The sequence below is a fragment of the Rhopalosiphum padi genome, chromosome 3 (assembly GCF_020882245.1).
Source record: "Rhopalosiphum padi isolate XX-2018 chromosome 3, ASM2088224v1, whole genome shotgun sequence".
NCBI lineage: Eukaryota > Metazoa > Arthropoda > Insecta > Hemiptera > Aphididae > Rhopalosiphum > Rhopalosiphum padi.
Window position 1 is genome coordinate 24,242,506 of NC_083599.1, and position 113,859 is coordinate 24,356,364.

Genomic DNA, 113,859 nt, shown 5'->3' on the forward strand with positions numbered 1-113,859 from the left:
GTTTTTTAATCTATAAACTTTGTGGTAGGTGATATTCGAATGCAATTGTTGAAAACGTTGTTCAAAGATGAAAGAAGTAAAATATTCATAAAATTATCAACCCTTGAAAAACTGAGATTGGTTCGTCTTATTAAACCATCCGAAATTGATCACATAGATACATTGTTGTTGCCACATCAGAAGATTAAAACAAGTTTTGGTAATTTTTTAGAATAGCATAGGTAGGTACATTAAAAACATTGTTATAATTATACATATTTAGTAACGTTTTGTAGGTATAAGTCATATTGACTGAAACTATAGCAAAAAATAATATTCAAGCGATCAAAAAAATTTATAAAAATATAAGAATTGAGTCACTTGGTCATATATTGAAAATGGAACCACAAATAGCCAAGTCAATAGTAGGAACAATGATATCTGAAAAAACGCATAGAAGCTTTTATTGATCATACATACGGTTTAATAAGATTTAAAAGTAAGTTACATCTTTATAATATTTGATGTTTTATAGTTTGTTAAAATGTTTTTTTTTCGTATAGGTATAGCACCCCAATGCCAAACGAATTGGAATCTTCTTATATGCAATTTGAACCTGTAAACATTCATTTAAATCGTATGAGTGAACTTATTCCGGTAAACGAATCAGAACAAGAATACTAAGAATGGTCATACAGATAAATAATTGCAGAGCTTGAAATTAAATATTATTTTTCCTTTTTCGACTTTAGTTAGTTTTAATTTTTACTTTTTAAAAAACTTTGACTTTTTATGATTTCAATATTGTTATAGATATTATTTTCAATTTTTTAAAATTTGGTATGATATAATGATATAAATATATATAATGACATATTTCTTAAGACATTTAAACAATTTTAATTTTGATTTAAAATTATTTTACATATAACATATTATTATGGGAAAGTATAATTTTTTTAATATTATTTACTAATTGTAAGAACATTTTTAAACATATTAATTATTATACAGAATATCCGGTGTATCATATTTGTTATACATAATTCTAATATTTCTAAAGTAAAAATGTCAGAACTTAGTGATACACTCTATTCGTATAACTGTTTACTCGCTTTTCAATTTTGCAGTATGATACAAAATTTCTATGTACGGAATACAATGACGAGAACAATAATGGAAAAAATATTTTTCCAAGCATTTTAATTGTGTGTAAAAATAAAATTTCTGGGCTCAAAACGATTTTGAAACGAGCGGATTATTATTTTTCGCTCCAATAATCAGTATAGCAATTCTAAAAAAAACTAATACGCACTACGAAGTACCTATTTCTTTAGTTATTAATAGGTATAAGCTTATTAATTTTTTTTACCAATGATTATTATTATTATATTTATATTTAATATATCTGTTTGCCGTTGATTATTGTTGAATATAAAAATTTTTAAAATTTTTAATTGATCTGTTTATAATACGGTTATTATTTTGAAATAAATTATATTGAATTAAAACTTTTCCAATATCGTTATAATTTTTGAATCTTATAAATAAACATTTTTAATTTCAATATTAATTTTGAATAATATTAAACATTTTTGATTTTGTTTAACTTTATTTTTTAAAAAATATTTTTAAATCGATTTTGAAATTAATTTTAAGCCTTATGTTATTTGCCATTGCAGTTAGTGTTCAATTAAGTACATTTGTCATTTATTTATATATTATATCTACACACATAATTAGTTAAATATTTATATCAGTAGCGTGGGGTGGTATTTAAAGCTCATATATTATTATATTGCATAATATTATCTAAATAAAAAAAATATTTATTTTTTTTAGTTTATTAATATTCTAAATACTACAGATAATGAAGTAAACTATATCTTAAAAAATACTTATATTACAACACAATATATTTTCATTTGATATTATTAATTAAATAATTAAATATATTTCTTCCCCCCCTTTAAAGTGGTGTTTACTTTACTTGTCCTTATCGTACGTCATTGATGTTTGTTTATAATATATATTTTTTTATTATCTACTATTATATTTTGAGTTTATATCTATCTATTTGCATGTTATTTAATATTGTAAAACTAAATATATTAAGTTTTAACAAAATCCGTTTTACAATATTAAAAATATAAATATTTTCAGTTATTTTTATTATAGTCTTGTTTTAACTATTGTTGCTTACTTTGGCTCGTCTCTGACCTTTATTTATTCACATATAATCAATACTTTGTATTTTATACTTTGTCAATGTTCCTGTGACTTTAGCAACCAATTTTCAACATATAATTTTTAATTTTTAATTATATTTGGTACTATTAACACGTTTTTACAGCCGAATGTTACATTTTATGTGTGACATTGGTAACTCATTACTCATTAGATTAACTCATCACATGCATAATTGCAATAGTGGATTAGTTGATTTTAATACTTTATATATATTAGATATAGTTATTATCAGAATTTTTACAAGTCTATTTTTACAGACTATCATAAAAAAAATAAAAATGCTACCTTTGAAGTGAGTGTTAATTTTTATTTAATTGAACTATTTTAAAGGTTTCAAAGTACTTTGAAAGTATAGAAAGTTGTTTATAATCAATTGCTTGACAAGTTAATAATGGTGCATTGAAAAAAAAAATATATGTAGGTACTTAATAAAAATAAAATAATATTCATTATGCTAAATTAATATCTTATTATGTGAATGTCGTAGGCTATTTTATTCATGTGTGTATTATTGACTTTTTCTTCTTGTTATTTATAGGCACTTCTATACATCAAGTAATACACACTGTAAATAATATAATATATAAATAATAATTCAATAATTGGAAACTTATCATTCGTATTAACCATCGGAACAATAATTTAAAAAAAAAATAAGGCGTGTTCAATATTATGCTCTAGCGTTTCGGTAAAATGTTAGGTTTATCAATTTTTCGAACAAAATACGGTCGGATTTATTATTATAATATATTTTCAACTAAAATAATATTTCCTAGGTATCAATTTATTTTCGTATATTATAATATATTTTGTCCATTATGTAATGTTTATACATGTCAATATGGACAAGGCTTATGACAATAGTAAATTTCAATTTAAATAAAAATAATACACAAAACAGTGTCATATTATATGTCTATTAATAATATAAGATCAAAAGAAAAAACTTGAAAATAGAAGAAATGAAAATACTTAATAATATTATTTTTTTTTTATAATTACTTTTTAAGATTCCATTTTGTGATAATATTTTTAAATTTTGGTTGTTACGACTACGGTTATTACATATTTACATATGAGTATATGACCTATTTTTCATACTCCCCTGATGTCATTATAAACGATTAATATTGTACAACTGTCCACAGTGGTCGAAATCGCTCAAAATAAGTGGAAAAAAAGTTGTAAAAAAAGTTGTAAAATAGTTGTAAATAGTTGTATGCCTTACAATTCAGATTTCCATTTCATCATAACATTCTTCACATTTATTTTTTAAAATATAAATTTAGCAATTAATCGATTCACACATTGATATACGATATACTAGTACACGTCTATTTATCAATATTATCAACAAAAGACATTGGCAGAAATATTTTAGCATAAATCTACGTCCCTACTATTATTATCATTAATTTCGTTAATTGTTCTATGATATTTTATTTTATTTTTATTTGTATAAAAACGTAAATTTTTACATTTTAAACACTAATCCGGATTTAGTTTGAATATATTTATTAATAATTATATTATTATTGGCTCTAAACAAGGCTATAGATAATATGATAGCAAAATAACCTATACTAAACAACACAATAAACCGAGCCTAAATAATATGTTATAAAACAATGAAAACCATAAAAATTTTAAAATTTTCTCTTTGATAAAAATATAATCTCATTACAATACTATAATATACATTTTAAATGAAATAATTTTTAAAAATAAAAAAAATGTTAATACATATAATGTATTATTCTTCATTAAAAAAATAAATCTATGGAGAGAATGCGTTATTCTAGATAAAATAAGCAGAGCGATGTCATCTCTCCTATCCCCCCCCCACTTCAAGCACTAACTGTAGAGGTACGAGTACGTCGCTATTAAAATATTTTTCAGATAATTTTTGAAAATATATTTTCGGACATTAAATCCCCCCCACCCGTTCTCATTATTTCTATTTCTCACACTATAAATAATCATTCGCCTCCCCGTGCCACGCGCAGAAGCACTGAGAATTGTCTATATTGAACTCCTTAAAAAACGTACGGTAAATCAATAATATAAACTCTCTACAGGTCCACCGCGCAGAAGCACTTTGAGAATTGTCTATATTCAACTACTTAAAAAACGTACAGTAAATCAATAATATAAATTCTACAGGTCCGCAGCGCCGAGTTCGATTTCGTGTTGAACATAATATTCGAACGAGACGTTATCATTCGTTCCAAATAGCGTTATAGTTATCGGGTTGAAGGCGAGTTATCTATAGTAAAAACCGATTTGCTCGTCAAAAATTGTCGTATTATTATGGGTATTACAAAAGTAATATTCACGTTCGTCAGCCGGCGGCGGCGGCGGCGGCGGAGGCAGTGGGATGACCTCGGATGCCAGCAATACGTATAAGCACGCGCTGTTCGCGCTATCTAAATAATGGCGGCGACTGCCGGGGACCCACCTCCTCCGTTTCCGCGGTTTTCAACGATATAGTTAAAAAAACACTATGCCACAGGCAACACTGTAAACGTCATAGAACCTAAAAAGTTTGCACGCTCCGAACGCCGTGCGCTCCATCTACGTATAATATACTATAATATTCATGTCGACTGTCGCGAGATTCGACGACTACGCTCAATACTTATTTATCAGATGTAATATAATTTTATATTACTCAAAATATTAACATAAATAATTTGTCACGTTTTACGTAAAATATTTATTAAAACTAGACGACAAATAATGCATTATGGAACCATTATACATTTTGAACGAAGCTCGTCGTTCCCAATGTGATTGATTTCATAATGTTATGACGTCGATATGACGACGCGTGTTATTTTTCTGTTTGTCATCATATTATAGGGACATTGATTTTCAACTTTGGGGGTAGTCTCTGGGGAAAACTGATCCTGAATTGGATCTAGGTTTGTATTAAGAGCCTAACGACCAAAAGTAAAAATTCCCACTATTTTTCTTAATAATTAAGAGGAAAATAGATTTTTTTTGTTTTGATTTTATATAATTCTAAAATTTGTTTATAAAAGGTGAAAATTAATTTATTGCCAGGTCAAAATCCCACATAAATTGTTTTTATATTTGAATAAAAATTATAAAAGTACATAAGCCAATTCTTTTTAATAAAAAGTTTTTATATATTTAAATTTAAAATGTTTATGAAATTCATCAAAATAACGAAAAATTTACCAACTAAAAGTATTTTTTAGTTAAATATTTATAAAATATTTAATTTTTAGAGCTTAAGTTTGAAAATTAATACAATTGTTATTTTTGAATATTTTACATTGAAACTAAGAATTACACAACACAATTATTTTTTTATAGGTACCTATTTGTAGTATTTATTTGGACGAAATTAATTAATATGTGTCTTAACGATGAATAATAATATTAATTATTTTTGGTATAACGTATAAACATTATTCACATAAGGTCATAAGCTTAAAATTTGTATGTATATTATGAATTTAATTTACGCAATGAAATTTTCTAAATACGCAGATTATTTTTAATAGGTACTATTTATTTATATAGTACACAAAACTATTCATAATATCTTATGGTATTTACACTTTTACAGTAAGGTGCTATTAAATTGAAAATTAATAACAATAATATAATATGGTATAATTAAATAAAAGTGTGAGTGTTTTTGAAAAAATAGCTCGTATATACAATTTTTAAATTGAGTAATTTACGAAAATTAAAAATAAATTAAAAAAATAAAATAAAATAAAAATTGTACCTGCATAATAATATAATATCATTTAACTATAAATAAATGTATCTAAATAAAGGTATTATTTTTGATAACAATATGTTTTTAAATAATAGAATAATTACTAATATTACTTTATGTTTAACATTAGTGAAAATATGAGTTGTAAGCAATCTAATTCAATTTTATTACGCAATAGCTACGTATTAATTATTGAATTATATTCGTTAAGTTTTTAGGTACCTATAACGGTAAATAATAGGTTTTAAAAAAGTTGACGGGTTGGTGCCGGTCGTTGCTTGGTCCAAAACGCCTGCGATGTGTTCGTAATTCGCTGAACGTTAAAAGGACAGATGATGTAAATGAATGGGTGTACGGAATATGTTGCGCAGTTAACCCGGCTATAACACCTACAAATTCCGATTTGGATAGGCCAGTATTTACGCGGGGCGCGCAATTGAGATTAAATTTCGGAGTTATTGAAATTTTCGAAAAATGCCATCCCATATTCTTCTTATAGGGAATCAGGATAGGTCGAGTATTTCGATAATAGAAGCATACCATTTACCCGCCGTTCCTTTGAATTGCGGCCGACCACCCTTTATCAACCCGTTGAGTGTACACGAGCTCGCGCCAAGATGGATTCGGTATTTTCTATATAAGTTTATATAGTATATCCGTTTGACGGTGACGGGGTCTTCAGCCCTAGTTCCGGAGAACTCAGGTAGCGAGAACATTGCTCTACGCTAGTCGTACGGTATTAGTACCGACTACCGGTCTTTCCTGTATGTTATACACCCCGCCGCGACAAGTGAAAACTTCATAGCCCCAACACTAAGGTTTTTTATATCCCTACCGTCCATAATAATATTAAATACACGGATTTAAACGTTATCGAGTGATTCATAGATACATTTTCGTGAACCCTAACTCAAGAGCCGCATTTTTAAATTTAATATTAAATTATTATAATTAATTAGTATTAGATTTCATAATATCAATAAATAAACTCATTATTTAGTATTTTTACCGATGGCGGGGAAATAAACAAACCAGTACCGTTTTAACATTTTCCAAATTGATCCCCGCTGCGGTCATACACTATGTAAGACCGTAGTTCGCCACCTAATAATTGTGTGTATGGTGCATGGTCAGTTGGGAGCCCCGCTAGTTTTCGCAGTAAGTGAGTTGATTCCCGAGACCTACTTTTATGTATTAGTTGATTCTCGGGTCATTATTAAGTATGCACGAGTTGATTACCTATTGTTGTATATCAATAGATTGAGCTGTTAGAAGTGCAGTCAAAACATATATAAATATAGATACATATATACATGCAAGAGCAATGAGACTAGAAAATTCATGAAAATCCGAGAAAAATAAAGTTTTATTGAGAGAAGTGATGTCGCGGTATACTGGTTAGTGGTTATTTCATTACCGAACACCAGTTTTTAAAAAACAATGTGATTTACATTTTTACCTAACTAATCATTTTTTTAATAAATAATAAACTATAATATAATACAATAAGTAGTTTATAAATAAAAATTAAATGATTTTCAAAATATGAAAGAAACTAAATAAAGAACAACATTTTCGAGAAACTTGTCAGCCAACCTCCTCGTGGTGTCTCTTGGATTCCGCTAATAGGTTGAATATTTGACTAAATATTGAAAAAAATATATTATGACCCGAGAATCAACTCATACGCAGCCCTAGCTTTCGCTACCTAACAGCGTGGACGTCGTAAACGACTGCTCACCCGTAGGTAACCTTCTGTTAATCCTCAGATCAACGGTTGCAAGGAATCGGAAGTGTATACGTTCTCACCGTAAACGCGAGTTTTGCGTGGTGTTCACGGAACGAACTTGTTTACATTTACGTCTCCGACGTGTTCCAAATATATTGTAATTAAGGTCAACGCTCTCGCGCGGCAGCTGACGACGGCGGCGGTGATACCGGTTTGAAAATAAATGCCTTAAGTTCAAATTTCGAATTTTATTATTATTTTTAGAGGCTTAGGTTTTTTTAAAAAAATCAAAATTTTGGCGGAAGAGAGCTGGAGAAATGCCTTAAATTCGAATTTCGAATTTTTTTTTTATCAATCGTTTGTAGCCAGTTTTTATTGGTTTGTAATCTTATTTTTTTTCGCTTATAAAAGATTAGTTTAATTTTTTAAATCATGCTCGGTAAATCTGCGGTGAGCCGATCAAAATAATAGCCGATCAAAATAAAGAACACCGAAATTTTCCTATTATTACAACGTGTTTTTATTGACGGTAAATATAAAATAATTACACAATAGCTAGTTGTCAAATGTCAGGTGTTGACAACATAAAAATAAAAACACAATTTTATTATGATTTACGTGGTCTTGCGTTGATAATATGTCGTCGCCGTTGTCAGTAAAACGGTTCGCGCAAGAGTCCTCGTCGGGACTAATTATTGTCTTCCCGTCCCGCCCTGTGCCTTTGCGGTGCGAGTGGAGAGTCGACGGTGTCGCGTCGTCGTTGCCCATATAGTGGCGGTTGGTAAAGCACAGACCGGTTGCTGCGGTGCCTGTACTTTGTACCAGCGACCGCATTATGTTTTTTATAATGTTTTAATCTCAAGTGAATTGTGAATGTTGTCTATTATCTGTTTTAAGTAGGGAACAGATTTTATTTTAAATACATATTTTTATTGGAATGAGATATTTTAAACCTGATAAAAAATGTGTAGTACGATTTAGATCATTCAAATTGAAATAAACCCAAATTTATTTTACATATTTGGTAAATAAGTATATATTTTGTACATATTTTAGTGATTTCTGATTTTTTCATTGATTTTTGATGACGTTTAACATCATCTTCTTCGTTTAAAACAAGATAAATAATTTTTGACGACCATCAAATTTAATATTTTACGTTATCTAAATGGCGTTTACTTATTTCCAGTATATATAGTACCTATTTCCGGCATACCTCTAAATGACTAATTCAGTTATCGCACTAGTATGTATAAACTATTGTCGATATTGGTATTGCCGGACGATAAAAATATAAAATAAGAAAGTGGTACTCGAAAATCGTTTTTGGTAGTATTCGGCACTAATCACTAGTCACATTTACAATACTTAATCACATCATGTATACGTTTAATTTATATTTTTTAAATGCCCAAAGTTTCGAAATCAAAATTGAAGGTGAGTTATTATTTAAAAAAGTTTCTTACATAATTTGTATTAATTTTATTTAATATTTAATTTATAAAATATTTTTTTTTTTAATTTTTAATACTAATATTTTTTTCAATATTTATATAATTTGGAATTTTTATTCCATATTTTAAGAAAAAATTGGTACATATTATACAATTTTTTATTACAATAAAATTCGTTCTCTAGTTAATCAAACTATAAATAAAATAACTATAAATATATTCTCTAAAATGTTTTTACTTAGTTAATTTTACCGTAAGACTACTCAAAGACCTAAAATAAATTATTTTGCGTTATTACGTTTTTTCTATACTCTTATGTGCGTGTGGACTAGAGAGAGAGAGTGTGTGTGTGTGTGTGTGTGTCTGTGAGAGAGAGAAATAGAAAGAGAGAGAACGAGCGAGAAAGAAAAGAAAACATATAGTGCGTTGAAATCCTCTCGAAGCAGCAGAGCAGTCCAGTTGTGGCATAGAGTGGGGACAAGAGATACTTAGGACGTCCCATTTAGCCGCTGGAACCACCAGGGTATCATGGTCAAATGTCAACGTTCCAGGTGAGCCGCCTAATACACGACGGTAGATATACCGGTAGGCGGTAATGATATAATGGTCCGCACACTGTCGCAGTAGCAATAATTTTTTTGAATATTTCAATGTTATCTTATGCGTAGTCGCGTAGCCAAGCCCAAACTTTAGTGACCGAGGGAGCACATCAAATTCTTAAATCAACCATCAGGTGACCTTTATATAATATAAAAAATTAGTAACAATGTAACAAGTGATCAATTTTATCCTAAAATGCCAAAATTATATATGATATACCAAACATAATTTACATAAGATAGATACTGGCAGATACATTTTTTTTGCAGTGGTTTTATTTTTTGTGGGTGTATGTATTATTTACATGATAAGTAGTCGATAAAGTGCTTCAGTTTTAAATAATAGAAAATAAAAATTTAAAAATTCCCCGTATTTTTCAAAATAATCGGGAAAAACAAACAAAAAATAAAGGAAAAATAAGAGTTTTTAAAGGATTTTATTTTTTTGTTGTAATTCAATTTGGTATAATTTTCAAAATATTTTGTTTCTTTTTGAGCTATTTACAGGCATGAGAATATTTTTTTTATAAAAGAATAAAAATACGTGAAAATTAAAAACATGGTTCCTAATGCGTTTTTCATTTCTCAATTAACAAATATCGAAAAATGTATAAAATTTAATAGAAGTTTTATTATAAGTTTTGTAATCTATATGAAAAAAATATGATCAAAACAACAAATTAATTTTTATGAGTGTTTGAATATTTTATTTTTATTAATTTTTTTATTTGATTAAACTTTTATAACATTTCTTAACACAATAGGTATACACATTTTTTTTTAAATTACACGCGTTGATACACACTATATCCATAACCGAAACAAAAGTTTGGGATCTATTACAATTTAATATTACATTTAAATCGCATGTTTTCGTATTATATATTTATATGTATAATACTAATAAGTAATAATCATGCAGATAATAATAAATAATAATAATAAAAGCCAAAAAAAGCATTATGATATTAGCCAGTGATATACGTATTAATATGCAACTTTATAATTATAAGTTTGTTTTTAGATGAATAAATTCATTATTATTAGTAGTAGGTATACTTTTATTTTTTATAATTATTTATTTAAAAATAGTTATCATAGCAACACAAAAATTTATAGATTTAAATTAAATAAATTGGGCTACAAATAATAATATATATTTATTTTTAAATCGTGTATACCGAAAATGAGGATACAGGCTACAGCTACATAATTATTGCTAATACAAATAAATGGTAATTGTAATAAGTAATAACAATAATATATTTTGTATTGTTATTTACTAAATAGTTTAAACTATTATTAGTAAATGTATAATAAAGTCACATAATAAATTGTAATTATTAATCGAAAACAAATTATAAGTCTTGTAACGTTGATATTTTCTCCTTTGTCATTAATATTTCTAAATTATTATTATTTCAAACTTAAGTCTGTGTTTTTTTTTATAACTTTCATTAGTTTCATTATATAACTTATATTTTTTATATTATAATGTCAATTTGGAATAATATTATGTTATCTATAAAAAATTATTTTTTGTAACGCGTATGAAAATATTCGTTGGTATATGAATTTGTACTTTGAATTAAAGTTTCCGATTCCATCGTCATAAAACATATGAATATCTAAAATATTAGAATTTGGTATATGTTACAAAAGCGTTTGTCTATAAAAAAAGATGGAGAAATTGTAGCTTTTTAATTATAATTTTTTTGTAATACAATAATATTCTTAAAATTGTCTATAATATATAATTCATGCATATTCAATATACATATATTATACACCGCCACACTATACTACTCGTAATTAAAAGGTAAATGATTACGTTTGAATACACGTTTATATTAAATGTATTTTATTTTATTGTCTTAATATATGTGGTTTAAATTGCCTTTTCAATATCAATAAACTCTGAAAATAAAATAAAATCGTTTGTAATAATATTTTACCTAAATTAAAACATGCAACATAATATCATACCTACCTAACCAGAAATTAAAACCAATGCTGCTGAATTGTTGTAGACAATATTGTGTATTTGTGTGCTTCACTCGTTACAACAAGGAGTTATCGGTTAATCTACGTAAATCTGATTCGTTCGCCTTAAAACGCTGTTGTATCCCACCTACCTAATATTCACGTTCGACCAGCGGTGGCGAATGACCTCGATTTGTTAGCAATAAATTTACATAAGTAGTTTGCGTTTATATGGTGGTGGAAGCTATCGGGTCCACCTCTATCTTTACGGTTTTGAACGTTAATATTATAATAATTATGTTAAATTGCAACCGTAGTAAACCGTCACAGAACCTAAAAAATTTGCACGCATATAACACCGCGTGGTGCGGTATAGTCGGTTTTTAAAGGGAAATTTCGAAGTATTCAAGTTTAAAAAATTCTCAGTAGTATTCAAAACACCAAAGAAAAATAAAAAAAATATTGAATTAAATAAAAACAAAATTTTTACCCCAAAACCAGTATTTGACAAAATTAATTTTGTTGTTTTTCGGTGTAACTGAATTATAAACATTCATATAGATACACATACACGCACATCATTGATAAGTTACATCAATACAATTATCGTTTCACTCGTATTAGGATATAAAACAGATAATGCTTTTTATTTTATTTAAATGTTACGAAAAGTTAATTCACTGTAATATTTAAACTGACAGAACATTATTATAGTTTATATTATGCTATTTAATAAATATTTTGTTCTAGTTATACTATTATATTTAATCAAAGATTAAACACTATGCATACGACTGTGGAATAAAAAATGTGAGTCCCTATTTTGCCACTGTTTCGACGTAGGAGCAGTTGCATAAGGTACCATTATGTTAGGTTACCATTTCAAAAAATTCTTTTTTATTTAAAAAATATATTATTTAATAAAATAAAACAATTTTGAATTATTATAAAATTGCATACATAATTAGGTACTTATTCAAACATTTTAAATAAGAAAATTCATACTTCATAGTATAAATACAAAACAATTAAATTATGATATTGTAATTTGTAATAAACCATAGAACAGATTTAATATTTCATATAATAATTCAAAATTACAGTACGTAGCCTTCAAATAACCTGTATGGCTGTATTGTATGACTGTATGAGTAACTATTATAAAAATTGATTTTGTTTGTACATTATATAAAAAAATATTTCAACTATGAAAATAATAATAATATAAGTATCATCATTAAAAACAATTGCATTATTTGCATTTATTTTAGAGTGTAGGTAATATGTAGATACACCACGATATTATATTACATATATACGTTGTACACAAATAAATATTCCATAACTGAAAAATAATAAAAATGATCATATAAAATAATAGAAAAATAAAAGATAAAAAGTATTTATGAAATAAACACCACACAATAAAATAAGACAACAGAAAAAAGAGAATAAATTGAAGGTAAAACGGGATGTGGATGTGGCATTGGAAAAAATAATTTTATACCGGTGTTCAAAAAGTTTGGAAACTCTAAATACTGTATATACTATAATATGCATATAAACATTATGATAATATTATAATTTATAATATTATAATATTAGATACATTTTAATACCTACTTAGAACAATTATACTAAATAATAATGTACATTTATTATGTAAAATATTTAATAACCTTATTAATTACAGCATTATCCGATTATCGATCCCAATTATAGGGGATAGTAGGGATAGTCGAATTGCCTCGGATTGAAAAAAGGTAATGGACGAACTGCACTCACATAACATTCAGGTAGTAGTTGAACTGTATTCGTTCAAAAAAATAGTTTAAAAGGAAAAATGTGGAAAATTGTTACGAGTAGAACGTGTATAGTGAAAACCCGTTAAAAATATTATGAATCTTATGTTTACGAACACTAAGGGCTACCTATTTAATAGCATTATATTATATTAGTTCGTTAATGTCATTTAGATAACGCAGATAATTATATTGTCGCTACAATCGACAAAAGAATCTAACCTAACGATAATACATAGTTATGAATAAAAATATAAAATTAATACTTAAATTTTATACAGTGTACTATTTAGACCTATGTGGCTATGTAAACTACAATTATTACACACGTTTACGTCGCTAAGTAAATATGAACAATTTAAAAATTCTTCAAAGTGAGGCTGTGGCTTAATTGTGTAACAAAGTTATACATTTTACAAAGAAAACCATGTAAATGATGGTGTTAAATGGCCCAATTAAATGTACCCATCGTGGTTGTTTTTTAAAACTATATCTAGATGAATGTTCTATAGTTATTTTTCAGTGTGAGTTAATCAGTGGCGGCTCGTGAGGTTCACATAAAACGCTTTTTTGTTTGCACAAAAAATGTAAAAGATTTTAGATGGTAAAAAAATTAATTTTGCTATAGATACATCGTACATACCAAAATAATGTACCTACTTATCATTAAAATATAAATAAATTATAAAAAATAACTAACTAGTTATTATTAACTTATTATGTATGAATATTGAATATAAACAGTTTATGGATAATGTACAATGATGCATTATCGTTTCGACAAATGACGCGATATTGCGATTCGCGATAGCATGACACGATAAAATAAGTTCGGTGCACACATTAAAAATGTGCTCCAAATTGCCATATTATAGTACTAACCGATGTGACGAACTGTCGAGGCATGTAACTAATTTTTACACGGCCGAAATTATTATTATTATTTTTTTTTATTATTATTATTTAATCGTTTATAGACATATTTCTTAACATAAAAGCTGCAAAAACTTTTTTTCTATATTTTTTATACTACAGACCATTTGCATAATAATCAATTATATGTTACTATAGAAATCTAATAATTTTTTTATATAATTTTTTTGGGTGGTTCACCTGCTCTTGTGCACCATACCACAAGCCGCCACTGGTCAGTTAATACATAATCATGAGAACCACTTAATTTACCTCGGAAAATGATTTACCTTTTCAAATGCATGACCGCATAAGAACTTTATTGAAATACTGTTTTTGAGCCCAAGTGCAGTTCGATTATTACCTGATTTTTACCCGAGCACAGTTCGATCACTACCTTTTTTAAACCCAAGTGCAATTCGACTAAAATAAGTGTAATTCGACCATACCCATTAGTGCAGTGGTTTTTAATTGGTGTTCCGCGGAACACTGGTGCTCCGTGAATTTGGTTAAAGTGTTCCGCCAAAATTTCAAAATTGGCGAAAAAAAAATTATAAAATAATTGTTAATTAAAATTACTGGAATAATTTAATTTTCGGTTTCATCGTTTTCTTCGTGAAAGGCTAACTAATATAGAAGAGGAAATGAGAGTAGCACTTTCACATATTATAAGATCAAATATTGAAAATATATACAACGGTCATCAGGTCCAAATATCACATTAAATAATCTAAAAATTTCTTTAAAAATTGTATTTATTTTATATCATTTGCTAATTTTATTAAATTATTTCATTGACTAAATATGTGTATCATTAAATATGTAATTTTATTTAAAAAAAATGTAAGAATTGTTTTATTTTATGACCTAGTGCTCCGCAAAAATCTTATACAGTTATAAGTGTTCCGTGGTTCTAAAAAGGTTAAGAACCACTGCAATAGTGTAATAACCGTTTACAAACCTTTTGAATATTGTTATGAAAATATATGTATAATTGTCCTTGTATCATCCTATATGAACACAAAGTTACAATACGGCACAAAAAAAGATGACAGTGTTGGATTCATGAATAATAAACATATTATTATAATAATACTATAATAGTACTACATAGACATTGATATTATTCGTCTCTGAATTTTGGATAACGAACTGTTGATCGTATTTCCAAGATCGAATTTCTAACATAAAATAATAAATATACAGCGCGGATAGTTCGTGGTAGTCTTGCCGTTTATGTGCAGTGCACAAAATATAGCGCCTACTATTATAATATAACTATACCATCATATAAAAGCGTAATTTAAATTTTTAACATAACTCGTAGAAACTCAAAATATTCTTTGATGTCTTAATACTATAAATTTTCAATCAATTACAACATTTATAAAATATTTAAACTAGTTTTTAGTTATTTACACAATTACACTTACTACGAACTTATTTACAAAATTCTATTTTACGATTTATATATAAGCTAATAAATTAATAACAATAATATTAGATTATGGTATAACCATTTAGGTACTTAACAAAAATATTATAATAATTAATAATATTATTTTATAATCGATTGTGATACGATACGGCAACCTTCAAGTGAAATGCGGGAACCGAAACGGACAAACAGGAGCCTATACAGGTACTTCGTCGTTCTTGTGTACATATTTGTGCGGGTGTGTGTGTATTATTGTGTATGTTTATTAAAAACGTTTTATAAACAGTTTGCTACTAATTTCATGAATTTTAAAATTATTAATCACCATATTATTTTATGTATATTAAAAATGTTTAATAAATTAATTATTAAAGGAAAAATGGGGGTAAACATGATTGTTGAATAACTCTGTATACATTCTATTGTGTATTGCACATAATACAGGCGACAGGCGTTAAAAGTAAATTTATTTAATGTCATGTAAAGGCTGGTTTGTTTTATTTTCGTGAAAATGTATGTATTATATCTATATATAAATATAATTAGTTAAGAATCTGGACTTTTCTATATAAATTGAAAGGTGCTTTTTTAACAATTTGTCGTTAAGATTCAATACTAATTAGGTACGTATGATATAAGATATGAGTATTATAAAGTATAAAGTAGATACACCCAGGTATCATACTCGTATATATTATATTGACAAATGTCATATTGTATCCGCAACTTGTTAGAGACGGTCCCGTAGTCCCCAAAAAATGTTTATTATATACCCAATGGACAATGATCCGAAAGCAAAGTTCACGCTGCGGTATATGTCATGAACGGTGGTAATCTCTATTCACACATTCACAATATTGTATGTCAAATATCCACTGAGCACTAAGCAGAACCAATGATAGAGGAGCGCCGGAGTTGTAACTCTAGGCCCAGACCAGGCCAAAGTAACCAGATCCTATATTTTACTTAAAGACAAACAAGTCCATACCAGTCACTACGTTTTATAAAAAAATATTCTTTTTATTGACCATTTAGTTAGTAGAAGTACAATAAAATTTCTAACGATACTTAATTATATTAGATATATTTTATTTCATTATTAGCGATTTAGTGTTAATATATATGTATATATATTTAATATATATGTAGGTATGTACAGATATTACTCCGCGGTGGCCAGTCAGGTATTTTGTTCACTTTTATGGTTAATTACGTAGGTATAAAATTAAAGATTTGGTTTACTCGCGTGCGTGGTTTTTTGGACGATCGGAACATGGAAGTGTACCTACCTGACCTACTCGTGAGCCTATAACATGTCGTGCTCCTATCTTAACAATGGTCTCATACATTCAGAATGAATATTTAAACGGTCGACAAAATGACAGTTATAATAGTTTATTGTTTTAGTATTAAATATTTAGAACAATAATTATTAATTGGAATGTTTTCATTTCTAGCTAAGTTTATATTCATAATATTATACAACGGTAGATAGCACCAACGTTGTCCTCTTATTAAAATTTCAAATATTTATTTTTCTATAATATTATCTACTTTCTAACAGCTATATTTTCTAATATAGTTAAGGTGACCAGACGTACTCTTTTTCGTAGGACAGTACTCTTTTTGACGTGTGACCTAGTGTCCTTAACAATAGTGTGAAGTACATGATATTGTAGGTACTCTTTTTTTAAAATTATTATGGGCTGATACGTGTTTATGTGTTTTTACTGTTTTTATAATTTGATTATTAATTTATATTTTATGCTTCGACCTAAAGCAATATTCTTATTGGTTGGTAGCACGATTTAAGATATACTAAATCGTATATATTTAAATGTTACACTTGGTATTTTTACCTTTAAAAAATAATTTATACTTACGTTTAAGTTTACTTTAAATTCTTCAATATCAAAGTATTTTCATCATAAAGACATACACTAAATGAGTTGATATTATAATTTAAAATAATTGATAATAATATAATTAAATAAATAGAGTAATCAGATGAAAAAAAAACCTTTTTTATTGAAAAAGATTACTTATGGAAATATGGGTAAAACGGGTAGAATAGTTACGCATTGGGCAATTACGACAGAGAAGGAGCTAAGTTTTAAAATGTACTTTTTTTTAAATTTTTATATTTGGTCACCATAAATAATATAATTTAATATTTGATATTATAAGACGTTTAAGGAATAAGTATTATTAATTATTATTATGATCGAGTATGTAAATTATAATTTTTTGGTCAGTCGGTACATATACCTGCTGAAGAGCCTATCACGTTCCTATAGAATATTGTCACGTACAAACCAGTAACTAGCAGTACTAACAAATGACAATACATCGTCTCGGACAAATATTTTAATGATCTTAATGTTATATTATATCGTCGTACTTCAATTAGGTTCGAATTCGGTGGCGTTTTATTAGAATGTGCAAATTGTGTGTAAATGCTTAAATGCTTTAACTTTTAACGCCGCTGACGCGTATACGCATCAACAGTGAACAAAGTTTATTCTATTGGGCCAGTTACGCGTTTACGCGTCAGTAACATGTACGTTTGTATCTGCCATAATTTAATCGATTTTATTTTAATAAACTCTGATATGTACACCGGCTGTAGACAATAAACTCTAAATTTAAATCTATAATTGGGTGGGTTTTCGTTATTTTCAGATTCACGTTATCGAATTATCGCGTCCGGTATGAACAACGCGGCGTCGCGGTATAACTCACGAAATCATGAGCGGCATTGAAAGTTCTAAATACAAGTTGTATAGGTATGCTCATAATGACAAATTACATTTTAAATTATGTTATTATAGTATTAAAATATGTTATTATTGTTCTATGATAATATTTCAAAATGTGTTATAAATAAAAATAGTAATTGAAATTTCAAGTCGCTAAAATATTTTCCACAGCTTATAGCTGTGTTAAATTAGGTATATAATATTTCGATAAGATATAAGAAATAGGTACCTATGCGTCGCGTGGAATTGGTGGTGTAATACATAGTCCTGCATATGCATTGCACTGCAAGGCGTTATTTTTGTAAAAAATATCGTTCGGTATTCGATTTTGATAAAACAACTTCATTTTTCTGCCTCCTCTCTATTGACTATAAAATATAGTTAAGATTTGAAAATGTATTACAATATTCCTTATAAATAGTTTATATTGGAATTAAACAATCTAAGAAATATATATAAGCACAAAACACAATAACTCAATAATATTTTTTGTAATTTACGAAATGAAACTGAATAAAAATAATTAAAACATTTTTATATGTATATTATACTCTAAGCAACCTATGTTTAAACGTTCTTATCGAGAAGAAACCGTATGTTTTTTAGAAAAATGTCCACGCTACAATTTCGAACATCAAGTCGATTGTTTCGATTTCCCCTCATTTCTAGTATGTGCGTGTTCAAATCTACACCATATCTAAATATACCGCGTTATGTAACTTGCCACAATCACACAGGTGGTGCACTGGTGCTAAATATTAATCTCGGGTTAATGACCTTAGGCACGGCAGCGAGAAACCTGTAATTATATGCCACTGCACGTCGAAATCGTGCGCGAACACCGATACCGATCGTATATCGGCACGGACTCTATTAAAGTGCCCGTCCCCGCGGCCCGCATATCATTTCGCGATATAAAGTAAATTTATTAGTCACAACTCACAAGGACACCACCCTCGTCCAATTTGTTCTAGAACACATTTCTAAGAAAACCAATACCCCGAATAAGTGAATATTATAATACGTGCAGTTTGTGACTAAAGTTGTCATAAAATCCCTTTCACTGGGTTACGTGACTAATATCACCCCATTCATTCACCATTTGATTAGTTTCATGAATTCATCGAATTCAAATTGTACAATAATTATCGTGTTTACTCGTTTTATGGTAATCCAATGTCACGTGTAAAATAACACAGTTGTAGTTATGTATAAATTGCATAATAACAGGAGTTGGTAAATTGCAACGAAATAAAGATATTTAGATATGTAATTTACAACAATTTGTACCTAAATTAATATACATTTTCATTAATCTATATATTCGATTATTTCGTAGGTACCCTAGCTGCTCATAATCCTAACCCCGCTCATAGGTGCAATCTCAAATTTTGACTTGGGGGGGGGGGCTGAATGTATTAAAGTTAAGCAGACCCACAGGTGGTTCAGATACACAGGCTAGTAGCGTTCAAATTTACTAACTATTCAAGCTGACTCGAGATATAACGTAAATATTAACGTATAGGTACAACATACACAAGTTCTAAAAAATTCATGATAGTTTTACCAAGTAACAACACCATGCTGCTTTCCAACTATATAGTAGCCCATAATTTATGGATACGATTAAAACAAATTAATGTACATAAAATTAGTATTATTTAAAACAATTAAAACCGCGAACTTTCGTCAAAATGTACTTAACTCTATAGTCATTTGTTGAGTTTTTGAAAATATGTCGATCACATTTGAACTGCTGGGGTTCTGACAAGGATGAAATACCTTAACAAATATAGTATAGGTAATATTTTGTAATGTGTTTTAAATAAATGTCTATTACGCACGTAGCAACGAATGTAATAATAATAAAGTGTTTTATATTTTATTTGTGTTTATAAATGTATCAGTTTTCGTTCAAATACCCCAGGATTAAGATCCAATATTCACATCAGAAACTGTAATTGTGTCTGTTAAAAATGTTTCAGACAAAATTCCAAGCCCCATTATTCACTGCGTACTATAGTGTCGGAAGTCGTCCACTGGATAATTGGGCAGTTCAGGTGCGTGCATAAATCTGCCCGAAAAAACTACATACGTTTAATAATACGCGAATTGTCCACTAACTAAAATGCAATAGCTAAAGTTGGTCTAAACCAAATATATTTAATGTATCTCAGGTGTATATTATTATATGAAAAAAATGGATTGCAAAAAAAATTAATTTGTTAAGTATCCTATATTAATTTTAGTGAAATGTCAACTAAACGGTGTAATTTATAAAATTTAACAATATTTATAATAATAATTTATATCGTTCTTAAATGTATACAATTACTTTTAATTTATAATGGAAAGTACCACGCAATATGTTTCCTTAAATAATAATAATAAAAAAAAAATTATAGATAAATAAAATAAGTAAAATGCGTATTAAAACTATATCAACGCACGTTTGTTTTATTTTTTTGACCCACGTGCAATAATGACAAAAAGCATTCACGTAAAAGAATTTTTGTATATTTTTGAGCTATCTTAGAATAAAATAATCCCTAACAAAAATTATAGAGAATAATATTTTTGAAGGTATGACATATTGATTTATCTAAATACAGTTTTAAAATATTTTTATGTCCATTTAAATTTAGATTTATTTTTAATTTTTAAAATCAAATATAAAGTCAAATAAAAATACAATTTAAAACCGATATGCTAAACTCTCAAAAATATTATCCTGTGTATAATTTTTGTGATAGGTAATTTTACTCTAAGATTACTAAAAAAAACCACAAAATAAAAAACTATTTCATTATCCATGTTGGCATGTTGCATATGGGTCTGCGAGAGAAAACCAATATTGTGCTACATTTTCTATGACCTAACCTGTTACCGTTTCGTATATTGTACACACTTGTTGCATCTGGGTATTTCAGTGTAAAGAAGGAGAAATGCAACAGGTCCTAGATGAAGAGATCAAGTCCAATGTGCTCCAAATACAGTCGCCAAACGTGAATGCCTGTTATATAACCAGTCCGTTGAATTCCAAAAGTTCGCTGGGTATTCGGTTGCCGATAATGACGTTGTTGGTGAAAAACCTCGGTCAATTTTTTACGTTTGAAATCACGGTACTTACATGAATATTATTAAGGTATTAGCTTTTCATAAAGATTAATTTATATTTTAAAATATAATCCTATAATAAAAAAATAAAATAAATTTAATAATTATTAAATCTAACTGCACATACTCAAGGTTTACATCAAACAATTTTATAAAAGGCGATCAATACACAATAATATTTAAAAACGTATAATTAATTTTAAATTTATATTTAAAATCCAGTGATGTAATTGTGGGGGGGGGGCAAGGTGGCTGCTAACGAGTTGTGTCCCTAATACTGAATTGTGTCCCGCAGTTTTTTTCGGGTTACACGTATTGTGTCCAGCAATTTTTATAAATTTAAACCGTGAATTTGTCTATTAAAAAATCAAAAGTATGTTGTATATTATAATATTTTACACAAAAAATGCAACAGTTCGTATTAAAAAGTCATATACATGTCGTAGCTCCACGTATATATTATCTTCACGTCCATGTGAACAGAATCGAAAAATTGTATTCAGTAAATATCTTATGAAATATATGTTGGTATTTATACAACATTAAAATGGACAAATTTCTCGATTTAAATTTATAAAAACTTTATTATTTTAATTAATGAAACAACATATTTTATTCTTATTAAAAATATAGATTTAAATTTATCAGCACACAACTTGTGTAAAACTTTATAAAACAGTTGGGACTCAATTCGTGTACCCCACATTTATCATTGGGACACAACTCGTTAACTGCGGGCAAGGTATAGCCATTTGCCCCGGTTTGATTTTAAAAACAGCCTGATGGGCCGTGTCCGGTTGCAATGTTGTCGTTTTAATCATTATTACCTATATTTTATTAGCATAAAAACATGGCTAATTGTTATAATATTTTCAGAAATTATTGTCACAGTGATAAATTATTAATTAATAATTGATAGATATATTGATTGATTAGAATATATTTATATTTAGACACATGTGGGGACATGGCGACGTATATGTATGTATATGTATGTGTGTGTGTTTTTTGAAGGAAAAGAAACATAATATATTAACATATCGTTGCATGTACAACAACCATAATTTTCGTATGATTTTATTTCTAATTAATACAAATTCTAAAAACATTAACCTTTAGGTAGGTTGTAGGTACTCTTATTTTTCATTGATTTCAGATATAAGTTAATTATTAAGTTGTGACAGTTGTGCATTCATGTATGATAAACTATTCAACTATTCTGTAATGTGTTAATTAAGTTGAGTACTTACATTAAAATTTCGTGACGCTTATTTACATTACCTAGTTTTTTAAATACGAACAAACATGTCTTAAGACCAAAGAAATGGGTGTTGCGACTTGCGGCTAAAAACCTACGTGCTAGAAATAAAATTAATAAAAATCACTAAAAAAAATCGAAAAAATCTGATGTTTAATTAACAGGCAAAACTTTAACCAGTAAGTAAGCAATAAAAAATAACAGTTTATAATACCTAAACATATATAATTATATATATATATATATATATGCTACCTTATATTTGCAAATTATGTTGTGACGTATAATTAATACAGAGTTGTAAAAATTAGAGTAAAAAAATAATTAAATTATAAAATAAGTGTGGTTGAAAAAATAGTTTGATAAAAATGTAAATAGATAGGTGTGTGGTTGCAAGTGATTTACTTTTACCCATTGGGGCCGGTTAAACTTTCGCCCCTCTCCCCTCTATTGAAAACTTAAATGACGTCACTGATGTCAACTTAATTCCGTGAAACACACTCATTGAAATGGAAAAATATTTAAAAATTTAAAATTTAATAATATAATACATATATATTTGTCCATTTATGACGGACATTGCATTTGTTTTCTATATCGTTTAACGTTCCTGCCGCCACCATTGTTATGCTTAAACAGATTTTGGACAGCGAAAACATTCGCCGGCGTTTGCGCGTGAGCAACTACCATACGAGCAAAAAGCTGAGCACGTTCATGGTTACGATGCCGATTTGTTTGAACGAGGATTGGAACCATCTGAACGTGAAAATGGCAGAAATCACGAGCAAATCGTTCAATACGACCTATGTAGAGACGGTCCGCGTACAGGTGCACGCAAACTGTCGTCTGAGGAGGATATATTTTAGTGACCAGGTGTACAGAGACGATGAGCTGCCGAACGATTACAGGATGCTCGGGACGAAGGACGCGCGGGTAAAATCGAAGAGCACGTTGAAGAAAAAGGCGGTGACCGTTGACAAAAAATCGACGGGCGACAGGCTATAGGTTAAGAACAATAAACAACATTAAGAATATAGAACAGAATATAATTCAGTCGATTACGAGTACGAGTTATAATAATAAATGAATATCATCGTACGAATAAACGGTTGACTGTGTCGAAAATGTCTTGTCCGTATTTCCGTATCTGTATACACACGGCGGATGTTTGCGTCAATATTATTTAGTATAGCGTTTTAAACGAACACTCATTATAATTTCACCATAATAATATAAATAAATGAATAAATGACAATGTAATGTGTCTGCAGTCTGCTATAATATGGGTATTTTACTAGTTCCATATAATGGTATTGCATAATGCATGATCGCCTTGTGTGTGTGTGTGTATGTGTATATTATATTAATATTATATTTATTTACATCGTGTGCGCATTATTTTTCGTTGTTTTTCGATTTTTTCTTCCAAGACCGGGTGATAGCGGGACCACCAAAATAATAGGAGCAGGGCGCATTACGCAATCGTCGCGACCCGCCGCCGATCGCCCGGGTCTGATCATTGCCGATTCGTCGACTGACGTCAGTGACTTGACGCTTGCTCAGTGAGCGCTTGTCAGTCTCTTTTCGGATTCGGCGTTCTTCGTTCCCATATGTCTATATACATAGTATTATTATGTATAAATATATAGCCTTACTGCTTTGCAATCACGAATAGCATTATCGATCTGTCTGTTTCTACGCAGTTTCGTTTCGGTGCTGGGGCATCTCACTTGGATGACAAGTCGCTCAGTGTTTAGGCGTGCGCCGGTCTCGTATGTGATTTCGCTACGTTTAATATATTTTAGATTCGACTCTAAAGTGACTATCATAATGTGTATTGCACAATCGAAGAACGATCAGTTATGTCTGTCGGTTGTTGAACTTTTGGGCAGGTTTTCGACAAGTGTTTCTTAGACGCGTTGTAAACACAACTCTGTACGACCAACGCAAAAAAAAAAAAAATAGTTTAATTGGCGCACATATAAGCCGCACGATAGACTGCACTACAAGACTGAATATCATCGCTTATAAGACTGATGAAAAAACCATTTGTACAAGTATGTATATTTGCTATATATAAGTTTTGTTTTAGTTAGTATGACCATAATTATAACATTAGTGAATGCTGAATGGTGACAGCATTCACACTGTAATAACTTGTAATAAATTGTAATGTAAATTATTTATATTATATGTAAAATTTCACGCTTTTTTTAGTGACTTGTTTACTTATGTCCTTTAATAAAAATGAAATAACAAATAAGTGTATACACTTTAACTACCTTACAATAATATTAATGCATACCACAATTGATGATATAGAACAATGTTTAATATAGTACATAATTAGTGTGATTTGAGTTTTATTTTGCTTATTTTTTTGTTTTATAATAGTATTGTTACTTAAATACTCACCTAAATATACCAACAATTATTCTATTATTGATTAATAACACTAACAATAACAATTTTGGCTTATAGAATTAAGGTTTTAGACAAAATATGAACATATCCGATTTTATACATAATTTATCAATACTTATTAGCGGTTTTTTTCTAGGTACTAGTTTAAAAAAAAATAAGTTAAAAATAATTTGGAACTAATATCATTGCATTAATTTGCTTTACTAATAATCTTCGTAACAGAAAACAGTTCACAAAGATTATGGAGTCGTCATCAAAGATACTTCTTTAGGCCCTATACTATTTTTAATGTATATCTTAACTCAATACTGGTATTGAGGAATTATAGTCAGGGACACAAAAATGAGCGCTGACAGTCATATACCAAGCGATAGTTTTTTGATAGTGGTTGTCAAAATCATAAAATAAATAGCTCACGGTCAATTGAATTCGATGGTTTATTCATTAATTGGTTGCTGAGAACCAATTGTTACTAGACTGCGGGGGCTAGTGCTCATTTTTCCTGTCTCCAACTATGGTTATATATTTTTTGGAATTATAATCTAAAATATAATACATTACATAATCATTCTGGTATACAGTATAGGAGACTAGTATACCACATTATTAATTATACTGTAATAGATGTGTTTAGTTTTGACTTACTAAATGTATTAAAAAGAAATTTTGAGAAGATGATCAAATTTTTGGTAACCTAGGTTATCAAAAATGATTTTAAAAAAAATTAGAATTTTCAATTTCAAAATTACCAACTAGTTCCAATTTGATAACAGAAAACTTTATCAAAATTGATGATTACAGCATTTTTGTTACTAGAAAATGTTTTTGCAGACACAAAAATAGATGCACATCTTTCCATCTCGCTCCACTCAGAATTTAAAATGAGTATTTTAAATTGTAGTTAACTTTGAAAAAAATATTATAATTTATGGATTACACTTGTATGGGGTTGTATGTAACCTACCTTAGATAATATATTGTTTCTTTTTTTTTTTTTTTACTTGCTTTTAATATTTATCAATATTTTTAGTTGAAGTAGGTTTCAATGTAAATAGTACACTATTTCTTTAAAATATTTAAATATCAATAAATCTTCAAAATATGCATTTATTGGAAAAAATTCAAAAATATGTAAAATCATTAAGCATTGATCCCTGATTATTATTACATAAAATAAAAGTTAAAATAAACTTAGAAAGTCATGATTATCATTTTAATTTTACTTTCTGTTGACTTAAATTATTATTCTACTTATATTGCAGAACAACATTTTAAGAGTTTAAAGTGAATTTAGTCTAAGTTGGTAAACATGATTAATAATGACAGTGATATTATGTTGTAAAATTTAAAATATTTTGTTTATATAAAAATTTAAAGTATTTCAATGATAGTTAATATCTTATAGTTATATAAAAATATATACCCTGATAATAACATCCCAAATCTTTATGACGGAGTACTTTCCTACCCTTACTACTAACAGCTTGATTAGTATTACTTTGTTTTCCCAATATAGATCATGTTTATGTACCCATTACCCTAACTTCTACTTTAGTAGTTGATCATATCAGTCTTAAAATATTGTGTGTATGTGTGACTGTGTTCACTATTGCTGTGTTTTTCTTAAGCTTACTAAAAAGATTATTATGTTGATTTTGTTGTATAAACTTATGTAATTATTTCTACATACAATATTGAGTATAATGTATCTAGGAAAAAAAGATTAATGAAAAAATTAAACTGACCAATAATTTTATAACCTTATTCAAATTTCCTTGTATTTTATATAATTATAAAATAATTTACTCTTAATTATTTTTTCAGATTAAAAATTATATTATAAAATAATATAATTTTAGTGGAATTATCAGTGTTTTTCATCAAAAACTAGAAAACAATTCAATATTTACAATGGTTTGTATCATTCTATTATTTATATGTAATTTATTATTAATTAACATGAAATTGTCAAAAAATAAATTTTGGAAGTACAAGCCAAATCTTTAAATTAGATTAATAGTAAATATTTTAATTTTTCTGAAGTTATTTTTGTAATTTGTGTAAAATTTGTTTTATACAATTTTGTTTTTTATTACTCTTATTAATTTAATATTGTTTTTGTATAATACAACAATAAATGGATTTAAAAGATATTTTTAAATATTAATAATTTTAAAACAATTAACTCTATTGTTTAGGTATCTTATAACTATCAAATTATCATACTATCATTATTGTTAGTTGTTTCTTATTTGGCTTAAATTTCCAATTAGAATTATATTAGAATTATAAGAGCTAGAGTTGCCACTAACTTAAGAGATAACTAAGCAGGATCTTGATGATGTATAAATATTACTTAAAGTTTTTTTTTTTAGAAATTATGTTGATTTTATAAACTGCCATATATTAAATAATAATTATTAATTAAGAGGACGTCTCACCCGCATGTTGTCTCCGTCTTACACACGTACGACATAATAAATTTTTGTTCACCAGTTTCAATAGTGTACTTTTAGTTTTAATGTTTGAGTGAATTGACCTATTATCAAACTTTTAGGTAAGAACATTATCTGTGTTCTCTCGTTGGCTTTTTACGATATTTTAATTTTTAAGTGAATTATGATCATTTTCAAATATTTAATAATTTCATACTCATAACTCACCTAAAAATTAAAATATCGTAAAAAGCCAACGAAAGAACAAAGATAATGTTCTTACCTAAAAACCTAAAAGTTTGATAATAGGTCAATTTACTCTAATATTAAAACTAAAAGTACACTATTGAAGCTGGTGAACAAAAAGTTACTTTGTTGTACGTGTGTAAGACAGAGACAACACATGCGGGTGAAATGTCCTCTTAACTATATAAAAAGTATGTTTTCTTAATACTTAAATTATATAGATTACTGGCATTCATTTTTATATTTTACAGACTTAAATTAATATTATAATGAATGATAGCAATTAAACTAGAAATATAATTTTGTTAATTAAGAGGTGACATTCCAAAATGTTCTATTGCCACTTTATATTGTTCAGAAAACACAATATTTTATTGTGAATTGTTACTAAATAATAGAAAAAAAGTAAAATATGTTTATAATTTAAAATGTTGATTGAGCCATATGTGTACTATTTTCATCCAATTGTATATTTTGATATAATACATAACCATAGAAGTTTAATATTGAACTAAATTTTTCCAAAATTTAGCGATTCTACATTTCCTCTTGATATTGAATACTATAAATTAAAGTAAATTTTATGGTCAAAATAAAGTTGCTTTGAATCAATGATAAATTTAGGATGGTCAATAATGACTTTAGTTTATTTTTTAATATAATATAATACAGATTTAATAAACATGATAAGGATAACAATACTTTTATTAAAACAAACATTTTTTTTTATAATATTACAAGCTTAGCCTAATTATTAATAGTAAAAAGAATATTAATACAATATTATAAAATAAAATATAATTTTGAACAAGTAGGTTCAAATCAGGGACTGAGACCTTAATAGTTTTATCGGTTTAGGTAAAGGTTCAGGTCTTTAAATTTTTTTTTTTAGGGGTATAGGTTAAATTTCGGGATTTTATGAGTTTTAAAATTTAGGTTTCGGTTCCAACCGGTTTCTAACCTTTATTTTGATACATTTATTTTTCTAACTAAAAATGTTAATAATACATTAATGTATTAGTATATTATTATTTATTACTATTATTTAGTATATACAGTATTTTATACTCATTTAGGTACAAAGCACCAAGAAAGTTTATATTGAAACCCCATGAGAACTTGTTTCATTGTTAAAAATAAATAGACAGTTTACACTTTTACAGTTTATAATAATTTATGGTTGCATTTTAACAAAATTAATCTATTAGTATAATTAACAAATAGTGATAAAATACTAGTTCATTAATTAAAGATCAAATGTTGTTGGGATTTATAAACATATACTTAATTGTAATATATAATTCAATTGAGTTAACATTAGTCTAGTAAGGTTACTACTATTATAGTATAGAATATATTAATTATAAAGAATCTCTTTTGCGTTTTAACCCTGACATTGAATCAAGTTTATTATTGTCATCTTCTATATCATCTTGACATGAGTTTATTTGAATGTTTGTAGATTCATGTTTCTCATTCTCAGTACTAAAACATAAATAAAAATAAAAATAAAAATATAATATTAAATTCATATTATACTACAGATATTTTTACCTTTTTTTAATATTATATTCATTTTCAACTTTATCGAACAATCTGTTTGTACTAATAATTGGTCTTCTAGGTTTTGTGAATTTATATTACTTCTATATGGTGACAAAATAAATTTAAGGCCTGAGAATAGACGTTCAACACTAACCTGAGTTGATGGAACTGATAGTACAATTTTAGCAAGGATATAGATTTCTGGATATACTGTTTCCATCGATTTCCAAAACTTTAGGATATTTATTTTATGGTTTAATCTGTTTTGTTTTATGTGGTATGACTTCAGAATTGTTTCAATTCTATGAGATACTGATGTTTGTGACAGTTTAGATTCAATGCAATTGTCAATATTGACCTTTTCTTTAAGAAAGTCTTCAAGTCCATCAGAACCTGTAGTTGAATCATATTCTGAATCTTTGTTTAATATTATGTCATCATTGTTCATAAGTCAACACTTTTTTGTTCCAACTTTTTCAATTGAAGCCAAACTCCAATTAAATGACTAATGGCAGTAGTGTATTGTTGGTCATCAAGAGTGATTTTGTATCGTGGGTCCAAGAAAATTGCTGCTAACAAAACTTTGTTCTTCATTAAATGTTTTTCCCTATTAGTTAAACATTCAACCAATTTTTCAGAAAATGAAGTATTACGTTTTTTTACACAAAATCCAGCCGCCATAAAAATCGGATAATGTAAACTGCTCATTTTGGAACTTTTTGGTACATATTTTTAATGGTAACAAAGCTTTTGAAATAACTTCAATTTGATTCCAATCTGAATTATTTAAACATACTTTTGTAAATGATGAATCATTTGCTGCCATATTCTCTATAAAGGGTTTAAGATATTTGACTCTTTCCAACATATCTAACGTTGAATGCCAACGAGTTAGACAGTCAAGTATGGGATACTTTAATTTTTCTTTTTTTGTATATATATATATATGTTTGGTTTCGAAGTTTTTTAATCAATGACCGAACTTTATTTAATAATTTTTCAATTCCATTATCTTTCAAACTGTCTAACACAGCCAACTGTAACGTATGAGCCACACATCGTACACCTAAAAATCAAAATTAACATATTTTTATTTTTGTCAACAATTTTTTAATTTTCTAAACATAAATTTCATGTTTTTGTAAAAGAATATTTTGTGACAATCTACCTGTAAATATTAAAATGTTGCCTCCAATGTTTTGAAATGATTGAATTTCATTTAATATATTTTCAGTTTGTTCATAATCATTATCTAGGCAATAGGTATTTTCCTCTGTACTTTCAATAAGCAACTCAATGATTCGATCTTCATCAAGATCAAAATTATTTTCTATACATGTTTCTCTGTTCACGTTTTAAATTGTAACACAAATTATAAACTTATATATTATATTTAAACACATGTATGTGTATATCATTGAGTAGGAATATTAATCTTCATTTAATTGTAAACAATTAGATTTAAGGATTAATTTATAACACAAATACATATTTACCTGCAAACAGAGCTGCTATCATCAATATCCAACAAAGTTGGTTCACTATTATTTTCTGATATACCAGCTAATTCATTATCTAACTCTTGTAATTCTGAAATGTCTTTTTCAATCAAGCTCACAGCTTTTAACATATTAGCCCCATTGTCTGATGTTAAGGTGTAAATTTGATCAGGTTCAATGTTGTATTTTTTTAAGACATTTAAAATAGCTTCTTTTAAATATAAACCTAAAGTATAATATATATAAATTTATGTATTTATTTGTACAGTTAAAAATGATTTTAATTTAACTTAAATACTAGTGAAACATAATAATTATTAATATAAATATTTAATTTATACCTGTATGTGATTGAGTAAGCTCAACTAAGGCAATAGTTCTGAGTTTGATATAATCATCTACAATGTATTGTATATTAATTCCCAAAAATGATCAATTTAGTCGTGTCACAGCATCAAGTTTCAATGATATTAATTTTGCTTTGGTATAAGCTTCAGTACGAATTTCCTTTTGTATGGCTAATGATTTTTCATGTACATACTTCCTATGAATTAAGAATAATATCTAATAAATAAAAATTTTTCAGAAATTGATATAAAACTTTTTCTTACTTTATAGTATTTGAATTTCTAGCCATTTTTTTTATCTAAACCATCTAAAATTGGATTTATAATATATGTATCCTATTATTATAGGTTAGGTACCTATATCTATTAAAAATATTAATTATTTTTTTTTAACAATGTATAATAAAAACAAAATAAATAAAATATAAACAATAATAATAAAAAAAAAATTAGCTTCATTAATAAAATATTGGCTAATGATTTTTTAATAAATAAATAAATCAATCTTCATCTTCGTTGTACTCATTAACCTGATCTTGAATGCCTATTTGTTTCAAAACTTTCTTTGAATATATCTGAGTAAAAGGTTTTAGCTTCATCTGATATTGTAAACATTTTTAAAAGGTTTTTTGCATCTTTATTTTAATACCTTAACACAGTAGTTCTCAACCTTTTTATGCTCACCCCACATTTTTTATAACAATACATTTTGACGGAGCACTAAGAAAATTAAGTATTGGAAAATTTCTATTTTTAACACCTAATAATACTATACACGTGTACCATGGCTGCGACTCGCGGCACACCTACAGCTAGTTCGCGGCACACTTATGTGCCGCGGAACACCGGTTGAGAAACACTGCCTTAACATGATTAATCTTTGATAATTCTTTGAGATTTTTATTCATTGTGGAGAAATCTTAGTTTCTTTTTAAACCTTCTATTTTTAAAGGAAATTCAGCGTAGGATATTGCAACGCCAGCTATCTTTTCACCTTTAATATAGGAAAATCTTTTCTATTATGTAGATTTAACATCAGTTTTAGATTTTACTTCTATTATTCTTCTTTAGAGATATTTCTATTGCCTGATTTTTTAAATACCATGGGTAATAGTACACTTTGGAGTCTTTGGACAAACTGTTAGATAGAACATTTTGACAAATTTTTATCGATGGTAATAGTACATATTGACGCAATTGCGATATTTTCAATCGATATATTTATTTAAACTTAGGCATAATCTGATAGCTTTAAATAATTTCTCACTATATTTTAAGGTAATATGACATAATTAATTATACATTTTATTGATATTTTATATTATTAAATTGGGTAAGAAAATAGATTTGCCAATTGTTAGTATTTTAATATTTTAAAATATTCTATAAATCAAGAGATTTTAAGATAATATGATTTAGTTTGGCGACTTTAGTTTAATGTTTAAAATATTTACTTATTATAACAACTATTTAGTTGTTAGATGTTCAACTTTGATCAAATTTACTGTATAAAAATGTAAATACCTGAATTTAGTAGTTTTTAATTATGGGTTGATTTCAGAAAGAAAAATATGACATATGAACAAGTATAGAGTAGACATGTATCTACTTTTATTCCATAACTTTTAAATGGAATTCAATATGTAGTATGGTCGTATGTTTCCTAAAATATATATTACTTAGGTATATATCTACCAGCACTATATAGGCATATATAGGTATCTCAGGATTGTACGTTCTGGTTGATTTCAAATTAAAACACATTTTTTAAAAATTATTATAATTATTAAACGATTAATTTAATAATATTTAGTCATTATTAGTTATACAATAATATTCAAATTGCTAGAATTAATAATTCTGAGAAATATTAAGTGATATATGTACTTAAATTAAACATTTATTGTTGATAATTTGCACCTTTTCTTAAAAAATTATACATTTTTTTTCATAAGGATTTAAAGATTTATTTTATAGTATATAAGTTTAGTAGTAAAAGTTCAATAACATGTATTATTGATTATAAATAATAATATTTATAATATGTGCTGCTAATACATGTTTGACTTAGTAGTTTAATTTTAGTTTCAAGTAATTTACATTTTAAGCTTTAGTTAATTGAAAGGATTAAAAAAATATTTTTTTTGTTTTTATTTTTTATTGAACTTAAAATGATAAATAAAATCCCACTACTAATTCAAAGTTAATATTTAATAAATAAATCAATCTATCATGTTTAAGGTTTAATAAAATCTTGATTTTTTTGTATATTTTTATTATTTATTAAACTTCATAGAAAATATTAAATATTATTATTATTATTATTTTTGAATAATATTTAATATTAAATGAGTTTTATTATAAATATAATATTGTTAGAACAATATTTTATAATTGGAGTAGACTTAAATTAACTATATAGTTGTAAGTGACAACTAAATTAATATTATATATTTCAAGGAATTTATGGGTTCCTTTCAGTCTTATGAGTTTATAATTGTTCTATGCATGCAGTTAATTATAAACATTTATAATTAGGTACCTATTTAGAATGCTTGTATTAATTCGTTTCAAAACTACATTTGTATTGTTAAATAGGAAATAATTGTTGTATATGTAAAATATAGGTAGATTCGGATGAACCACTTATTCTTGCTGTTGGCACAGAAGTTTGTATCAAGTCCAAAGGGGCATTTTGTGAAGCAAAAATTGAAAAAATATCAGAAAATTACAAATGCAAAGTTTGTCAATTTATTATAAACAGTTAATTTTAAGTCATTTATACTATATTATATTATATTTCTGTTAAGGTTCAACAATATGCTGATAAAATATCCAAATCTTACACAGGTCTTCCAGTTAAAGGACAATTAAAGGTAATAAATTATTATCTATACAATCTAGCCCTTTTATAGTTTATACCTGAATTGTCTATGTATATTAATGTATTTCTTATTATATCAAGTTGGGAGCAAATATTGCCTTAAGATGTCAAGATACAAATGATATAGTTCAAGGTAAAATTTTAAAAGTACAAGATTATAGTGAATACACAGTTGGTATGCATTTTTTAATAATAGTATAGTATTTATTTATTTATTTACTTATATTATTTTGCAGCATTTTATAATGGTGATAAAGCTTGCTTAAATAGAAAATCAATAAGTTTGAAAAGTAAAGGATACTTTGCTAATAGCACTAATCTTGATCAACTTCCGCTTAACAATCCAGAACACAGTGGTATAACTCATGATGTACAAGATCGCAGAAGTCAAGAACATAAAAAAGATTTTGGGTAATTTTTATTTATTATATATAGGCAGGGTGTTCCAAATTGAATGTGACATAATATTTTCAGTATGATATTCCGATTCATATAATTTAAGTAAATTACGTGATTTATAATATTTAGATAAGCTAGCGGGCTATTGCCGGTTATTGATAAGACCATATAAATATGAGTAGAGCAACTAGTGTAAGTCAGATGGTAGTCAAGGATCTATACTGACTGCTTACCCCAACGTTATGATTATTGCTCATTGTTGGCATTGTCACAGCCACATCGCCGCGAGTACTTAATCACTTCCATTAGTAGTATTTTTATATTAGCAGTAATCTAAAGTAATTGGTTTATTGCAATAAAGTATAACTTACTTTTTAATCTACAAGTGTTCATTATTTCAACTAGTTACCTTCTCATCACCACCTCAAGCTCTACTAGGACGTGCAACGTCGTTAAATGATTAATGTGGAATAAATCGCAGTGTTCTTCACAGCAATCACTACACTATATTTCTGAACGGCGCTTTCCATTACCGCACAAACATGACCCAACACCGCACAAAGTGTATAACCCAACACCGCACACAAAAATAGTACGATACCGCACAGATTTATAAAAAGGTATAGCCTAATTCCGCATACAACAAATGGTACGATACCACATAAATTTATTAAATATAAAAATTTTACATAGAATTAAATAGTTAAAAATAATTTTTAGTCATAATTTGTAGTAGTATTAGTAATAATAGTAACACAAATGTAATAATTTAAACATAAATGTTATTGTAGATACCTATATTGGTTTAAAATGTAAACCAATTTGTACACTGTGAATACAATCTTTTACAGATAAAGTTTAATAATGTCGTTATAGATAATTGTCGATAAGTGACGATAATCGTCCAAAATATAAATGTGCGGCAATGGGATATCCAGTATTTTAAAATCTGTGTGCGGTTTTGTCCCATGCATATTTTGCGCGTTTGTGCGTTAACGGGCGACGCCCATTTCTGAAATATGATTTGTGTACAGTTTAATTTTTAATGAATTTTGATGGGTTGTTTATATTAATGTGAATAGTTTAAGGAGCTATTTACACTTGAATATTAGTGCTAATTTATAAAATGTCAACAGTAAGTAATACTAAGTGTTTCCGTTGTATGACCTTAATAATCTGGGTATCGAATTATCAATTTATTACAGTATACAGTAGTCATTATAAAACGTATATCCATATTATGGTTTAATATTATATCTAACTACAGATTATTTTTATTTATGATGCTCTAATTGCATTTCTTAATTTGAGAATTGATGAGTTTAGGATTTTAGATAATAATATATATAATATGTGTCTGTGGTGATACAGACGATAGAGGGTACTTGCACGCCACAAGACTGTAATAATAGTGTTTTGTACCATCAAATTATTTTATCAGTGATATAAAATTATAATTATAATTATTATAATTTATAACTCTAAATTTATTTAATGTTTATCAAAATACTAAATGTCTAATTAGCAATAGCTGTCAGCGAATTAATTTGATGAGTGACAACAACTGACAAACATGTACTGTGTTCTTGTACAGTTGTATTGTGTTACTGAAAATAAATTGTCCAGTAGTTTTTCAGTATTTTCAAACTATCCTCTTATTGTGAAAAAATAATTCTGTAAGTTTGACTTCTGGCAGGAAATCCTTCTTTAGTTTAATATAGTTACTATTTAAATAGACAATAGCTATAGTTATACTTATTAATTACTCTATGAGTTACTTATAAATTAAATGTTATTATTATTATAAATTTGAATATTTGAATACATTATTACATATAACATGTATTATTTTATCAATACGATCATAATAGTGATAAATGGTTAGGTGATATGTGGTTATTTGTTGATAACCTGATTGATAATGCTTCACTTTTTACTTCATAATTTTTATGTGACAGTTAAAACTTAAAAGTTAAACTAAATTTAAATACATGTTTAATTATTTCATTATTTCAATCAAGTTGATATTTTAAACCATCGTAATTAATGCGTTTGAATTGTTAATTGTTTATTATCGTCTGGAAGAATCTGCATTTATTTTAAACTAACACTAACAACTAACAGAAATTAAAACTGTTATTGGATATGATACATTTTCTTCAATCAGTTTTAGACAAAAGTTTATTAAAATGTATGGTATTTAATTAGAATTAAGTAAATATTTAATTATTCTAAAGTCATTGTACCTAAGACTATAAAATGTGACATCATTTTTTTCATTAAATTTTATTCTCCATATTGATATTGTAACATTTGATGATACATTTTTATTTTAATGAAAGATGGTACAATTCAGCAAATTTCAGTAGATATTTAGATTTGCTAATGTATTTAACATTATTTTACTTTAATTCATGACTCATAAATAGGGTTGCCAGATTTTAAAATCACCAAACCGGGACATCATATTATTAAATAATTAAATAATTATTTTTTTTTTTTTTAGTATAGTTAGGTATAGTTAGTATAATTATATGGAAATAATAAATATCCGTTATTTTATTTAAAATTAATAAACTTTCATCCAACCAATCACAATCTTTTATGATAATTTAATTGGGCTAGATACCTGGTTATTTTACCTAAAATATTAGTAAATACTTTGGTTTATGCATTCCTCATTACTCAAAAATACTTTTATAAGGCTCCTTTGGTGGGAGATTTCTTCATTTAGCATATCATCTTGAATATATTAGTACCTATTAGTTATTACATAATACATAAATACAAAAAATATTTAAAATTTAAAAATATATTTAGGTACCTATATTAGTTAAAAAAAATACAGGTAGGTGCCTATTTGTATACATTTTAAATAATTGTATGCTGTATAGTGTATAATATAATTTATACAACAATTCGGTATAGTTAAGTATTGTATTGCCTATTTATCTACTGTATGAAATTTGTTTATAATTTTATGTTATAAATAATAAACATTATGAAAAACTATTGAGAAGATAAAAACCGTTCTAATAATATCATTGATTATAAATAGTAAAATATACAATATGCATACATAATACTACAGGTCTAATGTGTTGTTTTTTTTTATTATCAATACAATCGTGTGATTTTACCTATGTAATATTAATATGAAATGAAATCAAGATACCAAATATACGTATTACTATGATAAATTAATAGTGAGATAGCGTACAGATTATTAAGGTTGCACAACAATTCGTTGGCGTACAGATGTATAAACGTATATTATTATTATTACGTATTCATTGATAGCATTTTATAAATTAAATACTAAATTCAAATAGTAATAGTTTCTTCAATTATTGATATAATTATGAATAATATGTCAAAATTCATTAAAAAATAAATAATTTTATAATATTTCAAAAATATAGGTTCCCATTTGAATTTTAGAAGTTCCCCTTTTAATTAATAAAAAAATAATTAATATAAAATTAAAATTTAGATTACATGATTCAAAGTGGTTTTCTTGTAGGTAATTTTTTCCTAATTTATTTAAATTTATCATGCTGAAATCTGCTATCACATGACATTAATACCCTTTATATATATATATATTGTCAACTCAATAATTATAGTAATTACTTGTATTTTTTCTATTTTAATTTAACTTAATGTTTTGCGCAATAAAGGGAAATTAGGAAAGAAGAAGCTTCAGCAACTGAGGAAAAAGATATTGGAAAAGTTGTTTGTGTTGTAACTGGTACAAAAAAGAAATTAAAAGATAATTGGTTTCCTGGTTTAATAGTTGCACCCACTTCACAATCCTCGGTCAGGACTAATTTTGTAGAAAACCGCCTAGTTCGTTCATTTAAAGACGAAAAATAGTAAGCATTACCTCTAGTTAAGTATAATGAACTGTTTTTACTATTATATTTTATAATTAAAGCTATGCAGTATCAAAAAACGAAATAACTGAATTTACAAAAGAAATTGGTGCTAGAGTGGAAAATTCTACGCTTAAAACTGGTAAATATTAAAATTTTTCATATAATTTTCTAAAGAATTGTAGTTATTATTATTTTTTTAGCTGTAAAAAAAGCCAATTGTTATCTTGACAATGATGAACTTCCACCACACTGGGATCGAGTTTTTTTATTTGGTGTTGATACAATTTGTACTACTACTTATGATGGCAATGTAAGCTTATTATTATTATTAAATGTAAGGTTAATTTTATTCTTTTACTTGCTCCAAAAATTAAATTATTTTTAAGTATAAAATTAAGAGTAATTAATTAAATAGGGTTTATGTTATGAAAGGTTATTATATTATATTATACAAACATGATTTGTCGATTAATTTTAATCATAAGCTAATATTAAATTAATCATACAAATTGCTTGGTTTCATTAATAGAATTACTTAACATTTTAATAATTTATATCATGTGATAACTGTATTGTTCTCTTATATGTTTTCTCTTAGAATTTAGCTCATTAATTTGGTCACAAAATGTATCAACTTATATCAATGATTTTCAAGTTGTTCAATACAAATTTTTAAAAAGCGTAACATTTATTACTAATATTCCTATACCTGAGAAGCTTATGATATTATCCAGTAATTAATTTGTCTAGATTCTTTGTATCTTGGTAGATTATTGATAGAAATAATATTTATATGTGATTTATTAAATAGTTGATTAATTGGCACAGTTATGTGTTCACATTCCTTCATATTTTTCTAAAAGTAAAAACTATGATGCTAATTCATTTTTCTTTTATGTTTTAAACATAGCTAATAAAATGTCTTCGTCAGATTTTTTTTGTGAAGTCGTGGCAGTTTTAAATTCAATGTTTTGTTAATTTTAATAGAATAATGATGTTTAATTAAATCATTATTTTTTATAGTCAAAAATATTATGATTTTACACAACACTTAATTAACATACATACAAATAAATGACATAAAGAATTACACTTTGGTATTAGGTGTACTATTAGCTAATAACAATGTCTTGATTCAAATATAGTACAACGACTGATGGCCATCCGTAGTGTGTTGGACAATGATGTTCCGCGTTACACCAAAATCCTTTTGTCAGCAGATTTCAATATCTCGCTATCATACAACACACTATTCCTGATGCTCATAAAAATATTATCTGTTATTATTTAAATTCATTAATTGGATGTTAAATTATATTATAAAAGACCTTCGTATATTATAAAATGTACATGTTTTTATTAACTAACTATGCTTATATTTTATATAATAAATTGTTTTATAGAATTCTGATGAAGAACCAATTGAAGAAAAAGATCATTTTGTCGCACAGTTAATTAAGTTCATGGATGACCGAGGAACTCCTCTTAATCAAGCTCCAATGATTGATGAAAAGGATGTTGATTTATATAAACTATTTAAGGTATAAAATATAATTCATTTAACTAATTTAGTGCAATAATATACTTAATATGCTTTTTGTAATATACAATTGCTAGAACAAATAGCCATGTGTTACTTTGACACATTAATAGGAGGAAAAATTTACATATTCTAAATTATATTTTCTTTGTCAGGTTACTTGCATCACTGCTATTAATTCCATGAATAAATTACTTATTGCTTAAATAAATAAATAATACTTAACATACTCTTTATATTCTCATTTACAAATTATTGATAAAACTATAAATTTTATATAAAAAAACAGCATTTTCTATATTACACAACTGAAAAAATAAAATAAAATTGAGATAAAATTCTTAGATTTTTAAATTAAGTTAAAAAATAATATTTAAAGCCATTATTTAACTATTAATAACTTATATTGTTTAATTATTTTTAGGTTGTCAATAACTGTGGAGGATATAACAAAGTTGATAAAGATAATCAATGGCTATTTGTATCAATTAAAGCTGGTCATGAACGACAATCATCTTTATCTGTTAAAAATTTCTATCAAAAGTTAGTATATAATTTTATGATACAATCTATTAATTTTTAGACTGAACTGACTAAACTTAAAAAATAAAATTATATTTTTAAATCTAAAATTTTGTAAAATTCATAATAAAGATAATATATTTAATAACCTTTTCATTAACATTCAAATAAACAGTAAATTTAGTTAATTAAATAAGGTTATTCCAAAAATTATCAATTTTATTTATATTAAATATCACTGAAATTTTAAGTTTTTTCATCAAAATGTTTTCATAAGTAATATCATAATACTTAAGTAAATTTTGTCTTAAAAATATATTTTTATTTTTTTTTTATAATAGGAACACAATTTTAGTATACTTGTATGTTTGTTTTGTATAATTTTACTATACATGTTTTAATAAAGCACCACACGAGTATAAACCACAACTGACGAGTACGATATATACGATAAAATATAATATTACCTATTTATGTGACATTGTTATGTAATATTAACTGGACATTTCCAGTTATATATTACGATTAGTGATCTTTTATTAATAAGTTAAATTATCCATAATAACTTTTATAAATGAAATAAATAATTAGTGATTCTCGATTCACTGAGTCTTAAAAATCATAAATATGGTTTTAAAATGTACAAAATTCTAAAATATGTCCTGAAAATGAAAAAATATGCAAAATAAAATTTCATATACAGCATTGTTAGGTTCTGAAACAAATTTCGGAATAAACTAGCTATTTTTTTTAACCAATTAATAAGAACATTTAAATGCTAATGCCTTACTTATAACAGAAGAAAAAAGATTGCTAAAAAATTAGGGAAATATTTAAAAAAAACTATTTGGGAAGCCAGTAGACATTAATGAAAAGAACATAATATATACTACCTGTAAAACCAGAATATAAGATACAGAGTTAGGAAAAAGTAGAAGTGGCCATTAAAATGTTTTAAAGTAATAAGGCCAAAGAAAAAGACTTGATAATAATGGCTGAACTAAGAACAATGGATAAAAACTGATGCAGGAAATATGAGACCTAATAATAAAAGTATGGACAATTGAAAAGATTCTTTCAGAATGGAATTAATCAATAATATGTCTTATATATAAGAAAGAGGACTTCTTAAATGCCAAAAATTTAAGGGGAATATCATTACTTAATACCGCTTATAATATACTATTGAATATTCTACTAAATTGATGAAGGCCATACGCAAACAATTAATTAGAAGAATATCAGCGGTTTCATGTCAAACAGATCAAAAGTAGTGTATATTTGTATGGTAATTTGTTAAACTATTTTGTGATAATGTACACATATGAACGTGGCTCACAACTCTGCAAGATGAAAAAAATGTACTGTCATGGAGAGAAAATCTATTAGAAAGATTTATAGATGAAAAATAAAAATGAAAAAACAAACATACAACATTTGATTTAACATTGAATTGCAAGAATTATTATGCTAAAATACAACACTAAAGACTAACTTAGCTCGGTCAAAAAAAAAAATCAATGACTAACTGTATACTAAATTGGACCCCTTAGGGTAAAAATTTCATTGAAAACCAAAGCAAGAAGAAACTAAGACAACTAGGGATAGACAATGCTAGTGAAATAGTTTTAGACAGAGATGTTAAGAAATTTGTTTACAACCATGGGCTCAAAAGCTGATAGAGAAAGAGAGATAGTGGTATACATAATATATAAATTATATTTGGGTAGAAAACTTAATAAATTTTCAATTTTTACCATATGTACTGCATTTAATAAAAGCGAGCGTAAGGTTTTTATTTTTTCCTCCCTAAAAGTAATAATATTTTTAAGCTGTCATTATTGAACATTGATAATATAGAGCAATTAGTTTTTGGTTGTTTTTTGTATGTTATAAGATAGGGTTGACTTGATGTTTCATGTTTTAAAACGCCAACTAATTAATTTTATATATAGCGACTACTTATATTAGTTGTTGTGTCCAACAACAATCAAAATATATGAGCTGCCAATAACTTCTCTGATTATAATAATAACATAATCGTAATGTGGACTAAGATCATTTCTTGAATTCTGGAATTTGAAGATTATTTCAAGGTATATTAATATTTATCAACAATGAACATAGTTCTTCATTAAAAATATTACCAGTTTTGGGTTTTTTATACAATACAAATAATTATTTTTATTTTTCATTTGTTCTACATTTAAAAAAACTATTATTTAAAGTAGTATTAACATGTTGTTATTGAAAGTTTCACACAATTGACAAAATATTACAGAACCATCTGGTTAAAATGGAATGGTTTGTTTAATTATAAAATACTATCCACTTTTTTAATAAATTTAGAACATTTCTACGATTTTACGGCATTTTAAAATTTACAATTATATAAATCATACAATATAAAATATGTACAAAATACAGATCACAAAATGATATTTAATCCCGTGAGCAATAATTGACGATTATGTTTTACTGCATTGTTTTTCCCCTTAAGAATTGAAAAAATTTGATAAAATCAAAAAAAAATTTTTTTTAAGATTACTTTATAGGACTCAAATATGAGATAAAATTTAAAAAATATAAACCATAAAACTTACAGCATCATTGGATATATAGGAATATATATTTTACACTTTAAATTTGAAGTTTTATTTTTAAATTTTACTTTCTTAATCTTTTTACTTTATTTGTTTTTATTTTTGAACTTTAATATTTATTCTAAAATAAAAACTATATACTTATCAATTTTTAAAATATATATATATATAAGAACAGAACGATTTTATATACAACAAATAAATGTCTCAAATTGTCTATATCTTTAGACTTAAGAGTATTACAATATAACATAAAACAAAATAACAAGCTTTTATATTACATTGAATAATAGGAAAACAAGTATAAAAATCTATACTTTTATAACATTGATTAAAAAATGGTCATATATCTGCGGGCTGCCAGTTGCCCATCCCTGGTCTAAACCATCATTAGGTACATTTTCATAAAGATCTTCTGTAAAATTATCATTATTCTAATTAGTCTCACAATCAAGTGTTGAACCAGAATCATTGAGTGAATTATTACCAAAAATTCCTTTATTAAAATCCTATATTAATTGGATAATTTGTAAATAACAATGATAATGGAAATAAATAATACATTTACTAAATTATTTAATTCAAGCATGTTTTGGCACATTAAGTTGTCTGTGTCTAAAACTCTAAAAGCATTTAAGAATAAATTTCCTCTTCTTGTTTTTTGACTAGGAATTCAAATTCGTCTACGTCTGACAAATATTCACACAGCATGTTTGTAATTTATTCACCATTGAGAGCCTTAATTTATAGGTACTAAATAACAATAATAAATATAATAGTAAGTTGTTGAATAAAAAGAATTGTTCAATAATAGATATAAACAAAATATACACATTGTGTAATAAATATTTTAATAAAATATATTCTGTTTATTTCCAATGATGCCGCACGGAATCATAAAATAATTGACATTGTTACTTCTAAACTAAATAAAATGTAACAAAATTATTAAATAATTATTTACATAAACCAATATATTTTGTTTCATAAATAATTTACTAAATATCATAATTTATCCACTCGACACGAATCAGGCAAGTAGTAAAGTTATAATATACCTATCAATGATAAATTAATAAACAATTAATTCAGCGGGAAAACTTATAAATGTGATAAGAATAACCATATGCTTTCTAATAAAATGTAATATTAACTGTTAAAAATCAATACTAATTACGAATAAAAGTATGGTATCACGGGGTCCAAAAGGGTTTTAAAAAGAAAATTTAATTAAAACAAATCGGCATTTTTTCCAATGACCGTGGTGTGATAAACTAGTAATAATGTTAACACAATCTATCCAAAAATATAAGATAGGGAAAATACAACTTATTTCTCAACAATATTTAAATAAATCATAATCAAGTTTTTTCTATAAAATAGAAATATAATAATTAGTTTAATGACCTTTTATACATAATAATCTCTCAACACTTGAGTAACGGCGTTAGAATTATTCACTTACATAAATATAAACATTTTGATTTTTATTAAATAATAGTTTATAGCAACAATAGTTTTATAAGATAACATTTTACAACATTACATTTTATATAAACGGGTAACATAATATGACAATGATCATTATAATTATTTTTATTATTTTAGTTTTAATTAATAAAAACATTTTATTTTACCTATATTAGTTTATTAATTACCTATATATTATTATACATTTATTTGTTCCTAAATTATTACTTTTGTGATAAAATATTCCCAGTTAGTAAATCACTCTCTATGCCCTAGCAGCGGTGTTCAGCTTATATACTCGAGTCACGACAGGTTAAATAAGCATTATTTAGTATTTTATAATATTAGTATAATAGTTTACTTAAATTAATTTTTATAGATCATTTTGATTAATATATTTTGCTAGTTTTACTTAATTTTTTTCAATGAATAATTCATGAATTGTTTAATTATATTTTTTACTTTGTTATTTGATGAAAATTAATAAGTTTAATGTAATTGCATTTCAGATTTTTACATGGTTTTGAGAATTTTTATCGAAAATTAGGTTGTACAATGTTAAGTCATCCAAGACAAGTAAGATCACGCAGCAGTTTTAGTCGCAGTATCATAAGAGATATTAACAAAACATTACCTAAAAAGTCAACAAAAACTGAATCAAACAATAAAAAAGTTAAGGATTTCACAGGAGCTAAAAAAGTAGCCAAAGCTATCAAAGTTATAAAAAAAACAACATCATTCAATAATAAAGAACTAGTGAAATGTGATTCAAACAAAGTAGAATTGAAAAATTCTATTAAAAATGTCAAAACTAAAAATGAATTCAAAAATATCTTAAGAGAAGAGATTGATACTGACGCACTAGAAGATCATATAATTGAAGATACGAAAGTAAAATCTGAATTACTAGATAATAGAAAAAGGAAAGCTGATGAAGAAATTAAAACTTTTTTAAGCATAATGCCTGCATTCAAAAAGTCAAAAAGAGGAGTATCTTATTACCAGCAAGACATTTCAAATACAGGAAAATCCGACGATGTACCTAAAGTAAAATTTATTTAATATATTGTATAATATGCTTTTTATTACTTAATTTAATTAGGAGTAATGTATATTGGCTAATTTTTATTTGGGCACTAAGAAATATTGTGTATAATTCTTAATTTAAATTTGGTTATTTAGTATGAAGACTAAAAGTCTTAATAAGGATTTAAGTTATTCTTTAATTATATAAAATGAAAAATCATATTTGACTTAATGCATAACTAGACTTTTCTATATTTTTAAATTAAAAAAAAATTAATTTAAATTTATATTGGTAGACTAAAGTATATTATATCACTCTATAATTCAATGTATTTAATTTGTTAGTTCTTACATTTTTATTTAAGTATACAATTTGTCTTGTGTTTTATAATTAGATTTTGTATGCATTAATTAAATAATCTTAAACAATGAAATTTTAATAAAACATTTATTAGAAATTCTATATAAATTCTGTCATAGAGCACTGAAAAAAAGAAGAATGTTAGGAAGAAAAAAAGTGATAAAGTGAAGACTTCAAACAATACTCCAACAGTTTTGTATGTTTAAAAACGATTTATTAATCTATATATATCCTATTGTAGTAATACTGGTTATATTTTACAGTAATATCAAAGTAGAAACATTTAATAAAAATACATTAGTGGTTGTTGGAGATCATTTATTAGTATATTATAATCAAAATCAATTGTATGAAGCAAAAGTAAGTTATTCAAATACATAATACAAAATATATATTTTATTTTATAAATTTGAATTGAGTTAGGTAGACTAGTAAGTTGTAGAAGTTGCATTTTATTCTTTGTGTTTTAGATTTTTAGCAGACCAAGCTAAAACTTCAAACCATAGGATGGTGGGTTTAAAAATTAAAAATGCATATTTTAGGGGAAATAAGCATATATTTTTTATTCATTTTTTAACATATGTATTTTAAATAATATTATTTAACATAGTTGTTTATTGTCATTGTTGTAGTTAAATGTTAAATTAACAATAACAGTATCGCAGTGTGTTACAAATTTAATCTTTAATATCATGCTATTATGCCAATATTCTATTATGTTATTGTTAAGTTATCGACTTAATGTATATATATCTAATGATTATCTATTTGTAAGATTGTTTTACATGATTGATATTTGACAGACTAGCAGAATTTTGGTTTAATTCATAAGATCCATATAATGTTTAACACAAAAATGTTAGTCCTATGACATTTCATTTTAGTCCATTATATATTGTTCTATAAAGTATAAAGTATAAAGTATGCCAGAATATGATTTAGTCTATTATATTTTTTTCCTGAGCCATGCAGTTCAAAATATTTACTTTTAAAAATGTATCATTTGGCCAAATTTTAATTACCATTCAACAATAGGTTTTATTGATAGGGCTTTTTCATTTTAAAATGTATATTGAACATAACAACAATTGGAGTTTATATATAAAACCAATATTCTTGTAACTTATTTGACAGTATTTTTTGAAACACATTTTTCATTTTAAGACTAAGTAATGATGACATTTGTTGTTTCCATCTTAAGCGTGTAACATAGCAAATTTATGCTCAATAGATCACTTGTATATTTGTTAGTTTAAAAATTAGACTGAATCTCGACCTATTATAAAACTTGGTGATAAGAATATTAGCTGTGTTTCTGTGTTTGTATGTGGGTTTTTTTTACGACAGAACAGTTATTAAGTGAATTATGATCATTTTTAATTTACGCTGTATTATATATGCATAACTTAAATACTGTAAAAAACTGACATAGAAACATAAATAATGTTCTTAACACCAAGTTTCATAATATGTCAATTTACTCTAATTTTTAAACTAACATAGCTACAAGTGATCTGCTGAGTGCAAATTTGCTGTTACGTGCTTGTAAGACAGATATAAAAAATACCAGTGGTATGTACTCTTAATTTGATTTCAAAATCTGCCATATTTTAAATATTACTTTCAACATTTTTTTTTCTTATTTCATCTTTGTTCTCGTGTAAATTATTAACAACATTAGATATATTTTTTGGGACTGAATAATTTTTTGTGTGATAAATATTACAATTTTCTTTGTTCATATTTTGCCTTTTTTAGCTCCTATAACTTCCAAGCTCTTATGATAAGTATTTTAAAACATTGTATTGTATACAAAATTACAATTAAACTAAAACAATTACATTATAAATCTCTATAATCTTTATAGGCTAACAAATTATTTACTTATTGACCTTTTATTAATATTTAACATAAAAATTATTAATATATTAAACATTAGTGCTTTTTTATAATATTTACTACATTTACTATGGCTTTTATAGAACTGTTTAATCGATGTTATTTAAAAAAAATAAATACATTTTCTTAATTATCTTCAAAATGATCTAATTTTGTCTTATGTGTCATTTGTCTTACACTTAGCATTTGATCTTAAATTAATTTTTTGTAAATATTTTAGTTTCAATTCTCATCCTATAACCTAAATGTTTTGATATGCAATACCAAATGAAATGTTAAAATTTTTATTAGTATCATCAAATTATCAATCATTTTAGATTAAATTACATGTGCTGTGGAAGTAATGCGAAGGCAGTTCCCACGGCGCCGTCGGTTCAAACAAGAAAAAAAAAAAAAGATTAAATTACATAAATACTTTACATTTTTAGGTTCTTAAAATGCATAATATTGATGGAGTGATGAAATATTACATACATTATACGGGATGGAATTTACGATATGATGAGTGGATTGACATATTAAGAATTGGATTCAAAATCATAGGTCTTGTACAAGAACCAGATAGTCATAATAACATAGATTCATCTAAAATTAGTTCTACAGAAGTATGTAAAATAGTTGTAAAAAAATTGAATAGAAAAAGATTTTAAAATTGTTGTTTTTAATTTAAGTTTTTAAATATTATTTTTTTATAAAAAAATTATTAAATTTTAGATTCTGAGCGATGAATATATTGATTTTACAAAGACGTGTTGTGTTTTTTTTTGTGTGTAGTATGTACACTATTCACGACAAAAATGTTTTTGATTTTCCACTTTGAATATGGTTTTGAATAACAAATTTTATCTAGTTTGTAACAAAAATAAGTCAAGATTAAAATTTTTAATTTTGACTTATTTTTTCTTTATCAGGAGAAACTAACAAAACATTAAGGAAATATTGAAATTTTAACTAAATCCAAAATTATTATTAAAATAATTGTTTTGTTACCATGATTAATAAAGTATAAACAGTCTTCGCTCAGAATATTTTTTCATCCTGCAAATTCTATAGCGGTAAACGTTTGATAACAGAGGCATTCGGACTGTCTGGTAAACAATGGTCCAAGGTAGTAGTAAATAAACGTTTGCTAACATTACAAATGTCATGATCTAGTGTTTGGTCTGTTTAATTCAAATAACCAATATCATGGTTTAGTTTGGTTATTTCTATCATGATTACTATTCAGACTTATCACGAAGTATAGTCATTTGTGACTTGTATCAAGGTTAATTTACACACCGCACCAAACTCTTACAAATTTAAACATTTTAAATGTTTGCATTCGTATTGTAAAACGTTTTCCACTATAGAATTTGCTTATTGCATGGAATGGGTTATTATTGAATTTAAATTAAACATAATCCATTATAGTGATTTATTCAATATTGAGTTCTACTCGACACATAATGTACAGCAAAACAGTAGCCTACCTTGTATATTTTAATTTTTTTTTTAATTACAATTTAGTAACTCAATATAATGTTTGAATTAATACATGATATATTAAAATATTGCTTATATTAGATATTTATTTAGAATTAAATATTCTAAATGTTATTGATTAAAGATATCAGTACTATCAGTAATCTCATAGTTAATTTGAACAATAATAAAAATTTTGAGACTTGTAAATAATTATTTAACAGAAAATAATTAAATAAAAAAAAATTTTCCCATAAGTATACAGTTGTTCTAGTGCTTTTGAAATAGTGCATATCCCATTTGAATAATCTTAATCAATGATATTAATATGTAATGCTTATTAAAATTGTACATGTATTCTATCATAGGACACTGAAAAAATAAAAACTCCTAGGAAGAAGAAATACGGCGAAGAGAAGATTTCAAACAACAATATTCCAATACTTAAGTATGTTCAAAAAGTATTTATAAATCTAAGTACATAATTTTATTTAGTTTCCGCAATATTTTACAGAAATATAAAAGATGAACCATATGATAATGAAGACGACATGTTAACAATTGTTGAAGATGATTTGACAGTTTACAATAGAGATTATCAAGCCATAACTAATAATGCAAAAGTAGGTTATTCAAATACATAATATAAAAAAAAAAATATTTAAGTATACAATTTTTCTTGTTTATTTAGAATAGTGTGTACCCTATTGAATAATCTTTGAATCTTTTATAATATTAATGATTATTATTTTATCTATACTTATATTTTTTTTTTAAACCTTGAATTCCATGAACATTTACCTGTAAGGCTATAACAATATGTTTCATTATACTAAAATATTTTTGCCTCGCACTTTTGCGAAATAGAACACTCCTATCTGTTGAAAATACACTCACTAAATTTAAATATGTATTGTTATTGCAAACAGTATGTAACTGATCGTTTTTCTTTTGCCTTTGTACAAAAAACAAACAAAATAATTATTGTTTTGTCAGGTGGAGTAATTTTAAATGGTTTTTACTAGTTGTTTACTTACTCATAAATTGATTTTATCATTGTATATCATACTAGTGGATGTAATATATATATTTTCAATGCAATTTTAGCCATTTTTAAATCCTAAACCTAAAAAAAATTTACATTTACCATTAGCCCTTGATTTCGGAGAAATATAAATGAACAGATTTAAGCTTTAAGGTTATCATAAAATTGTATGTGGTAAATGAAAATGAATATCTTTTAAAATAAAATATAATTTTTGTTGTAAATTATAACAGAAAAGATGTTATCTCTAAAATTCTGCAATCTATATGTTTTATGAAAGAACATATTAAATAACCATATTATCAAGTTCAATGGTTATAATTTATTCCTTTGATTTAAATACCAACCTCATTTACAATTACCCCATCTGACCTTGACTTAAATCACACTTCAATACTTGACACTTATAATATAACATTATTCACAATCAACCAGCATACATGTATTAGACCTTACAAGAACTAAACAATAACAAAATAAACATATTGCAGATACGAACATTTTGTTAAATATATAAGCGTTAAAATATAAGATATTTAACAAGTATGCGTATACCGGTTTACAACATAATTGTATTTTTGTTTGTATTTGAGTCGCCAGTACATGGGATACATTTATATACCTATCTTGAAAATATAAAAATATAATAAACAAAATTACCATGGCATAATTTATTGATTTTCATTTTTATAAAATAGCATAACATTATAAATATAAAATATTTAAATTTTTAAAGTATGCTTTCTAAATGAAGTATAGTAACTATAAAGGGCACAATAAATCCAAAAAACGTTAGGATATATCAATTGACTTGTATTGACATTTAGATAATAAAGGGTTTGGATAATCTAGGTTCTACTTAGAGTTGGGTAAAATATTATCTAGATAATTATTCAAATGATTTTTTTTATAATTATTTGACTAAAAATGTAATTGAATAATTTTCAAACATAATGCTTATAAAAATACAAATATATTCGGTTTCTTTACTGTCTAGTTTCTCTTTAGATGATAGTTCTATATTTGTTTCATTTATAGTATTCTTCTATTTATTTCAAATAAAAGAAGATTTACAATCGTGAACTTAAAATAAAATGCTAATTATTGTTTTTTAATATGTAAATGTTTTAATTACCAAAATACCAACCATACGTTAACTAAGATAAAATTATTGAAAATTAGTCGAATAATACCCAACTCTAGTTCTACTGTACATTTAACAAATATTTTTTTGTTGATACATGATTTACATTACAAGATTATCTATATTCTTGTTAGCTATATTTTCCACAAAATAATTTACTAATGCAATAATAATTTATTTTATTTCTATAAGTTAATAAGTATATTAAATAATATATTATAATTTTGAGACAAATAAAGTATTCAAAACATATATCTAGACTTAAACAATTTTTTTCATTATGATTAGAGTTAATATATTGTATCATTTTACATATTTTTTTGGTAAATCTAAAATGTAGTTGAATGAAATAGAAATCCGTTTTATATATTGAAGATTAGGTACTCGTGTAGTATGCTACCTACCATACTTTTTTATTTCATATCATTTCATTTTATTGTGGGAAAGTAAATTTGATTCATTAGGATGAATAACATATAACAGTTGTAATAGTTGTATAACATATTATAAATAATAGCCATTAAGTTACAGTGTTTCCCAACCTTTTTACCACCACGGACCACTTCCACAATATTTTATAGGTCGCTGACCACCTCAATTTTACACAAACTAGGAAGACCTTTTTTTTTTTTTTTTTGCTCATTAACAAGAATACACAAAATTTATTATTATTATTATTAGTATAATTTATTACTCTGATACCTACACACTTATAAAAGTGGAAAATACTTATCGGTCGTCGGCAGAAACAACGATAAGATAACCGTATATTACGGTAAAATAAAATATTTTTCGCTGTTCAAAAAAAAAATAATAATTTTTAATAGAAAACTAAGAAAGGTACCGCGGACCACCTATGACTGGCCCACGGACCACCGGTTGGGAAACACTGTGATAACTGATAAATATTAAATATTCACCAAGACCCACGATAATTAATTACTTTTAAATATTTTTTATAATAGTCTATGTCATGGGTTTGCAACCTGCGGCTCTTTCAAATTTAAGTTGTGGCTCTAGGTCCATATGCAAAAATCATTATTTTATCATATAAAAAATACATATTATTTTACATTATAATTTTGTGGTTTTTAACTTTAAGAATATAAAATACCTGCACAGATGATCACAATTAACTAAAATTAAAAGTGTGTACCAAACTTTCCAATTACATGCAAATTCGATGCTCCTATTTATGTAACCATATAACTATCTATTATTCAATAGCTGTATTATTTATTATTATAGCTAAAATACTTGAATATATTTTGTGCTAAAAATATTTGTATGTTTTTACATGAATAAATATTATTTCATGTATAAATTTGTTTATTTTAAATCAAAAATCAATTATATATAAGTAAATACTAAAATATTGAAACAAACATTTTTTGTGGCTTTTTAAAAACTGGGAAATTATGTAAATTGTAACTTTTGGCTCTGCTGTCTCAAAAGGTTGCCAACCTCTGGTCTATGTTATATCTGTGTGTTTTTTATTGCGAGTTTTACTTTGTATTTGTTTATTAATTTAATGAGTAAATCAATGCGCTATTTACATGGGCATTTTGATATCTATAATGAGGAAACATGTATTAATTATCTAAAAAGATAAAATGTCTGCCCTTGGTAGTTATTAGTGGAAGTATGTTGAAAGAATATTAATAAATAAATTGTAATTAATAAAATACGGTAATGTTTACTCATCAAGTTTTTTGGTAGGTAGTATATTATAACAACAAAGTAGAATACTGCACGATTACCAAAGATTAAAATTTTACTATTTTTATTTTGCATATTTTTGAAACTTTTGAAGATTGCTGCATATTTTAATAAAAATTTGAGTCTTTTAAAGCATATAAATCCTAATACTAATAACAATCAACTATTATCCGTATTTCATATAATCATTTTAAATTAACTTATTTAAAAAAATGAATCCAAGTAATATGATGGCAGTTTTCTTTGGTTGTATAATTAAATATATTATTTGTTAAAAATAATTGAATGATATATTAGCATTAAAGTTTTAATGTTATGAAAACATTTTTGGGAAAAAATTTGTTTAAATATAATTACTAATACTTATTAGAATGGTTACTTGGGTGTATACAGCACTTAATTGTTATTATATTATTTGTAAGAAATATATAAATCTTGTAAACAACTAACATTTTCACAATTTTTAGCAAACAAATTGGGACCAAGAAAAAATTCTATCAACAACTAGTAGAATTAGACGATCAGTAGTTACTCCGATCAAATCATATTCACAAAGAACAAAAACACCTTATAGTAGTACTCGGCCTAGAAGAACATGTACTTTGACTAAATCTTATTTTGGTAAGTATTCTATTGTAGATAATTTATATTAAGAGGACGCCATACCCGCATGTGTTGTCTCTTTCTCGCTAACGTACATCATAACAAATTTTCATTCAGCAGAACAAATTTTGTGATATTACAGCTATGCAAAATATTATAACTTTAAAATGTCCATAACTCACTTTAAAATGATAATAACAATAAAATCATATGTCATTGTCTAAATAATATTCTTAAATTTAAATTTGATAATAAGTAAATGTACTCTAATATTAAAGCTAACAACCACAAAATGTATTCTGCTAAACGAAAATTTGTTATGATGTACTTCAGTAAGACAGAGACAAAAAGTGCGGATATGGCGTCTTCTTAATAAAACAAATTTACGAGTATAAGCAGTCAACAAGTATTAAGTACAAGGTTATTGATTTTACCAACCATTTTAAATGTAGATCATATGAGTATTAATATACCATTCTAGATAATTAAAAAGTTGACTTTATGTAACTTAAAGTTCATTTGGGTAGGTTGGTGGGGGAATTACTAAAAACCAATTAAATTTTTTGACTTCTTATATTCAATATATCAAAGTACAAGTTACCCAAAGTTGACTATATATGAATAATATCAAGACTTTATGGCAATTTAATTTATATTTACTGTTAAACCTTAAAGTACAATAAAATTTAATATAGTATAATATTACTAAGTTAAAAAGTTAACTAAAAATATTAAAAATAAATAATAATAAAAAAATATTTAATGATTATAGTTATCTTTTTAAAAATATAATTGTGATGATGAGTTACATTAAATAATGATTTAATAATCAACCTAATACAAGTATACTCCATTTAACTAATTAATCGTTTCTAGCTTAATATTGACTGGCAATAAATCTTAAATGTAGGTATTTGGGCATTTATCCGTGTACCTATGTCTAACCTTCGCTAATGACATTCTTAAATTTTTAATAATGAAATTTAACAATGTAAAATCTATACAGATACTATCGCTCCACTCAGAATCTAAAAAAAAGTGATGAAAAAATGAAATAAATTTAGTATACCGTTATGTGTAACATTTATATTTACTTAATTATATTGTAGATAATTCCGATTCAGAAACCGAATATACAGTAAAACCTGAAGAATCATTCAAGCAATATAGTAAGAAAAAAACAATCAAAACTACTGAACTAGATTTCATAAAAACAGAGCCTTTAGATACTTATAATCAAAAAAAAAATAAGTGTTTAAAAACATACCCATATAAAAAAGCAAAATCATCTGTGTTTAAAACTCATGATAATACATCTGAAGAAATTGAGATTTGTAAACAAGTTATTATAAAACCGTCATTTGATTTGAATTTTATGATTCCATCACAAAGTTATGATATAAAATCTAATGCAGTTAATGAAGGTGTAGACGTAGAGAATGAAAGTAAAAATGATAATAATGTTATAATTGAACCAAAATTTTTTTCAAATCGTTATTTGTCACCTAAAAAAAAAACTAAAAATAATTTTAAAAAACTGTCCGAGTTTTCAAAAAATCGGAATGAAGAAATCGAAATTAATGCTGAACAATTGACAATGACAAAAAAATCAGAAATTTTTAATACCAATAATTACTCATTGTCCTCTGGAATTAAAAAACAAAATGAATTAGAAAAAATAACTGAAGTCATCTCTTGTCCTTTAGATGATAAATCTGAAAATTCTGGCCCTGGTTTTCATCTAGACAAAATAAAATCAGATATGAAAGAACCTATGCCAATTTCAACAAATAGTAATAATGATATCATTCAAGAAACTAACATATTGGATCAACAATTAGAAATTGAAGTTTTAAAAAATGATGAACTAATCACAGATGATGTTTATGAATTTAAAGAATTTAAACCATGCAGTTTTGATATTATTTCTTCTGACATTGATTCCTCAAAATTATCGAAAATAGAAAAACTTGATGAGCTACCCAGAGTTATTGATTCTTCAGCACAATTAGAAGTAGTTGAAAACAATAGCTCTATAATACCATTTGTTCCTACTATCTATAGCACGAATTCATTTGAGATAAAAGTTAATGATAAATTGAACAATCTAAATGAAATGGATGATTCAATTACTCATAACAAATCTGATGTATCTGATATAAAAAATCAAATTTTAGATTTATCTATAAAACCATTTGAGCCATCACCCAATAACATTTGTATTTTTCCAAGTGAATTAAATGATTATGCCATTAAAGAAGAGGATGTTGATGATGATGATGATGATGATGAATCAAGATTGGTAATAGTAGAGGAACCTGATTATCAAAGTGATGAAGATATTGATCAATCCTTACCACCAGTACCATCAAGTATACCTCTTCATAACACTTCACTAATAGATACAGATGATGAAAGTAATATATACTATGACGAAAGTATACAAAATGTTCTTATTTCTAGTTTTAAAATGTCTCCACACTCTAAAAGTTATGATAATGAAGTTGAAAATGTCGATAAATCTATAGTGCTACCACTGCAATTTAGAGAAAAAATAGTAGATCCAGATTATCTCAATAACGCTTTAGTTATAGAGAACAATCATTATGTTTCAGAATATGATATTTATAAGCCTAGTACCAGTAAAGATTTATTTGATTCAATAGGTCAACCAGGTATAAGAAAAGATACTCTCTATGAAACTAATACTAGAAATGATGCAAAAAATAGTTTCGTTGTAGCTGAAGAAACTGTTAATAATATTAATTTTGATACAAACGTTCCTTACAAAAGTAATTTATTTAATCACAATATTCCAAGTACTAGCAAGTATAGTTTTTATGATAACTCTATGCCTAGTACTAGTAAACAATGTTATAATCCAGAATCTAATGTAAACAACATACTATATGAAGAAACCATACTAGATAGTTCAACTAGTTTGCCAACAGTGCAATTTTGTCAAGAAGAAACTATCAAGATATTTGGAAAATTCAATAATAATGAAATAGAAGCTATTTTAGGCATGTGTGCTATGTCTCAATCTTGTCAAATGCCAATGGTTGTTGTGGCAAATGCTACTGAAAAAAAAACAAAAGAAGACACTAATACTCATCAAAAGTAATTTTTTGTATTAATATAATTTAATTTAGATCTAAGGATGTCACACACTAATACCTATATTGTGTTGTCTGTGTATTACAAATGGACAACATTTGTGTTCAGGGGTTTCAATTTTGTATTGTTAATTTTAATATAACAGTGAATTGATAAATTAATAAACTTAAAAGCAAGAATATTATATCTTGTTAGATTTTTAGTTTTCAATCAAGTTATGAGTATGTAAAATATTAATATTTAATACTACTCAAAAAATTTGCCTAAAAATTAAAATTTTGTATAAACAACGAGAGAACATAGAAAATATTGTTATTTTAAATTTGTGATTTATCAATTAACTTTAATATTTAATTACTGGACATAAATTTCAGTATTATATGAATCAATAAAACAAAAACAATGTATAGTACAACCCTTCAATTTATTTTTAAGTAAATTTATATAGCCTCAAAAACGTACAATTTTTTATGTATATAATTGATTAGTTATACGCCTTAAAATAATTAAAAAATCTTAGCAAATATTAATTAATAATACATTATTATTTCAAAGTGAAATTTAATATTAATATTTCTTTATTAAAATTATTTTCATTTTATATTAATTGTAATGTATTATAATTTAATTATTAATATTTTCTTTTTATTAAAGTTTACAGTGAGTATCAAAGACTCAAAGATTTAAAAAAAAAATTATGATATAAATATAAATGAACCTCTAGTCACAGAAATAATAAAACTGCCATAAAAATCACTATCCAAACGCAGTACAAGTAGCAATCCTAAACAATCAACAAAATGTTGAAAATTATCTACTAATACTGTTCCTAATGTTCCTAATGTTCCTATCCCTTCAGGTAATCAGTTTTAAAAATAATCCTTGAACTGTTACTAGAAATATTTTTAGTTTTAAATAATAAGAATAATAATAATAAAAATAATAAATGTTTTTAAAGTTAATCATGATGTAATGCCGGTGCCTATGTTTTTTTATGTACATATTTTATGATAATGTGGTTCAATATAAATGATTTGTATTAGCATTGATTAATCATACTAAATTAAATAAAATATCATAGAAAAGTATATTGGATCAATGATAAGATTTGATATTTCTGATATATTATAATTCATTAATATATATCATACAATAATTATAATCTTTCATTACATCAACATGGAAATTAAAAATTTAAGCTCCAGAAATTAATTCTGCTCAATGGCAAGCTGTGATAATGGCCAAAACAAATGAGCTACGTGTTTTTTTTATCAAAATAATAAACTTAATTTAAATGTATCTGTTGAATTAAATTAAGTTATTAGGGGGAAAAATTAAAAGAAAAAAAAAGAGGCAAAAGCCTCTACTATGAAACAAAATAGCTAATTATAATTAAAAACTTATTTACATAATCATTCCATTAGAATTTTAAAATTGATTTACATTTTAATTATTTAATACAATATTATTGACTATATGTCAAATAATATTTCATTCTAAATATTTAATATTTTTTTTTTTCTTAATATCTCATAATATCTCATTGTTTTAAATCTCCAACATCTACAGGAGGATAACTTATTTTTTATTTGTTAGAATAGATGTTTTTATTGAATATAAAAACTATGTTATGTTAAGACTAATTACAATGTTATGTAGTAATAAAGTGTTTTGTGTGTTATCAAACAATTTTTTGTTTGCAATATGTTGTTAACAATTTAAATGCAATTTGATTTATTTTCAGTTAAATATGTTTTTTCCTCGTCCTAGTAAATTGTGCCATATTTTATTATTAAATTAAGTACTAAATTAAGTTTTACTTTAGTTAAACATTATTATTATTATAATGTTTTATAAACTTATGAATATAAATAATTATAAAATCTATAAGCTTAAATGTATTCTATTAATATCAATAGTTTTTAAGAATGTTATTGTAAAATCATTAATTATAAGATTAATATTTTAAAACTGTTTATGATATGATAATATTATAATAAATAATATGTATGATTTGACTAATATTATAGTCAATGCCACTGTTTTTAAAGAAAATATAATTTGTTAATTTAATTACCTATTTTAACCATGATTTTTTTGTGTGTTAATTTTACATTTAATGAATACAAAAATATACTCTTTGATTTTAAAAGAAATGATCTATTGTTTTCTATATTTAATGATTGAACAATCTATTGATTTGCTTATATATGAGCTATTCTTATTACAATAAAATTATAAATTACATAATATAACAATACTATATATTATATAATATAATATTAATAGATTATAGATAAACAAAAATAGAAAAAACATGAGAACAAATTAATAAAATTGATTATTTAAATAAATTTGTCATGTATCTTTTTGATAACTATGCATTGTAAAAACTCTAAAAGAGTTTTCTTATTTTATGGCGAAATTATATTAAAAGTTCAGCAGTTTCAATTTTGTGCGTTTAGCTTTAAAATTATAGTAAATTTACCTATTATGAAACTTAAAGGTAAGAACGCTATATGTATCTGTGTTCTCTCGTTGAACTTTTATGAGTGTTCTAGCTTTTGATCGAGTTATGAGTATGCAATATATTAAAAATTAAAATATCATGAAAAATCTAACAAGAGATATAGTACAGATAATATTCTTACCTTTAAGTTTCATGATAGGTAAATTTCACTAAAATAATAAATAAAACTGATAAACACAAAAATGTCGGTATGCTGAACATTTGTAAAACGAAGACAATACATGCAGATACAAGGCCCTCTTAACAAAATTTTAAAATAGTTGATGATTAATGCATTTTTTTAGTTCAATATATTATAATATACACAATCATGCATTAGGTATTTACACTTATAATAGTAGACAATAAAGTCGCGATAATTCAAAAAACTTAACAACTCACAATTTTTTTTATCCCCTTAGAAATTCTCTTAACACTCAATATTTTATTATAAGTCTTGATTCAGGTCCGGCTCAAGGGGTAGGCAACTCAAGTTTATCTAGGTGTGTTTAAACACTTGAGCCTTAGGCATTTGAAGCCATATGCAAATTATAAGAATTTGTCAATACACAGCTTAAAAACCAAATACTAATAATTAATTATTTTTCTGCTGTATTTAGTAAATAATACATATTATAATACCACTGTATATTGTTTAGTTTTTTATAACATTAATACACATGTATTTATCGTAAAATTTTAAAGTTATATTTCATTACACAACTCGATGTTTTACTTAGGTAATTTTGATAAATTCAAGTTAGGTATCTCGAACCGAAGTTTGTCTCCCTTCAACTTTGAGTTATCACGACTCTACTGTATTATTATAACTTGTTTAATATAACTATAAAAAAATCTGATGTAACTAATGTTGTGTTTTCAGCCCTAGCTTTACCTAGTATGAGATAGCAAATTGGCCTGATATGAAACTTAAGATGCGTTTATTGTCTACAATGTAGATTCTACATTATGCACCTCATAGCTATTGGCTTTAATTGCTATTTTATAATTTTAAATACTCATATAATTTTAAAATGATATTGTTTTAGCTTTATAACTTTATATACCTAAGTGTTATAACTTAAGACCATATTGTCGCACAATTGCAATGTTTTATTGCGTGTTTCAAAACTGAAAGTTATAAATGCAAATAAACTAAATTAATGGATTATTCAAACGTATTTTACACAACGTTTCAAGGTTTTTGCATTAAAATGCATGAATTTGTATTTTTGTATACAATATACATATTGATATTACATTATAATATAACTCAATAAAAGCTCAGATCTTTTTATAATTGTAATTATTAAAAAAAATGAATGAGTGTATATGGAATCTAGAAATTGTATTTTTAAGGAAAATAATGTATTCCAAAAAAAAAAAATATTTATCTTGAACATAAAGGTATTTAACATTTGTTTGATTCTCTAAAACTAAATAATTTACACTACACATTTTAGAAATTAATTTATAGTTATATCAGAGTTCCGGCCACATATTTCTGGCTTCTGTCCATATCTGTCACTTAACTGCCATACTGGCATATTATAAAGATTATATTTATTTGAAGTAAAAAATTAAAATAAAAAAAAAAACTATGGTGAAATTATGTAGGTGGCAATCAGCCTAAAAAAGAAACAAGGAAGATAAGTATTTAAAGAACTTATGAGTTCACCACACACCAAGTCTTCTATGTAGGTTTTCTAGAATCAGTACAAAAACACCACTTTCACGACAATGAGTTTTTTTAATATACTTATAAGAACATTTATTTTAAATAATTCAATCGAATAAATGTTTTTGTAAAAATACAATTATATTAAATGTAAATATAGACTTAAATAATGACAAAACTATGATTGATTGTAATTGGAAATAATGTAATGCACCAATACCATGCTTGGCATTCATTATTAATATTAAAATATGTGTTTGTTAATTAAATAATAATTTAAATAAATTTCAGAAAAACCACATCGTACAAACTGAGGACATATATAGAAAATAAATGTCTTGATTTATCATACCTAAAAAAAGTAACAAAAACAGGTAAAGAAAAATCATAACCTGCTCTCTTTATTCTATAGAGTATAGACCCTCATCAAGTAATCAAACGTGTCAAAGAAACTATTGTTAGCGAATGTAAAATTAGAAAAACCATCTGGTAACTCGACGGTACCTTCTTCGTCAATAAAAAAAGAGTTTCAAAAACAAAATAAAACAGTTACTAAGAAATCAAAAAGGATAAAGGAAAAAGTAGTTAATAATATTAAATTAGAAAACGAATAATTTGTTAACACTGTGATATGTAAAGATAATTTACAATTAGAAAAAGTACCTATTTTCTGCTAAACCTGAATTTAATGGTGACTCTAAAAACACACCATCTTGTATATTAAATAATCATATTTTTGACAATCAAATGTTATTCTATAATCCAACTGCTCATTTATAAGAAACTAATCATATTCAAAATTAATTTAAAAATATATTATACTTAAATTTTATTTTGGCATTGAAGAAAATATAAATGGACAATTTGGAGCCCAAAATTGTAAATTGTACTGGGCTTATGAATTGGTAAATCAGGTGCTGATTATATAATTTGTAATTTGTATTTCTTTAACGTTATCATTGGACTAGAATATCTATATAAATAATATAATACAAATTGGAGGTAGATAATATGTTCTTCTAAACTATTCGCAGTATTATAAGAGATATTGACAAAACATTATCTAAAAAGTCTGCAAAGACTGAATCAAACAATAAAAAAGTTAAGGATTTCACAGCAGCTAAAAAAGTAGCAAAATTTATTAAGGTTATAAAAAATAAACATCATGCAATAATAATCAATTAGTAAAATGTGATTCAAACATAGTGGAAATGAAAAATTCTATTTAAATTTCAAGACTATAATGAAATGAAAAATATCTTAAGAAAAGATATTGATACTGACACACTAGATCAGTGTATTCCCAACTCCTTTTACTCGCGGAACCTTTGCAGAAGCTTGAAATTTTTGTAGAACCTCCATATAATTTTTTTAGCTTTTCTATGTTCAAATCATAATTCAAATCAAAATTATAATTAATTAATATATATTTTCTCAAATTTCTCACCAAACCTTTGGCATCGGCTGATGGAACCCTTAGGTTCCACGGAACACCAGTTAAACAATGCACTAGATGATCAAATAATTGAAGATACAAAAGTAAAATCTGTGGTTAGTGAATTACTAGGTATGAGAAAAGTGAATGCTGATAAAGTATAAATAAAAACTTTCTAAGCATAATACCTGCTTTCAAAAAGTCAAAACGTGGAGTGTCTTATTACCAGCAAGACATTTCATATACAATAAAGTCCTACGAGATACATAAAGTAAAATATATTTAATATATTGTATAATATGCTTTTTATTATTTAATTTAATCAGGAGTAATATGTATTGGCTAATTTTTATTTGGGCACTAAGAAATATTGTGTATAATTTAAAATTGGTTATTTAGTATGAAGACTAAAAGTCTTAATAAGGATTTAAGTTATTTTTTAATTATATAAAATTATATTTGACTTAAGCATGACTAGACTTTTCTATATTTTCAAATTAAAAAAAAATTAATTTAAATTTATATTGTTAGTTTAAGTATATTATTTCACGCTATAATTCAATGCATTTAATTTGTTAGTTCTTCCATTTTTTATTTAAGTATACAATTTGTCTTGTTCTTTATAATTAGATTTTGTATGCATTAATTAAGAAATTTTAAACAATGAAATTTAATTACGACATTTATTAGAAATTCTATATAAATTCTGTCATAGAGCACTGAAAAAAAGAAGAATGTTAGGAAGAAAAAAAGTGATAAAGTGAAGACTTCAAACAATATTCCAACAGTTTTGTATGTTTAAAAACGATTTATTAATCTATATATATCCTATTGTAGTAATACTGGTTATATTTTACAGTAATATCAAAGTAGAAACATTTAATAAAAATACATTAGTGTTTGTCAGAGATCATTTATTAGTATATGATAATCAAATTCAATTGTATGAAGCAAAAGTAAGTTATTCAAATGCATAATACAAAATATATATTTTATTTTATAAATTTGAATTGAGTTAGGTAGACTAGTAAGTTGTAGAAGTTGCATTTTATTCTTTATGTTTTAGATTTTTAGCATACCAAGCTAAAACTTCAAACCATAGGATGGTGGGTTTAAAAATTAAAAATGCATATTTTAGGGGAAATAAGCATATATTTTTTATTTATTTTTTAACATATGTATTTTAAATAATATTATTTAACATAGTTGTTTATTGTCATTGTTGTAGTTAAATGTTAAATTAACAACAACAGTATCACAGTGTGTTGCAAATTTAATATCTAATATCATGCTATTATGCCAATATTCTAAATATTCACTAGATGATCTAATAACTGAAGATACAAAAGTAAAATCTGCGGTTAGTGAATTACTAGGTATGAGAAAAGTGAATACTGATAAAGTACAAATAAAAACTTTCTACGCATAATGCCTGCTTTCAAAAAGTCAAAAAGAGGACCTTACTCAGCTGTTTTAGTCGCAGTATTATAGGAGATATTGACAAAACATTATCTAAAAAGTCTGCAAAGACTGAATCAAATAATAAAAAAGTTAAGGATTTCACAGGAGCTAAAAAAGTAGCAAAATTTATTAAGGTTTTAAAAAATAAAACATCATGCAATAATAATCAATTAGTAAAATGTGATTCAAACATAGTGGAAAGGAAATTTCTAGTATATTTTTTAATATACTTATAAGAAAATTTATTTTAAATAATTTAATCGAATAAATGTTTTTGTAAAAATACAATTATATTAAATGTAAATATAGACTTAAATAATGACAAAAATATGATTGATTGTAATTGGAAATAATGTAATGCACCAACACCATGCTTGGCATTTATTACAAACTAAGGACATATACAGAAAATAAATGTCTTGATTTATCATACCTAAAAAAAATAACAAAAACAGGTAAAGAAAAATCATAACCTGCTCTCTTTATTCTATAGACCCTCATCAAGTAATCAAAACGTGTCAAAGAAACTATTGTTAGCGAATGTAAAATTAGAAAAACCATCTGGTAACTCGACGGTACCTTCTTCGTCAATAAAAAAAGAGTTTCAAAAACAAAATAAAACAGTTACTAAGAAATCAAAAAGGATAAAGGAAAAAGTAGTTAATAATATTAAATTAGAAAACGAATAATTTGTTAACACTGTGATATGTAAAGATAATTTACAATTAGAAAAAGTACCTATTTTCTGCTAAACCTGAATTTAATGGTGACTCTAAAAACACACCATCTTGTATATTAAATAATCATATTTTTGACAATCAAATGTTATTCTATAATCCAACTGCTCATTTATAAGAAACTAATCATATTCAAAATTAATTTAAAAATATATTATACTTAAATTTTATTTTGGCATTGAAGAAAATATAAATGGACAATTTGGAGCCCAAAATTGTAAATTGTACTGGGCTTATGAATTGGTAAATCAGGCGCTGATTATATAATTTGTAATTTGTATTTCTTTATCGTTATTATTGGACTAGAATATCTATATAAATAATATAATACAAATTGGAGGTAGATAATATGTTCTTCTAAACTATTCGCAGTATTATAAGAGATATTGACAAAACATTATCTAAAAAGTCTGCAAAGACTGAATGAAATTTAATTACGACATTTATTAGAAATTCTATATAAATTCTGTCATAGAACACTGAAAAAAAGAAGAATGTTGGGAAGAAAAAAAACGATTAACTGAAGTCTTCAAAAAATAATACAACAGTTTTGTCTGTTTAAAAACGATTTATTAATCTATATATTATATCCTATTGTAGTAATACTGGTTATATTTTACAGTAATATCAAAGTAGAAACATTTAATAAAAATACATTAGTGGTTGTTGGAGATCATTTATTAGTATATTATAATCAAAATCAATTGTATGAAGCAAAAGTAAGTTATTCAAATACATAATACAAAATATATATTTTATTTTATAAATTTGAATTGAGTTAGGTAGACTAGTAAGTTGCAGAAATTGCATTTTATTCTTTATGTTTTAGATTTTTAGCATACCAAGCTAAAACTTCAAACCATAGGATGGTGGGTTTAAAAATTAAAAATGCATATTTTAGGGGAAATAAGCATATATTTTTTATTTATTTTTTAACATATGTATTTAAAAAAATATTATTTAACATAGTTGTTTATTGTCATTGTTGTAGTTAAATGTTAAATTAACAACAACAGTATCACAGTGTGTTGCAAATTTAATATCTAATATCATGCTATTATGCCAATATTCTAAATATTCACTAGATGATCTAATAACTGAAGATACAAAAGTAAAATCTGCGGTTAGTGAATTACTAGGTATGAGAAAAGTGAATACTGATAAAGTACAAATAAAAACTTTCTACGCATAATGCCTGCTTTCAAAAAGTCAAAAAGAGGACCTAACTCAGCTGTTTTAGTCGCAGTGTTATAAGAGATATTGACAAAACATTATCTAAAAAGTCTGCAAAGACTGAATCAAATAATAAAAAAGTTAAGGATTTCACAGGAGCTAAAAAAGTAGCAAAATTTATTAAGGTTATAAAAAATAAAACATCATGCAATAATAATCAATTAGTAAAATGTGATTCAAACATAGTGGAAATGAAAAATTCTATTTAAATTTCAAGACTATAATGAAATGAAAAATATCTTAAGAAAAGATATTGATACTGACACACTATATCAGTGTTTTCCCAACTTCTTTTACTCGCGGAACCTTTGCAGAAGCTTGAAATTTTTGTAGAACCTCCATATCATTTTTTTAGCTTTTCTATGTTCAAATTATAATTCAAATCAAAATTATAATTAATTAATATATATTTTCTCAAATTTCTCACCAAACCTATGGCATCGGCTGATGGAACCCTTAGGTTCCACGGAACACCAGTTGAAATAATGCACTAGATGATCAAATAATTGAAGATACAAAAGTAAAATCTGCGGTTAGTGAATTACTAGGTATGAGAAAAATGAATGCAGATAAAGTATAAATAAATACTTTCTAGGCATAATGCCTGCTTTCAAAAAGTCAAAAAGAGGACCTAATGCAGCTGTTTTAGTTGCAGTATTATAAGAGATATTGACAAAACATTATCTAAAAAGTCTGCAAAGACTGAATCAAACAATAAAAAAATTAAGGATTTCACAGGAGCTAAAAAAGTAGCAAAATTTATTAAGGTTATAAAAAATAAAATATCATGCAATAATAAACAATTAGTAAAATGTGATTCAAACATAGTGGAAAGGAAATTTTTAGTATATTTTTTAATATACTTATAAGAAAATTTATTTTAAATAATTTAATCGAATAAATGTTTATGTAAAAATACAATTATATTAAATGTAAATATAGACTTAAATAATGACAAAAATATGATTGATTGTAATTGGAAATAATGTAATGCACCAACACCATGCTTGGCATTTATTACAAACTGAGGACATATATAGAAAATAAATGTCTTGATTTATCATACCTAAAAAAAGTAACAAAAACAGGTAAAGAAAAATCATAACCTGCTCTCTTTATTCTATAGACCCTCATCAAGTAATCAAAACGTGTCAAAGAAACTATTGTTAGCGAATGTAAAATTAGAAAAACCATCTGGTAACTCGACGGTACCTTCTTCGTCAATAAAAAAAGAGTTTCAAAAACAAAATAAAACAGTGACTAAGAAATCAAAAAGGATAAAGGAAAAAGTAGTTAATAATATTAAATTAGAAAACGAATAATTTGTTAACACTGTGATATGTAAAGATAATTTACAATTAGAAAAAGTACCTATTTTCTGCTAAACCTGAATTTAATGGTGACTCTAAAAACACACCATCTTGTATATTAAATAATCATATTTTTGACAATCAAATGTTATTCTATAATCCAACTGCTCATTTATAAGAAACTAATCATATTCAAAATTAATTTAAAAATATATTATACTTAAATTTTATTTTGGCATTGAAGAAAATATAAATGGACAATTTGGAGCCCAAAATTGTAAATTGTACTGGGCTTATGAATTGGTAAATCAGGCGCTGATTATATAATTTGTAATTTGTATTTCTTTATCGTTATCATTGGACTAGAATATCTATATAAATAATATAATACAAATTGGAGGTAGATAATATGTTCTTCTAAACTATTTATTGTATGTACGTCCGAATCCACACCACAAAATATATTACATTAATAATATAAAAGTTATTACAATATTATGTTAAATGTGAGACGACTGATGCGATATGTAGGACATGCTATTGCCAATCAACAATGTAGCCTGGCTATGTCTATACTTTGTCCAAAATAAGGACATGTCTCCATTTATTTTTTTGTAAAACCATTTTAATAAATTAAATACATTAGTTTTCAAAATGATAGGTCCTGTTCTTTACTTAAATTCGTAATAACTCTAGAGCTCTCATTTTTATTTACAAACTTTTTATCAGTTTATTACTTTATTATTATTATTATTATTATTAAATATTGAAATATCAATCTAATAAATTATAAATTATGTGCATTTGCTTATATACCTAGGTAAAATATAACTTAAAATTGAATATGTACTATAGTTTCCTTGCTAAATATTTAAATCATTTGAACAAGTAACAAATATCCATCAGAGTGTAGATATGTTTGTAAGTATGAACAATGCAATTACGGCCCATTTGGCCGAATAATAAATAAAAATGTATAAATTAACAAAATAATAATAGTATACCTATAAATTATTATTATTTTTAAATATAACTAAAAGAAACTCGAAGAGCATTATTCACCGCTTATTTGAACTCAGTCCAAACATGTCAATAATTTATTATATACTGTTATAATATTTTATTTATATACACCAATATATCATATAACGGGTTGCTCGAACACATATCCATAACGATATACCACAGACAATGTTCAATATAATACACGATTAATGAAATTAAAAAATATCATTAATGAGTCTAAAATAAATGTATTATTAATACACGCGTGACGCGTGGTAAAGTTCTTTCGTTATTGTACTAACGTCAGTAGGTACTAAAGTACAACAGTTACCGTATAATAGGTATTTATAGTATTTACCATTTTTTCCATAATATCATGGACATAAATAATAAATTAACAAAGAAGCAATTTCTATGTTTTATTATTTGTTTGAAAATTAAATTACTAAAAAATATTTTCTCATGTGGTGCATTTCCTGCACACGCGCACACAGTTTATAATAATATCATATGACTTGCCTCGACACATACAACCCGAATATTGAGCTGTTGCGCCAGTAATTGCAAATAAAATGTAGATAACTTGTGCAGTATAATTTTAAAAAAACTTCAGCACACGTAGCACGTTAACTAATTAAAATTAAATTTCCGATGATTAATGTAAGTACACATCAACTGCGATATTATAATAAAATAAAAGTGGGCGAATTCGCACACACGATATAAATTAATTACACGCGACTTTCGGCAATAATAAGATCCATAGAATTAAATTGAAAACTCCAAAACTCACAAATCGCGCTTGTATGCCTAACGAACGCCCATCGCTGTGAACGCGCTAGCAATTTATCGACGACTAACTTTACTTTATTTTACTGTAATGCAATAAGTACTATAATAACCACGAACTAAGATAAAATGTGTATCTTAGTTTTTGATAATAACCAATGGCAATAACTAACAAATAATGATAGTACCCTTTGCCGTGGATTGTATACAATATAGATAATATTATTATATATACTATAATAATGTGCTATATTTAATCTATATGCCTATATATACGCAATTCGTGTGCGACTGAATGACCTTCGCGATCACCAAGTCTATGTATCATTGCGATTGGCTAAGAACAATGTTATAGTACAATATTAGGGCGGCGCGGGACTTAAAAGCTCTAAATATTCAATCATTTATGCCAGCGGTTCTCAACCTTTTTATATTCGCGTACCACTATCTACACTGCAGTTTGAAAATTTTTACGTACCACCTGACCATTTTTTTTAATTAATAATTTATACGTTTATGTTACATGTATAGAATTTTATTTTATTAGGAATTACAAAATGATAGGAATTAAGTATTTAATGTACAAAAAGAAATTAAATTAAATTAATTATGTACAATTATTATTATTATTATTATTAATCAAATTAACCAAATAATATTTAATGTTAATAATGATTCATTCCGTTTTTTTTATAAAGGGATATTTTCTTCGCGTACCACCTATGAGCTTTCCGCGTACCATAGGTTGAGAAGCGCTGATTTATGCCCTTAAAAAATATTATAAATGTATAATAGAAAATCATAAGATTTAAAATTATGCAATTATTTTTTTTACACAGTGAATTTACCTATTGTCAAATTTTAAAGCGAGTTATTATCGTTTTCAATTGTATAAAATTCTTTGTTTATTTTAAAATGTTCATAACTCGCTTTACAATTAAAATACAAAAATAAAACATATGAGATTTACTGAATAATATTCTTGATTTAAAATTGTACGATATGTATATTGTATATTCACTGTAATATCACGCATAAACAAGTTAAACGTATATCTACATTAATTGCTGCAGTGTTATGCGTTTTTAAGACGGTAACAACTCTGCGGGTGTATAGCGTCCTCATAAAAATTATCTTCGAGTGGATCATAAAATATAAAAATACGAATAATCACAACAATATTACTTATATCGAAAAATTGTAATTGATTTGTTTTTCTTTCTTATCTTTTATTGATTAAGATTTTCAAGTATTAAGATTACAGTATAATATACGGATTGAGTATATTTTATACTTTTATATACGTTATTTGAAATATATAAGTTATAGTTAATTAGTTTTATCAGTAGGTATGCCTTTAACACTCTTAATAATAATAGTGCAAATGCACACCAATAACTAATAAGTTTATATTAAATTATAAAGTTTCCATATTTAATTTTAGAAATTTCTAACAGGCCACATAAAATACCTTCACACATTGGGGCCATTGGGCACTACCGCTGTTCTACTACCAGTTATACATATTACAACATTTTTTTTAAATATTTTAGCTAATTGGTGTGGCGTTAGTAAATTACCATTACATTTTGAAAAAATGCAAAGTTATGACATTCTCATGCGCACGTAATCAAATACACTACAACTACAATATTGTCAATCACCCGTGACTTAAAGTTCTGTGATATACCTAAGCGGTTAAGCGTTATCTTCGAATACAATTTGTCTTTTAATAAATACCAACTATATATAGTACCTATATTATATTATCAATAAATCTTCTTTAATATAGTAAGCTTCATTACAAGACATTTTAAGGACTTCGCAAACGACGCACGCCATATAGGTACCTATACATTAAATCTCTATTTGTGTCTTTAATTAGATCTAATCTTGAATATAATTCAGTTGTTTGATCTCCATTCTCCATCATATTCAATGCATAAAAAATGTCAGTCGTTTTCTCCATTTCATAGGTTTTAAAAATATTATTATTGTACGTGTACCTCAATCTGATTATCAACCATTGTTAAAAACATTTTACATTCAGAGTTTGTCAAATAGAAAAAAATTTAGAAGCGATTTAAAATTGTTATTTAAATTTATATACTAAAATCTCCGTCAAAATCGGTTAATTCATTTCGAAACCTTTCTCGGACACACAGACGGAATTATGTATCCGTGCGTGTTTCATACATTATATTACATTTAATATGTACATTTATAAATTACAATCACAGCCTACCTATATACAATTGTAGTACTTTTAATTTGTAATATACTTGAGATACATAAAAATAAAAATAAGATCGTTTTTTAATTACAAAACAAATCAATAGTATTCAAATTTCAAAGCTGTAACTATTATGTTTTCTGTAAAACTGTAAATCTGAAACTAATGAGCAATGGAAACTATATATATATATTATATATATACATACAGAGGGTATTTAATCAAAAACAATCATTGTTTTAAAATCTATTAACTTTTTAAAAATATATTTTTTATATAACTTATTACAGTTAAGATGAAAATAATTTTTTTAATACAAATTATATTTTTATCGTTATAATTTTGTAAGTTTTTACTTTTTTAAATGACAACGTACATTTTTAAATTCATATTCTGAAGCGAAATATTTTTTGAGTAGGTATTTAGACACGTAAAAATCGAAATTCGAATGAGTAGTTTATCAGTTATACATTTTTTAATTTTAGGCGATTGAAGTAGTGGACAATGCATTTTGCGTGGTACCTCCGTACCATTCCACTCCGGTCACCTAATCTTGAAATATGTAAAAATTGTAAAACGTATAACTCATATAAACTCTTCGTCCGAATATCGATTTTTATGTATCGAAATACTTCGAAAAATATTATAATTCAGAATATGAAATTAAAAGTGTGTTTTCATTCAAAATAGTAAGAAATTTATAAAATTATATAATGATAAAAATTATAATATATATATATTTATTTTAAATGTGTTTTTTATTTCAACGAAAATATAAAAACAATTTTTTTTTACTAAACTAATAGTTTTTTGAAATAACAAGTGCTTCATGATAATAGAATTACCCCGTTCCTATATATATAAATATATGTATGTATATGTTGCGAGTAGAGTATAAAAATGGGTAAGTAGTATACACATTACTCGGGTAAACTTTCACCTTATTATCCATATCGTTTGCGCACAGTACACAATTTTTTACCTAGAAATTCACTACTCATTTGCGTACATCGAAAAACATGAAAAACAGCTTATACTAATTTTGACCTGAACGTTTACGTATAACTATTAAATCTCATTCCCAATATAGACTTATATTGTAACTTGCAGTGCCTAATAATAATACGATTTATCCTAAAAATTTCGATAAGACACACGTTATCCCAAAAGTTTTTGATTAATTGGTGTATGGTTCTAAACGATAATACGATTTTAGATAAATATGTGCGTAATTGACGACCGCCGGATGTTTCAGCTACGTATTGAGTTATCGCAGACAATTATATAGCAAATCTATAAATCGATTGGAATACCTATTTAAAATAAATCGGTACAAAATAGTATAGCGTTAAATTTATTTATTGAACGGAAAAGAAGCATTACATTAAAATTAATAAAACACAAGTATAACATTCAATCAATATAATATCATGACAAATTTAAATTGAATTAAATCGACAAAAAAAAGCCATTTTTAATCACGCCTGTCCTAAGTCTGTAAAAGCGAGAAAGAATCTTACAAAGTAAGTAAATATTATTTTTGTAAGTTCTTTTGAGTTTAAGTAGACTTTTGCTATAGTTTATGTACGCAAACCAGTCTTACATTTCGGTCATTTATTAGGTATTAAAAATTCGTGTGCGCAACTTATTTGTACATTTGTACGCAAACGAGTCGCAAAAAAGGTTAAATGTACACAAATGGGTATCGCCCATCCTTAAAATCAGTAGAATGTTCACATTATCCACCTTAAGAGGTTGCCAGCGTAGTATTTGTTATCTCTCTGTAACTCACGCGCAACATAGCAAATTTTACGTTCACAAAAATGAATATAACCATATTAATTTCTCAAATTAGAGTGGAATGACCTATTATAGAATTTAAATTTAAGAACTTTATCTAGGGTATCTCATAATCGTTTTATTATATGTTTATTTTAAAGCGAGTTATGAGTTTTTTAAAATTATAAATGTTTATACATCTTAAAAAACTCATAACTCACTTTAAAATAAAAATATAATAAAACGCTTATGAGATGCCCTATATAATGTTCTTAACTTAAAATTTTATAATAGGTCATTCAACTCTAATTTGAGAATTTAATATGGTTATATTCTTTTTTGTGAACGTAAAATTTGCTATGTTGCGCGTGTTACAGAGAGATAACAAATACTACGCTGGCATCCTCTTAAATATGTACAGTGTATACATTATTCAGTTTGATTGTTTGATGTGGATAAAGTATGAAGTAAAAAAACCAAATCTTATTAATACGAAAAAAATATTTTTTAATTAGGTAATTGTTAATTAAGTGTTATTAAGTTATTATTTTATTTTATATACCTAATATAGTAAAGGTATAAAAACATTTGAAAAATTAAATACTTAGGTGGTTATTTAATGGGACAGTTCAAATTCGGGTGATATTTGCAGTTACAGATCGATTTACATTTATATTTTTATCTTTATTTGATAAATATTTACTTTTACACAGACATTTTGTAAAACCTTGACCACTGGGAAGAGATTGTATAGTATTGTGCATTAGCTATTTCACGCTAACACTTCTAAAATCTATCTATTATCGGTTCTGAACCATCAGAAAATTGATTTCATAAATAAAATTGAAGAAGAGTGCCATTTTTATTTTCGAGTTCATAATATTGATTGTCGCTAATAGACACAATCACAAAAAATAGTAAATACATTTTGTGGATAACCTTTATTTCTGTCTATTTTTGGTAATTACTAATTGGGCTCTTAACTTTATCGCCAATACATTGCACGGTGGAAATTTGTTATTTGTATCGTATTTTATTATTTTATTATAGAGATATTACCTACAATTGATATTTTATCAAAACACTTTATTAACTCAAAGGTAGATAATGTACAATTTACCCAGTTTATGTACAAAATAAACGTTTAAAAATAAATATTTTTACTTTATCCAATAACTATGGGTATAGTGTTTACAATTTTACATTACCTGATTTTCGTACTTTACCCGTAACATATATACAGGTATATATTATACAAAATAAATATTAGATTTCCGTTTGCTGAAACTAAACTGTGGAAGGCCATTTTTGAAACGCAATTTTTTTTTTATTAGGAACCAATATATTCTAAATTTCAAGTTCATATGTTTTAAGATATTGAGAAATAACGATGAGTAAGTGGTAAATTTGGATTTTATATATGTAGGTAAATAGATTATTCCCACGACTGGTGTACTTGCCAAATACGCCAATAATTGTACATTTGGCAAGTGTACCATTACGGTGTTCACATGACTGGCGTACTTGACAAGTACGCCAATACTTGCGTACTTGCACAAGTAACCAAGTACCCTGATCCCACAGCTGGCTATTATAGCAAATATTGGTGGTGGGGGCAACATTTTAAATAACAATAATTTAATATTTTCATATTTTTGTTTTTGTGAATTTTAAGTTAGAAATTAGTGTAGTGCTAATCGTTGTGCAATAAAGACTTACTTACTAAATAATTTTTAAAAATTGTAATTTAATACTATTTAATCAATAAACCATGATAAGTGACAACGATAAAGCACTAGTTTGTGCTTCGTTTATTGTTATGTGTGGCGAATATTTAAAAAATAAAAAAAGTGTCAAAAGTCCAAAGAAGAGAAGGTGGTGGATGACGACAATACATCAAAGTCGTAACAAGTAAGTTCGTTACGTTTCAAATATTTATAGTTACCTTTGTAATAGTAGTATAATATAATAGGTACTCGAAAAAAATTTTACTATCTATTTATTTTATAACTGCTTACAGTTTTCAATCACTGATTTTACCTGTATCTATGCTATTAATTTATGTACTTATACTCACATTTCGTACTTAATTATTTGTAAAATATGTCTATTTAAATTTAATACTTAAAAACTATAATAGCATTTGCATTACAGCAAATAGCGATTATACAAATACAAACTATTTTACATAAATTATTTACTCTTATTTGTGCACGTGAGTATTACGATTTACAAATCCACAATAATATAATATTGTACCTACAATGTGTCTACTAGTTATTTAAGTTAAATAGGTACTTACATAACTTGGAGTCTGGAACCTATTTAATGATTATGATATAATACTTTTGATATAGGTACAATGCAACAAATCTCATAGAAGACCTAAGACGAGAACTATCCGGTAAATTTGAAAACTTTTGCAGGATGTCGGCCATTGACTTTGAATATTTACTTAGTAAAATTGGACCAGTTATAAAAAAAAACGATACAGTTATGAGAGAAGCAATTCCTGTACAAGAAAGGTTAACACACGTTAGCATTTTTTTTATAATCATTATTCTTATTTATAATATACTTTAAAATAATTTATTAAAGGTTAGCAGTAACACTCAGGTTTTTGGCTTCCGGTGATAGTTTTCGAAGTTTATCTTATTTATTTAAATTTTCTTCCCAAACTGTTTCCCGGTGCGTGTTTGACGTTTGTAACGCATTGATAGATGTACTTAAGGATGAAATCAAAGTAAGATTTTAAGAATGTGTTTAATTTTAAATAATTTACAATATACTGTAATCAAAAAATTATAATATTAAATATCATAAAATACTTATTGAATAAAAAAAAAAATCTTATCTTTATTAATTTCCACTTTGTATAAATTAATATTTAATACATTTATTAATATTATTTTAAAAATTAAAAACAGAGAAATCTCAAAACATTTGGAAAATAAAATATATAACCTTGAATAAAGAGTATAGGTATAATAATTATTATTATATATAATAAAAGTAAATCTTTATAAAATATTACTGATATCCATGTTGGATATTACTAGCATTCGGTTCATCGGTATTCACTCCAGCTGATGGTTGAGAATAGTATGGTGATGTTGAATAAATTGAAGCAGGATAGTTATATGGATTATATGAAACACTGGGGACATTTTGTTGTAGATTTTCTAAACAGTAATTAGGTTGAATCGGTTGAGAAGTATTTTCAGTTTGAAATTTTGTTTTGAAGATTAAATTGTCGATTTCATGCATTAAAAAATATTGTGTTTTTTTATCAAATTCGTTTAATTTTTCGCCCAGAAGTTCTCCATAAAGTTGGCATACGTTTTTTTTTTGTTTTTCACACACAGTTTTCATTATCTTGTAGGCATCCTCCATACGATTTTCGACTTCAGATGAATTAAATTTACGTTTTTTATAATTTTGTTTATTAGACGGTGTATAACTGCTATCCATACTACATGACGGACTGACATCTAAATTTTCTTCGACACTACGATTTTCAGTACTATTTTCAGTATTACTCATATCTACAGATGTCGACGTGTCTTCTAAGCCCTAATAAGAAAAATTAAATGGTTGTTTTAAAACTAAAATTTTTAGTAGTAATTTGTCTTTTAGAATATTGATTTTGTTAAATCATATTTTTGTGGTAAACAATTTTATAAAATTATAACAGATTTTCTATTATAACAATTTTATAAAATTATCATTATAGGAGACCATACTGAGATTAACAATAAACATATCGCTGTAATTATTAAGACAATATATATTTTTCATAAATGTATTTTATTTATTTTTATTCCCCAATTATTTTCCCCTATACTGTATTATAGTGTAGTATGTTACATTTTTTTAATGAACATAATAAATTATGTAAAATACTTTATCTAATCTAGTTTACGAAATTTTAACTTTAATTTTTAAATATATTGTTGAATGATATAATTTACATATTTACATATTACTCAGTGCCTTCCGGCCGTGTATTTCAAATAAATAAATAATTATGTTTCATTCAAATACTTAAAATTAAATTAAAAAACTACCTATTTTGTAAATTTTCAAGATACCTCAAAACTCGGAAGAGTGGAAAATTATAGAAAAAGATTTTTCCGAAAAATGGAACTTTCCTCATTGTTGTGGATCCATAGATGGCAAACATATTGTTATACAGTCACCCATACATAGTGGCTCAGAGTTCATAAACTATAAAGGCACATTCAGTGTAGTTTTATTTGCTTTGGTGGACGCTAATTACAATTTTTTGTATGCAAATATAGGATGCCAAGGGAGAATAAGTGACGGTGGTGTGTTTAGAAATACCTCTTTGCACAAAAGTATAGAACAAAATGAACTCATGTTTCCACCAGATGAACCGTTACCTTTAAGGGAATTGCATGTTCCCTACCTGCTTGTTGCGGATGGTGCATTTGCATTTAGTTCACGTATAATGAAACCATACTCCGGAGTGTATGCAAAAGGTAGTAGAGAAAGGGTATTTAATTATCGACTATCCCGAGCCCGACGTGTTGTTGAAAATGCGTTTGGGATAATTTCTTCGGTATTCCGAGTGATGAGAAAACCGATGTTACTCGAACCCGAAAAAGTAACAAACATTACATTAACTTGTGTATTGTTACATAATTTTTTAAGAAAAAGTAAAACTTCCGCTTCTAAATATTCACCGAATGGGATATTTGATATTGAAAATGAAGAAGGGCAGATTATTCCTGGTATGTGGCGACAGGAACAAAATAGCATGACATCTTTACTACCCATACGTAACATACCCAGAAGACCCGGAGTGGAAGCTAAAACAATACGAGATGAATACGCTACATATTTTTCAACAAACGGAAAAATACCATGGCAAGATCAATATTAAAATTTTAAACACTATCTTATTAGGTACCTATACTATGACACCAAAATAATGTACAATTATATTACCTATATAGTATATTTATATTTATCATATATTATTTGCATATAATAATACACTGTACCCATGTTCCATACGTTATAAATTATAATAAATAGGTAATAATAACAATATGATTTCTTTTATCCTTTTTTTAACTACGTAATAGTTATGTAAGTAAATGTGAACATTTTTTATTTTGATATTGTATCTAATAAAATACTTTGAATACTCAGAATATTACAATTTATAATAAATTATATTACGGTTCCTAAAATTTTAATATTTATTATACTTTTATCTATTTATTTAGGAATGTGTTAATTTTTATATTTTATTAATCATCGACATTCAAATGGTAAAGTGTCTATTTATGCATGATAGTTAAATAAATTTACCTGTGTGCTTATTGTTGACCTAGGCTGAGATACTCCAACTAAAAATTTTGCCATGGTTTCATAGGCAAACCAATTTGGTTTATATACGTCATCGGCACCTGAGCCTGTTCCCATACTAGCCTTGACTTTACTCAAAAGTGGTCTAAAAGTAGACATAAGTGACTCCTTTTTCTTCTTCAGCTCTTGTACAGTGCATTGAAGACTGAAGGACTTTTGAATATTTGACCACGCATCGTAAACTGCATTTCGATCTTTATGTTTTAAATGTTTTGAATTCCAAATAACAGATTCTTGTTCATATAATCTTAAAAATTCAAGTACTGATTCATTTGACCACTCCATATTATTATTTTATTTAATAATGTGAACTACTAAAATGTTTGAATTATTTCACTGGTTCCACTATAGTTACACACTGCAGGTTAACTGATGACTGATTTTAAATATTTATAGGCATATAGCACGATTCCAAATTCCAAGTATGGAAGTATGAACGTTCGTCATTCATGATATTATATTATATTATTAAATTACTAAAAATAACCGGATTATTTTGATCAATATAAATAAAATCGATTAAATTAAATTAATTCCACATTTACTCACATAAGCAAACAATAATACTTAAATATAGAACAAAAACACAAAATCTCATGCAATTTATGAAAATAAAATTAACAATGAACGAAAAACTTGTAATATTAATTACCTCGCTATTACCTAACCACACATTTTTTTTTTTAATAAGTATATATATTTAAAACAAAATTAAGTAGTACCTACGTAGATTTCTATCGAAAAATGCTAATCAATCTCAATTATCGATATCAAAATATCAAATGTGTGCATAAGTATAATCATTATCAATGTTTGAAATAAAAAAAAATTGTAATAATGTACATTAAAAAAATTATTATATTATATAATATTATTATTAAAATTATAATTATTATTATAATTATTACTAAACTAATACTTAATACTTATTAAGTATACGCTACTGGACCAAAGTTAGTATGCTACTGTTTTTCCTGGTCTATAAGAACATGTCGTGGGATCAGTAATAAAAGTATATTGGCCGTTCCTTTGACTTGTGTCACATTTACCGACAATCCGCGGGAACGGCACCAGTGACAAATAATTGTACAAGTATGCCGATCCGACGGCATGGCAAGTAACCACCAGTACCAAATATTGGCCAAGTACACCAGTCGTGGGAATGCGGCTTAAGGCGTGACCAATATTTGCCAGTAACATTTTTTTTTAAAGTTAAGTTCAGGCGTGGATCCAGAGTAATTATTAGGGGGGGGGGGGCATTCGGCCATTATATATTGTACAATAATTCTATTATTATATTATAATTATTACCATCAATTATATATACAATATATATATTTATTATTTTAATTTTATTATATACATAATTAATGCTATTACTATAAATATTTCTTTAAATTTTAAAGGAATTAACTTACAACTAAAAATTAATAAAAAAAACTATGTAGGTGCATTGAAAAGAACACTCTTTATTTAAGAACAATTATAGTAAAAACTATTAAAAAAAACTTATTGAATATTAATAAACCAACAATAATTATAAAGCAAAATCTAATTTTCTTTTTGTTTTTGAAAAATATTCGACATTTGTTAAATTTGTATTTATTGATTAGAAATATTCAATGTTTTTTTGAAGAAATTTTCATTGTAAATGTTATCTATACAACTATCTTTGCATTAATAAATTATTATTACAATATGACGTATCAGTGTGTGAAAAAAGTTTACTAAAATACATTTATTATTTATAAAATGGTGTGGGTCTCACACTTAATCACTTAATTAAGAAATACAGGCGTTAAATAATAATGAAAAAAATTGGTTTGCGCGGCAATAGGTACAACGCGAGTCGCAAACTTAATAATTTTACTAAATTTTAATTTTTAATATGTATGCAACAACAAGATATATTTAATTTTAAATCACACCATCTTCTTAAGCACAAAAATATACTTAGGATAATGAAAAAAAAATCCTGATACTTCGTTTGCATCCGTCGCGTCATCAGTCGGCACAATTGGAAATTATAGAATTATAAATAAAACTATCCGCTAAACAATGTATTTATTATTATTTAATGTAAATAAAAACTAAATATAAGATCTTAAACTATAAAAAAATTTAATTTTTTTCATCGTTTGACAAATAATTGAAGTAAATTGCTTTTTTTTTGGGGGGGGGGGGGTCATCGCTACCATGGCCCCCTTGTATCCACGCTTGGTTAAGTAACATAATTTTAACAAAAATTTGATCACTTGTCTCATACGTGAATTGTGCTATATATATAGTAATCATTCAGTATATATTGTACAATATTATACAGTGTGAATGATAATATATACTGTATAAAAAAAATACCTATATGATATAAATTATTATACAGAAAAAAAGCTAATTTCTAAGTATATTATAGAAATCTAAAACTGCATTATTTACTATAGTGACAAGCTACTATTAATGTAGGAATGCTAAGAATCTGTTTTATATTTGGTATAGTTAGTCATAACAAAAAAATGAACGTAAATATAAACATAATGTTTATTTTATTGAACAATAGACGTGTATCAAATGAATGAGTTACCTAACTTTATAGTGAAAGTTCCGAATACTGTACATAGTAATATGCCATAAAAGTTCCATATCACTCTTAATATTTCTGTGGAAAATCAATGTATTTAAATGTAGTATTTTCTACAGTAGTTAGTAAGAAAATAGTAATTGAATGGCATAACTTTCGATTTCTTTTTCAAAAATTCAAAAGTTTCTGAAAAAAAAAATGTTATGTAATTTAATATCTATCTTAAATTTTCAAAATAGCCTATAGAAAATCATCAATAATATCACTTTAGCGTCCACAGTCTATTCAAACTACTCGTTTTCGTAATAATTATTATTACCTATATACCAGCGTGTTTCCCAAACTTTTTCTTTGCCAGACCGCTTATGAAATAATAAAAATGATAGCAGACCCCTTAGTAAAAATTAAAATTAAAAACAATAATAAATAATAATAGTACTAAACATGGGCGTAGTATGCATGGGGGCTGTGGGGGCTATAGCCCCCACAGAAATATATGTAGCCCCCTCAATCCTCATGGTGTTTACTTTCAATTTTTACATTTTATCCGAAATTATAGTTTTAAATGATTTTATAATTTTTCCTGAAATTCATCAAGGCTTTAAAATATATTAGCAGTGTAATGTTTATTGACAATACTATTGTACTTACATATATATACCAATTTATTTTTATTATAAGCACATTTATTTATAGACCAACGCCGTATTAATTATTTGGGTTTACCCGTTGTCGTCGTGTCGTGCATATAACGCGTCGTCCGATGACAATATGAAGACGATAACGGACAATAATAATTGGTTAGAACATACACATAATATTTATTTATTTCAGTATTTTTCTGGAAACCGGTGTCTGTTATTTGCTCATGTACTGCGATCACACACACGTCTCTTTTATTTTTCTTAAAAGCATATTTCAAACATTTTAAATTAATTTTCATTTTTCTCGTTTTTCTTGGTTTTTTTTTATAATGTTTAGTATATTTAATATTAAGAAAAAAGCTGACAAGACTACATTACCACCAATTAGGGATAACGAAGATTTTTCAGTGGATGATCCAAGTCCAATAAATATTAATAATTTGTTAATACCGGAACCGGATGCTCCTAACAATTTTCATCCTGAGCATTCAGGAATTGTACTAAGTGACTCATTTCAGTTAGATTTAGGGGACTTGGAAACAGGGCCGACTCAACATTTACTAAATGTAAATACCAAAATACTTAATAAAATACTTGATGAAATAAAATAATTCTCGTGTTTCGTGTACCTATTTCAAATTAAATTTACAGAGTTATCCCAAAACATTAAATGGAAAGCAAAACCGTTCATTTTCTTCAAATTATTATGATACAAATCCATGGCTAGAGTATAGTGTTAAACTAGATGCGGTGTTCTGCTTTTATTGTCGAATGTTTAATACCAATACTGGAAATACTAATTTTAATAGCGACGCGACTTTTATTGAAACGGGATTTCGTAACTGGAAAAAGGTAATTTTAATATAAACTATTCAAATAGTATTTTCAACTTAATATTCGTTTACAGCTTGGTGGCAAAGATTCTAGATTAACTCACCACGCACAATCTAAAATGCATTTGAAGTGCACTGAGAGTTGGTTAGGTTACTCTAAGAGTAAGTCTACTGGAAGTGTAATTGCTCAAATATCAGCCCAATGTAGAGAAGAAATTATAAAAAATCGAATGTATACAAAACATATAATTGATATTATTTTATACCTCTCACGTCAAGGAATTCCATTTAGGGGCCACGACGAGGCAAAAAATTCATTAAATCAAGGTATCTTTCCCTAAGTTTTATAGTTTGATAATTTTAATGAAATAAATAATTAAGCAATCATATATGTATATGTATTTTATTTAATGAAATAGATTAAATTGATAAATATTATTATTTATAAATGATGACATAGGTAACTTTAAGGAAGCTTGTTTGTTACGAGCTCAGACTGACGTAGAATTTAAAAAAAAATTAAATACATCATTTAATTTAACAAGTCCAGACATACAAAATGAAATCATTTCTATATGTTGTAATATTGTAGAAAAAAGCATTGTTTCTCAAATTAAAGAAGTAGGGTTTTTTGCAATAATGGTGGATGATGCAAGGTAAATTTAATTTGTGACTAAATCTAAAATATGATCTAATTCTTTTTTATATTTAGATGTTATAAGTTGGAATATATGTCTTTATGTGTAAGATATGTAAAAGGATTAAATATATTTGAGCGATTTCTAGGATTTGTAGATGTTTCGGAGAAACAAGATTCTCAAACACTTGCTGAAACTATTTTAAATTTTCTTAGTCAATTAAATTTGCATAATGTACCTATAATAGCACAATCTTATGATGGTGCTAGAGTGATGTCAGGTTGTAAAAATGGTGTACAAGTTAAAATACAATCAAAACATCCATTTGCAATGTATACACACTGTATGGCCCACAGAATGAATTTAGTTGTCCTAGATTTATGTAAAAATATTGAGGTATTTAATAAAAATGATTTAAACTGTTCATTGTTCTTTAGGTACTTATATAATTACATTATACTTTTTAGTACTCAAAAATTTTTTTTAATGGAATTGAATCACTATATGTTTATTTTGCTCGGACTTCAAATAATAAAAAACTACTAGATATGCAACAAATAATGGGCATAAAAGCATCAACTATTATGCGAATAAGTGATACTCGTTGGGTGTGCAGATACAACAATTGTAAGTCTGTTAAAGACAATTATGCAGCCATTCTTAAAATTTTAAGTGAAGAAATTAACAATAACAATGATATGGATGTAGCACAAGCAATAGGTAAATTAAGCTAATTTATTCTTTAAATTATTAAAATAATCAAGCAAGTACCTATGTAAATAATTTTTTAATAGGGATCCAAAGTATGATGAAAAAGGGAACATTTATAGTCTTTTTATTTTTATTCCAAGACATACTTACTAAAATAAATATTTTAAGTACTCAACTTCAATCAAAAAAAGCTACATTAGGAAATTCAGTTAATTTAATAAATGGTATTATAAAAACTTTTGAAACTGATCGCTGTTCTGATAAATTTAAAATAATTTGGAAAGATATAAAAGAATTTGCTGACAATTTGGACATTTCATTGGACATCTCTAAAAGTATATTTTAAAAACTTTTCTGTGTTCAATTATTATTTATCAATTTAAATTCTAATATTTATACTTGTAGGTTCAAAGCGTAAAAAGAAAGAGCCAACACATTTAAGTGATTTTTGTGTCAGTTTTAAGACTGGGGAAGCAGATGATTGTTCTTCTATCATTAAATATGATAATATGCCTAACGATGTAGCAAATTTTGAATACTGGAAAATTAATGCTTATTTTAAAATAATGGATTGTGTAATAAATGGCATGAAAAATAGGTTTTCATTAGAAAGTCTAAAAATCGGTGTAGGAGTGGATAATTTTATACAATTAAAATATGAAGAAAGTATTGAGTTTGTTAATAAGTATGAGGTACCTACCTATGAAGTTTAAAACAATATATTAAGATTTAAGATTTATTTATTTATTTTTTAAATTTATTTTCTAGAAAATATTAAACATAAGTCCAGAAAGATTGAAGGCTGAAATGATTGTCTTAAAAAATATGATCAATAAAGAAAATTATGAAATAGATGACATCATACCAGTTGTAGACAAGAATATTTTTCCAAATTTTTATAAACTGTTGCAAACTGCACTTACTATACCAATATCATCTGCCTCGTGTGAACGTTCCTTTTCTGTTATGAGGCGAATAAAAAATTGGACTAGAAATACCATGACAAATGATAGGTTTACAAACTTGTCAATACTTCACATCGAAAGAGACTTATCACATGCAATAGAATCTGAAAATGTACTTAATATTTTTTCAGAAAAACACAGGCGCCTATGTTTGATTTAATAATTACATTTTAATTATTTTATCTTTTATATATTCTAAAATAAAATGCCAGGTTAAGAAGAAGTCAAATATAAATTGTTTTTTTTTTAGAGAATGTTCTCTTTCATTTTAATTCCAGTTAAACGAAAGAAATTTTTTGATTGATATATTTTTGTAGTCCTATATAGCCCCCACATATAATTATACCAAACTACGCCCATGGTACTAAATTGATTTATTTTGCTTTATTTTCTGAACTAAACTTAATTTACGTTCACGGGACCCTCTGGTATACGTACGGACCCCTAAGCGTCCGCGGCCACAATTTGGGAAACGCTGACCTATACTATAGGAGTTATTGTTTATTTTTTAAAACATCTTTTATCGAGTTTGATTTTTTTTTTTAAACCACTCATACCCACTATAAACGACAAATCTACTAGTTTCATCAATGTCTTATGTGTTTCAGTTCCTCCGGGTATTCAAGGAAAATGTCCGGCGTGGTGTGGATACTCAGAGTATTACCAAGTTACCGTTATGTCATCGAATACGTCACTGGTTAGTGGATGCGCCTACATACAATTCAACATTGTCGACAATCATTAGATAATCATTTAGCTTGTGTCTCAGCAATTTACCACGCACCTGGAAACGTTGCCGTGAGCATAGTATGTGTAATAAATTAATATTATTTTAAATTTTAGTACATAAAATACAGGAATCATCGCTGCACCCACGACTTTAAAAAGCTATTCCAGTTTATTAGCAATATTACATGTATAATGGATGTACATTAATTCAATTATTTGTTTTTTATTTTAGATTCTGAACGGAGTGATAAATGTATTGATTTTACAATGATGTATGTTTTTATTTTTTTTTCATTTTTTTATTTTTGTGTCTGTCATCATTTTTTGGAGTAGTAATAATGCTTCGATTTTTGACTTCAGCCCCTCTTTGAAAAGGAAAATTCATCTAGTTGGTACTTTGGGGTGTCAAAAAATTTCCAATAGTTTTCAAAAGCGTCGGGAAAAACCATGAAAAAATTACGGAAAAACAACAATTTTTACGCATAACCAATTTTTGACAAAATCAATTTTGCTGTAACTCAAAAACCAATCATTGTAAATACTTGAAATTTTCACCAAATGTTTATATTAGCGTTATCTATTTACGATTAAATTTTCAAAATATTTAGAATTTTTTTTTAAAAATTTAATTCGAGATTACAAATAATTTTTCATATAATAAGTTGTATAAAAAATTTTAAAATACCTATAAACAATTAATTTTTATAAACATTTGAAGTTCAAGTTTGGACGTAACTACATATTTAAATTTTAAACCATAAATAATAATATTTATTATTTTGTTATAATTTAAAAACATTCACGGAGACTCACTCATCAGTGATAGGTCATCACTAAGTATTATAATGTATACGACAAATCTACTAATTTCATCAATGTCTTATGTGTTTCAGTTCCTCCGGGTATCCAAGGAAAATGTCCGGCGTGGACTGGATACTCAAAGTATTACCAAGTTACTGTTATGTCATCGAATACGTCACTGGTTAGCGGTTGTGCATACACACAATTCAACATTGTCGACAGCAAGAGACAATCATTTAGCTTGTGCCTCAGCAATTTACCACGCACCGGAAAACGAAGCCGTGAGCATAGTATGTGTAATAAATAATATTATTTATCCAAATACCTACCTGTAAAAAATATTATATTAATATATGTTAGTATATTTTTACATTTAACAACATTTACTACTATCCTTGATAGTTCATCTATCATAAAAACAGAATTAATAATAAATCAATTTTTTTATACATTTATAGAAATTTTAGTTAAAACTGAAATAATTAGTTTTAAATTTTTAAAAACATCATACCACATTCATCAAGCTCGTGCATTTGTTCTGTTAATCGCATAGACTATACAGATATGGAATATTACCATTTTAACTGTGTGTTAAAATCACCTTCTCCGTCAGATGACACCAACAAGGGACGTGTGTACGTAAAGGCTATACGGCCCAGTCATCAAAACTCCTGGCGAAGTAAATGTCAAATGTGCCGTAAGTGTCTAATGTACTTATATTATTACGCTAACAATTGATTTTGCCCACTGGTGGATCTGAAAAAATATTTTAATTTGTTATTTGTATAATAATACATTTCAAAATGTGTGAAGTTATTGAAAACATATGAACAAAACTTATTATAATTTTGAGTTGACCACTGAATATTAGCCTCTTCTACCAGGGATATGTGCTTTTTTCTAATTTGAGTTCTCTCGCAATATTATTAAATTAATTAATTTTGTTTTCGTTTCTCTCGCTCTCTTATACCGCAGATGTTCGAGACTGTAAAAGGAAATTCTACGATGTTTCGGATGGCAATAAGTGGCAACGTCAAATGCAACGGTCTATCAGAAATGCTATTTTACCCAAAACCAATGATGTCCATGCCCATGAATCAAACAACGGGTCAATTTTGCTAAGGTTAAATAGATATCGTTATAATAAGTATCGAATATAAAATTTCATATAAATTAAATAACAATGTATATACATATTAAATATATTTTTGTATTACTGTGTGTACTAAGTACCATCCAGCTTTCATTTTTTTACACAATTTTTAAAATATTTATTGAAATATGACTTTTAAGTTCTTCAATCGTGAAAGCCTCTTGATACGATGCAGCAAAATCTATTAACTGATAATCTGGGAAAATGAATCTGTGACAATTTTTTAGTAGTTTTTTTTTTTTAAACCACTCTTACCCACTATAAACGACAAATCTACTATAATTTCATCAATGTCTTATGTGTTACAGTTCTTCCGGGTATCCAAGATAAATGTCCGGCGCAGAGTGGATACTCGGAGTATTACCAAGTCACCGTTATGTCATCAAATACGTCACTGGTTAGTGGATGCGCCTACATACAATTCAACATTGTCGACAGCAAGAGACAATCATTTAGTTTGTGGCTCAGCAATTTACCACGCACCGGGAAACGTTGCCGTGAGCATAGTATGTGTAATAAATTATTATTATTTTAAATTTTAGTACTTAAAATACAGGATTCATCATTGCACCCACGACTCTAAGAAGCTATTCCAGTTTATTAGCAATATTACATTTATAATGGATGTACATTAATTCAATTATTTGTTTTATATTTTTTACTATGCACTAAAATTATATTGTCCAAGCAAGACAATTTATCCAAATACCTACCCATAAAAAATATTATATTAATATTTGTTAGTATGTTTTTTTATTTAACAAAATTTACTATTATCCTTGATCGTTTATCTATCATAAAAACAGAATTAATAATAATACAATTTTTTTGTATACATTTATAGAAATTTTAGTTAAAACTGAAATAATTAATTTTAAATTAAAAAAAAGGGACGATTGTATGTATAACCAATCTGCTGTATGTCTAATAAGTATCGTGTTTACTTCATCATTAATTAAGCCACTGTAACTTAGGTAAATGTTAAATTTTAATATACTTAATATTGAATCATTGCATTTGAAAAATAATTCTGAGCGAAGATGATTAACCTTTAACAATACAAAATATAATTTAGGACAATAGACCTATATGTAATTTATTTTACTATTAGAAATCGGGTAGATTGTATTAATTTTTGTCAAAAACATTGCATTTATTATATTATGACTGCACAACGGTTTAAATATGATCGTGAATCGAATAAAATTTGAACTTCAGATGTAAACAAAAAAAATATTGTTTATTGTTTTTCTGTTTCAGTATGAACTGCTTATGAGGAATCTCGTATTAAATGTTTTCAAGTCCTTGTTATAATTATTAAACATTTTATACATTTTTATCTACAAAATTATAAGTTCAAACTGAAATAAGTATAATAAATTTGTTTTATCTATCGAATAAAAATATTATCTTTAATGTTTTTAAATAGCTTACAACTTATGAGGAAGAGTGTGATACATTTTCAAGTTTTTTGATCTGGTAAAATTATTCTTATCGATATTCATAAAGAAGAAACAAATCAATTTTAAACTATTTTAATTGCAGTAATCATGACTAAAAAAATTTAATCTTGTATATAGTTTTTAAGCTTTTTTACTAAACAAATAAAATTTAAAAATAAGATTTTTATTGAAATTTGTAAAAGAAATGTTTATAAAAAGTTCAAAAAGACAAAATAATTTTATAGAAAATTTTATGATGCGTGGAATTTTTTAATATAAACAATGCGTTTGTTATTGAACAAATAATAAAAATTTCAAGTATCTACACTTATTCGATATGAATTACAACAAAATAAGATCATTTATTTTGTTAAAAACTGTTTTTGCATAAATATTTCTATTTAAGATTCTGAGTGAAACAATAAATGTATTTTTATAATTATGCGTTTTGTGTGTGTGTGTGTGTGTGTGTGTGTGTGTGTGTGTGTGTGTGTGTGTGTATAAGTATTAGGTATATGATAAGTAGTTGAAAAATTCTTTGATGAAATTTTCGTTTTATTTCTGAAAATTACGATTAAAAATGTTTTGCAAAATCCTTAAAAATTTAATTCGAGATTACAAATAATTGTTCATATAATAAGTTGTATAAAAAATTTTAAACAACGGGTACATTTTGCTGAGGTTGAGTAGATATCGTTATAATAAGTATAAAATATTACAAGAAAATATTAATTTAATATTATATAACTATTTGTTTAATGTAGGTACATCATAATGATTTTTAAACATATAATTAAGTATAAAAATATTTTAATATTGTTAATAATGGGACGACTAAAGTTACATTTATTTAGATTATTAATTTAAACATACATTAATATATTATAACGGCGTATTTATTATTATATTATTTATCATTAACAAATTGGTATATATTTAATCCAAAATACTTTTAAATTATTTTATAATGATTTATTTTAATCAATGCATGCGCCTATAATCTAATAATGTTTTAGTTTTATCAATAAAATATTTTTTACATTTTATATTTTAAAATTTTACTTTCTTTCTCTTAAACTGTCTCTTTCTGTATTTTTCAGTATTCTATTTTTGTATCTATTGTATATGAAGCTCTAATATATTATATTACATCTTGTGTACGAATAATTACAATTGTTCATCTAATATGTATAATATTATAGATAAACAATAATAATAATTATTGTTGTTAAGGATTATATATGTATTATGTATGTTTTGTTTACGACTACGTAAATTATGTTTTTTTTTCTTAGCTGTGTATAGCTATTATATATAATTAGGGTTCTGGAGTTTCTTGCATTTATATATTTTTCTATAGTGGTTATAGATTATTTTAGGTGAGTTTTATGAAATGGTGAAATTAAATACTAATAGTTTAAATTTGCATATTTCTTCATATTTAGAAAAACTGCATATTTGAGCATGTTTTGGCATATTTGTGCTTATTATGCATTATTTAAATTTGTATGTACTATATAATAGTATGTACAAATGTATGTATTAAAATGTGTTTTTAAAAACAAAATAAAAATTAGCTGCATATTTTAAAGCATAATATTTTGATGATTTTCACTTAATATTTTGATAATTTTAAATACAACAAGTCCCGAACCCTAGTCATGTGGTTCACGAATCACGATGCATTCATAAAAATAAATGTGTTTTAAAAAAGTACTCTGGACTCGTTCAAGACATGTATTTTCTAAAATATATACAGATATAATAAATTAAATTATTGTTCTACTAAAACATTATATAAGTACTCTGCCCCAAATAATATATTCGAACTTAAATCTCTGAACATAATAAGACGGAAATCTATACTCGATAATGAGAAAAATACTGTGTAGTGTGTACCCTAAAATTATGTGACTACCTAGTTGTTATTTTTCTTCAGATTTTCAGTATCTATTGCCATAACCACCATTACATGGTATCATTGACGATATCCAACTCGATTTTAGGTGAGATTTTCGTGCAAGTTAAAATTGGTTGTATAAAAAAATTAATGTCACCGCGGCAGTGTGCACTGTCATTATGATTTCGATTTACCGCCGTGGACCGGATAGCTCGTCGAGAACATTGGCGTTTCTCCATGGGACCCTGGTGGTTCCAGAGTCAAAATGGGACGTCCCAAGTAGTCTTCAGTCCCCACTACCACCGGTACGATAATGAGCCAGTCCGGTCAGTACGGCTGCTCTGATCGGCTACTCTAGAACCAAGGTAACTACAATGCACCACAGAAGACGCCACATCAGCATGTTATGTTGTATCCTTCATACAAACATGGTAGATTTCATACATTCACAATAATCCATTTTATCCGATAATCTTTAAAATAAGAATGAATTGTCCGATGTAACTGAAACAATTATTGAACATAACATTTTTGCGGTCAGTAAACTGTATAAAAGTATTAAAATTAAGTATCTAGTATATTTATGGATATAATTAAACGGATAAAATTGAAAAAATAGTAGGAAGAATGATTTCTGAAGAACGTATGAAAAGCTCAATAGGTAGATCAGGTTGACGGTTTTATTTACTTTAGATGTCGTACGTTTTATGTTTGTGTTATTCCAGAGTGTCCCAACCTTTTTGTAATGGTAACACACAAATTTACCGTTTGCTCTGTACACTAATTGAGTCCTAGGATTATTTTGAGTAAAATATAAAATCAACCGTTCAGAGTCCAAATACAGCGGGAAATTATGTCGCACAGCCGTATCGAGCGTTAAAAGCCGCTTCAGATGGATACAGGTACCTATATATATCCCATTATACAGAGAGCATCACCAATGCTTTTATTGATATAATATAGTTATGACTATTTTAAAACTGTAGGTTATTTTCAAATATTATAAAATGATTATATGTTTCAAAATTAAAATCAATAAAAGGTTGCGATTCACGCAACGTAATTTATTACTCTAGACTAGAGTACGGATTTCTTTGTAATTGCAAATTGTTTTCCTTTTCATATTTTTGAATTTTTATCAATTATCTTCAAGAATCATGATAATTTTAAACTAATAGTGACATTTTTTTTACATATTTAATGGTTATTACATATTTCTACAAAATTCAAAGTATACTGCATACTGAAACAAAAAGTTAAAAAATTAGAGTATAAAACATGAGTATATTGACAAGTAAAAAAATCAAAATACATTTTGTAGGCACTAAGTAGAAATATAAATATAATAAATATAGATATTATATATAAATAAGTTATATTCATCAAGACCGTGCTTAAAATATGACCAAACAATTTCAGTCGAACTATGCAACAGTTCCCACTATGCAATTTGTAACACTATCCCACTATTTGTAACATTGATTGTTATTATTATTCTCGGATGTATACACCCTACATAATATAGGTATATTATATAATATATACCTAGTAAAAATAGTGTTAATAATAATAACTGCCAATCATATTAATGATAAGTCGTGTATAATAACGATTTTTACATTTTATCTAATTAAACCATATTTCAAAATTTGTATTTTTTTTTCTTCCGGTCTCAATTAGACATTGAAAATATTAAGAATTTTTGTATAGTGTATCACGCATGTGTATTAGATTATGGTCACGAGTTTATTGAGGCCGCACGTGAATATTATGTGAAGCGTCTCACATACAAAGTGTACAAATAATAGTACGTTTAACATTAGTAAAAACTGCTCATAGATGTACAGTACTATCTCCTTCTAGTAAGATACATGAGCAATACTGTTTATATAATATTATTCATCTATGTACTTTGTATTAGATTACGGACGATCCAAAATGCTAAAAACATTTTATGAAGACATGCGATGTCAAATGCTGAACATGTTACCAGATCCAATTTTAACAAAACTTTGACACGGCGGCCGGCGGGTGCTTGAGGTTGATGGCCCGCGGTAGTCCGGTTGCAAATAAATAAATCGCACACGACAAGTGTTATAGTTAATAGGTATGACAGTAATATGATCGTGAAAGAATGTGGCGGTTTATTCACACGAAATAGGAGTTCACCCGTACATTGGTGTGGTAACAATTGTATATTATACAATAATAATTGTATTATTATATTATAATTGTGTTTGTATATTGTATTTAGTACATTGTTATGTTATTTTACACAAAAAAAAAAAACAATAAAAAGAAAAAAATCGACAAGTCGGTTTTGTTTCGACACAGTTTCGATGACGCGAGGTTGTATACAGTAGTAATTGACAACGGCTGTAATGATATTATAGTTCGCACTAGTGACGTGGGCAGTAGAAAAATAAAACGAGAAAACGTGTTAGCAAACAGCGAGACGATCAGTCATGTCACGAAGACGATACGGGCAAAAGAGAACGTTGGCTGGCGGCCGGTACTCGTTCGGACCGACTTGTCTTCGCGTCCCGCACTGCGCCTTTGCAGCGTGGTGGGAGAGTCGGTGCCGTGTCGTCGTTGCCCGTGGCGGTGGTTGGTAAAGGTGCTTTCCCGGTCGCTGCGGTGTCTGTACTTTGTGCCGGCGACCGTCGCGTACCGTGTCAACTTTTCCTGGGTCGTCTATAATTAATCCTGTCGATATTTAACCTATATCGTATGGCCCTGTACGGCTATACGACAATTCTTTTGGTCGTATCATAGGGAAATAATAACAGACAATTTTGTAAATATCTACAATATAATAAATTTAATATCTAAATACAAGTTGCACGTCTCGATATCTTGCAGGTTTATCATTATTGACTGAAACAATTATTGAACATAACATTTTTGCGGTCAGTAAACTGTATAAAAGTATTAAAATTAAGTATCTAGTATATTTATGGATATAATTAAACGGATAAAATTGAAAAAATAGTAGGACGAATGATTTCTGAAGAACGTATGAAAAGCTCAATAGGTAGATCAGGTTGACGGTTTTATTTACTTTAGACAGTTATATATTTGTGCTATTCCAGTGTGTCCCAGCCTTTTTGTAACGGTAACCCACAAATGTACTGTTTGTTCTGTATACTAATTGAGTCCCTATACCTGAACGGGAAAAAAATAATATACTAATTGAGTTCCGTGTATAAACGGGACATAATAAACTAATTGAGTCTGAGGATTATTTTGAATAAAATATAAAATCAACCGTGCAGAGTCCAAACACAGCGGAAATTATGCCGTACAGACGTACAGCCGTGTCGCGCGTTAAAAACCGCTCCAGATGGATATACCTATAAATACGTATCGTTCATATCATTTTTACGACTTTCGTCAGATAATATAGTAACATATTATACTATAGGCCGGGAATTTTAGATTTTATTTCTATCATCGCTTATAATTACCGTCTATAGATATCATTATAGAAGACGAAGTAATATTGTTCATATTATTTTTATAATTTTCGTCAGATAACATAATAACTTAACCATAATTATTTTACCTCAAGACTATCGAGTGGAATGTCTTACTGGCTATATATTAGAAAATTACATATTCGAAAGCTCACAATATCCTCCGGGAAATGGGGGCCTCATTTACCTACTTATTCATTGGCGAGAACCACCAACAGTTGTGGATCCTTTAATTCGAATATCAATGCTATATTCAGCTCACCCAAACATTTACCAATTTATAAACATTTTGTTGAATGTAAAATGCGAAACGTATATAAAAATTAGGTGTTCATTTAATTAATACAAGGAATTATATAAAAGAAAAAGGTAAATCGGACAATAAATGCCGCTGTTGCAATCAAACACAATAACTATATTTGAATATACAACGCTTATCCCATACATTTTTACCAATATAAACAATGTTATTTAAACATTATATATATTTATTTAATTATACACATAGTATGTTATACCCTTACATTATTATATATTTATATTATAAAATATTTTTTTTTTTTAAACATTTTTAACCATACCTGTAGATTTTTTTGTTACAGACAGTCCTAAGTCTGTAAAAATGGAATTAAAATGCTTTTTTTTATTTGACGGGACTCAGTTAGTATTAAAACATGGACTGAATTAGTATTATACCTAAAATTTCACTGGAATCAATTGGTATATACCCTAAAACAAGTCGGGATTCAATTCGTCATAGTAAAATTGATCGTAGTATTACAGTAAAAAATACCAAAAATTTAATTTAAAATATTAAAATTGCACTAAAAAATATCAGCGTTTTGTTATAAATGTTTTAAATTTACTGTTATTGTTTAAAATTCTACCAAAAATATAAATATAAATCATTCAGTATTCTATTCGAAGTAGCTGAAAAACAAATAATAACAATATAACGCATAATTATCAAAGTCATACTTCACAAATTATTTTTGTGCTGTATTAAATACCTACCAACTTGAAATTATTATGTTTATTTTATAAGATAACATAGATTTTACGACGGTCAAGTGTCGACTATATAACTAAAATAGTTGTATAAATTAGTAAATTAAATAAAATTGCAATAAAAATCCAAAAATTGCAAAAAATTGCACTTAAAACTTTTAGATTTTAGTTCGTACTTATGTGACACGCATTTAAAACGTACTTACCAATATATTGAAAAAGTAGAAAAAAAGTTGCAAATGCAACAACATCCGTGCCTTACTCATTATAAATGTATGTAATACTATCACTATAATACCTTTCCTTAATTATGTTTATAACAATGATTTTTTTAAATCTCGACCAAAAAAAACATCTGTGTTAGTTTTATTATTTTATATCATTACTGTTATTGACATTTGAAATTTTTACGTTTTAAAATAAGTGAAATTACTGAAATTTTAAAATCATTTATATATTGCTATAATAATAATATTTCAGCTTGATGCTCACCCGCATTTTCTCCTTAAATTATGTACCTACTTAAATAAATTATTAATGCTAGAGTTTTTATTCCATTTAAGAAATATTTTATGTTGGTACAAATTTATTTTTCATTAATGGAAACACCTTTTTATTTTGTCAATTCTTTAGTAAATGGTTTTTTTGAAATTTTTGTAGTATGTAAATATGTAAAAATTAAAATGATAAGTTTCTAATTTATTATTAAAGATAACAGTTGTTTATAGGTTAATAATATGGTAGCTATAATGATTTAAAAATTAAAGTATAGTAAAATATAGGTATGATTTTGGCTTGATAAATTAGTATACTCAAAATAAAGTGTGTTTCAGCTGCAATGAGACAAGCTTGATTATTTAAAGAACAAACAACACAATATTCAGATACTATTGTTGGAACACATACTTTCAAAAGTTTAATATATACAAAAGCATTTGAAAAATAAATATGTCCGTTCTAATTCATTTAATACCCATTTACTTATGATATTTCAAGAAACCATTGAAATCCATAAGCATCATTAGACTATAATATCTATATCTATTGTTATATTGCTTTGACGATTCTTTAATTTCAGTTGCTAATAAAAACATCAGCTTATTAGTTTCTCAAGTTTTTTTCACAGAAATCTTGCCTACTTTAGAATATGAACAAAGCATCCATTTGGCAAATTTCATACTGGATAAAGTAAGATTTATTTCCCACATACTTAATTTGTTTAAATGACCATTTCATTCAATTATTAGATAAGTCATAGAAAAACATCTTTTGATGAATTAGTATCCAGCATATATCTATATTTATAATATAATATAAATTTTATAAAAGTTAAATATAAAAGAAAGAAATTGGAAAGAAGCAGTCCGGAAGCTGGTCTGTATTCCACTTCAATCAAAACAAAAGTATTTATTTTATTTTTAATAATTAATTGCAATTTTTATTAATTTGTATATAATTTTTAGACATTTTACAATTGAATCAAAAATAGAACTATAATATATTAAAATTGAAATTTTTACTTGTAAGAAAATAATACATTGCAAACACAGTTATATACTAATAGAGCTACGGCAGAGAGATGCAGGTTTGATTTATTCAAAAAAAAAAAATGTAATATATATATATCATATATGTAACATCGTATTCTTACTATTAACTATACCAAGTTAATGAATAATATATAATTCGTAAATTCGAACATCCAAATACCCTGTCAGGTGATATTATTTGTAATATAACTTCATAAAATATTTCAGTATTTTGATGAAATTTCTTATTCTTTTTTTAAATAAACAAATAAACAAAAATTTGTCAATCTATTTTCAAATGTATAATTTACCAAAAACTTAAAAAAAATAAATTATATATTTTAATATTTATATAATTAGAATGAGTGGTGGATTCACAAAGTTATTAAATATTAATATCAATGATTAAAGCTACAACTTATGGACTATTATTTAATAAATAAATAATTATCATTAATATTTGTATTCAAAAAAAATTCAATGTTTCACATTTTTGTGAAATATTTCTGACTTTAAACACTAATTATTTGCCATCACAAAATTATTTAATTTAACTAAACAAGGAGGTCTTAAAAGATGGAATATCTGAATACATGATGATTTTGAATATATTTTAAAAGTGGTAATTTTTGTTTAAAGAATGTTTGTATTTTAATTATTTTAATCTTTTTCTTAGTCTATCAAATTCATTAAGAACTATATATGATGATAATATTGATTTTACTAGTACTTTTTTTTTGTGGTAGTCTTGCCTTTTTATAGCCTTTATAAGCTTAAAAATTCCTTTTATTTAACTCACTGTAATTATGAAAATTTTAATTATTATTTGTAGTCGTTTATGAGTAGACAAAAAAGTAAGTGTTATATAAAACATATTCTAAGAGCTATCAATGTATTTTTGCTTAATTGTGTTCATGTAGATACATTTTCAATTATTAACACATTGACTCCACATGTATCGTGGTATAAAAGTATTTTTATGTATGTAAGTGGTTGTACTTTGTTATTTTTATGCACTAAAAAGTATTAAAATATGCCATATAAGATACAATACGCAGTAAAAATCATGAAAATATGCAAGACATTTTTTTTTTCAAAATAAATTATGGTAAAAAAATTGTATTTTTATTTGATTTACAGATTTAACAACTTATAAAAATTAATTAATAAACTTAATAAAAAACAAACATTTTTAGAGAATTTTTTGAATTAATGAAATTAAGATGATAATGCTATAAAATGCACATGGAAACGTTGAGGGAAAGATAGTCAAATATTTAAATTTAATAGCTTATTTATGAGACCAATTGATATTAGTATCATAGATTCATACATAGTTAACATACAGCTTTTGAAAAATAATTTTTAAATTGATATTTATGATAAAAAATATAAATGTGTTTTTATTTGTTTTGTAAGCTACCATAACAACTCTATGTCACACATTATCTATGAATCGGTACACATATTAATTATTATATTACCTACTGTGTTTAACATTTTGTATTATGCTTTTTATAATTTTATTCTTATATAAGATATATTATTAATATATTGATGTATACTTAATGTTTTATTTACTTAATAAATAAATATAATTTAAACATGGGTTAAAAATAAATTTAGGAATTATAAATTCTTTTTGTGTTAGGTACCGTGTTTGCAATCTTAAACGATAAACATATATGTAAGTATGCAATGTTGATATGCAAACTTTGATGTAATGCTTCAACAAAAAAGTTTAATAATAGTCAAATTATAAAAAGTATGTTATGTTAATTTTCAACATGAATTAAGTGTATTCTTATAACATAAGTTTGTGACTGATAATAACTATATAACTAAGGTGACCAGATATAAAAATTTAAAAAAAAAGTACATTATAAAACTTAGCTTCTTCTCCGTTGTAATTGACCAATGCATATACTATTCTACCCGTTTTACCCATATTTCCATAGGTCATCTCCTTCTATAAAAATTGTTTTTTTTTCATCTGATTACTCTATTTATTTTATTATTATTATCAATTAAAAAAACCAAAATTATTTGAAATTATAATATCAACTCATTTAGTGTGTGCCTTTATGATGAAAATACTTTGATATTGAAGAATTTAAAGTAAACTTAAACTAAAGTATAGATTATTTTTTAAAGGTAAAAATACCAAGTGTAAAATTTAAATATATACGATTTAGTATATCTTAAATTGTGCTACGAACCAATAAGAATGCTTTAGGTCAAACCATAAAATATAAATTAATAATCAAATTTTAAAAACAGTAAAAACACATAAACATGTATTGGCCCATAATAATTTTAAAAAAAAGAGTACAATATCATGTACTTAACACTATTGTTAAGGACACTAGGACATATGTCAAAAAAGAGTACATCTAGTCACTGTATTTATAACATTAAATGCACAAAAAAATTGCGTGGCAGTTTTCTATTTATTTTATAAAGACATTTTCATAGAATATATTTTATTCAATGATACCACCAAGTAAACGGTAACTGGTTATATTATTAACAGTTACGAAGATCGGACGATGTAATTTTTTATAAATATTCAACACATTTTGTAGTGTGTCACAGAATAATATTGTTTTATCATCAATACAACCACGCAATGATCACGACATGTCTTTAATTTCAGTTACTAATAAAAAGAACATGAGTTTGTTGGTTTCTTAAGAGGTACATAATGATTTTGTAAAAAAAATCTTACCCACTTTAGAAAATGAACGAAGCTGCATATAGCCAATTTCATACTGGATAAAGTAAGACCTTTTTTCCACGTTCTTTATTTGTTTAAATTACCATTTTATTCGACTATTAGATAAGCCATGGGAAAACGTTTTTTGATGAATTAGTAGCCGGCATATATCTATATTTATATAATATAGATATTGGATTTTCGATTTCACACCTTTCGGCATTTTAGTACAGTAAGTTGATTTAATCAAAAGATTGCGTATATTATATAATTGTTATCAACCTCTGAGTCAACACCGACTTACCGTAGAACGATAGAAATCGGCTCGTGATATAAATCAGCAATAGTTTAAATAATTTGAAAATGTCTTACCTATTTATTGTAAATTGCAATCAATGATTCCTATGAAATAATCAAAAATATACATGACATCTATATCTATTAATCGTAATAGAAGATTATATCCACTCGTAAACAATACCACAATTAATACCTTACTTTACGAATTTTTTTAGAATACAGTACTTACGTAAAACGAATTTTGTATAATATTATCAAATATATTATAATTATTGATAAAAACCACTTTATCATACTAAATGATAAGTCTTGTTTAAGGGGCAATAGTTAGGCATTTTTTAATCTCGTTTTCGCCGAACGAGATTTGTATGTTAGTCATAAACATTTAAAATGTTATTTTGTTAATGATAGTTATTGTTTCCCTCATAATTTATAGTAACAAAGTTCTAATTTAAATATGAGCATTAAGGGGAGGGAGAAATAGCCACTGGGTAGTTATATGATTTGATGAAAGAAAAAATTATCATATTTTCAAGTTTAAAATTACAGTAAATAAGATTAAATTTTTTCAGAGAATTAAAATCGATCAATATATACTTACTTTAGTTTTGTCAAAACGTTTGGTCGTTTCAACTAAAATTATGATCCCATAAAATATTAATTGTCTTATTGAAACAAATAAAATAATTTTTACACTGACAATAAATATGAATTTTAAAGTTTTTCTTATCTACAATCAAAGGTTAAAGGTTTACACACCTTTAAATTAAAATTAAAAAGCACAATATTATACGCAATTATTATATTAGACAACTAAAATTAAACAATACAATTTAATAATGTGTATCTACTATTCTATTTGTAAAGGATAAAGCTAAATAAAATAATAATAATGATAATGGATTATAAAAAAGTACAAACTAACACATTTTTATGATAACACTATCTTACAAACATAAAACATAATAAATTTGTGTTCGTTAGAACCAATACTGTGTTGTTGACTTTAATATTAGTTAATTAATCTATTATCAAAGTTAAAAGTGAAAAAATTATCTAAGCTTAAGCATTAACTTTTTTTTTTAATATTTTTATTTTTAACTTGTAATATTTGTAATACTTATATCTTGCTTAAAAAATATAAATATAAAAACCAATATAAAATAAGAAGATATGACTTAAAAATATTAGTTGTAAATTGTTAATTTTAAAATAATATGTATACAAACATCAATACGAGTAATTTGTATTACAAGTATAATATACATAAATAGCTGATATTATTTTAAATTTTTGCTTATGATTTGTATCTAATACAATGTCAATTTTATATAATATTATAGCAAAATTAAAGTATATAATAATTTAAAAAAATGACAGTGTGTTACACAGTATTATTTTTACAATTCATCATGTTCATTATCAGTTGTAGACACAAGTTCTTCATTTTCCTCCCCATCTTCTTCATCATTAGATTTCTTTGCTTCTTGTTTTACTTTCTTACTTTCTTCTTCATCAATTGCATTCTTCATAACCTTCTCGCCCTCCTAGAAAAATAAACATAATTTTATAATGACATTCAATACTTAAAATATAGTTAGTACTTACATATCTTGGTTTCCAGATGGCATCTGCTGTTTCTTTAGCCATTTCAATATCGTCCGTGATCAAAATGTTGTTGAAGATGGTACCAGATTTTACTTGCCATAAGTCAAAACCAATAGCACAAATTTCTTTTCTTGCGTATAGTTTATCATCTTTTTTGTATTCTGGATTATCAATTTTTGGATGTACCCATACTCCCTTTAAACATCATAGATAATTTGTAATGTAATTTATTCAATTAAAAATCTTTTTAATATAATATAATTTAAATTTTTTCATACCTTGTAATTTGGATTATTAATCTGTTTTGGTTTCCATTCTCCCTTGAAATCTGGATTATCAATCATTGCTGGTTCCCATTCACCATCTATTTCATCGTCCCAATCTTCTGGTCTAGAGGCAGCTGGGTCAGGAATGAGTTTTGGCTTATCCCAATCTTCTGGTTTCTCATCGTTGGGGTCATCAATAGTAGGCTTATCGTCCCATTCTTCAGGTTTCTTAACGTTAGGATCGTTGATTTGCTTGGGGGGTAAAAATTCCCAATCGGCTTCTAATTCACCAGATTCTACATTTTCATTATCAATTAATACTTCATAAGTATTATCTGGCTTTATAATAAGTGTATAAAAATGAGTATAAACATCTTCAATACAACGAATGTCTTTATTGATCAATAAATTTTTTCCTTTGTAGCTGAAGATAACATGCACCTTCCTTGTTGAAAGACCACAAATGTCAGGTCCTAGAAAAAAAAACTTTTGTTTAAAAAATTGAAACTAAGAGTAAAATAAATTGAAAATTAAAAACAAATATATTTAAATTGAACAATTTAAAAAAAATTAAAATAGTGAATAAAAAAAATATAGCATGCCTATAAATGAAAAATTGTATTTTGAAATACCTACAGTATTTTAATAAGGACAATATATAACATTTAAAAAAATATTTTTATATTTATTCATAATTTTATTTTTACCAATATTGAAATAAAATTAAATCTGTTTGTTATGTTATGTTAATTTCAATCAATTGTGTATATCTTATATATTTAAATAAATTTGTATTATTAATACCTATTAAATTGTCACTATACGCAGAGCCCAACTTATGGGGGGGGGGGGGGGCTAGGAGGCTACAGCTCTGGGCACCTGTTGATGATTAAATATTAAAGTGGCACTGTGAAATTGTATGATATTATTGATTTTGTTCGACATTTATATAATGTATATCAGTAAACATTAATTAATATAATTTTGGTACTAATGTTATAACTATCTAATATCTATAGATAATCAATAATTATAATTAAATATTGTACAAGTATTAAAAAATAATTTATGTTTTGTAAATAAAAAATATGCTCATTTATGTAATTATGTTATTTTAATGTTCAATATCTTTTTTAAATTACATTTAACAAATATTAAAGGCCCTTAAAATTATATTGCTCCGGGCCCATATTTTCATAAGTTGGGCTCTGACTATACGTATGGGCATATAATTTTTTCGAGCTGTACTAGTAATACCTAATATAACTAATAAAAATAACTAGAAAAATATACTTACCAAACATAATTTCGTATGGCGTTTCACTGTGCATTTCCTTAGGTTCTAAATCACAGTTGAACAGCTTAATGTATCCACCGCCGCAATCAATATTCTGCTCGTGTTTGACCGAGTACTGGATGACAAGGTTTTTGCCTTCATTGCTGAAGGGTGAGAATTTCTTGGACAAGGCATAAAACGTAGCGTCCTGTGTCGTCTGTATACCCTTATCGAACTCGAAATCGTTGTAGAAATAACCTGAGCTGCGAATAAACTTACCGAACTCCTTGCCAGAATATTCGGAGTACAACCATTCGCTCTCAAAAGAATCTGCGAAACAGTAATGGCATTATCAAAATAAAAAACATTGTCGTTGGTGGTAGTCTTGGCAATAATGAAAATAATAATACATACCATCGGGGAAGTTATCTTCGAAGTAGATTTCCGCGCCAACGGCCAAGGCAGTAACCAGACAAAGCAGTGTGGAAAGCGAAAATTTCGCCGACGCTCTCATGTTGTATGAATATTATACTACAATAATAGTTTCTTAAATATAAATAAACTTAACAGATGATGCAAATCTTCTGTCGACGAACAAAGAAAATAAAAAAACGTAATCAACTGCGAAACGCGTGTTCAGCTGCGGTTCCAGGGAATGAAATGCACCGAATGCGGACACTACGCCTACACCGTGATGACTGATGGCGACGGCGGCGGGAAATGGCGCATTTCGAGTAATTGAAGGAAGGTCCGGTCGTCCAGTAGCCAACGGCCGACGCTACAAATACCTAACCTAAAAAATAAACGCGTCTTGACCACAGCCATGACAGCCTTCGCGATAGCGAGTGCCGCCAAAATTCGAACACGATATATTTAAAATACATATAAATCCATCCATTAGAGGGTTCACTTCATTTATGTCACGTTATAAATTATTCGTGTACATCTCGTCTGATTTTACCGAAATGTTCAGTTTTAAATTTTTAATTGTACGTACCTAAACACTATATACATATATATATCTTATTACTCTTAATGTCTATATTCTATGTATATTACGAGTACAACATTTTAGGTATAGGTACCTACTGGTTTGTTCGCGTCACTCGAGTTTGTTATTACTTCGCCTGCTCGCCCACTATAATAATAAGTAATAACGGTGCATGTAATAAATTACTACTATTACGTTTATATGCATCAGTTAATGCACATTAACTCAATGCGCATTGAGTTAGTCCAAGAGTTAGGTGCATATAAACGCATTTATTATTTAATTCGATTCGTCAAATCGAATGAATTCTTACTCCGGGATTGAGAAATGCATGTAAACGCTTTAATGCTAATTAATATTTAGCGGGAATTTTAAAATGTCAAATTATTGGTAATTATTTTGGTCATGGAATCCAAAGTATAAAGAGCATGGCCTAAAAAACATTCGCATTACCTTATAATTTTATTCAACATCTAATCTTGATATTTTAGGTGCATATAAACCCGTTCTATATTGCGAATTAATTTAATGCGCATTGTGTTAATTTGTATTAACCGCTGCATATAAACGTAGTAAATGTCTCTCGAAATATATAAATCGTTAAAAATGTTATCTAAATTGTATATGATGAGTTGGTATTACCTACACTATCTATAGCCGCAGTAGATAGAACCACAGAATTTAGGTATACTATACAGGCTTTTATATGTAATGTCTACTATGGGTTAGTCCTGTGTCTAACTACAACCGCTATAGTTATGTTTATACATAAGCTTTGTATGCAGCTTACTATGGTGTAGGTTTGTATTGTAACTATTTTCGATAATATTTGTATCAGCCTTTCGCGGTACGTATTGGATCGACATCGTTAAATTATCGTCGTGTTTTAAAATAATCGTAAAATGTTGTATTAATTTTCTTTAAATTGTATTATTAAAACAATTCAATATGGATAAACTTAATAAATTTAGCAACATTATATCTGATATAATTAATAACAAAAACCGAAGCGATAATAACTCATTTCTAACCATTTATGAGTACCTACCATATATTATTAACATCAGAACAATTAAAACATTAAGCATTTGTGATGAAAACACCAGGAGAAAAATTTTTATGAACAATTATCGAATGGTAAGTAAATACGATATTTTAACAACAAATAATAAAGAGTGTCTTTGTAAATCTGTTAACAAGGTGTCACTCTCGTGAGATGTCTCCGTCTTACAAGTACGTAATATGGCAAATTTATGCTCAGCAGATCACGTTTAGCTCCGTTAGTTAAACAATTAGAATGAATTGACCTATTATGAAACTTGATGGTAAGGACATTATCTGTGTTTTTATGTTGATTTTTTACGATAGTTTAATTTTTTAGCAAGTTATAAATACTCGTATATAATATAGCGTACATTAAATTGCTCATAATTCACTTAAAAACTGAATAATCGTAAAAAAACCATCAAACAAACACAGATAATGTTTTTACCATCAAGTTTCATAATAGGTCAATTCATTCTAATTTTTTAACTAACGGAGCTAAACGTGATCTGCTGAGCATAAATTTGCCATATTACGTACTTGTAAGACGGAGACAACACACGCGAGTGGCACCCTCTTAACAGGACGCCAGCGTAATATATTTTGTTATCTCTCTCTAACCCACGCGCAACATGGAAAAATGTACGTTCACAATAATGACTATAACGTCTATAACACTATAACCATATTAATTTCTCAAATTTAAGTGAAATGACCTATTATAAAATTTAAAGTTAAGAACATTATCTAGGGCATTTCATAAGCGTTTTATTATATGTTGATTGTAAAGCGAGTTATGAGCTTTTTAAGATGTATAAACAATTCACAATTTTAAAATACTCATAACTCGCTTTACAATCAACATATAATAAAACGCTTATGAAATGCCCTAGATAATGTTCTTAACTTTAAATTTTATAATAGGTTATTTCACTCTAATTTGAGAAATTAATATGATTATAGTCATTATTGTGAATGTAAAATTTGCGATGTTGCGCGTGGGTTAGAGAGAGATAACAAATACTACGCTGGCATCCTCTGAATGGTCTTAGAAAGAGCTAACCGAGACGTCAAAGACATGCTAGTAATATGAATAGTACAAAATAAACAATAATATGAGTAATTAATTTATTATTTGTACTACACTCGAATGTGAGTAAAATAATTACAAAATTGAAATTCATTCATGTATTTATATTTTCATATTTAAATTTTGCAATACAAAATGCCATAGTTCATTATCATTTGAAAATAAATAATTAAAATACAAAAATTTAAATACAATTAACATGACAAACTAATATTGTTTGGAATTAACGTAAATCCTTACTGGATTAATTAACGTTATAAACCAAAGAAAATATTCATTATTATTTATTATCTATTAACGTTAATTTCTAGTTAATAACGTTAACATAAATTTAACGTATCTTATTCTAATTGTAACATACTTATTTATTAGCAAATTAAACAAATTTACAGTAAATTAATAACAATGATAAGTTATAAAATATAGTACCTATATACATTTAAATAATCAAGTCTAGTTATAAAATAATAATATAGTTATAAAGTAATAAAGGTAGGTGTTGGTAGTTGGTACTATAATAAATCATGATTATTATATTAATTATAATTTGTAACTATAACTACTTGTCAATTGGAAGACATCTAGTAATAGAGCACTAAATCATTTTCGTTAACCATAAAATGTAAGGTAGGTATACCTATATCGTGAGTTAAAAAAAGTCGAATTAATATAATATAATCATATTATTTAGTTTTTTGCTATTCTACAATTCTACATATATTATATTTTTATATTTAGGTAAATGTTTCTATATTCCAAATTAAACATGAACAAAATTTGTTTAATATAAGTTATATATTTGTCGTGTTCCAGACTGCATTTTTCGTACAAAACAATTTTTTTATTTCATAATATTGTTAATTATTATGATTGTATATCTTATTTTTGAATTATTTTAACAACTGATTTATTATGGTTAAACAAACTGTTTCTTCTATTAAATTGGCTTCTCAAAAAACGTGTGGTCACACTAATATTAGCAATACTCGAATTTTCGGAGGTTGACATCTGAATTAGGTAAACATTTAAAAAATTAAATTGTAATTTATTTATACCTAAATATCATTTATTTCACAATACACGTAAAAAAATGTCGTTAATTGTATTTAATTATAATTAAAAACATTGATTTTTAGTATATGTATTTAAATTTTTGGCTCTAAATAATTGCATTTGTGTATCGATGATATCCAAACGAAAAATTCGATAAGTAAGCTTCCGCTGTATATAGGTAATAAAACGCTGTGTAGTAATTCAATAATATCAGAATTAAGCGTATAAAAAGTTATCCACTGTTGATAATGGAAATCAACAATTTTATTTAAGTACATACCTACATTATTGTCATTATTATATTCACAAATAAAAACTGTGGGTTAACTGATTTGAACTTAACGTACTCATGAACACATGAACGACATAACGTAAAAGAATACACCAATGACAATAGCATTATTAAAATTAGAATATAGTAGGTACGCATTACATTCAATTGTATGTATTTTTTAATCTTAATTAGGTATTTATCTAATTATTTTGTCATCTATTTAATATATTTCTTTACATTATGAACATAATATTAGTACATTACTTATATGCCATAGGCGTGCGTAGACTTTACTTTCCGGTCGAGTCTGGAAGAATTAGTGCCCCAATACTTGAACAGTGCCCCTAATTTTTTTTGACACATTAACATACTAGGTACATATATTCTAATTGTAATAATATTGTAAATTCAAAACTGTATAATATGTATATACCTATACAAATACAATCAAATTGTATGTGCAATGTGTATACAACATTAACGTACTAGACATAGGTACTTGTATATTTTTGAAATTAAAAATAAAATTACATATTAATTAATATATTATACCTAATGCATGTTTTTATATGTAACTATACATATAAACTTAGTAGGTAATATATAAATGTGTAATTATGTAATAATTGATAAATGCATTTTCCTATTTGCCATAGGCTATAGGCCATTATCTATACTATAGAGTATAGACTCGTTAGTATTTCTTTAGTCATACTAGGTACATATTTTGTGTACACTGTTTTAGTCAGATAAATAAATCAATAAAAATTATGTGGTAGTACACAAGTATTTTTATTTTATTTCACTATTACGATAAATACAATTTTCATGATCTACACGAATATAATGATAGAGTTAAATATAATATACAAAATTTTGAAATTTTACTATGCCCCTAAAACGATTCCGGTCGAGCCGGGGCTCGTCCGGCTCGCCCCGTGCGCACGCCCTATCGCCGATGTATAAGTTATACCTATACATATTTTCTAATTATTCTTAAATACTTAATACATGATATATAATGTTAATACACATTATTATAAATACATATAAGGATTCAGAATCTATAGTATTATTCAGCTATCCAAAAAGTATTTTTCAAATATTTATATTACGAGTAAAACCGAAGAATTCGTTTTAATATTTCTACTTTTTAATTGCTTAATAATGATTAAACCATTAGGACAGTAAAATAGTTTAAACATTCCACAGAGATAATTCCCGATATATTTGAAATTGAACGTGTCACTTATAACTTTTATAAATACTTAGGTACTTCAGAGTCCATACATTTTGATAAACGCTTTTAGTTTTTGGTATTATAATGGTGTAATCATTAGATTTGTCTGTTTACATCCGCCTTATCGTATCACAAATCCAACAAGTTCGTTCGTTTAATCTGTACTGTTTATTGCTGGGCGAGGTTCTACATCACATCGTGTGTAAATAATAATATACAGTTTACACTATACACAGTATACACATTTCGAGTAGGTACATTTACAGCATAATGTAAATATTATTTATATATATATGAATTGGCTGTACATATAATTATTGTAGAGTGAGGCCAATTATTTCTATTTCTTTGAGAAGATGCTACACCCGTATGTTTTGTCTCCATTTATAAATTTACAACATAGACAATTTGATTTCCGTAGAACCGATGTCGTGTTGTTATTTTTAATTTTAGAGCAAATTGACCCATTATCAAACTTAAAGGTATCATCTGTTTCGTATCGTTCGTTTTTCACGATATTTGGATTTTTAAATAAGTTATGATTATGTATAATATTAAATTATAAAAATGCCCATAATTTGCTTAAAAATCTAAATATCGTAATAAACCGACAATAGAAAACAGATAAGGTCCTTTAAGTTTGATAATAGGTCAATTTGCTCTAAAATTAAAAATAACAATATGAAATCGGTACTACTGAAAGCAAATTTGTTATGATGTATAGTGTGTATACGTTTGTATGACGGAAACAACACACGGGAATATAACACCCTTTTAATGGAAGATCAAGTAACCGAGTTAGATAGTGTAGTATGTCAATTTGAATATGCCGGCAGAAATGATAGAGTTATAAATGCTGATTGCTGGATTGTTAACAGCCGAAATTGACGTTTGTCATGTAATGATTAAAATCCTTATATTGTGTACCTACTGTGTATTTTTAATGTATTTATTATAATTTAGTGGGTGTTATGTTTTTTGTATTTAAACACGGTGTTTCGGTTTTATATTTTAAGGTATCATCTAGCTTTTTTCTAGTGGATTTTATATATTATATTATAAATAACAGTTAAATTCTATTGAATGATGCTATTTATTAATATTAATTTTTCTTTTAAACGAAAAGTATAGTAAACAGTTATATCTTATATGTGATTGTTGTATTTATTTGCAAATCTGTAATTACTCAGATAACTATACGACTTTAACAATAATAACTATCATTTACCCTCTAATCGTTTTAAAAATGTTATTTTGCACTTTGTATTTACAAACTATATTATTTGTATTCCAATTTTAAAATCATTTATTTTAGAATGTTATCTCAGATCAAAGTATTTCATGTTAAAACAAAATGTGGACATAAAAATATCAGTATCATTATTGTATTATACATACAATTATAATGAAACTATAATTTAAGATTTAAGATCATAAATTTATGATGATTTTTTTATCATAAGTGTAAGTTTTTATATGATCTGTAAAAAAATTCACTAAAATATCATATATACATAGTATAATTATTTATAATAAATAATAAATAATAACGAATACAGTAATAATACATTGTGATTTAATCATATAAAATATAGTTGTTTTTTTTATTAAAAGCTGGCTCTTAGACTATTGGGCTTATAAACGATTTTTTATTACATAATATATTTTAACTTATTCTAATAGCTTTTATATTTTGGTTTAAAGTTTGACATCTGTTGTGAATTTAATGGTATTGGATTTGACTGAGGGTGATTATGTAGTATTTCGATTAATGATTTGGGAAAATCGAGACTTGTTCTGGTGTTGAAAATATAGTTTATTAAGTGGTAATAAATTAATGTAATGTTTTTTTTTTACTTATGCGCTACTGTGTTTATAACAACCTTCATTAAATATTATATTTTATAAATCTATATGGATTCTTTTTCATTTTTTCCCAGATTTAATACAATATTGTAGTAGTAAACCGCGACATTGTCGTTAATTCTACAAGTACGTCTATCTCGTAAAATATATCATAAATACAAATTTGGATTAGATAAGAACATTGAGAACTGAGGTTAGAGACGATAATTTATTTTATATGTTTGATATTTTGACATACTCATTTATATTACTAATGCGATTTACGTACATATATATTATGATATATATATAGAAGTAAAATATAATATATGTTATTTTATACCCAATTTGCTTAATTTGCTAACAAATCTCGCCATAAATACGAGCATTCGTAGCAAAATAAGTTTTGTATTTGGTTACTACAAAATATAATAAAAGGTTCGAGGGTAGTGATTGAGATGGGGAAACGGATTTTGATTGTATCGATATTTTGCAAAATACACCTTGTCATTTAATTCGGCAGAAATTTCAACGTCGCACATCGTTTCTCGAGATTTTTCTATAGATATATAATATAGCAACACAGCAAATAATGCGGTGCATTTTTTCAAAGAATTCTATACATATCTACTTAACCCTACAGAAAGGGTCTGTATACCCGCAAAATGAAGTTTTAAAAATTCAATTAAACTTGGGTGGTAAAATCGTATTTCCTGCTGAACCGAAACTAATAAGCCTTTTGAGTTATGACTATATATTTACAGGAATGTCAGAAATAATGCATTAAAGGAACCCCCAAACACGTACACGTAGAATGCCTATTGTTAAGACGAATGTACTTCGTATACACTCACAAAATGTAGACGCACTTGGCGGCAGACTATACAGATATATACAATGGTCCCGACGCCGTGAACTATACATTAATACGAACTCATGTTATTGTATATTTTGTTCAAACATCCAAAATTAATATAATATTGATACAATCTATAAAGACGATTTTATCCAACACTGAGCATTGTATACTATTATATTGAGTATTTCATTGTTATAAATATTTCCTGCAGGTGTTTTTACGAGTAGTGTGTATACGTATTTTATATAAAAATAAAATATAACAATATTTATCGTTTTTAAACAATTTTGAAAATATCTACTTAAATTATGTATAGGCGTATAGGTAGTACTGTAAATTTCACATGCATAAAATTCGTGCATGTCGCTGTGTCAGCTACAACACACGTAATTATACCTAATTTACATTTTATTATAATAGTTATATTCAACTCAACTATCTTTATGATATTGATATACTTAATAAATTTCAAATTAAACTTCTGTTTTAAAATATAGATAACACTAACATAAAATATTAAAATAAGTTTCTAAGGTAAATATTAACATAAGCTATTTAAATAGTTGTGATAAGTTGTGTAAATAATTATCAAGCGAATTTAATTATTTAAATGACAAAAAGTTACAACACCTCAGAGACCTTTAGGTTTTATGGAATGAAAAAAACTATTTTTAAATCTTATATCCCGTTGAAAAATACTCGGTAAAAAAGAACAATTTTTAAAAATTTTAAATTTATTATTTGATTATGAAAATTAAAAAATGATTACTTACACACATTTACACGAACCGCTTGTACACACATAGAAATGGTATAAAAATAATTATCCCCTTCTCCCAAAAAATTGTGTAATAATAATATCAAATTATTATTAATAATTATTTATCAATTAATAATAATATCATATTATAATTTTATAATTTATACAGGCGTAATAAATATATAATAATATAAATACATTTAGTATGTTGGTGGTAAAATTTGTTCAATTGGTCATAAAAATTCTAAAATAATAATACATATTATAATGTACATTGTTGTAATAAAAATGTATTTTACTTTAAATTATATCAAGTTATATTGTACTAAAATTCAATATATATAAATATACTAGGTACCTATATAAAGATGAAGACTGAGAAATATATATTTTATATTTTTTCACATAATGGTATGCAATAAGAAAACAATATTTTTTATATTTCAATATTTTTAAAAATTATACTAAATATTATATATTAGGGGCGTAACACGTTTCCACTAAATGAGATCCACCTATAACTTAACAACGTTTTTACCAAAACAATTTGTATACTACGCTTATACTAATAACCTTTAATACAGTAATAAGTATATTTAATATTCTAATGCTGGGTTAAAAAATGATATATTATGGTATAGATACTTTAGCTAAGCTATTATGTATAGCCGTATAGGTATAGTTTATAGTACTCATATATATATATTATACTAGCTGTCCCCGTGCACTTCGTTGCCCGTACGAAATGCATCCGTGTTAAGTTTGGTTGCCTAATGCTAACATTTAGCGTGAGGATAAAAACTATTTTTGGTTTTCTTGGTTTTCTGACTTGGTATATAGATGATATTTCAGACATGTCAACTTAACATAACTGTCCCGCCCAGCATTGCATTTTTCCGTACATAAAATAGGAAAGCGAATTAAATAAACAGGCATCATCTCCTGTAATACGTACAACGATGTGTGGTACCATTTCCGCATTCACATTTAAATATTCTAATGTCATAAAGATAATATATAACGGGGCAATATTTTATAAACAAGTGAAAAAGTTGCACTATTTAAATTGTGCATTACAACTCTGTGTGTTAAAATAAAATGTGTTATAGTTTTAATATAAGCGTAGTATACAATTATTTTATTTGGCGGAAACGAATATTGCCCTCTATTAGATACTGACGGTTTTTAAGGAATTCAATGTACACAATTTCTATGTGTGTGCATGCGGGCCATGTAAATGTTTGCGTGATGATAAGCAGTGCCGGGTTAAGGGGGGGTCAAAGGGGGCAGTTGCCTCCGGCGGCAATTTTTTAACGGCCAAAATGAAGGTTTTTAAGATTTCTAATATATTCTAATT

The 113,859-nt window shown here is 26.1% G+C and overlaps 9 protein-coding genes and 1 pseudogene across 9 annotated transcripts in view; 6 read left to right on the forward strand and 4 right to left on the reverse strand.

Moving 5' to 3' along the window:
- LOC132924919 (COP9 signalosome complex subunit 4-like) overlaps positions 1-601 on the forward strand; it is a 3,758-nt gene extending 3,157 nt beyond the window's left edge. The window contains 4 exon segments of the mRNA XM_060989359.1: positions 29-199; positions 283-425; positions 427-478; positions 543-601. Coding sequence (XP_060845342.1) covers positions 29-199; positions 283-425; positions 427-478; positions 543-601 — 425 coding nt within the window.
- A 20,037-nt stretch (positions 602-20,638) lies between these two features.
- On the forward strand, positions 20,639-24,116 carry LOC132923707 (cilia- and flagella-associated protein 20-like). The gene is made up of 3 exons (XM_060987646.1): positions 20,639-20,721; positions 21,589-21,784; positions 23,677-24,116. The coding sequence occupies exons 1-3, from the start codon at positions 20,639-20,641 to the stop codon at positions 24,040-24,042; spliced, it is 645 nt and encodes a 214-aa protein (XP_060843629.1). The 3' UTR covers positions 24,043-24,116.
- A 5,283-nt stretch (positions 24,117-29,399) lies between these two features.
- LOC132924920 (AT-rich interactive domain-containing protein 4A-like) lies at positions 29,400-57,310 on the forward strand. The gene is made up of 20 exons (XM_060989361.1): positions 29,400-29,432; positions 29,512-29,575; positions 33,150-33,187; positions 34,161-34,274; positions 34,344-34,409; positions 34,499-34,592; positions 34,654-34,828; positions 38,497-38,691; positions 38,754-38,833; positions 38,895-39,004; positions 40,098-40,235; positions 40,659-40,777; positions 45,339-45,876; positions 46,336-46,412; positions 46,480-46,576; positions 48,544-48,720; positions 49,948-50,027; positions 50,094-50,202; positions 53,955-54,138; positions 55,200-57,310. Exons 1-20 carry the CDS (start codon positions 29,400-29,402, stop codon positions 57,212-57,214), a joined length of 4,503 nt encoding a protein of 1,500 aa, XP_060845344.1. The 3' UTR covers positions 57,215-57,310.
- On the reverse strand, positions 29,702-30,199 carry LOC132923824 (uncharacterized; annotated as a pseudogene).
- Positions 30,373-31,365, reverse strand: LOC132923826 (uncharacterized; the record flags this gene model as incomplete). Its single annotated transcript, XM_060987800.1, has 3 exons — positions 30,373-30,753; positions 30,856-31,029; positions 31,248-31,365. Coding segments are annotated over 3 exons (459 nt in total), but the record flags the coding sequence as incomplete, so codon positions are not given.
- A 17,740-nt stretch (positions 57,311-75,050) lies between the features above and the next one.
- On the forward strand, positions 75,051-76,131 carry LOC132924921 (uncharacterized). Its single transcript, XM_060989362.1, has 3 exons — positions 75,051-75,287; positions 75,734-75,901; positions 75,975-76,131. The coding sequence occupies exons 1-3, from the start codon at positions 75,148-75,150 to the stop codon at positions 76,129-76,131; spliced, it is 465 nt and encodes a 154-aa protein (XP_060845345.1). The 5' UTR covers positions 75,051-75,147.
- Positions 76,132-76,406: 275 nt separating this feature from the next.
- On the reverse strand, positions 76,407-79,058 carry LOC132924922 (uncharacterized). The gene is made up of 2 exons (XM_060989363.1): positions 78,717-79,058; positions 76,407-76,949 (listed from the first exon to the last, which is right to left on the reverse strand). The coding sequence occupies exons 1-2, from the start codon at positions 79,056-79,058 to the stop codon at positions 76,407-76,409; spliced, it is 885 nt and encodes a 294-aa protein (XP_060845346.1).
- On the forward strand, positions 77,398-78,378 carry LOC132927422 (uncharacterized). Its single transcript, XM_060991942.1, has one exon. It carries the CDS (start codon positions 77,755-77,757, stop codon positions 78,280-78,282), a length of 528 nt encoding a protein of 175 aa, XP_060847925.1. The 5' UTR covers positions 77,398-77,754; the 3' UTR covers positions 78,283-78,378.
- Positions 79,059-84,038: 4,980 nt separating the features above from the next.
- On the forward strand, positions 84,039-85,302 carry LOC132924923 (52 kDa repressor of the inhibitor of the protein kinase-like). Its single transcript, XM_060989364.1, has 3 exons — positions 84,039-84,512; positions 84,583-84,869; positions 84,946-85,302. Exons 1-3 carry the CDS (start codon positions 84,272-84,274, stop codon positions 85,300-85,302), a joined length of 885 nt encoding a protein of 294 aa, XP_060845347.1. The 5' UTR covers positions 84,039-84,271.
- Positions 85,303-101,595: 16,293 nt separating this feature from the next.
- Positions 101,596-104,022, reverse strand: LOC132924668 (calreticulin-like). The gene is made up of 5 exons (XM_060989097.1): positions 103,761-104,022; positions 103,368-103,676; positions 102,083-102,543; positions 101,805-101,999; positions 101,596-101,743 (listed from the first exon to the last, which is right to left on the reverse strand). Exons 1-5 carry the CDS (start codon positions 103,858-103,860, stop codon positions 101,597-101,599), a joined length of 1,212 nt encoding a protein of 403 aa, XP_060845080.1. The 5' UTR covers positions 103,861-104,022; the 3' UTR covers position 101,596.
- Between the last annotated feature and the right edge of the window lie 9,837 nt (positions 104,023-113,859).

Bases quoted from the DNA above. Each gene is read 5' to 3' on its own strand.
- LOC132923707 (XM_060987646.1), top strand. From the start codon at position 20,639: ATGTTTCAGACAAAATTCCAAGCCCCATTATTCACTGCGTACTATAGT. The intron at 20,722-21,588 runs GGTGCGTGCATA...CATCTGGGTATT, and splicing joins CTGGATAATTGGGCAGTTCA to TCAGTGTAAAGAAGGAGAAA. The intron at 21,785-23,676 runs GTACTTACATGA...ATGCTTAAACAG, and splicing joins TTTTTACGTTTGAAATCACG to ATTTTGGACAGCGAAAACAT.
- LOC132924920 (XM_060989361.1), top strand. From the start codon at position 29,400: ATGTTGTTGGGATTTATAAACATATACTTAATT. The intron at 29,433-29,511 runs GTAATATATAAT...TTAATTATAAAG, and splicing joins TTATAAACATATACTTAATT to AATCTCTTTTGCGTTTTAAC. The intron at 40,778-45,338 runs GTTAGTATATAA...ATTGCATTTCAG, and splicing joins GTTAAAAATTTCTATCAAAA to ATTTTTACATGGTTTTGAGA.
- LOC132924921 (XM_060989362.1), top strand. From the start codon at position 75,148: ATGATAAGTGACAACGATAAAGCACTAGTTTGTGCTTCGTTTATTGTT. The intron at 75,288-75,733 runs GTAAGTTCGTTA...CTTTTGATATAG, and splicing joins ATACATCAAAGTCGTAACAA to GTACAATGCAACAAATCTCA. The intron at 75,902-75,974 runs GTTAACACACGT...AATTTATTAAAG, and splicing joins GCAATTCCTGTACAAGAAAG to GTTAGCAGTAACACTCAGGT.
- LOC132927422 (XM_060991942.1), top strand. From the start codon at position 77,755: ATGTTTCCACCAGATGAACCGTTACCTTTAAGGGAATTGCATGTTCCC.
- LOC132924922 (XM_060989363.1), bottom strand. From the start codon at position 79,058: ATGGAGTGGTCAAATGAATCAGTACTTGAATTTTTAAGATTATATGAA. The intron at 76,950-78,716 runs GTAAATTTATTT...TTTTCTTATTAG, and splicing joins GGTCAACAATAAGCACACAG to GGCTTAGAAGACACGTCGAC.
- LOC132924923 (XM_060989364.1), top strand. From the start codon at position 84,272: ATGATGAAAAAGGGAACATTTATAGTCTTTTTATTTTTATTCCAAGAC. The intron at 84,513-84,582 runs GTATATTTTAAA...TTATACTTGTAG, and splicing joins TTCATTGGACATCTCTAAAA to GTTCAAAGCGTAAAAAGAAA. The intron at 84,870-84,945 runs GTACCTACCTAT...TTTATTTTCTAG, and splicing joins AGTTTGTTAATAAGTATGAG to AAAATATTAAACATAAGTCC.
- LOC132924668 (XM_060989097.1), bottom strand. From the start codon at position 103,860: ATGAGAGCGTCGGCGAAATTTTCGCTTTCCACACTGCTTTGTCTGGTT. The intron at 103,677-103,760 runs GTATGTATTATT...ACTGTTTCGCAG, and splicing joins CGAAGATAACTTCCCCGATG to ATTCTTTTGAGAGCGAATGG. The intron at 102,544-103,367 runs GTAAGTATATTT...TTTTTTTTCTAG, and splicing joins GCCATACGAAATTATGTTTG to GACCTGACATTTGTGGTCTT.